General features: G+C 39.2%; 1 protein-coding gene across 1 annotated transcript; it reads right to left on the minus strand.

The window, feature by feature from the left end:
• Window positions 1-5,221: 5,221 nt before the first annotated feature.
• On the minus strand, window positions 5,222-67,790 carry brinp3a.2 (bone morphogenetic protein/retinoic acid inducible neural-specific 3a, tandem duplicate 2). The gene is made up of 9 exons (XM_003453541.4): window positions 66,732-67,790; window positions 53,279-53,647; window positions 36,013-36,203; window positions 31,841-32,031; window positions 24,628-24,733; window positions 24,215-24,451; window positions 19,453-19,675; window positions 13,132-13,474; window positions 5,222-6,536 (listed from the first exon to the last, which is right to left on the minus strand). The coding sequence occupies exons 2-9, from the start codon at window positions 53,497-53,499 to the stop codon at window positions 5,766-5,768; spliced, it is 2,283 nt and encodes a 760-aa protein (XP_003453589.1). The 5' UTR covers window positions 53,500-53,647; window positions 66,732-67,790; the 3' UTR covers window positions 5,222-5,765.
• Window positions 67,791-144,179: the final 76,389 nt, after the last annotated feature.

Genomic DNA, 144,179 nt, shown 5'->3' on the forward strand with positions numbered 1-144,179 from the left:
TAGACAGGTTCTAATTTTGAATCAGAGCAGCCACCCCTTTAATTCCAGCTATTAGTTGCTTAGACCAGAATGTACCCAGCATAGTGGTTTGCTTTGTCTCATCAGGCAGCACTGGGATTCTGCAATTCTCTTTTGAACTGAAAAGAGCAGATGATGATGAGTCCATTTCACTTTGAAGAGTGTACATATAATTCACAAAAGGTCATGAAGAGACTGAGGTTGTACTTAAATATTTTTGAGCGCTGTCTGTACAAAATGGCCCCTGATGTTAAAAGTAAAGCTCTTGTTTTCTCCCCCTTTGCCCTGACACACTGACACAACCCCCCACACAGGCATTTCTTTCAGGCACCATTTTAATGATGGTTTTGCTATACACTTTAGTTGAACAGAAAGTGCTGTCTGCTGTCTGAGCTAATTGGTATTTCGTCCCATCACCTTGTCTAAAGCGGCCACACAGCGGAAGCAGCATGTCAGCATCACAATAGCAGCAGCTGCTATCCTCTGTTTGGGTCTACACTGGATCTGTTCGACAACAGTGCACCGCTGTGCACTCAAGACTTATTTGACAGAGCTCAAAGCCCAACACACAAGCATATCTGTTTGTTTAAGAGGCCTGAAAGTGTTGACAAAGGCTTCAGCTTGCAGTTAAGTGTGTAAAGCAGGAGGGAGGCCACTACACAGCTGGTGTAGCCAGCTGCATGGGTATGGTGTACCTCACATCCCATCCATCCATCCATATCAATCACAGAGACAAGAGGAGAGACTGGAACGTTAAACTCACACATCCATTGCTGATGGGATGTTATCTTCTACAGGCTAAGAGAGAGATTGACATATTTCTGAAAAGCCAAACACACTGAAATATTTATGTTCCTAAACCCGGCACCTGACACTGGATGATTAAACAAAGCTACGAATCCACTCTTTTTACAAAGCTTAGTCATTGTTTTACACATATGCACATCATTGCCACTCTTCTCTTTAGCCAAAAAATGATCATCATTTCCATATACGATTTCAGGAGATAATACAGATAAAATATAGACCCATAATTAGTGACCTTATAAGTCCTGATACAACACGACCTGATTAAAAAATCGCAGGTTGAAAAGCAAGAAAATAAGGATAATAGCGCAGTGATAATTGGCTCAGTATAAATCATTTGTTCTGTTTTAACTTCTGTTAATGCTAACAAGGGTATATGTGTACTGAAATACGTGTGCGGTCGGCAGATTTTTATCACACTTTCTTCCCGTGTAAATAGCAGTTTATGCACATGGAAAGGCACATGCATTGTTTATATATCTGGCCCTCGGGCTTTAGTCAAATGCTGCAGCGGACCTCTGCCCTTGACTCACCTGTGAGTTCCAGTGTTGATTGTGCGTCTCTGCATCTACCACTCCTGTTTTTCAGGAAATCAGCTCAGCAGGTCTACGTGCACAAAATTGCGAGTGACTAAACACGCAATTCCTTTCTGTAATTTGAACCTCTTTGTTTCAATTTCACACTGTTCCCTCGTTTGTTTGTTTTTTTTAACACACGCTGTTGTTTAAAGAGAAAGTAAACAGAGGGATTTGTTTCCAAACCAACCAAATATTGTTCAGAGAAAATGTACTGTTTAGATTCTGCAGATTTACCTACACAAATAAAATAAAAGGGAACGCATCCAGCACGGTCTCGGGAAACCCTGCTAGACAAGTGACAGCAAGCAATCTAAAAAAAAGTAACCATATGTAGCACCTTTTAACTTGTTTGTTTGAAATGATACTATAATTCCAGTAAATGTAGCAGATGTAATCAGATGTGGAGCGCATTTCTCATGTCTCTGAGCCTTAGTTTTCTGTTAAATGAAATGGTTTCAAAATGTTGAAATAAATAAGCAGACATGAATGTGTGGCACACTCTTGGCTTTCTATGCTCTTGTGTTCTGGTGCTCAAATCACATGTCACCGTTCAGCCCTGCTACTGTGCGTCTTGCTAAGGTTCCCAGCTGATGGTCATTGACTATTTTCATTTTGAATGCATTAGCATTTACAAACCACCTTGGCAAGTAGCTTGGGTGTTCAAATCACAATTGAAGGCTTAACAAGTGTTCCTAGACATTTAAACCCAAAACTGTGGGAATCAGAGGTGCTGAAGTCCCTGCAGCACCCTCGGGGAAATTATTGAGGGCCTACATCTCTAGTAATTGACAACTGAAAGAAAAATTGCATTTTGTTTTTTTTTTATGTTTTTACATTTTCAGTTTGTTTTAGCAAAAAGGGGCTGGATTTGAATCCGCCATCTTGCCTTTATATGTGGAGTTTGCATTTTTTTCCATGTCTTTGTGGGTTCTCTCCAGGTACTGCTTCCTCTCACAGTCCAAAGACACATAGTTAGTGGGGTTAGATTAAGTGGTGATTCTAAATTGGTGTGAATCGCTATCTGTCTTTGTGTGCTAGCCCTGCAACAGACTGGCGACCTGTCCCGGTTGTCAGTCTGCCACTTGCCCTATGGCAGCTGGGATAGGCTCCAGCCCCTTCCCATGACTCTGAATTGGATAACTGGGAGAAAATGGATGGATATATTGCATATATTTATTTAATTATAAGTGAGTGAGTCTTTAGTCTTTAATGGTGGATCATGGGTTGTTTAGTTCCAGTTCCGTCCCTGACCACAGTGTCCTCAGTTGTAAGCAGGCACTTAAGTGTACTAGAAATGCCAAAGGTGATTATTAAGTTTCTCATTTAATTCAGATAGCAGAATCAGTGCATCATCAGAATCAACATCTCAACCCACGGTTGCTGGCAAGAAAGTAAAGAGCTGCTGTTGTATAATACTGTATTTATATAATATGCATGTACTTTGTGTACGCTTGTTTGCAAATCATAATTGGTGGATGTTATTGCTACAAAGTGAGTTTTTCAGAGGTAACAGATAATTTAATGCATAAATGTTGTTTCCTGTGAGCCACTGACCAGCTCTTGTGTTTGTGTGTAGATTGTATTTTCTGTACATTTTCTTACGTTATTACTTTTTCAGCTACTACAGTGGACATAAAACTTTTGCACACTTTTCAGAACTTCTTTCATCTTACCTATAACTTGTATAATTCAGTTTTATAATCATCTTTTATGGTGTTGAATAATAATGTGTTTGCATATCCCTCTTACCGCAGATATGTCAGTGTTTGTCAAAATTAACCAGTCCCATTCAAATTCATACGAGACACTAGTTACAACATGTAACCAATGAGTCAAAGTTACAGATTTAAATCAAATATATTTCAGATGTTCTAGTTTTTAATTAGTTAGATTTTCCTTACATTTGCTTTACACTTAGCTCTTACAGCAAAAGCTAAAGACTGCAAAGAACCTACAATGCAGCAAAGGGATATTGCTGTTGAAAGATTTCAGTTCGCAAGAGGGTACAAAAGAATTTCAAAGGCATTAAATATACCAGGAAACACAGTAAAGACAGTCATCGATAAGCAGTAAAAATATGGCACAACAGAGGCACTACCAACAACTGGATATCCTGTCAATACTTAACTGGGAAGAGAGACTTCAAAGAGGCCTACAGTAAAACTAAAGGCTCTGCAGGAATTTCTTGTAAGAACTGTTTGTGTGATACGTGTGACACAATCTCCACATTCTTCATATGCCCAGCTTACTTTATATGGGAAAACTTGTTATGATCTAATGACACCATGGTTGAACTTTTTGTCCATAATTTCAAAAGGTACATTTGGCTCAGAAACAGCACTGCACGTCACCAACAGAACACCATACCCACGATAAATCATGGTGGTGGCAGCATCATGTTTTAGGGCAGGTTTTTCTTAAATTTGAGCTGGGGTTTTAGTCAAGGTGGAAGGACATTGTAATAGTTCCAAGTCATAGTTAGTTCTGAGACAAAGTCTGCTGAAAAACTTAAGACAAAAAGAAGTTTCACCTATCAGCATATCAACTAACCAAAAACCCAATGGCTCCACCAGAAAAAGATTAAAGTTTTGGAATAACTTGGCAATTGCACAGACCTGAATCCAACTTAAAATCTATGAGATGACCTGAAGAGCACTGTACCAAGATGACCCCAATTTGAGATATCTGAGATGTTTTTATAAAGAACAATGACCAAATCCAAAATGTTCCATGTTGATAGACTCTCAAGGTTTTAATCTGTTTTTCAATAGAATTTTACAGATTATAGGTCACCTTAAAGGTGAAAAAAATATAAAATTATTTTTTACAGGCTATAGGAAGTACACAGCTGTGGGTGCTAAGGGGGCCCTTAAATCACATAATGTTATCCCCACAGCACGCCCTGCATGAATTATTTTTAAAGACGAAAGAATATCTGAGACAAATGGAAAATTTTTACAAGTATATTTAAAAGCCCCTTGAAACGGTTAATAACATTCTAATATAAACAAATCACATGTGTGGCACATTGCACCATGCATAACATTGCACACAATGTCAAATTAATTTGTTGAGTGTTACTGACATATCCAGTGCTAGCACCACCTTCTGTCCTTACAAATTAACATCTTGTGTAGGATGTCGTTATGCACTGTAATCGAGTTCTTGGGGTTAACCGCTCTATTTAATGAGGTCTCACTCACCTGAGAAACAGCCTGAACAAAGGTAAGTCTACTGAGACTGCTGCATGGTTTGACTGTACAGTGGACCACAAGGACAGCCCACCCGCTTGTAGATATGGCACAGACATGCTGTGTTTCCTTATCTGAAAAGCTGACATAGAAAGTCTTTTATGAAGCTCAGTGTGAGATTTGACCTTTAGACCGCACCTGGTGTAAAGTATTCTTCCATTCTCCTTAATATCAAGTAACAGCCTAAACAACACTTAATTTTGTAATCCAAGTACTGCAGAGTTGCGCTGGTTAGTGTGCCTGTCATTAGCTGTACTTTTTAACCCGCTTACTTACAACTTGCCTAAATGGATGGGGACTGTTGTCTGTAATATCATAGAAATCAACATTTAACTGGTGTCTTGCATTATTAAAGTATTAACAATTAATTTAACTGACTAATGTTTTTGGTGCAGACTAACAATTGCCTGGTCAAACTGGTTGTACACATCCCTAAATACATGGTACTCTGTACTCTTGACTGTCATCCTGATCACCCCCCGAAAATGAAAAACCATGCTTACAAAAGGTCTGTGATGTAATTCCTTAACACGAAAGGTATCCAAAAAATTCGTCTGACAGCTGGAATGTGTTATAACGTGATGTTTTAATATCAATTTATCTACAAAATCTTGACTGACACCACTGTATTCTGGTTTTCATGGAAAGTGCACTGTCACTAAAGCAAAGGAACATATAAAAATTACAAACAAACAGACTGTACCATTTTTACCATAAAATGTCCGTTCATTTGTCATTGGTACTTACAGTATAAATGAGCAGAGTCATTTCGAAACAGGATGGTTCAACTTTATGAAGCGATATCTGAATTTCTACTGTAGACATCTTTTGTAAAGAGTTTGTTCTGGAGAGTTGTGTATTTCCTTACTGATCCTTCCCATTCTTTATACTATAGCACTGAAGGTAGTTGCCACAAAACAAAAACCAGAACAAGCAGTACAGTACATTCTTCAGCTGTCCACAGCCAATCAACTCCTGATTAATTGTAGAGTCTGGTAATCCATAGACAATGAGCACAAATATAAGCATCTGTATCACAATGGGCACAAATCCTATGTCCATGAGTTCTCCTTCTAGCCATTTACAGACTGTATTTCCTTTCAAGCAGCTGTTAACTGCACAGCTTGGTGGTCTCGTAATCCACTGAATTGGGCAGACGTGAGCTGAAGGCCTGTAAGGAAGCATGGATGCGAACCACCTCGCTGGCAGTCAGTTTGAGTCTGTGCCGGAGAAGGCAGGCAAACAGATCCAATCTCGGTTGACCGGGAGGGGACAGCCGGTTGACCCTGTCTCGTATTTCCAACAGCTGGAGCATAGCTGTGTCCTGGGACCCTTGAGTGTATGGGTAGTCCAGCTGCAGAATCAAGTCACGGATTGCCTCCGGGTCAAAATGCATGCTGTAGCCAAAGACCTGGATACTGTTTATCTTCATGTAGCCCAGGTTCGGAGCGCGATCTGATATTTCTGAAGGCTCATAATAAATACTGTCATTCAGTCCATCCTGAGTCTTTATCCTGCTACGAAGGTAGATGTGGATGGTTTCAAAGAATGTCTTCCACTTGTTGCCCAATGTCAAAGTCCAGTTGTAGCAGTCAAAGGGCAGGTCCAGTTTGGTGGCCTGCCAGTCTGGAAAATTGTTCTCATTGACAGGGATGTACCAGCTCTCTGAGTGGCTCCCACCAAAAGGATTGATATAGAGTGTAAGGGCAGGCTCCAGGGTGCTATTCTTTGTAAGGCAGATCTGAAGGGATATTCCCAGCAGCATGTGGACCATGTTGGTTTTATACTTGTTGCTCTTAAGCGTCAGCAGCATCCTCTTCCTCCATGATGGATCAAACCAGCTGTTGAGTCGCATGTCATTGCTGATGAAGATTGCATGGACCTATCAGACAAAGTAAATACATACTTTCAGTAACATAAGATGCAGTGCTAAAAATAAAAATTAGATCAAAACTGATTTTTGATGGTTCTACTAATGTTACTCATACATTCTGTTCTGGTAATCTGTGGATGCAAGGCTTTCACTTCACCTCCATGTCTACTGTAGAAATTCTAGATTTACTGGAGAACAACATGAGTTCTAAAGGCTATCCTTTCACAGGCAGAATTTATGCTATTCTAATCAGTCTATGTTTACCTTTTTTACAGATTATGTGATTTCATGTCTTTGGACTTGAACCGACCTGAGTAACCTTAAGGCCTCTGAAGATGTAAATAGATGCTAGATGGGATCGGTCACAAACTGGGCTGAATCAAGTTATGTTACAGAAAAGGTTTTTTATTTGCATGACTTTTTAAGTGATGGCCAAATAAGGCGTGGGGTATTCTAAAAACTCTGAGCTGCCTTTTTAGGCAACTTTGTAAAAGGCACATTACAAGGCAAAAGAGCCTGCCCATATGGAAAAGAAATAGTAAAAACTTATAAAAGACTTGCATAAGATGTGGCCTATTTCATATAGTGAATCATATAAGGCTTATGCTGGGCTTATGCTGGGCTTACACTGTGCGATTTTTGGCCCATTTTGAGCCGATTTTTGAGTCGTGCAACCGTTTTGGTGATCGGCCCGAGTTTGGCCTTCGTCGTGCGTCGTGCATCGTGTAGTATACATGGGGTTACGAGAAGCGATTAACACCTCAGGACCAGCTCCCGTTCATCAATCGCTTGGTCGGGAGGGTGTCACCGCAGCCGCTCACACTGCGCATGCGCAAACACATAAACGTCGGTGAAAAAGACGGAGTAGCACAGCAGTGCAGCGTGTGATCTGGACACAAGCGATGGAGGCACTTGTAGAACTTTGGAAAGCTCATCCGAGCCTTTTCGACGTGGCATCACAAAATTATCACGACCACAACAACCGTGAAAATAGTTGGATTTACGCTGCTGCTCAATCACAGCTGCCTGATCAATGTTTTTCATTAGCAATTTAGCAAAGTTGATGGTGGTGGTGTGAATCTGTGTGAGTCAAAGACAGAGAGGGAGAGCGATCGACAGATTTTCTGTTATAACCTTCATTTTATGGACGCACAGTGTGAGCACTCAGGTCGCATCAGAGCATCGGGCTGTATAGTGTGAGACCCTGCATCGTGACCTGCGAACTTATAACCCCTGCGAATCAATCGTACAGTTTGAGCAGAAGCTGAATAATGCGACTGAAAAAATCGCACAGTGTATGCCCAGCATTATATGATTTACTCATGAAAGTGGCCACTTTCTCATTACTTTCATATATTGTTTTAGTAAGTATCCAAAGCATACAAGTTTCATTTATATAATTTTTCAAGGGATCTTATATCTGTTTTCACTCTTGTATCCTTTTCACACAAGTTTCACACAAGACAGATACAAACTTTATAGGATTTATATATATAGAATAGAATAGAATTCAACTTTATTGTCATTGCACATGTCACAGGTACAGGGCAACGAAATGCAGTTTGCATCTATCCAGAAGTGCTTTAGCCATGATATAGATATATTACAATATATATTAGCAATAATATAGATAAGTATGTATATTGTAGTGTAAGTATATTACAGAAATGGGTCTATTATGGTATGTTATAATGTACACGGTATGAAGTATGTTATGAATATGCTATAACTATAGGTATGTACAGGCTGTAGTGAGTACAAGCTATGTACAGGCTATGAACAAGATATAAATATGAAAAAACTATACAGAATATGAAATAAAAAACTATACAGAAATATGAGATATACAGTTATACAGAAATGTGAACTATGCAAGTTATAAACAGTTGTAGGATTAAAAATTATTGTATGTACAGAATAATTATTTACACAGAACTATACAGTAGTGCAGTTAGGATAAGTGAGATATGTGGATAATTTCTACAGAGGCTATATAAAGTGCTAGTGGTTGTGAGTGGTGGTTCAGTCCATGTTATTATTGTGTGTTTGAGGGTACAGTTGTCCATTGTGTGTGTGTGTGTGTAGGTGGTTGTGGGTGTGTGTATGTTCAGTCCATGAGTATAACGTGGGTCAGATGTCAGGAGGCAGAGTTCAGGAGTCTGACAGCTGTGGGGAAGAAGCTGTTCCGGTACCTGGTGGTCTTAGTCCGGAGGCTCCTGTAGCGCCTCCCAGAGGGCAGGAGGGTGAAGAGTCCATGTGATGGGTGACTGGGGTCTTTGATGATTTTCCCAGCCCTTTTCAGACACCGCTTCCTGTAGATGTCCTTTATGGCAGGACGTGGTGCTCCGGCGATGCGCTGGGCAGTTTTCATGACCCTCTGCAACGCCTTCCGGTCCGAGGCAGAGCAGTTCCCGTACCAGACTGTTATACAGTTGGTCAGGATGCTTTCGATGGTGCAGCGATAGAAGTTCACCAGGATGTCTGAGGACAGGTGGTTCTTCCTCAGAGTCCTCAAGAAGAAGAGGCGCTGGTGAGCCTTCTTGATCAGCTTGGAGCAGTTGGTTGTCCAGGTGAGATCCTCGGAGATGTGGACTCCCAGGAACTTGAAGCTGTTCACACGCTCCACAGCCGTCCCCTTAATGTGGATGGGTGGATGTGGGTCAGCATTCCTTCTGTAGTCCACGATGAGCTCCTTGGTCTTCTCAGTGTTAAGCAGCAGGTTGTTTCTGTTGCACCACTCAGCCAGACAATCCACCTCCTCCCTATAGGCGGCCTCATCGTTGTCGCTGATGAGGCCAATCACCGTGGTGTCATCTGCAAACTTAATGATGGTGTTGGAACCATCAGCAGGTCTGCAGTCGTGGGTGAAGAGGGAGTAGAGGAAAGAGCTCATCACACAGCCTTGTGGTACACCGGTGTTCATTGTGATTGTTGATGAGCAGCGGTTGTCCAGCCGGACATGTTGGGGGCAGTTGGTCAGGAAGTCCAGTAACCATTTGCAGATGAGGGAACTGATGCCCAGGTCTGTCAGTTTCCTGATGAGTTGTGAGGGGAGGATTGTACTGAATGCTGAACTGAAGTCTATAAACAGCATTCTGGCGTAGGTGTTGTTGTTGTCCAGGTGTGAGAGGACAGAGTGCAGTGCGATGGAGACTGCATCCTCTGTGCTCCTGTTCCGGCGGTATGCGAATTGGTGGGGTCCAGGGTGGGGGGGAGACAGGATTTGAAGTGTGCTAAGACCAGCTGCTCTAAGCACTTAGTGATGATGGGGGTGAGTGCTACTGGGCGGTAGTCATTGAGGCTAGATGGGTTGGAGTTTTTGGGTATCGGGACGATGGAGGTGGATTTGAAGCAGGCCGGTACCACAGCGTGGGCCAAGGACAGATATCTTTTCCATATGGGTGGTTTGAATTGAAGGAGGCACACTGTATTTATGGTTTACACACGATATTAAGACATTAGACCTTGTGACATGCTCAAATGGAAAATTGTCCTCTATTTCTATTTGTCTGTATTTTAAGACCAAAATGTAAGATCTTTCATGGACTTTTTTTGGCACTATGGAAACCATCTTGGAAAATGTTGTTCGTTTTTTTAACACATCCACATGCCAAAATCACTACACTGTTATTTAATAGAGCTGAATGAACCAGATTAGGGCATAAATGATGGGTTAAAAACTATACCATGGCCTTTGGATAGAGTCAATCTGCAATCCTTTTTGACAACATCAATTTAATTCACAAAGGGAGGCCATGAGAGGCATCACACTGTAGTTTCTAGAGCAGGGGTCTCAAACGTGCAGTCCGGGGGCCATCTGGAGCCCACTCAGCTCCTATAGTGACATCAAGAAATATAATGTAATTTGGCCCTTGAAGTTACTTTTTTGTCAGGGATGGAGGATTTGTTTGTTGTTGAATGCAATGTTAAATTAAGTTTTAACATAACATTAATATGAAGGCAATATGAGCAGAGAGTACAAACATGTTGACGGATTGGCTGTGTTAGTTCAGTGAGAGAGTTATTTGTAAAGAAAACAATTTTCACTAGCAGTGAAAAACTAATGTGTACACTTATGTCTGCATTTTTATTTTGTTAAATATGAACAAAATTATAGCAGAAGTGCTGCCAGGTGTCTGGCCAGAAAGAGAGTACCAACTTGTTTATTTGGTATTTCAATGAAAGGCTTCAGTTAAGGGTGAGAAGAAAAAATTGTTTTCACGTTTGCAGTGTTGTCTTTATCTGAAATTAAAAAACAAACAAAACACTACATTTTCAGAAAGATTTGTGGGTGTTTTCTTGTTTGTCTCTTTGTACTGCTTGAACACTAAAGCGGCCCTCACATGAGATGACAGTGCTAGTAGTGGCCCACAGCTCATTTAAGTTTGAGACCCCTGTTCTAGAGTGACTCCTCCAGGTCACTTTTTCATTCCCATTTCTAGCAAAAGTAAGTAAATGCGGGCTATCACTGGCCTGAGACAAAAGAGAGGTGTTGGGATGGATGGGGACGTCGAAAGTGCTAACAACCTAAATCTACACTTCAATAGGTTCGACTGCCCTGTGTCTCCTGTCTCCACACCTAGCTCTTCCCATCTTCTCCTTTCGCCTCCCCTCTCTCCTGCCACCTCAGACTGTCTCACTCTGTCCCTCTCAGCAGATGACATCAAAAAAGAATTGGGCAGACTCCACTCTGGCAAAGCTGCTGGCCCTGATGGTGTCAGTCCCAGGGCCCTCAGGTGCTGTGCTTCCCAGCTGTCTGGAGTTCTACAACGGATCTTCAACATGAGCCTGGAAATGCAGAGAGTCCCATCACTCTGGAAGCAATCCTGCCTGGTTCCTGTCCCTAAAAAGATCAACCCATCGACCCCCAGTGACTACAGGCCAGTGGCTCTGACCTCACATGTCATGAAGACGCTGGAGAGACTCATCCTGAAACATCTGCGCCTGCTGGTGGAGCCCTGGCTGGACCCCCTGCAGTTTGCTTATCAACCTTGTATCGGCGTGGAGGATGCCCTCATCTACCTGCTGGACCAGGCTTATTCTCATCTGGACATTGTTGGACATTGTCTGCTTTTAACACGATCAGACCATCACTGCTGGGGAATAAGCTCACGGAAATGCAGGTGGACGCCCCACTGGTAGGTTGGATTACGGACTATTTAACAAGTCGACCACAGCATGTCTGACTGAAGAGCTGCCGCTCAGATAACATCCTGAGCAGCACAGGGGCGCCGCAGGGGACGGTCCTATCACCCTTCCTCTTCACTCTCTACACATCTGACTTCAGGTACAAGTCTCAGTCATGTCATCTGCAGAAATTCTCTGATGACTCTGCCATCGTGGGCTGTATCAGGGATGGACAGGAGGAGGAGTACAGGAGTGTGGTGGACAGCTTTGTCGAGTGGTGTGAGCTAAACCACCTACAACTTAACATCACAAAGACAAAGGAACTGATTATGGACTTTAGGAAGCAGGCTCCTCCTCCCCCACCATCAGTGGGGCTGATGTGGAGATCGTTGAGGACTACCGGTACCTGGGGGTACACTTGGACTGTAAACTGGACTGGACCAAGAACACCAATGCTATCTTCAAAAAAGGGCAGAGTCGGCTTTTCCTACTGAGGTGGCTCAGGTCCTTCAATGTTGGTAGGAAAATGCTGACCATGTTCTATCACTCGGTGTTGGAGAGCGTCGTGTTCTTTGCAGCTGTGTGCTGGGGAAGTGGGGTGAAGACAGCTGATGCCAACAGGCTGAACAAACTGATTAGAAAGGCCGGTTCTGTCCTGGGTGTCAGACTTGAGAACCTGCAGGAGGTGTCTGAGAGGAGAATGCTAAAAAAGCTTCTTTCTATCATGGACAACCCCTCCCACCCCATGCACGCCCCCATGATGGACCATCAGAGCAAACGCAGCAAAAGACTCATTGCCCCGAAATGCAGAACTGACCGCCACAGGAAATCCTTTGTACCGGTGGCAATAAGACTGTTTAACTCTTCCTCACTCTGTAGGTGATTCTCCTGAGACTATTACCTATGTTATTCTGTTCCCTCCCAGACCGTGCAATATTACCCAAGAGTACTTATTGAATATTTGTTTTCATCCCCCCATCATACGCTGCTACTCCCTTTATTCTATTGCACAATACTTTGTCACTTTCTAGAACCGCCTGCACTGATAGTTAAGTTATTTATTCACCAGGATATAGTTATATATATTACTTTGTTAGTGCAAGACATAGTGTCAGATAACTCTATCCTACTGTATATTACTGTACACTATTCTTATTGTATATATTGTATATCTTATATCTATTTCATCTGTTTCTCTGTCTCTCCTGCTGCTTTGAGCATGTACATGACAAAAGAATTTCCCTCGGGATAAATAAAGTTGTTCTTATCTTATCTTATCTTAAAATAAAAAGAAACCACAAAATTTCTGTGTGGTAGGACAATAAATGGTATAAAAGAAAAACTGGGGAAACGAAAGGTTTCAGTCGCCAAGAGGGCAAGACTTTTTCCATGCGTCTTTCCAAGGCTACTGCTGGGAAAAGACAGCTCAGCTCTCATTGAGCCTGACATGATTACACAAAGGCCAAAAGAAAACTACCTCAAGCCTGCGGTCAGCTCTCTGCAGAAGGTAGCCCAGCTCCAAATCCTGAAGGTCTGTCTCGAACCCCAGATAGTTCTCTGTAGAGTCTGCCACCATAGGCCTGCAGGCCCCTTGTGTCAGGGCAAAGCCTGGGTTGCAGCTCCCACAGCGGGTTTGGTTGTCTGGTGCACAGGCTGCACAGGCCAAGCCTTCCCCAACAGAGCAGGGTGGAGGCAGCTGACAGGAGCTGTGTTCATATCGGCAGCTGCAGCTGTGGAGGTCCTCTGAGAATGCACCAAGCTGGTTGTTCTCCGAGCAATATAGGAGTGACTGGAAATGACTCAGCCAGTAGGACTGAGGCCTGGTGGGAAAAAAGAAGACAAAGAGATAAAGGCAAAGAGGGACTGGTTATTGAACTAGCTTTAAGGATGAGCCATTTTAATAGGGAAGTGTTTTATTAGGCCCAGGACACTTGTCTGGGTCTGCAGACAGCTTGCTTGTTAAAAAATAAAAGAAAGAAAGGCCTGACATCATTTTAGTGATCATTTAGGTCATTCACATGTCAAAAGACTTGTGCAAAAAGTTTATTTTTTTACAAAATCTTTATTTCAAGAGCTTTTCGACACTGTTTGTTGTCACCGACTTTGTATTTACTACTTTTCATTAATTAGGTTATGTGATAGTGACAAATGATCAAACTCCATCAGCCAAAAGAAAAGTTCACAAGAGATGGCTGAAAGTTGTGGAATATTTTGATTTAACTTTGTTCTAACCTAGATCAAGTGGAACCAACTACTGTTTGACTAAAATGAGTACAACACAGTCGTCCCAGTGTCACCAAAGGACTGTCAGTTCTTTGTCAGTCCTTTTCATTTTTTCCCCCAATGGGATGGTAACCTAAAACTTGTTCCAGAACAATTCATAAGGGTTTCTTAAGGTCAATATGAAATTTCCTGCCTGTTTGACAGCCTGAGGATGACAAAGAATTTTCGTAACACAAATATGACACATTAAAAGACAAATATGAAAACAAATTCATTCCTGAGCAAACAGCACTAAGAACTGGTATTTTGTACTGAAGGGTACAGAATCCAGAACTGTTAGACCAAACACTACTGGATCCAACAATGGGTTAACACTTACAGTAGGCGTATAACAACCATTAACTCTTTTAACTTTTTTGGCATGCAGATAAAAGCTCTTAAAAGCATAAAATTCACCAATATGGGAACAATCACATGCCCTTGAGTTTACAACCCAACATTGCTGCAGAGAGAGATTTTCATTCTGAGCATTCTTACATAATGCCATTTGGTCAGTAGCCAGCAAAAGCGTGAAACTTTACCTGTGTTGACTGAATAAAAATAAATATGGAGGCTACTTATAAAATCTCCATGTCCCAATAGTTTGATATTTGTGTGCTTTATACTGAAAAAAAAAAGTTGTTCTATGTTTTTCAGTATAAAGCACACAAAATAATTATATTTTTATATTTTTCTTTGGTAATGTGTAGATATGTAGACATGTTAACACTTAAACAAATGTACTTATAGAAGTACTTGAGTCTCTCGTATTAGTTTGCTTTACTACACTTTAATATTTTATGATGTAGGTTATGCATGCGAAGAATACGGGCACGAAAAGTTCTGGAAAGTAAAGCATGAGAACCTGAATAAAGAGCGAGAGAAACTGTCTTTGATGAGTCAGTGACATAAATATTGGAAGTGCACAGCAGTTGTAGGGGGAGTTTAATCTCAGACATACATATAATTCCCCCATATGGACTTGAGTTTGATTCCCTTCTGTAGGACTTTATGGCTTTTATCCTCTTTGCTTCATGAATGCAATGCTCACTCTATACCGCTGGCTTCACTTGTAGAAAAAAAGGCTTCTTTGATGAGGATGCATTGAAGTAAACTTTATGCTAATCTGAAAATGTTTGCTGGATTACATTTAGGGCATTTTCCTCTGTACTCTGCTGTTATTGTGTGCTTGACAGTGGCAAGCAAGCCGGAGCTCGGAAAATCACTGATTTGAATATCAAAACCCTCTAATGGAAAATGCGGTCATGGGAAATGAACCGAAAGGACTCTTCCTTTCCATCAACCGCTACCTGTGGGTAAGGCATTTCACCTCTGACAGCTTCAGCACAGCACAGCAGTCACCAATAGAAGACTGCGGTTGTACTGTTAGTTCCCCAGTGTGATTATGTACAGGCTTCGTGCTCCCCACAACTCTTCCTCCAAACCGCTGCTGTAAATCACAGAGTTTTGTGCTGCGAGGAGGCAGCAACACTGAGCTTTGATAATACAATCAAGCAAATACGGAGCTGTGTAATTCATTTAATTCTATAGATAATGCACATAAAATATTATAGTCAAGCTTCAAGTAAAATACTGTACAACATATGATGAGTTGCACAGTATATAAAAATGTAATAATTGAACTTATTATTCTGATTCCATTCCCATTAATCTGCTGTTATAACAGATTTCTAGTCTTCTGGGAAGGAAGGAAGATTTTGGAACATGAGTGCAGGGATTTGCTACCTTTCAGTCATAAGAGCATTAGTGAGATTCAATAATATTTTCGACGATAAGGACTGGCTCTGTTCCAATTTATCTCAAAGGTGTTGGATGGAGCTGAGGTCAGAACTTTCTGCAAGCAAGAAATCAGAAAACCGTGTAGGTATTTGTACAAGATGTACACATGGGATTTGGCGAATTTAGCTGATGTCACCGATCATCCCTGTACATTGGGATGTGTACAATGATATTTTTTAAAAAGCACTGAAAACAAAAGCAGGAGGAGATTATATATTGGAGTCTTTAGGGAACAAACATAAGAACAAAAAATGGCAAATTGTAATAGTAGCATAAAACTTATTTATAAAAAAAACAAAACAAACCTCTGGCTTCTGCAGGCACCCTAAGAGTGAATCAAATCATTATTATCACTGTGGTATTTTACAATAATAACACTGCACTAGAAATACTATTTCTGCTGCTAATGTTTCATTGTTGGATTTGTAATACAGGCTCCTCAGAGGAGCACTGTGCTGCTTTTTTTCAGAACATTTCATCATATTTATCTTCTGCCAGAGGTACTGTATATTATTAGTCAGCCAGTAACAGACCAAGCCATCAACAGGAATCAATATGAAGAACGTAAAGAAGTCACCAGAGTCACGAAGTGCAATAATTGCACTTGGGCCATCTTTTTATCTGTACAAATGAATGTCCATTAAACACTATGATTGTAAAGACAAAATTGTCAAATCTACCAAATGCCTTGAAAGGGTCATTAAAAAGCTATTCAACACTTTTCAAGTCAAATCTTAATTACACTCTATAGGAAGTCAAAGAGGAGAGGACTCCCCTAGAGAAACATTCAAAAGTGAACATAAAAAAGGAAAAATCAGCACCTTTATATGGGAGAAATCTATGCATAAGAAAGGCATTTTCTAACCTGATTAAAGCATAAGTACTAAAAGCATCACTTGAATGGCAATGTGCATCATTATGCATAATGGCCAAAGTTTGAGCACAAAGAGTACTGTGCTGTCTCATCATTAGCTGCTGAACAAAAGCCGAGCCGACTGCTGCTTCCACTGGCTTATTTGCTCATAATTGTCAGCGCAGTGGAAAACTAGCCCGCAGGAAGCAAAATCAATCACATATCTCCCTTCTATCGCAAGTCCTACGAACAGGATGTTAAAGAGAGACTAAGGGGGGTTTTCAAGAGCTTCCGTTTCTCTCCAAAGCCAACTGACGCACACCCCTTTCCAAATCTCTTTCTACTAAGTATGGAGATTTCTATGAAGACAGAAAAGAAAGGGAAGGCTTCACAGTTGATGTGCCAGTAATAACGTAGATAAACAGTGCCTGGACGAGGGCGATGACGCTTCCTGGCAAGCTTGTGGGAATATCAGCTGCATAGATCAGTGATTAATGTGTGTTTTGGCAACGTGGTGAAGAGAATAACATTGATTAAGAAGAGGGTACACTGAGAAACAGAAAAGAAAGAACAACAGAGACATGGGCTGGACATTAAACAGAGCAAACTCTAATAGATTAATCTGAAAGTTGATTTATGTGTTGATTTATGTCGCCATTTCTGGAGCATTACTGTGGCGGTTGAATCGAGGTGAGCGTAGTGTGACTGACAGTGATTGCCAGATTCGTCACCTTCTCCAATCGCCTCTTCTGGCAGGTAAAAGGTACCCATTACGAATGTGGATTTCTTTCAATCTTAAAAGACTAGTGTGTGATTTGTCTCCGCCAAGAAAAAGCTCAAACACTTACAAGGGCAGATCTGTATGTTTTACTGACAAATGACCTTTTTATTCTCATTTTGGGTTTCTGTTGAGTAACTTCCTGTTTCTTTTTGTGATTTCTGGTCTGTTTACACCGTTATCAGTTTAACTTCCAGCCTGTGTTAGTTTTCCCTCCTCTGTGACTATGTGCCCTGCCCTAATTGGTCTCCCCTGTGATATCTTTCACACCTGTTTCCAATTAGCCAATCACACACCTCTGTATTTTTTGAGAAGCGTTGAGTGGCTTGTTACTGCCTCATTATGCTTGTACTCTAGCCTTCTGGTGTTCGCTGGGTGGATCTATATTTTCTTGTGTATTTTTCCTTTTGTATTAAATTGTGTTTGCTGTTACTTTTCTGTGTGGAGACCTTTTGCCTGCCTTCACTAGCTGTCCTTCTGTCTTTCAGTTCATGTCGGAACTAAAGACTAGACTTTGGATCATATTCCACCTCTGTGTGTCCTGCGCTTGGTTCCTCGTTCCCCGTGACTGTCACATTCAAGCCATGGAAATAAAAACCTTCTTCTCTCAGCAGCAAATGGTTAAGGTGCATGATGTTAGGGTTTGCCAATATGTTATTTTCTAATTAAAGAATTCATTTTTTTAAACAAACTTTTAGTTTTTCCACAAACTACTTGGAATAACATTCTGTTAAATGACTAAATATGTGATTTTGTAGGTTGGAAAATCTTCATAAAAAACTGGACTAAAGGGAATAAAGACTTTTGGATTTGTGTCAAAGTACATATATATACTGTGTGTCCTTCCAAGTCTTCACCTAAAAAGTAACTCATATAAAGGAGATAAAAACAGCATCTCCACAGCAAATATTAGCTAGTGACAGTCAAATCAACAACAAAAACATATTAAGCACCATCTTGTATTGCTGCTCAACAATTATGCTTTACATATAGAATTCTTCTGAGGTAGGTGACTAAATCTGGACAATTAAAACAACAAAATATTGTGTAATTAAAGATAAAAAAGTGCTTCCCTACAAAAAATAAGACAACTCTGAAAGCAAATAGTGGATACTGGAATATATGTTTACTTGCCCATCCCTACAGAGATGGCGGATGCTAGGTTGTAAAAGCTGTCCACCTATGGCAATGTGGCTGTAATTGTTTTAAAAATTCAAGTAGGTTAAACTGAACCACACAAGTCACACATCAGAAAACATTTTGGAACAAATGTAGTGATTATATTTTTAAGGAAATATTGCCACACAAGCATTTATGTATAATAAATGTGTTATTAAGTCTTGAAATTTGTTACTTAATTTGCCTAAAACCAAATTTAACACTGATGTGTAAGTGGAATGTTGTCACTTAATTAGCTTAACTTGCTAATTAATCAATTCATTAATTAAGTTTTAATTAACAAAGGCTTTATGCCTCATAATTCTGCCTTTGTATTCAGACAAATTAGGGATTTTTATTCAATTTTTATGAAGATTTTCAACATTCAGACATGAAAGAAGTCAAGAAACTCTGGTTTGAAAAACATTGCAGGGGGATACAGTGTTTGGAGTGTAATGTTACAGCAATGTATGCTATGTGAACTCCTTTCTGTTGAAATGCAGCTGTAAAAACCTTGGATGAAAAATTAAAGCTGTTTTAAATGCCTGACCTGGTTTAAGAACATTTCAATGACTGCAACAAGATGTACAAAAATTCTTAGCAAATGCAGGTGCAAGAGTGATTCCACAGAAAAATCTATTCCATAAACTCTCCCTATTCAAAAAGTAATTGCAAGGGTATGCAGGCTAAATGCCAGAACTACAATGGCAACTTGTTTACTTCAATCAATGTGTCTGGATTAGTCTATAGACTAAACTTGTGACGTGCAACATCTATGAGGAAAACCTCAAACAAGAATGCACCAAAAGACACCGCTTTAATGTAAAAGGCCACAGTGCATAGAGATGTGGTATGAGAACATTTTGAAGCTGTGCAGAATTATTGAGATTTAATGTGAACATAATAATGGTGAGCATGAGAATGCATGTTACTGTGGTTGTGCTCACCGTTCTCTTGGTATGCGCACTTGGGGCTGTCTGTGACATCTTTTACTGAGACTGAAGAGTTTGAAGATGACTCTCTCGGCACGTCTGGAGAGGACCCGCATGCTGTTCTCCAGCTGCTCATATCGCCACTGGAACAGGCTATCCAGGGACCACAAGTGTTGTATGGTTGACACGTTCAGGAAATAGTTTTGGGGCAGCCTTGCATAGAAGGCCTTGAATTCATCTGCAACAACAGACAGAGGAGAAAGAGATAAAAGGCATAACTCATCACCACTATTGTAGTCTTAGTTAGTAAGTAGTAATATTAAGCATTTATCTTGGCAATAGGATTGGGAAATGAAAATATGACTGAAATAATAACCAGTTTTGCTCAGGTCAATATGACTGAATTATGCAGTCAGCCCGCTATGAAGCTGGCTTATCCTAACACACAAAATTTAAATCCCTCAATCCTCATTTCATCCACAACCAATCATTCACTGTTGGACAGCACATGATCACAATATTTTGGTTATGTTAACAGACCCACACGATTGTGTTTGATAGGCCCCTTCCTTTTTTTAAGTCATGCAGCTCAACTATGAAGGACAAAGACAACAAAATGAAAAGAACAACTGAAGACTGAGTGGAGTTTAGCTGAAAGAGAAAAGCTGCCACTTCAACATGAAACATGAACAAGTTATTTCAGTATATTGAAGATGTCAAAGGATTTTAGTCAAGTGTACAGACAAAAGAAATGGGCCAAATCAGAAAATCAAAGACCTAACCAGTGTTCACAGCAGTTCATAATAAAGGTGTTAACTGTACTCCATGTAGTGCAATGACTTATTTAGGAGGCACCACTGTTGGGAAAAGTAAAACCATCCATATATATTAAGTTATTCTAGTCAAAATGCACTAAAAAGATCTTTGAAAGAATCCTGCAATATTACCTTTGGTGACCCTGTAACGACAAGAGTATCGTATTCGTGAGACTTCATGAGACTTTTCTCCCAAAATCAAAACTTAAATAAATTGCACAATACATTTTTAAGCAATACACTGAAATAAAAGGAGGATGTGGAAAATATAATAAAATTAAACTTTATACATGCAAATTAACATTTGATTTTATTTCAGAAAACAGCAGGGCGCATCATATCTTTAAGACCGTCTAGCATTATTATCATCCCAACAGAGCATTTTGCTCTCAGACCGCAGGCTTGCTTGTGCTTACTAGAGGTTCTAAAAGTAGAAAGGGAGGCTACACTCCCGTCTCTTCCATCCCCATGTGATTATACACCATTACTGTCATGGTCTCACAAGTCCAGATCTGGTTCGGTTCGTTGACAATTAATGCATGTCATTAAACTGTGTCTTCGCTCTACCATCGTTTGTATTTTCTCCTGTCTCCCTCACTTGTTCTCTGTGTCCTCACCCCCCACCCGAATGCAGCAGATGGCCGCCCCTCCCTGAGCCTGGTTCTGCAGGAGGTTTCTTCCTGTTAAAAGGGAGTTTTTCCTTCCCACTGTGCTGCTCAAGTGCTTGTTCACAGAGGTTTGTCTGATTGTTGGGGTTTTCTCACTAATATTGTATGGTCTTTTTTTTACAATATAGAAAGTGCCTTGAGATGACTGTTGTTGTGAATTGGGGCTAGATGACTAAAAATGAATTGAATTAAATTAATAGTGCATATTAGTTTTAGGTTGTGCTGTACAAAAACAAATCAAGAGATAAAGTGAAAGAAAAAACCAGTCACATTAAAACACATTTTACAAAGTTCATTGCTACACTGCTAAATATCATCATCATCATCATCACATTTATTTCTAAAGCACTTTAAAACAACCACAGCTGACACAAAGTGCTGTACATAGGAACTATATAAAAGTACATAAGATATAAATAAAAGCCGAATAAAAGAAAAAGTAGAATAATTAATTAAAAAACTAATTTCATTACAAGAGAAACTAAGTCTCACTGAGGTTAAAAGCCAAAGAATAAAAGTGGGTTAAATGCGATTTAAAAGTGGACAGTGAAGGGGCCTCTCTAACATGCAAGGGCAAATTATTCCATAATTTAGGACCCACGATAGAAAAGGCCCTGTCCCCTCTGAGCTTCCTCCTGGATCTCGGTACCTCCAGGAGCAGCTGGTCTTATCTGATTTATATTTCATTGTACTAAGATGGTCAGTAGTAGATCAAATCATTATGTATTTGAAAGTATCTTTTAATTTACACTCTTGTTTTCAAAAAATTGTGTCAAGACTGTTGTGGCAGGGCGTGGTGTGCGGTGCCGCTGCAGGGGAGGCGGAGGCACCTGAGTGGCATCCGCAATCATGCCTCGCCGGCTTAAAGGCTGAACTAGATCCTGTACTGTTGTTGTTGTTGTTGTTGGGGAAGTGTTCAGTTGCAAGCTGAAAACCTGCAGCTCTGTGTGTGTGACAACAGCAACCGGTGAATAAAAGTATGCTGAAGAGCATGGAAATGTGGTCCAGTCTGTCGTGCATCTATTACAACTGTGAAAAATGGGGAAAAAAATGAGATGGTGCATGTTGTCTTTACCTGTGGCATTTTATTTTTTTTGGTTTGGTTTGGTTTTTTTAGCGATATCTAATTTGTTGGCCAAAACATGTTTAAAAAAGGAAAACCCTGAATAAGTACCAGTCCAGTTACCATTTATAATGCATCCCTATGCCATCATGGATACTGAAATTTAAAGCATGTGCCTAAAGTTAGGTTTCCTCTGTCCTCTTTTGTGTAAAGAATACACATCCACGATTACATCCATGATTTCCAAAAGTAATTTCATACTTGTATTGATCAGACTGCAGCAATTTTCTTCAGACTCTTTGAGCGAGATCTTGCCAGCAGAATTTCTGGACTATGTGTATATTTATCTTCTCTGCTAGTTTTGTCTGTTTGTTTGTTGTTTTTTAAACTTGCATTTGTAGACGCTGCAAACTGGGTTTGCTAACAGCTACTTTTGGAAGTACTTCTAAGTATATTCACTGACTTCTACTAGAGAATCATGACCTATATTAAATGGATATAGGTTGGATGTATTAAACAGGGCTGTATGTTAGCCTTACCTAAACTGTATTAAGTGGGAGAAGTCTATAGACTGTATGGTATGAGCTGTGGGATTTTACTTTCACGCAGATTAACAGCTTGGATGAAAAAATTCTGTGTGACCTTACTGTGATTTTTCTGTCCATCATGTGTATGATGCTAACAAGGAAAACCTTTATGGCTTCCTGCCGTAATTTACTTCCTGCAGCGGCTAGTTCATGTAGGATATTTATCTATCGGTCCTGCAGTTTGAGGCAAACAAATGCTGCATTTCTCAGTAGCATTTAAGAGCCTTTTAAAGCCGACAGACTTTGGCGGCCTTGTCTGTTTTGACTACAAATGTAGACTTTGGAGTACCTGAATAGGGACAGCATCTGGCAGGTGGTGCTTTGCAGAGTCACTTCTCACCTTTTCATCACTTTCAGTAAAGCCAAAAAAAAAAAAAAAAAAAAAAAAAAGGTGGGTGCAGTTTGGAGCAGAAAGATAAATTTCTCTCTCTGTGGATCATGGTCTCAAATTTGAGAAACCAAAATCTGAAAAAGCATTGGGACAAAAATAGTTTTTATTTAATGCTGAAAGCATTGAAATTGCAAAATTATGATGAAAACAGCCTTATTGGTGTTAAGAAATGTCTTGTTATCACCTAAATTGCACATATACTATGTGAATTAAGATCATCTGAGGTCAGCAGTTATATAAGAACAGATATATAATGTATCCTTTTATCACCTGTTGTTTCAGAATTAGGAGTCTTTATTCTTAGTTGGACTTACATGGTAAATGATCTGCACTTATATAGTTATTTAGGTATGTTCTAAAGCTCGTTACAATGCCTGTCAGTTACCCTTCATGTACTCAGCTGCCATGCAACGTGCTCCTCTGCATTGAAAGTCTTGGCATTCAGTCTTTTTGAAGGACACTTCAGCAAATGAAGAGGCTGGGGATCAATCTGCCAAACCTACAATTATTGGACAACCCGCTCTTCCACCTGTGCCACAGCCAGCCTTTATGACTTCTGCTTCTGCTGATAAAGCAGTGAGCTAAAATCGGCGCTATTCCCTGCTAAAGGACACATTTATGACACCTGTGGGTGTCTATATTCTGGGCACGCTCCTGCCCTAGCTTCACAGCCAGCTACTAGAACATAAAGTTTGAAAGTAATTGCACTTAGGGATATTTCAGACAAATCTCAAGACTGGAAGAAAAAAAAAAACATCAATTTTGATTTCATCTGAGTAATAATCACCAAGGCTTGGTGACCGAGCACAGCAATAATAACCAAACATTATGCTTAGAGGTTCCATTCAAACTCTGTTTCACTGGTGATATGAAAAGCTGGACGGAGAATAAATGGGTTTTATAGCTGCTTAATCTGCTCCAGACATATTGTAAACTACCTGAGCCGAAAGCTGTTGATTTTTTTTTTCTAATCTGGTCATGTTGCGTTGTTAATTTGCTATATCCAGACAGTATGCCAGGATCCCCAGTGCTCAGTCAACTATCATAGTTCACCTATAAATCATAGAATAGGGAGGGACATACATAGAGGATTCTCACTCAGATTTAATGGTGCAGATAAAACAGCTGAAATCATCCCCACTTCCACTCGTATAAATGATTTATATTCAAACAGTCTGATTTTCCTGAATTTAAATGAGGAATGCGACGTGAAAGGCTCCAATAATGCATTTTTATCAAGAGGCCCTCCTCACCTGATTCTTCAAATTCCTTATACAGCATGCCCCATGTCTCGGTGATTCTTTCCAGGCTCTCCTCCATGGCTTGGATGTCCATGTAGGGGCAGTTGCACTCTGGGAACTTGGGGTCACAGCTGCACCAGCAGTCACTGTCCTTGCAGACAAACTCACCCTCTCCATTGCAGGCTATGTAGCTGAGAGCCGCCTGCACAAAACTCTCTCTCAAGTAGTCTGGAAGGATCACTTGTAAGCCTGTAAAACAAAGCTGGGTTTAGTTTTGTCATCAACCTGAGAACTTGGAGAGTCAGTCTGCTGCCAGAGTATGTAACGCACTTAATGCAATCTAGAAATCCCCATATTTCTGTCTTTTCAGATAAACTATATAATATCACGACAGTCACAATAAAAGTGGTAGAAATTCAACAAACCTTGCAGCTGGACTTTATTTTCAGGGCTCTGAACCAGCACCGAGCTCACAGAATCAAGGTTGTCATAGTTACTGCATCCAAGAGGACCTGTGCGGGTCTCTGTCACCTGGGCAACAACAAATAAAAAGCTCATTTATAAATTCCCAACTGCATCCATTTTAGGACAAGTGCATGATTAAGTTAGATTTCTTTATAGAAAGATATGCTTAAAGAGTACTTCTACATTTCAGGCACAAATGGGGCATAGTAGGTCACAGAAAATGTACCTTATGCAACATAAATGGCTGTCTCGCCTCTGATTAAATAAAGTAGTTCCTCCATAATCGATTGCACTAGTGAATGTGAAAGGAATGGAAACGAGGTTAAGCTCATTTTGATTCCTCTAAATTGCTGTAAGAGTGCTTTGTTGCACTTATTTCTATGCAAGAAGTCTACTTTTCCTTTTTTTTCCTCAACCCCAGCCACTGATTGAAGATGTTTCGATTGACCTTTGTCACAAAGCATCTCCAACAAAGACTCTGTTTTCACTTCATTTGCAAGACAAGATCCTATTTCAGCGCTCTCCTTTTTTCTTTCCATGACATAGTGAGGAGCACCTAACACCTTCTCATTTTTCTCTCTTTGTGGTTGCGGGACACCATATTTTGTTCAGTGATTTGTCCTGGTCAGGCTTGTCAGAGGACAGTTGGTGTAAAGTGACAGATGGATGAGGCAAGACAATAAGGGTCAGACGATCGGTAGCACCATCACAGAGGGCTGAAGGGCTTGGGAACTAATATCAGGCCGGTGCTGGAGGGAAGTGAAAACTCAGTACGGGGCTCTTTAATCAAAAGCCTAATCCAGAAGAAAGATTTGGGAGGAAGAATAAATATCCTCTGTGAATGGGAAAAGGAAAATGGAAGATAATTTGAGTGCAATTCTCTGACTATAATATTTATATCACATTATAAATCCCTTGTTTCCCTTATGAGGGATTTTAATGCCGATATGACTGTGAGGAAATGAGATACAATGCTGGCTTTCAGACCCCATGAATATTGAATCCATATAAGGAATTATTTGATATGCCATATGATATGCCATATGGCAAAACACTGAGTGATGAGCAGAGCATTCAATTTCCGCTTTGCTTAGCAGCTGCTATTCACTGTAGATACATTCTGGTATATTAAAAATACTTAATAGGACATTATTGGCCACCTGTACCTCAGCGCAAGACTACGTGAGGGATGGAAGCAAATGTGGAAGATGAAAGTGGAAAATGTGTCTTTGTCTGGCCATTTTCTTCACCATCTCAAATTATAGTCCAGTGGCAGTATTCGCAAACATTCTGCAAAACCCTCACAGAGAATTGTTCATTTGGCCTTACAACGTCCAGCAAGAAGTGTGAGCTTAGGAGTGATTGACAAAAAAATTCTTTGAGGGTGCGAGCAACCAAAATTATAACCTTAGTGCAGCAGTCTGGCTGACCAGGCTGGCACACGCTTTCAAAGGTGAGGAAAACTGAGACCCCACAGGTACACGAATGCTTCCACTATAGTCAATTACAGTAGATACATGAGACGCGAGAGGTAATAAGCGTGTGTGTGTGTGTGTGTGTGTGTGTGTGTGTTGTGTGAGCGTGCTGCAGACACCTACTCTGCAAGCGTAAAAAAGGAACAGGTCTTCCATTTTTGTTTTTTATCTTTTATGCAAGGTGTCTGTGGAGGAGTGAGGGAGTGTGGGAGTTTGGGCGTGTGCCAGAAAAACAGAACAGTATAAAGGAAACAATACATGTGCATTCAGATTCCTCTAGTAGCTACTTACATTCTGCCACATAGCTCCACACGGCTGTGCAGGATGTATTAAAAATGCTGCTTTGCAGTATCCTTTTCAAATCCTGATTTTTGTTTTATGTATTTTCTGTGACATGGGCCACAAACACTAACCGTGCATGATCTAATCTGTAGTGTTGTCATTTCATCGAACCGATCTGTGACTTCCCAGTTTTTAGCTCACTTAAGGGCTATTTATGGTGGAGATCGACCAGCCGGGAAACTGAATTGGCCAATTTTCGGTGTTCTCAGCGTGGACCGGTGACAGACCGCCTCACACACAGTGCTTAACACATTTCTTAGATCAAGGTTTGTGCCAAAGCCTCCTTAAATGAACAGTATTAGTAATAATCAAAATCATTTCGTATGTTTCTGTCATTGGTAATCCATTAGTAAACGCAAGCACGCTTTTTCATAAAATATAATTATTGGTGTTATTCATGATTTTTCAAATGTCAGTTTTATTTTTAAAAAAGCTGAAAAAATAATGAAGCAAATTATTACTTTTGATTAAAATGCCAAATGACAGTTACCAGATAATTATTGGCAATAATTACAAAAAAAAGTGTGAAAACTCTGACTCACACATATGACATCACTGCAAAGGGAACCTGAGCTAATGTCAAGTTAGCATTAGTGACTGGCTGTTATGAAATGATGTCTCTGTTTCATAGTTGCTGTTTCTGTTCCCCTGATGGATTTCAGGTCCATTCTCACTTCCTGTTAGGTTTTGGCAAATCCTAAAAAATTTCAAACTTTATCTCAGAAATTCTGTTTTCTGAAGCTACTCATCATAAATTGCTCCATTCTCTAACTGGAGTCACAGGATTAGAGATCCATACAAAATTTCTTAACAAGAGAGAGAGAAAAGTGACCGCTGCGCTGCAGTGCCACCAGACAGCAGAAATGTGTGGGCTAAAAAAACAACAAAAAACAGCCTTCTCAATTGCCTCCAACTGCCCTTATGAGTGTGTCAATTTGTGGCTCTGTGTGTGTGTGTGCAGTATGTCTGTGACTGATTTGTTATTTTTCTCCTTAGTATCTTCATGCCAGACATATCCTGTGAGAAAAAACTAGTTTGAAGGAAATCATAAATGACCACAGCAGCTGCCTATCTGCTCTGTGATAGTTCAGCCACCAATCGATCGAGTCACAAGACTGGGCGCACTCAAATGTGAGCCACAAAGCCCAATAAATTGACTGTCCACAAGAAGGAAATATCAAAACCAGACGACCCTGCTGTTTTCTACTTCATGACCGGCACACTGTTCATCGCTGTGTTTAGATAGGCTGGCAAATATGGTGTGAGTCAGGTGGGGATCTGACCATTGATTCAGTCTAGGAAATTCTCAAATTGTAGCAAAGATGCTCCCCTCTGTTCTCTAACAACTGCAGTCATTACTCATTGTACAAACAAGCTGGTCCAATCAGACTCTCCTCTGTGCTGTGACTTCTTGAATAAAGCCCAGATTTCCAAAGTCGTCCCCCCGGGCAAACCACAGTAACGTGCTTTTTCTTCAAAATGAGCTTCAAATTTCTCTTTGCATGGAGACCGCCGGAGGGGGCCTTTGCCTCACCTGCAACCCTCTCATTCATTCCTCAACTTCAATTCATGCAGATCTGTTCTGCTACTGTACGGGTCAACACTCTGTGGAAATGATGTGCAAGTGTGGAGGAATCTGTCGCTCCTTTGACTCTCTTCCCACCAGTGTTGGAGGTGAATCTCTCCTCATACCACTTCCCACCTGTCAGTTACGCCAGATGACTGCCTTTGGAGCATGAAAGCAACACTCTCTCGTCTTCTCTTCGCGTCTGTAGCTTCAAAAAAAAAAAAAAAAAAAACAGAAAAAAGCCCTGATTCCCAAGAAATGAAACAGACAAAAGTTTCTGCCTCTCCACCTCACATGTGCCTGCCTGATCTGCAGAAAGAAATATCCAATCCTTCCTGAACACAATGTAGCGAGAGGACAGAGCTTTGATATAAGTAGGGGGAATCTGATTCATGTTCTGCTACAGCAAAGAAAGCGTCACTTCACAGGACCACCGCCGCTGTGTACCGAGAAATGAAAAAGGTAGAAAAGGAGGGTCATCCCTCCCTCTGTCACCCTATTAACCCCATGCTACCTGAAGGTGACAACCAGAGGCAGGAAACTGTCGTGAGGCGTGTTTCACAAGGCTCATTTATCTTTCCCTCACCATATGTGCTATCACGGAGCTTCCTCCAGACTCGGATGTGCTTACGGCAGCTGAAGATCGTATCTCATCACAAACGGGAGGATAAAAAGTATAATCTTCTACTTTATTTTCATTGCCGTTATCGCTGTATTTTAACAAGGGAAAGCGTTAACAAAGGAAATAGTACCCACAACCATTTTTACCAGTTTTCAAAGGCTGAAAGGTTGCAACTGAAATTAAAAATTATGTATCTCTGATAGCTCATAAGAGGAAAACTTTTATTTATCATTTATGTGTAAATAAATGACACAGTTATGTGTAACTAGGCAATATATTTCTTAATGCTTTTCATTCAGTACTGGTCTTTAAAATTTATGAGCTGTTTTTTTATCTTTTTGAGAATTTCAGGAATAAAACTACTTTTTATTATCATGCATATTAGATGTATTATCATTTCCTATGTGTGTGTTTAAAGTTGCTAAACACTGGCAAAGGAATAATTCATTTAAATGCAATGTTCGTTAATATTCTTCTGTCCTAAACTAGAGTCAACTTCACAATTAAAAAGTGTTAGTAACTCTGCTAAAATGAAAGTCTAACACCTTTTATTACATTATGATGAAATTACTTTATCACATTTGAATTTTGGGGAATATGAGCCACATATGCAAAATCCAAAAATCCTTAACAATTGTGTCTTGTCTTGTTGCCTAGCAACTGTAGTTGTTTAACCACAATTTAAAACTGTGAGCCATAGAGAGCTTGATTTGATTAATAGATAATACGGAGCTATGAAAAAGTGTTTGCTTCCTTCCTAATTTCTTTTTTTATTGTTTTGTTTTTGCATATTTGTCTCACATATTTCAGATCATCAAGCAGATTTTAATTTTATTAGACAAAGATAACCAGAGTAAATACAAAATGCCGTTTTTGAAATTTCATTTCATGTATTAAGGGAAAAAACTTAGCCAAACCTACTTGGCCGTGTGTGAAAAAAGTAATTTCCCTAAAACCTAATAACTGGTTGTGCAAACCTTGGCAACAAGAAGTGCAATCAAACATTTGTGATAAAATAGAAATGGGACCTTCAAACCACTGTGGAGGAAATTTGGCCCGCTCATCTTTGCAGAATTGTTTTAATTCAGCAGCATTGGAGGGTTGTTGAGCCTGGTTATGTTTATGTCAAAACATCTCGGATTTATTTCGGGTATTTGATTAGGCTAGTCCAAAACCTTCATTTTGGTTTTGCTTTTATTTTTTTGAGCCATTCAGAGATGGTCTTGCTGGTGAGTTTTGAATCAGTTACCTGCTGTGTAACTCAAGCTTCAAGACAAAACTAATGGTTGGACATTGTCCTTTGGGAATTTCTGGTAGAAAGCAGAATCCATGGTTGCATCAGTTATGGTAGGTTGTTCAGGTCCTGAAGCAACAAAGCAGCCTCAGATCACCACACTACCACCACTGTGTTTGACTGTCCACAGAGAATCTTCCCAAACGTCTTGGGGATCATCACAAGATGTTTTTTGGCAAATGTTGTGTTTTATTTGGTCAGCAGTGGTTGCTTTCTCACTTAGGTTTAAGTAGGTTTGGATGTATTTTTTTTTCTTTTCTCTTTAATAAATGAAATTTTAAAAATGTAAAAACTGGGCTTTGTATTATTGTTGTCTAACTTTAAAATGTCTTTGATGATCCGAAAAATGTTAGTGTGACAAACATGCAACAAAATAAGAAATCTGAAAGGGGCCAAATACTATTTCACTGCACTGTACATAGGTATATATGGAATTTTTTTGTATATGTATTAGAGTTTTAAATGGGACAGGGATGGGTTATTGAGCTGAATAAAAGCAGGGTAGAGTTGATTACTTAATGCCTGCAGAACCATGTGTTTTTTTGTTTTTTTTTCCATAGCAGGGAAAGCTGTAGTTCCCAGAGGGTGGAAACATATAGTGTAGTTGATCTGTGTGGGAATCACAGCCATGAGGAGCAACGCTGAAGAGCTGAAAGCTAGAGACAAAGACCAAAGCTGAGTGGAGTGGATGAGAGAGCGTGTGGCAGTGGTGCAACTCTTAGTGTTCTTCTTCAAACAATTAGACAGCATTAGTTACTTTCTTGATGAATTTTAATATGTGTGTCATGTTCAGTCTATTCAGTAAAGAGCTAACACTCTGTTATAAAAAGACCCAGCACAAAAGATTATCAACCCATTTTCATTTTAAAGTTTTACACACTCATCAGCTACAACAATTAAAAGACTGGTATGTGTTAATTATCTTGTTTGTTGATGTAGAAGTTTTGAATTTCTGCATTTCCCATTTCTCATGAAAGTCTAAAGCAACTGCAACATAATTCAATCACATAAATTGAATCTTAAATACCCTTTATGTCCAGTTTTGACACTGCAGCAGCAGGTGGTTAAAATGTTTCTACCTGTGTTTTCATGAAAACACAGGTAGAAATTAACCTTGTAATGCAGAAGCAATACAAAGGAAGGTTTGTTGGACAAAGTTTGATGTTTGCAATGAGAGAACAATCCTAATCTATCTATCTATCTATCTATCTATCTATCTATCGTAGTATTAACACAAAAAATACTCAATTCACTGAACTGAATTCATATTTTTATACCCAAATTTGGTATAAAAAAAATAAGGAAGTAATTCAACTTGTGAATTTTTTTTTTTTATCCGTTAAAAGTAAATAAGTATAATTTGACGGGTTTATCACAAAATTATGATATACTTTACTATTTTTTCTCCTTGTTTGCAAAACAATAAACTTATAAATAAAAATTCATGCATAATAACACTAATTGTATTTTAGCATCAGAAATATTATTTTGATTAAAGAACTTACTCATGCTAATGGATTAACCATTACACGAGAAATATTATTTTGGTAATTACCAAGCTTGTTATTTTAGTGCGGCTTTGGCACAAATCTTACATTGGGTGGGGGGTCTAATACATTTTTAGGCACTATATATAAGGGGAGTCTGATTTTGCTCCAAGTATGCAGCAGAAGTGAAATAATGTTCCAAGTTGAGAAGGAGAGAGAGTGATCTACTGAGAGCACAAGTGTTCTAGCCTGAGATTATAGTATAACGATGTCAGTTTACTGTCATTGTGAATCGACTGATTGATAAAAACTGAACTAGATAGAAGCTTTAATAATTTATACAGTTAAATATGTCCCAATAACTCTTAACAAGCACACAAAGATACCTTGATTGCAGTGGAGGCGATCTGGATGTGGTGCAGCTTGCGCAGAGTGCTCTCCCTGTCGATGAAGTAGGAGGCAGCCAGCTGGTGCAGAGCTTCCAGAGTCACAGTGGAAGAGTTACCAGAGTAATCGCTCACCTCTGCTTTCTTACTCAGTTTCCTCTTATCCACAAATATAGTTAAGGCCTCTTCTCCTGCAATTAAAAGATAATCACATTTAATTGTTTTCAAATGCCGCTCGGAGTTTTAGAAAAGGGAATAGAGAGTTCACAGTGCTTATTGAAATTAAGGCCCTTCAATTTTTTATTTATCCTTTTAACATAAAGTCAGGGTCAGTAGCTCAAGTGTTTGTTTGGTTTTTTTAGTTGTTTTTCTTTATCGTGGAGCTCAGATCTTTTCACTTGCATTTTTTCATACCTGACCAAAGCTCATTATGCATGTTAATAGATTTATTTTTAATTAACTGAAAAAAGAAAATTTCCCATTAAGTATTTGGGGGGATTTTTAGCCTTCATTAGGACAGGACAGGCTCGGTAGACAGAAAGAACACACATCAACCAGGTGAGCTAAACCAGCACCACTAAACAACCTAAAGTTGACATTATTTGAAATTTTGAAAATGTCAGCAGCGTTTGTAGCATATAGAACTAGAATGTTATAAATGTTACATAGGTGGTTTTCCAAACACACACACATGTACACATGAAATAAATAAATACAGGGAGTGCAGAATTATTAGGCAAATGAGTATTTTGTCCACATCATCCTCTTCATGCATGTTGTCTTACTCCAAGCTGTATAGGCTCGAAAGCCTACTACCAATTAAGCATATTAGGTGATGTGCATCTCTGTAATGAGAAGGGGTGTGGTCTAATGACATCAACACCCTATATCAGGTGTGCATAATTATTAGGTAACTTCCTTTCCAAGGACTTGACAGGCTCAGAAAAGTCAAAAATAGTGAGATATCTTGCAGAGGGATGCAGCAGTCTTAAAATTGCAAAGCTTCTGAAGCGTGATCATCGAACAATCAAGCGTTTCATTCAAAATAGTCAACAGGGTCGCAAGAAGCGTGTGGAAAAACCAAGGCGCAAAATAACTGCCCATGAACTGAGAAAAGTCAAGCGTGCAGCTGCCAAGATGCCACTTGCCACCAGTTTGGCCATATTTCAGAGCTGCAACATCACTGGAGTGCCCAAAAGCACAAGGTGTGCAATACTCAGAGACATGGCCAAGGTAAGAAAGGCTGAAAGACGACCACCACTGAACAAGACACACAAGCTGAAACGTCAAGACTGGGCCAAGAAATATCTCAAGACTGATTTTTCTAAGGTTTTATGGACTGATGAAATGAGAGTGAGTCTTGATGGGCCAGATGGATGGGCCCGTGGCTGGATTGGTAAAGGGCAGAGAGCTCCAGTCCGACTCAGACGCCAGCAAGGTGGAGGTGGAGTACTGGTTTGGGCTGGTATCATCAAAGATGAGCTTGTGGGGCCTTTTCGGGTTGAGGATGGAGTCAAGCTCAACTCCCAGTCCTACTGCCAGTTTCTGGAAGACACCTTCTTCAAGCAGTGGTACAGGAAGAAGTCTGCATCCTTCAAGAAAAACGTGATTTTCATGCAGGACAATGCTCCATCACACGCGTCCAAGTACTCCACAGCGTGGCTGGCAAGAAAGGGTATAAAAGAAGAAAAACTAATGACATGGCCCCTTGTTCACCTGATCTGAACCCCATTGAGAACCTGTGGTCCATCATCAAATGTGAGATTTACAAGGAGGGAAAACAGTACACCTCTCTGAACAGTGTCTGGGAGGCTGTGGTTGCTGCTGCACGCAATGTTGATGGTGAACAGATCAAAACACTGACAGAATCCATGGATGGCAGGCTTTTGAGTGTCCTTGCAAAGAAAGGTGGCTATATTGGTCGCTGATTTGTTTTTGTTTTGTTTTTGAATGTCAGAAATGTATATTTGTGAATGTGGAGATGTTATATTGGTTTCACTGGTAAAAATAAATAATTGAAATGGGTATATATTTGTTTTTTGTTAAGTTGCCTAATAATTATGCACAGTAATAGTCACCTGCACACACAGATATCCCCCTAAAATAGCTAAAACTAAAAACAAACTAAAAACTACTTCCAAAAACATTCAGCTTTGATATTAATGAGTTTTTTGGGTTCATTGAGAACATGGTTGTTGTTCAATAATAAAATTATTCCTCAAAAATACAACTTACCTAATAATTCTGCACTCCCTGTACATTCTAGGAACCAACTTTTTCCGAAGGCATTTATTTCTAGTGTCACAATATTTTGCAACACAGCTTAAAAATGAGACCTTCCCCAAACCTCTCTGTTGTCTCTAATAACCTCTGTGTAAAGAACTCTGGACAAATATTCTCAAAAACACCAAGGATAAATGATTGTTTGAATAAAATCCACCCAGTGCTGCCTTTCTTCAAGTGAATGTAAGCTAAAGCTAGCATGCCTGCAAATACAGATGAAGATCATGTGCAAGCGCTTCCATATATGTAGCTAAATGCATTAAGTGTCACTGAGGTCAACTAATTCATCCAAACTTCAGGGGCTGATCTTGTACCTTGGCTAGTCCTTTTAAGATTGCTTTGTTAGCTAGGTCTTTCAATTGATAGGGTACTTTAAAACCTGCTGAGAGATACATGCACAAAACTCCAGGTGGTTGTGAGCACAGCGACAGCAGGCGCCTCTGAAGCATAAAGACACTTGACCATAATTAGGATAAGTCACGTCACCCCGAATCAGGCGGCACTGATCATTGCAATCAGGACTTCATAAGTCTAGGAGCTGTGATGCAGCACACTTGGAGCTCTGAGAGTTCCCAAGACACTGCACATCATATTTCTCATCATAATGCAGTGCTAATGCTTCAGGGCCATTTTTCTGCCCACTGCCTTTCTTACTCAGCTGCTGAAGGGCAAGCTCTTAATATTGCAATCTATTTATTAATTTCATTAAGTCCATATGTTTCCGAACACAGAGGCTATCCATTCAGAACCACAGAGGCATATCACTGGCAAAGATCCAACGCAAACTCCTCATTCTCCTCTCTTCATACCACTCAGTCCTGGCTGAGAGCCAGAGTGCAGGGCTGCATCAGCTCTGGTAGCTGGGAGGGTTGCATTTTATGCATCCACTCACAACAGCGACCTTTTCAAAGCCAGGAGTTGCGTCTAAAGTAATTGACATGTGTTGTTTTGTAAAAAGCAAATGTGCTTTTCAGGACTTGCTCGGGACTCTCCAGCATCTTAAATGACTTTTTTTTTTTCGCCTCTCGAGTCAGGGAACTATTAGTGCTTATCCATTCATCAGCCTGTAGAAAATCAAAAATTCTGTGGCTGTGACTGGGAGTGGGAGTGGCAGGTTCAGGATACACAGGCTTTTACATGTATTCATACATCTCTGGAGACCAATTTTCTGAGCTGCCAGTGGCATATAATTCCACTGTGATGTGTTTTTCGGTTACTCTGAGTGTATTGCATTATTATGTCCCGTCCATCTGTTTTCCATATGGACCACCTGGAAAACCAAATTCTAAAAGCTTTTACTGCAAATTGTATACTTTATTGAACCCCAGATCACCTGAGTGAGAACTAGTTCCTTAAAGCACATTTCCCTGTTACTAAGCTATAATATATGGGCTAAGTAGTTCTACGCTGGAGTTTAAGAGCAACACTGCTCTTTTATTTCTGTTAGTCATTTGCAGGTGCTGACCTGGGTGCAAAAGTCTTTTTGCATCACTCATTATTTAGCTCTGAAAGCAAGTCAGAGATATGAAAATCTGGATCAGAGCTGTGAGTTGAGCAAAACTGTCTAGCTGAATATCTAAAGTAGGTAGTTACTGCTGATAAGATCTGCCAGCAACAGATTTCATAGAAGAACGCTTACCAAAAACTGTAATTTCATCTGTTTAATCTGTTTTGCTCCAGTGTGTCATTTTGACCCTTCAACTTCAGTTTTATTTCTTATTTTGTCTGAAGTTCATGGCAAAAATGGAAATCTGCACATGCAAGTGGTTTGAACAGATCTTCCAAAGTGTGATCTAATAAAAACAGCAGCTACATGGTGGTCCTGAACTGCCCAAGGAAACAACAGTGGATAGTAAAGAAAACGGTAGAGGATGGTTAATAATTGTTACCTCCCAGGGTAGCTGACAACAGGAAGTGAGTCCCATACTTCCTGATCAGGCTGTCAGTGATCATCTGGGTGGTGGGCCTGCGGCCCAAGAGTCGGATGTTCCTGATGAACTCAGGAGTAAGAGGTAACGGAGACTCCAGAAAATCTCTCCTTTCCACCGCCAAGTTGTTCACCTTCCATCTCCCAAACTCCCTGGAAAATGAGAAGTGATTATTATTAATATCCACTAGATTAGGGTTTCTCAGTGATAAGCCAAATAATAAGTCAATTACCTGAAAACAAATGAAAAAAAGATTTGCACAATTTTAGACTTATAGCAAACAGCTTGTAGTTCTGAAGCTGACATGCTCACTGGTTCACACCGATTAACAGATGAAAGTAATGTGCCAAGATACGCAGAAATGCACCAGCAAAGAAGAAGACAGCAGCTTAGCAAAGAGAAAGAAAAAAGCACATACAGAAGAGTATATACAGATTATATTTTGTAATTTTTGTTGTAATCTTTATTTAAAAGAAAGGTTCATGTGACTTTCAATTATTTATGCAGCTATAAAATATGTCATAATCACTTATTGCAGCTTCTTTAGTATTTTCTCTGTATTCTGGCCTTTTTACATTATTGCAAATTGAATTGCTTTGATTTGAACTGTTGCTACACTTAGCAATGTGATATATGGAAACTCCATGCTATAAATATTTATTAACAAAGCTCCTTGGAAAGCCTTCAGTTGATCCAAAACGTCGCAGCAACAGTATAGAATAAACAATTAGCAGTGGAAAAACATGGCTTAAAGTAGTCATTATGGCATCACTTCTTCTAAGGTAAAGGAGTTGACCGCGTTTGCATCTTAGAGATACAGTGACATCATACAGATAGATCTTCTGCCTAAAACTGAGTTGAATAAATTACACGAAGAGACGGAAATGGCAAAGACTGAGAAACGGTGAAAGAAAGAGTATTGCATTGCATTTAATTTATTATGTTGTGTGCTATGACAGTGTTCAAAACCTCTCGACCATGCCGACACAGCCTGAATTAAGGTGCAGCTCAGAGAAAGAGCGAGAAAAAAAAGAATGAATGAATTCACAAGAATTCCTTTAGAAATAACATCCAGAGAAAAATCTGCTATCAACTGAAACCACAACTGCCACATGGGATAAAAATGTGCTCCAACTACGTGGCTTCCAGCTGTTTTCTTTAATAACCCTATCATTACAGAGATATACATCAAAATGCATAAGGTACAAGGCAGTAAAAGAAACAATAATGGATGTTTTCCATAATGAAACTGAAAACAAAGTGAGACGAGCCTAAAGAAAAGACTCTGAGCCTTTGTTACGTCTTCAGATTCTTCCTCTCAGTCATTTCCTTCAAATTATTTTCATGTCAAGTGTAGTTTATGTGATGCATTTACTCTACATTAATACTTGTCATTTACTAGAATATGTCTGAACATATTTGTGTAGGATTGCACTTGAGAGACGATAATAACACAAGAAAGAAAAATGAATAATACTATAAGGCAGAACCATCTTGCCACCTCTCTCCTCCACACAGCCTATAAGCTGCTGAGACTTTCAACTTCCATGTGAAAACACAGCAAGGACATCACGAGAGGAAAAAATAGATACTGCATGTCAAAGACAGCACGATAAACTGAAGCGGAGTGAAACGCAACAAACTAAAGGATACAGATGTTCAATCAATAAAGACCAACCTTGCACCCCACGTGCATTTTTCCAAGTATTTGTGTGCAACACTTGCCCGAGGCACAGCTCTTTGTACTGGGATTCCATTTGGCACTGCTTTGACTTCACACAAAGTTATTCTGTTACCACAAAGTTCAAGGCGTTGTGTGATAGATTTCCACATGAAGCGTCCTTCACACATAGTACTGTTTACGTTAGTTGCACTTACACACTGATCTCAACAGAGTGAGCCTCAGTAAATCAAATGTAGCCTCTTGTGTGCTTTGTTTGTCTAGCATGTGGCAAAAAAGTACTGGCTGAGAACACTGTGTTATGAGAAGAGAACTTCGGATGGCATCCTTTGTGTAAAAAGATCTCCTTGGAGTTTTGCTATAATGCATTTTACTTTTGCTACCCAATATATTTGTTTTGATTAAGAGCCAAGTCATAATAACAAAACTCAAAGTGATATTAATCATGCATTTTATTTTAGGCACCTTTCAAAGTACTCACGGTCACCTTGTATAGAAGTGTAAAAAGCAGTAAGAATAAAGAAAAATATCAGTCAAGTCACTAAAGCACATATGAATGCAGTATGTAAAATGGTAATCCACTATTTCTTTTTTTTCCCTCATCAACACAATGGCGACTGCCAAAACTGAAATACAAATGTCGGCTGCCAATATGAGTCTAACTGATAGCACAAAGTTTTTTTATCAGTGTGGTTTTGACCCAAGACACTATTTACTGCTTTGAAAAAGCCTCACAAATGTGAAGTTAATCACCAAAGCAACCAAGAGATAAAACTAAATAACTTCTGAGACTCCTCACTGGCTTGTGCTCTGACATAAAGGCCCAAAGCCTACAATACACAACATTAACGGCTCGTAAACTAAAGCATGGCACAGGAAATGACTGAAAAGCTGACTGCACACATGGATGAACAGCAAATAAAAAACTTTGCTTATACGCAGTCATTCACCATATATTGACTCAGTCTTTTGTTCGAAGTATCGATAGCAAAGTGTGTCTGCAGGTTCACGCTCTCAAACCTATAGGGTACTGTGGTTGTACTCACAGAGCTCAGGTGGAAGGTTTTTTTTACTTCAGTATCTCCAACAGGGAAAAAAAAAAAGTCTGCTAACTTTGATGAAAGCGCTGCTACTTGCAGACTTTCAGGCAAGGCTTCAAGTTGTACTCTGACCATCGCTAACCTGCTGTCATAACAAACAGGATAAGAGAACCAGTGGCCTAACTCCATGCGACTAAGGTAGCCCAAGATCAAAACACTGGGTCTCTATACAGGAAAGAAGCGCTTAGAAGTGAGTGCTGAGCTCAGGGATTCCTAATCTGTATCAATGCTTAAAGGCCCAAAAGATATAACACGAGGGTGGCGACAGTTACTTCAACCAACTTCAGTATCTATGCTGGTGCTGCTCACATTAAATGTTCTGGGACTTTATGAAAATTATTATTTCTTACCACCTACCAATCAGATTTTGTAAAATTTAGATCAGAATCTGAGTAAAATTTTCATTTTGTGTTGGGATTTTTTATTCTTTAAGTAAACATAGAAGTGAACTGCTTATAAGTCTCAAAGTAAAATCCACTGACAACTCAACAAGCTAAATGTTGAAAAAGGTGTTACTATAAAATCTAGCCAACAACACCTGACAACTGTTTTGTTAGCTATTGTTGATTTGATTTTGCTGTTATGTTGTTCTTCTTTTATTGTGGAAACTTTCCAATCAGAGAGATTAAACTGCAGTGGATGCTCCTTCATTGTTTTCTTTAAAAGCAGTGGCAGCAGTGGCAGTTGTGGGGTTAACATCAACAGAAACATGCATGACATACATACATGACTTTTCAAAAAGGGTTTTACTTTTCAGCCCATCTGCTGCTCCCGAACGAATGCTATAGCTGATCTTCTAAGCTGCCAGACAGAGGAATAGAGAAAATGCTGGAACAAGAGAACTACCAAGTTTTGAAGATGTTGTTATTTGGCAGGGGTGGAAAGCAACAGCAAAGCTGAACACAGAATAGTACAGGCATCAGTGAGGTGAGCCTAGGGTGACGGATTGCAAAGTGCCTTGCAGATGAGTAGCAGGCCACCCTACCTTAAACAGCACACCCTATGTATGTTGTGTAGAGGGATGTGTAGGGTATCAGCTTGGCCATCAGTTGTTGTGGGCTGGCATTGAAATTGGGTGATCTGCTGGGTGTTCAGCTGAATGTGACTTTGTGTTCTGCATGAACTGATGCTGTGATGCTGCTATGGGCAGTTCGTATTCATAGATTCAACTATGAATCCTGCACCACATCAAACAGAATGAAAGAGAATGTGAGTGCTATCTATCTAAAAAATAAAGTTGAGCCTCAAAGTGGAACTTTTAAGCTTTTTTTTTTTTTCATTTTTACACTTGAAAATCCATTAAGAAGTGGTACAAAAAAGAAGAAATTGAGGTTTGTGGAATGGATTAGTCAAAGTCCAGGTGTTCATATTTTTTAGCTAGCTGATATCAGGAATATATATAATGAAAAAAATCAATGGGTAAATAATTTCTCTGTTCTTCATGTATACCTTTTTTTCTCTTTAGGCATCACTGTAAAGAAGACTTCATGTTTTTTTAAATATGCTTAATTCAGTGTATGTATTTTCACACTACTGTATGGTTTTTGGATGCGGACGCTGTACCGGTCTGTTGTGGTGAAGAGAGAGCTGAGTGTAAAAACGAAGCTCTCAATTTACCGGTCGATCTAGGTCCCTACCCTCACCTATGGTCACGAGCTGTGGGTAGTGACCGAAAGAACGAGATCGCAGATACAAGCAGCAGAAATGGGCTTCCTCCGAAGGGTGGCTGGCCTCTCCCTTAGAGTTAGGGTGAGAAGTACGGCCATCCAGGAGGGGCTCAGAGTAGAGCCGCTGCTCCTCCACATCGAAAGGAGCCAGTTGAGATGGTTCCAGGATGCCTCCTGGGCGCCTCCTTGCTTTTTTGCTTTTTCTTGTTCAATTGCTGTCCACCCCACATTAATATTTTTTTCCATAACTTCACAAAATCAATATTACTTTAATTTACTTTATCTTTTTCTTTCTGTTTATGACAAACAAATCAGCTTTAGGGAGCACAGCAGCATTTTGACAATTTCAATTTGAAGGCTTTTTTTAAAAACTTTTTTCTGTTATAGTTTCCCTGACAGTTAGATTAAGTATAAAACACAGATATTTAATTTATGATTGGACTTGTATTAATATTATCATGACATAGATAAAAAAAGAACAGATAAACATGAAAAAAGACATCCTGCCTACAGAGAAATAACCTAGTTTGCCATTTTTCTAAATTAAGACTGTTTTCTTTTTAAAGCTGTTCAATGTTTTTGATGTTTAAAAAATGTAAAACTTAGTTATTAAGCCAAGAACTGCTGAAGATAGATTTTTTTTTTTCGCTCTTTCCTTGCAAATCTACATTGCAATGAATTTCTAAGGAGACATTTATGAAGTCACAGACAGATATCACAGCTGTAATTATAACAGATAGACTGTGATTACTTTGAAATTTCTCTTGGAGGGTACCAGAGTGTGGTGCCAATTTCTGCTTGGCGCTGCTCCCAATTTACTCACATAATCACGCTTATGTGAGAAGAAAGTAACGGGAAAAATGTTCTTCAAAAAAACCCTCCTGCTTGTTTTGGAGAACACTCTATTCATTTTAAAACTTTTTTTTTTGATGGGTTACATCCTGATGCAGCGTGAGCATCAAAAGCACAAATGAGCCGTGCAGAAATGAATACGACTGTCCCGAGTGATGGATTATTTTTGTCAGACTTCACTGTGTGGCAGGAAATAACAAACATTTAGTAAATGTTTGTGAGCTGCATTGTCCAATCAGTCAAATGTTGCACTTTTCTGTCTTCTGAGTAAAAGCTTGACTGCTGTAATCAGAATGGGTTGAACAACCTTGGCTGCAGATGATGGATGGAGGGAGTGTGGCCTTTTGAAAGGGTATATATCACATTAAACCAGGAGTAATGAGGAAAGCTCCAACACACAGATGTTTAAATGATATAAAGAGTAAATCGCCAAGAACTCAGTCTGCTGCATACAAAAGTTAGAGCAAGCTGGTGACACAGATTATAAACAACTCATATCATTTTCATTTTCTGTTATAGAACTATAAAGCAAGACTGATTCACACAAAATTAAGCAGAAATTGAGGGCAGTGTGCGAAGTAAACATAATGATGTTAAATGGATATGTGGTACCAGTTGACCTTTTTGCTGACACTGTAGTATTCAGACAAAGGCTTTGACTAATCTCTTGCTCAGATATATCTAGTGTAGCTATTAATCTTCACCTCATTTCATGCCGTACAAATAAATGACCTCTTCAAATGGGACACTATGTCTCTTGAGTTCCACTTTGCAGTGTGAAAGCACTACTTCAAAGCCACAGCACGTTCTGTGGGACCGAAAAAAGAGAAATAGAAAGGGAGGGGGGGGAGGCGGGGGGAGTTACAGGTACAGGAAGAGTATTCGAAAATCCCCCGCTGTCGTTCGTTTCTTCAGTTATCGTTGACTGTGATAAGCTAGGCCTGTCTTATCTTAAACCCCCAATAGGCCAAATGGTTCATCCTTCAGGGAAAGGATAAAATGAAATGGGTTTCACCACAGAGTTGATTTTAGGGGCTGCAGTCCTCTCTACACCCAGCTAAGTCATTATTATTATCAATTTCATTTCTTCTTTTCGCTGGGGTACATCAGTTTCATCAGTTTCAACTCTCTTAACACCATTACTGCCAAGTTGTTAAAGTTGTTGATTTTTTTCTTCTTTTCAAACCCAAAAAGGTCCTTTGTCAGCTGGACCATCTCTGCATTCTGATGTTCGTGTGGATACCGTAGATCTTCGGGGATGATATTGTTGTAGATGATATTGTTAGCTGCTGTGGAAAGGCTGTGGGTTGCTTAAGAGTTGAGTGTAGGAAATGGCTGTGGATTTCTAAAAGAATCTTTCAGATAGTACGCTGTAATTTGATGGCTGTACTAACAAACTCAACTTTAATGTCAGTATCAAATCTCACATGCAAACAGACAAATCACAGCTTTTTTTCCAATAAGGCTGAGAGGTTCCAACACAAGAAAAGACACGTTCACTGAATCCGTCTTAACCTTTGTACTTGTTTGTTGCCTTAGTATGGTTAACAAAATGGACAGTGAGCAGTGAGTCTGTCAGAAGATCACTGGCACTGATCTGAATGTTTCTGACCATCGTGTTGGGGTTAAAGCCACTAAGGTGACTTTATAGAAGCCACTACTGCCTTTGCACATGATATTTCTTTTACTTTAATCAGCATGCAGGATATGCATGCCTACAGGGGGTACAGTTAACCAATACTTGAGATCTTTTGTCCCTTCAGCTACTAGCTGTTTAAACTAGAAGAATCATTATTACTGTGCCTTCATATGAATATTATTCTTTCTTTTATCTCCACTGAGTGGGAGAGTGGAATAATTAAAGTGTTTTTTCTCAGGGCATGTGTACATTTCTGTTTTTGTTGATATTTTTTTTTTTTGTCTTTGTGTGAGGATATTTGATGATTGTTGGCAATCCAAAATGATATTTTGAGTTCATAAACATACACTCTACTCTGCAGTGCTGGATAAATATAATGGACTCAACAACTGATGTACTTTTACTAACTAAAATACTTCCATGTGTTGTTAAATTTGTACTGCTCAACTACAAATTAGAGGGATGATTGCACTCCAACTTCTAAATCACCGCAGACTTAAAAAGAACGCAAAAATGTAAAATATCAACTACATAAAACTGCAGTTCAATATCATCCCTACCAGGCCTTACAATTAGGTAAATACAACCTGAGATGAACAACCTAACATGACATATCACAACATGTCATTACTTCACAAAAAAAAAAAACTAAGCCTAAATCCAGAAGCATTGTGTGAAGCTTAATATACCCCATCATTTAATAGCTTATAGACGCACCTTCAGCAGCATTAGGTCTAATAATAATAACTAATAACTGCAATAACGTTCCCATATGACTTTATCAGTCTCTCACAGTATTGTGGAGTAATTTTGGGCCACTCATCTTTACAGTCTTAGGTTTTTTGAGGTTTGCAAGCATTTATTTATGCACAGCTCTCTTAAGAAACAGCCACAGCATTTCAATCAGTTTCAGGTCTGGACTTTGACCATTGCAGCACCTTCAATATTTTCTTTTTCAGTCATTCTATTGTAGGTTTGCTTTTTTTCAAGCAAGCTGATAGCTGATAGCTTTAGCTATCAGAGAGTTGACCTCGTATTACACTAGACTACCGAATATTTTGGTTTACACTGTTGACCCAATGACTGAAAGGTGCCAAGGTCATGTGGTGTTTGGTTTTCGTCAAATGTTATACTGTGAATTTTAGCAAAACAGCTCAACTTTTATCTCATCTTTTCAAAGGACATTGTTCTAGAAGTCTTGTGGTTTGTTAACAACTTAACATAAGCTGTGCTGCCAGTAAGAAGAGGCTTTTTAGTAAGAAGAGGCTTTTTAGTAAGAAGAGGCTTTTTAGTAAGAAGAGGCTTTTTAGTAAGAAGAGGCTTTCTCCTGGCAACCTTTCCGAGCCATACTTGTTCAGTCTTGTTCTAATATCACTGTCATAAACTTTAACATTGAACATGCTAACTGAGGCCTGCAGAGTCTGAGATGTAGCTCTTGGGTTTTTGCAGTTTCTCTGAGCATTATAAAGTCTGACCTTGGGGTGAATTTGCTAGAATGTCGACTTCTGGGAAGATTGCCAACTGTTTTGAAAGTTTCCCACTTCTGGATAATCTTCCTCTCTATAGAATAATGGACTTCCAACTGTTTGAAAATGATCCTATATCCCTCGCCTTGATGGTCAGCGACAATTGCTTTCGTCCGTGACATTGAGCTAACAAACACCTGAATGCTCCAGACCAGGAAGCTGCCAAAAGGACCAGACTATTTTTATTGTCCTGAAACATAAATCTTTAGGATTTAAGAAAGGTGTGCTTTTTTCATGAGTTTAAATGGTTTTACAACCTTTAATCAACATAATCAATTTTTCACAGTTAAATTGTAATTTTATTGAAATCTTAAAACACAAAAAATAACCACATGGATTTTCTAGACGCAAGAGGTTCAGAGTAAGGCCAAATGCATGTCAGCACTCCTACCTTCACCCTGGTGAATTTGGCAGCTTTCCTCTTGGCAGTGTTTGCCATGAACAGGTGGCTAAGGCAGAAGGCCCACATTGTGTTTGCATTGGAAGCAGTGGGGATGCTCTCCAGTGAATCCCCAAAGCACACAATCACACACACTTGCACACCCACAAAAACACAAAGCCTCTTTCATTTCCTTTGCAGAACTTGTTAAAAATTCTTTCAAATTCAATCAGTAAGAAAAGTGGGAAATTGAGTAGAGGCATAACGCGGTGTGAATTCATTACTCCATCACTGCTGAGCCAGCTCAAACACTGTAACTCGAACCACCGATTCTGGTAATTCATCTTCTCCTGTCATTGAGCATTTATTAGGATTTAGCAGAAATCTGAACTACACATGTGGAAGAGCACACCAGAAAATAATATTGTCACTTTCAATCACCTCTGCCCTGCAGTCGGCGCTAAGCAGCGTGTCTTTCAACTAAAAAAGGACTGTCAAAAATTATCACTGGCAACAAACACAAGCGAAAGCCAGATTTACTTACGAATGTAGCACAGTGGTCAAAAACACTTACTGGTGAAAGCTCCTCACATGATAGAGGACATTTTGCAATATTCAAAAGAGAAACAGGTGAGACAGTGTTGTATTGTGATTATTGTATAAATATATATGAACCTACTGTGGCTCTTGAAAGTCAGGAATGATTCATTGAGGTCTTGATTTAAAGCTTTTGTCACACTATCTTCTATAATTTTTTAAATGCATCCAAGAAAACATAACCTTAATGTGACATATCAAAAAAAAAAAAAAACAGGGTGAATTTATTTCAACAGGACTTACAGTCTGATGCTGTGCCTGCAATGGTTGGGTGAGGCTGTGCTGTTCTCACAGTGCTTTGAGCTAAATGGTAATGTCAGCGCTGATGCTAATAACCTACGTTTCTATTTAGCAGGTGTAACGCATGTCAAGTGCAACAGTGCTGTGTGTTCATTGCAAATTAGCCTAAAACAAACTGCGGCTGAAACCAAGCAATCTGAATAAAAAATCTGACAAGCCAACTGTAAGTCGCAGAGATATTTCACTCGAAACTGTAAACGTCAAAGTCATGATGCCACTAAAGGAACGACAATGACAATGAGAAAAAAAATTACAGCCAATGAGCCTGCATTTTGTCCATTTACAGGGGAATCATTAGCTCTTTAATACTTTCATGATCTTTACTGATTTAAATAATTGTGAAATGGCTTTTTTTTCACTTCCAAAACAACCAAGTGCTAAAAGAGCAATACTTTTTCCAAAAACAGCCAAAGGGAAGAGTCTTAAAAAAAACCTACTATTTATTATGGCTCTTTTACCAGATTATTTACCTCATGGGAGACCTTGGAGTTGTCAAAATCTCTAAGGGGATTTCAGGAGAGGAGATAAGACAGAGAACATCAGTTAGAATGTAGCAGTGGGATGTTGAGAAGCAGCGCTGAGGGAGTTTGCTCTAAAACACTCACCTCAACCCTCTTCAGAGCACCTGCAGACTCCCTTGTGGTTTAGGAACTCTGCTGTTGTTCATTGTAGCTGAAGTGCCTCTTATATCAAACCGTAAGCCGCTTTGTTGTGATCAAGTTGAACACAAAGAATGGGTGCATCATAAGTACTCTGGCATGTTGAATAAATAAATTAGGAATAATTAGAAGAACCCCATTGTTTTAGTCCACTATTCGTTAATATACAGTGGCGCTCAAAGACACATTGATGCTATCTGTGCTGTAATTAATTCCACTGAAAATGGTTGTAGTAGTTTAATTATGTGTCCTTAATTTGAAGTGTGAAGCAATTATGTGTTGTTGATGACTTCAATATCTATGTTGACAGCAGCTTTAGGAGTGGTAGACTAAATTGACTTCAGCATGTTGAAAGACTGGAGTTTATTTTAAAAGGTTTGATCTTTTAACACATCACATTTACATGTTTCAGATTGCCCCTTTTATATTAGACAAAGATACCCATAATAACCAAAAAATGCAATTTTTAAATGATGATTCACTTATTAGGGAAAAGAAAAAAGCTTTCTAAATCTGTCTAAGCCTATATGAACAACAAAGGTTAATTTCACAGTAGCCAAAAACGTCTTGATGATCCATGAGACATTTGGGAAAATTGTCTGTGGATTGACCACTCAAGAGTTGAGGTTTTTGAAAGGTTTGAGTCCCGTTACATCTCATCTCTGATATAAAACAAAAACACATAAACACACACATACATATAAAGGGAGAGCAGCAGACAGAAAGACAGACGAAAGAGAAGGAAGGTGATCCGGACTGGGATTGAGTTGGAGTTGCCAGATGGCAGAATAGGAGACAAACAGGAAAGTACCTGATATCCCACAGGCCAATGGGAACCATGATAAAGACACAAGAAGGTCAGTCAGCAAAACACCTGTAAAAGGTAAGCCATCTCAACAATAAGAATAAGATCCAAGCCAGCAATACATACACCCTACCAGTCATCAGATACCTTGCTGGAATAACAAGCAGGCCACAGAAAGTCCAGCACCCTGAGGCTCTATGAGCAACAGAAAGAAGAGTGCAAGGTTTAATGAGTGTCAGCGTGACAATCAACAATCCGAAAAAATAGATCAGGAAGATGCCCCCCACCCCGAGATGAGCTGCTTCAAGAATGCCCAAGCTAGTTGAAGACAGACTGAGTGACTGATGCACCTGGGATGTACGATCAACAAATAGAGGAAGGGGCTGACATCAAGAAATCCTGCCAGTGGCTAGAAAAGGCCCACTTAAAGGACAGCACAGAGGCTCTGATTATGGCAGCACAGGAACAGACCCATAGAGTCATAAGTCTATCACAGCTGAAATATAAGAAAGTTGATGTGTTAGAAGCAGGAAAACTGGGCAAGCATACGAATTTGGGCAACTTTGACGAAAGCAAAAGCATGATGGCCAGACGACTGGCTCAGAGAATCTCCAAAATGGCAGCTCTTGTGGGGCATTCCTGGTCTGCAGTGGTCAGTATCTATCAAAAGTGATCCAAAGAAGGAACAGTGACCAGTGACATGTTCATGGGTGACCAAGGCTTATTAATGCACATGGGGAGTGTCACAGATGACCATTACCTTCATCAGCAACTCAGTGTTAAAGGAGAGGAGCTGTAGACCAACTCCAAGTCAGTTGCACAAGTCATCACCAAGTGCAAAGAAGACCAAAGTGATGCACTGTCCCCACTGCTGTTCTGCATAGGCCTTAATCCTCTAAGCCAGCTCATCACAAACAGTGGATATATTTATAAGTGGAATGATGATCAGCCACCACCTGTACATTGGTGACATCAAGTCAAGTCAAGAGTGACTAAAAAAATTAACTCACTGATTCACATCACCAGGATCCACAGCAAGGGAATCAGGGTGTCATTTGGAGTGAATAAATGTGGAATAACCCACACCGAAGGGGGAGAAATGCTAGAAAATGAAGATTCAGGAAGGTCATCCAGCTCAATAGTAAGAATGAAATAAAATAATAATAATAAAATAGAACAGAATAGAATACATACACTCTACTGGTCATCAGGCACCCAGCTGGTATAATAAGCTGGGTATGTAACTATAAATTGTCAACCACCTGGTGAACACTGTTAACTTAACTGACATCACCTGTTTAGTGTTAAACTCAGCAGCCTCATACTGCTCACTCACTGTTAAAATGGTTAACTAAAACCTTTTTCTACTGTAGTTATTAGGAACAAAAATCCTGTCCATTTATTATCTTCTTCCGCTTTAGTCAAACATCTTGGTCCTCGTCACGTACAGGAAACCTATGCGTAATATGGACACACATCTTTGGATCAAATGTTGGTCCAATCCGGACTCATGCACAAACCAATCTAAGGGCCCCTACCTGTTAGCAGTAGCATACAGCATACTAGAAGAACAGCTAACACAGGATTGATGGAAGCTAGCAGAAAAGTCAGCAGTCAGGATTTTCAGGCTACACCAGCAACTTTATTTTCTGTTGCAAAAGTTTTTGATTTAACAGCAAATTTCAAGTCAAGTGAGTTGACACGCCTGAAATCATCCTATGATGACAATGCATTTCTCTCTCTCTCTCTCTCTCACTCCAGCTCTTGGTGTTCGGTCTATTGCTTACTGTAACATAACATGCCGGTAAGTCGGTGATGTTGATGCTGCTATTTTACTCCACCTGTCTTTTGTCAGCCAACCTCCACATGTGGCATGTTTGTGTTTGTGTATGTAAGAGAGATGCACTCAAGCAGTTTATATTCTTGGATGTATTTATTTGCTACATTTTATTTTATGGAGTAAGAGAGATGTTTATGGTAGTTTTGATGTTACTCTATGCATAAATTAATAAGCTAAAGTCCTTGTTTTGAGGAAGAGACTAAGGAATGGATCTTTTAACACTGGGATTCAATCAGTAATCACAGCATACATAATGCTCTGATAATACTTGCCAACACCTTTGTTTCCAGAGTTTCGCTATTATTTCAAAACTATCTGTTATTACTTTCATAACTTAAGTCGAATTCTATTTTGTGTGTGTGTGTAATTGCCAGCTAATCTTTCTAATCTAACACACTCCACATAATATGTATACTTTGAACTCATCTGTCACAAAACCTGGTAACCCACCACAACCCAATTTAAAGGGCATGTGCAGAACTGCTCTCTGCATAGGCAGACAGACGAGTTACATGTGACATTTAATAAAGTACAAACGTTCATCAAAGTGAAGCGTCCTACTACCTAGACAAATAGCAAAGGTCGCTCAATGCAGACCAAGTCATATCTACAAAATCCCACACCAAAAAAAAAGGAGGAACAACAATATTATTTAATCTGCACACTATGGGGTCACCAAAATCACTTCACATATCACTGAGTATATTACAGAATATAAAAAAAAATGTTTTTCATACCGGGGGTGAGATGGCAAGCTTACTGCAAAGCAGTTTTAATGGCTCCCAAATCACTTCATACAGCACAAAGGATTTTATCTGGAATTAAGTGGAATTCTTAAAACAATGAGCGTTGAATACACACAGCTATAATATAATATGCTTTAAGGAATCAGTTGGTTTTATCTGCTAATACTACTAATAATAATGATAATAGGCAGCAGATAATGATTGAACTGAAAGCTAATTTGCTTGTAGTGACAAATATTACAGTAAAAGCACCTTTGGGCTCATCTCATCTTGAGAGGTACTGCAAGATTTGTGTTAGATAAGCCAGGAATATTTATCTCCACACAAAAGTCATTTAAATGCATTCAAGTGTCAAGGCGGTGTAGGTTGACCAGAGCTTCAGCTCAGCAACTTCCACAACAAACACTAATGGGGTAGCAAGATAAAGCTGAGCAGTTATGATATATATATATATATATATATATATATATACATATATATATATATATATATATATATATACATACATGTGTATATATATATATATATATATATATATATATATATAATATATATATATATATATATATATATATATATATATATATATATATATATATATATATATATATACACATACATGTGTATATATATACGTGTGTGTATATATGTATATATATACATATATATAGCATATATATATATTAGTATATATAACATATACAGCCAGAGTTCCAAAAACATTGTGTAAAATGTAAATAAAAACATGTTTTAGTGACAGTGTGAAAAAAATAGAATTGAAAAATAAAATAAGATCATGAACGTGATGGCAGGAGCATGTCTCAAAAGGTTGGGACAGGACCATGTTTGCCACTGTGTAGCAACCCCCTTTTTTTTTAAACAACAGTCTTTAGGGAGATTTTTGCACATTGTTGAACCTCTGCCCATCTTTACGTCTGAGAAACTGTCTCACTAAGATGCTCCTTTTACCCCCAATCATGTTACTGACCTATACCGTTTACTGTTTCAATTTTTTGTTGCCATAACCCAACCTTTCTGAGATGTTACGCTTATTATTTCTTAAATGGTGCATTTTCTCAGTGAAAGCACTTAATAAATTTTCAGTGTTCTATAATGAATAAAATATGGCTTCATGAAATTTCAATAATTGTATTCTGTTTAAATGTAATTTAAATTTTTTGACAGGATTGTAACTTTTGAGGAAACACCCAGCTCAATTACTAATAAAAAAGCTGAATCAAAACCAACCAACCAATCAACACCACACCTATTTAGGTCCCTTTTATTTAAATAGAAGCAAACATCAGTCTTTGAAGATGTGCTCGCTATCTTTTGGTTAAGGAGTAGTAAGTAGGAATCATTTAATCTTTCGCAGGCCAAAAAAGGGTCAGTGATTACCATAACAGTGCATAGCTATCTGTTCTTGTAGTACAGAAATAGCCCGACTGGAAATTTAAGGACATTTGTAACACAACAGGGGCATAACCATGGGGTTTGACCCCCTTGGGAGAAAACTGCAGCGGGCCCACATTTCTTTAATAAAACAATCATCCCTGAATTTTTTATGAGCTAGCTCCAGGTGTGTGTGCCCAAACTCATCACTACACTTCACCCCCCAACACTGGGACTGAAAAGAAAGTTTTTTTTTTTTTTGCTAGAACAAAAACACGCAGCTGTATCCGCCCATGTCTGTGTCGGTTACTGAAATCAAATGGGACTGAATCCAAGTGAATTCAATTAGGGAAGATTTACAGGCTATTTACTTTTTAGGTTGGTTTTTCCTTTTAATATAATCACTATTAATCAATGCCGCATTGTAGTAATCTAGAGGGCCTCAAACACAACCTTGCAGCTGACAGAAGCCTCTCCAGGGATTCTGTGATAATGCAGAGTAATAAGTACTAAGAGCTCACTAATCACTTGGCCACATGATAAGACTATTAATCTTGCCGCCCATGCAGCTCAGCTCCAGCGGACCACTGCCTTTTGCCGGGAAAGGAAATATTAAAAAGCTCCAACACAGCAACCGATCACAGAAGCCATAAAGCATCCTTACAACGATCCGTAGACGACAGGAATCCCGTCTGTCCATTTCCAGAAGCCTGGACAACATCCTCCTAAACGACGACGGATATGATTCATGACACAATCTCCACTAATTTGGTCGCGTGGCAAGAGCTCTGACTGTGCTGTCATGGCAAATCTTTCTTCTTTTACAGTGCTAATCAACAGATCTCATTTGACCACCTGATCAGGTGACTCCCCGAGGGTTTGGAGAGCAGCAGAATGTGATATAGAACCAGCTGATAGCAGCGTGCGTGCATGTAATACATCATGATTCTGTCTAGGCGTGTCAATTATCCTGTGAGCACTGTGCTGTGAGGATGCTCTAATGCATGACAATGCAGGCCAAATAATACAGTCTGTGTATTAAAGAGCCATGAACAGGGATTTCATAAAGCATACTGCCTACCCAATGCTCTACAGTTATGTTGAATTTTCTCTCCTGCCATACACGTTGCAAAAATAGAAAACAGGGAATGGAAGATGTCCTAAAAACCCTTGGTACCCTGAAACGTGTATTTTCAGAATAAAATCCCCCTGCAATATCTTTCTCTTTAACTTTGACTTGCCCCTTACATGTATTCTACAACAGATGTACGAGCATGCTTTTAAAAGCTTTTCCAACCGTGGCGGATAAAAGTTTACTCCTTTCCTTCCTCATCTCCATCATTTCATTTACATGAAGCGGCTTCATTTCATTGCAAGCATTATCATTTTCACTACAGTGCTTTATGTGGGTCAGTAAAGGACTTTCATTTAGCTCTGAGGTTGCCGAAATTCACATTTCACATTAATTATGAAGAATACATGTGTAAATCTTTCTTATTACACACCACAAAATATGCAACAGCAGACTGATAATCGCCCGGTGGTACCTACAGGACATAGTCACTGCTAATGTCTCTTTCTTTGAACAGTCAAACCAATGCATAGGCCACACAATATTGTCAACTGTAACTGTGTCTTTTGCTAGATTGTTGGTTGCTAACTGCATGGAATCAAAATAAGCTGATTGTTTTTATATATTTTAAGACTTTTAAATTGTAATAATAGGTGCAATATACTCTCAAGCTAAAGAATTTTGGTGTCAGCCTTTCTCTGTTAGCGGTTAAAGTGTTTGGCATGTGCATACTGACTGTACACAGATGCCTGGAGTTAACAAAATGCTGAGACTGTGACTAACCTCAAAATGTAAACACATTAACATCGATATCATGTGGCCTTATTTACACACAGCTGATCTTTCAAAGGACAACCACAGAGACTATTTGCTGCGACTGCTGTGAGATCTGTCATGCATATAATAGGGTAGCGATTTGGCAGTAGTAAATACAGTGTAAAAGCATCTCCTCATGCTGCAGTCACAACTCACCTGTATATCTTGTATCTGGTGGAGAAACCTTGCCGGTTCTTTTCCACAAAGTCGATGTACTCTGGGGAGTGGTGGAAGGGCCCCTTATCAGACAGGAGCCAGTCCAGGGGTCCCCCGGGTTTGTCATTTGGGAGGCTGGCTGATGTTGCTGTTGCTGTTACACTGGACCATAAACACACCCAGCAGTGAAGGCTGAGGCTGACGACGCCCCATAGAGCCATCAGAGATGGATGGAGGGTAGGAGGGATGAGGGTGGTGGTGATGGTGGTGGTGGTGGGGGGCGTTCAGCAGCCAAAGATACTTGTCATTAGCTGGCTCCTCCACTGGGATGACCGAGGGACCTGCATCGCCTCAATGCCCCCCGAACACCTAAAGCAAAAGCACAAACACACAGTTCAGCAAACAAACAAACACCCACAACCAGCAAGGAAGAAACTCGGCTATAAAGAAAGAAATAAACAAGACAAAAACCTCAGAATATGTTGAACAGCTCTGTGTGGCAATGCTGTTTGAATCAGGTTTATTATGTGGAACTTGTGTCATATGAACTGATAAATGTAAAAATGACACCTGCTAATTTAAGCTTGTGAGCGCCTGCTGCTTTAATGGTGTTGCTTCAGTAAAATTTCATGTTACTTTACTGTAAAATAATGACAAGTAATTTTACAGTGTGTTTACTGTAATCTATAAAAACAGTTTCTTGCTGTAAAAGAAATGATGCACTGTGATGTATAGAATATAAGATTTGCAGTAGAATACTGTCAACTGTTTGGTTGCCATTATACTGTTGCTTCATTGTTTTACTGTAAAATGTCTACACCTGTGCCCCATTTAAGCATTTTCTTTTGGTATGGAAGATTATGAAACCTGGCCTAATGGAAGTAACCACTAAAGCCTCTATCATGGTGTCCCAGTTCTAGTTCAAACCTTCTCACAGTCCCAGAAGCTCAGGAAAACACATCACTGATCCACAGCAACCAAAGCCTAAACCGAAGGAAGCATTACAGCATCTCTCAATGAAATCTGAATTTAAATGTAACAGCAGTTTGCTGTCTTAAAGCGAAAAAAATGAACATTACTGTATAATAATTATGCATTTTTTACAGCAAACTGTTAAAATGTCTGCAATATATCTGAAAATACTGAAAACATCAGACTATGAAAAACTGTACAAAACAAGGGACTTCAAAGTGTCATGCTATTTTTAAAACGGTCAACAAAATAAACCTAAAATCAAAAGCAGCTACAAAATATTCATTCTGTGTTTTACAGGTTTTTTCAGACATTGTGGTACATGATTTCTTTGATAATGCAAACGCACAAAAAAAAAGAGATTGCCAATAATTAAACAAACCCAATCATTAATTATAGCCCTACTTTACACACAAAAAGAGAAATAATTTTTCTGGAGCATGATGAGAAAGCAATAACATAGAGTTTACCCCCAAAATTTCAGTATTTTCAAGCATAAAGACCCTGCAATAATGTGCCGTGAATCCATCTTACTTTAGAGAGACACAAAACCATTTAGCCCCCCGCCCAAAAAAAGTGTATTTCACTTTTGTTACAATTCGCTGCGTTCACTGCTTCATGTGAGTTAGGATTTCCATCCAAAAGAAAATAATATGAGCAAAAACTGCAAAGTTTTGCAGACTTGATTACTAATTTTACACACTTCTATTGCAGTCTGGCACTGCGATTTGCAGAAATATTCGGATGTAGAAGTTTCACCAGGAATAAAAACGTCTAAACTGGCATGATTCTAATTATGAATTCATCTCTTTAACTTGGTGAATAATTGCTTTGCTGCTGTTTTTAAAACTATCCCCGTCATACTCGAACACGTTACTGTCACACCGCAACACATCTATTAAGAGCTGTAGTTTCATGCAAATCAAGGGAAGGAAGAACACACTCCCACACGCACAGACACACTTTAAGATAAAAAGTCTTGGCTGCTGTGATTTATCAGACTACCTGCTGTTCAGACTGTCCAGAGCTCGCATTAGTCTCTATCACCATTTTGAGTTCTGTCAATCATCTTCCCCGAAGTGTGTGTGCGTGTATGTGTGTTGGGGTATTGCGGGTGGGGGGTGGAGAGGTGGGGGTGAGTCCCATTACAGTATTGTGATGACAATCTGTCAAGTTAAGTCAGCCATATGACCGGGGGTGTGAAGGTTTGAAAAATCACTGCTCTCAGACAATGCAGGCGACAGCACTGGAAGAACACACCACAGCTTGAGGTGGGTAAAGGGAACAAAAAAAGAACAAAATTGCTATCAAATACGATGATATATTCATCTACAGGGTTAATTATTGAAAGTTAAACATGCAGGAGGACTTTAATTTAGTCATTTTAATGAGATGAGATGAGCTGGCAATTTGGAAATTGATTTCAGTCTGACATCGCTGTCAGCACTCCCCAGACTCAGTTTGTCAAGCCCTGGTGTGTGTGTCCATTCACACTTGTGTTTATGTAAACATTTGTATAACCAGCTTTATGGTTTAGTGTGCTTTTAATTAACAGAAAGCACATGCTAATGCCTGTACATGCAATTTGGTTTTTGCATGACATCACTGAACTATGCAAAATGCATTTTTTTTAAAGACATGCATATTCAGATCTCCAACAGGCAGTTGAGTCTCAATTGCACCAGTGCACGTCTCAAATCCAAACTCAAATGTCCAAGTTGGGTTATAAGTATTAAACTGAGTCATAATCCAAGCTGTTCGAGTATTTTGTGGAACATTTTTCTTTCACAGCTGCCGCATGGTGCTTAAAGTACATTGCCAAAATTGAAGAAATTAGTCTCTCGCCTGACTCGGGTCTTGAATTCTTTTACCTTCAAATCTTCTGTGAGCTCAAGACTTCAGGGAGCCGAGTCAAAAAGTCACATTTCGGAGCAGTCCAGAGCAGTCAAGTCTTTGATTCTACAGCTGGGAATAGACCTTAAGTTTATTAAAACCTGCAAAGAGCAGACTCCCTGTCTGTTAGATTCCTCCTAACATGCCAAGGTTCCTCGGTGTTAACAGCTGAAGGGTGGGACATCTGACTCAGTGACTGGAGTTGGGATGCATCCAGCCCCTGAAATCCCACCTTTTACAAAAACAGACACAGACAAACAGAAAGAAAAAGCTGTCCTGCTAATGCATGTTGCAGCTTTACATTGTAGAGCTACAGACACAAAGGGGAAAGCCAGACTTGGATGAGGCGATGAAAAGCTGGATGTGGGAGGGGAAGAACTCTGCAGGGACAGCCGATGGAGACAGCGCTTTATGAGACTGAGGTGAACTTTGCCCAGCTGTGACCCTGCACTGAAACCTGATGAACTGGATCAGAAAAATTATTTGCTCTCATAGCAGCCCACTGCTTTATCATTTGCATAGCTTGTGCTTTTTTATTTATTTATTTTTTTGCTGATTGTGGAAAAATCATCTTTATGATAATCTAACTGGGAAAGACTTGATCAAATGGAAAATCTAACTGATTAAGTCTGACTCAGGTCAAAGACTACACCCACAAGTCTGCAGTTTTGATAAGTAGACATTACCTTAAGGTCTTGTATAACATGCAGTAGGCAGAAACATGGTACAGTTTTAATGAAATGGGGCCGGGAACGGTGTTACCCGGTGCCAAAACAGGGCAAATCCTCCCCCGGATCTCTTTCAACTTCTTTGTTGTTGATGCAGTTAAACTGTGAGTGTTTCCTTCAGCAATTTCTCCTCGCATTCCAGCAGCGCTGAATAGTTTATTCGCACTGTGACAGAGAGACCTCTGTCTTCCCAGCATTTCTGTTATCGTCTGCCACGCTCTCCGTTTGAGCTTGAGCGTTTCACTTTTCTTTCTCCGTCCCTATTCCTTCAGCAGAGACGCTGCCACACAGCGAGCAGTTATGCTTTGTGTGTGTTTTGTCAAAAATCTGACACCAAAGTTACAGGTTACTATCCTATAGTGTGAAGTTTGAGAACAAGTTGCTGTATACTGACAGTGTGCCTCTGCTGCAGTAAAATGGCCCCAAAAGTAAGCTGCTAGTGCAGCTCTGTTAGATGAATCCACACCTACCTCCAGCCTCTCATAACGCAGATGAAATGCTTTGTTTTTCTCTACGTTACATTGTGCATGTTGTGTATAAAGTGACCTTGCTCAGAGGGCAGTTTCTGGCATGTTAATATCAAAATACAGCTCAGAGGTCACATTTAAAGACTCTTTAATCCTATCATCCAACAGGCAGCTGTCCAAAACGCTGATGCAGGAGAACACGGGCCTCTCTCGATTCTCTTCGACTCGCTTTCTCTCTTTTTCACCCCACCATACTTCTTTTGTCTCACCTTGCGCACACAATCCACTCTCATCCTCATCTGCCTCAATTACCTCTAAAAGCCAACTTTGCATCGAATCGCTAATGACATACGGACATTTGCTATTTTCAGACAAATGCATTTCTCTTTTTTTTTCTGACTTTACCTCCAGATTATGCTATAATATTCAACTTGTGCACTCAGTGCATTTCATGAAGCTGTGTTAAAAGCATTCCTCCTTGAGCCCCCTATATAATCTAGAAACAACAAAACAAATGTCGGGAGATAGAAGATGGAAGGAATTTTCATTTGAAGCAGTAAGGAAGCAACCGGGGCTCCAGCAGATCCACTCAAATATGATTTTGCACAACGTGGGCCAGCAGTTAGCTCGAGGCTGTTTGGAACCTCTGTATAAAATGAAAGCACTGTTTGTTCATGTGAGGTCCTCTCAACGGAATAGTGACGGGAGTGCAAATGATGGGGGACCAGATTTTCCCACACATGAATTTAATGAAGAGTTGCGTCCTCCGGATTGGCAAATGCCAAGAATGATATTGGAAGGAGGCGAGATGGGCATCATATAGCAAATCCATGTTTATTTGAACAATCAAGTGACTATTGTTTTTCCACTCTTTTCATAATTTTTTTCTAGGTCTCAAAAAAGGCTGGGTGGCTTATTCCATGAGGACTGAGGTAATTATAATTTCAATTTACAATCTGAAAAAAGTAAAACCTAATATTCCATAAACCTTTTTTCCTAGATTTGTAAACACCTGTCATTGTGCTCTCAAGGTTTCCAGCGGCTCTCTGATGGAACTGACAGTCAGCACGTGGCCCCATGCACAATCACTTCAGCCTTGTCATGTGACACATGATTGTTTTTCATGTAAAATAAAAAAATTGTCCAAGACATTTGCAGAGGAAACATAATGTTTCTTTGAGCAGCAGGAACGCTCAGAGATTGCAATTTATCTTTGAAATGACACCTATGACAAGGTCCTGTTTATTTCTGTGGGGAAGAAATATCCATTTGGAAATGCTTTCCTTTTTTTTTTTGTCCTGCTACTTCAATAGAGAGAGGAGGGTGTTAAACAAATGGCCATTCCACTGAAGCACAGCCAACAGTGGATCAAACTACAACATTTTTACGCCCACTGCCCGTCATAATGACAGGCTATATTCAGTAAGCACCGCTGAACATCAAATATTTCAGCTGAAAAAATACTTAACAAGTCATCTTTGATGACTCTCATCATATGCAAGGTTTAATGTCTTGTCATTACTTGACCTAAAGGCCACGTACGTCGATGGCACAGCAAAAAAAAAGTGATACCTAACTCTGTGATACATCTTTCTCATCTTATTCAAAATCTGAATAAAACATTCGTCAAGTTATTTCCAAATACATTTCTTCTCTTGGGGTTTAAAACATTCTCTGCAATCACAGAAAATTCCCTTCACCTCATTTTCATTTATATAGAGTTAGATCACTTTATACTTTCAAAATGTATACTTTCAGACAACATTTTCTCATTTGGATTTGTAAAATATCATCTCAAAACTCAGGTTTCCTTCTAGTTTTTCTTTCTTAAGCTTAAAATCCAGGTAGTCACACTAAGGTACAGATTGTCCTTATTGACATCGACTGCCAAGATCTATAAAAGTGTTTGTATGTGCAGCACTAAAGAAGACCTTGTGTCCTATAAATGAACAAAAATGCAATTATATGATCAGAATCCTTAACCTGCAGCATATAGCGGTGATATAAACGACCATACTATTTTCTTCTTTTCAGGCAAAAGATACAGCCGTTGGGTTTGCTGCTGTATCTCATCAAACGTATTAAAGGTAATTTGGAAAAAAGAAATATGACAAAGGGAAGAACCTGAAGACTTTTATGATTTGATACCATCAACTAAGAAAGGCTTGCTGAGGCTAAATATGATTCTGTGTGCTCTGGCTGGTATATACTGTTCATACATTACTTTTGCTTAATGGTGGAATTGAGAAATAAACTCCCCAGTGTCTCTCTCTGTTCCTCCCTAACTGTCTCTCAATCTCTCTTCCTGTCTCCACATATACAGCCGTGTCTGAGCCACGACGTTATTAGCCATTAAGTTGATAGCAGTTGGATGGCAGAAAAAAAAAGCTCTACAAAATGCTTTGCAGGTCTCATCCAGTATTGCCGTAGGTTTTTCTCTAAGATATCCAAAAAAGCAAATATTTAATTTGCTGTTTGGATATTTTTATTTCCTGAATGTGTGTCTAGAATTTGAGCTCCTAACAATAAATTAGTGACTTACAATTACTGAGAGCCCAACACAAATAGAGCCACTTAATCTTTTGAATGATTTTTTTGCAGATTCAAATCAGTGATTTCAGTCCCTAACACTTCTAATGCAGGTGTATCAGCCATTCTAAATTGCATGTGTATTACTGTGGACTTCTGTTAGATATTACATTTGTTGGGCTATTAAGTGCCGTATTTTCAACTGCAATAATGACACGCTTCAGATTGGAAAACAAGGTTGGCTGTTTTATTTTTATTTTTGCGAGAACACCAGTCAAGCAAAAATGAAACACATGTCCATAACTTAGTCATCTCTCAAAATGTTCTTCCCCAAGGCAAAAAAAAGTCAATGAAAAGATGAGACACTGAGTCAAAGGCATTTTTCATCACAAGGACTACTGGTGGTTACATTAAAGGTATGACGTGCACAGTGTGGAGCCAGCATTTCCTCCAGCTATTTGGAACATCTGTGTAAAGACGACGGCTCTCTCTGTTTTGTTTTTCCCGTTTTTCCCAGAAAACATTGAAACATTCAATAAAAAACATTATTTGTAATGCCCTCAGATGGTACAGCTGTAAAATCTCACAAATCAGCAGCCCTGGGATGAAATAAAATGTTTGCAAATTCCTCATTCAGTCAAAGAAATGATTTCATAGAAGCCGCGATTGCCGATATCCTCGACATTATTCGTCGCTCGTTTTGAAAGCGGGTGATTGATTCACGGGCTTCTTGAGCTAAATTAACAAAATTAGCAGTGTTGCCACTTTGAGTTAATATCTCAATTGATTTCGCTAAACAGAACATTCTAAACAGCTCATTTATTTCGCCTTGCCTACCAATCTGCTCCATTTGTGATGAATAGTCGTATCTGTCTGCACAATTTTTTCCTTCTTTCAGGCTGCGCTGCAGCTCTTCCAGTAACTTTGTGTAACAGCCAAAATTACATGTTTCCTCCAGAGATATAGGGCTGGCTACCGACTGCAGTGTTGGATCTTGACTCTCACCCCGTCTTTTGGGGGATACAGTAAGCTTGATGAGACGAGGGAACTCCCAAGCCTAATCTTTTTTGAGAATTTCAGCAGCCGTTCTCGTCGGAGATTGGGACAGAACTGAGCTTGCAGCCCCCGAACATCTGCTCACTTATTGAAGAATGCCAGAGCTGTAATGGTCACCTGCCTGAGCTGTGTGTGTATGTCTGTGTGTAAGTGTAAATGTATGTATGTGTGTTCTCACAAAGTGTCCCCATATCCATGTCTGGTACACACACACACAGCAGATCCACTTTCTTGGCACAGCAAATATGCAAATTGAAACGAGTCTCTTTTAGTGATATCTCACAATTTGAACACATTTGAAGGAAAACAATAGTAGAAAAAGAGATGGAGGGGAGGCATGCGCTTTGCAGGGGGGAGGATTTGATTAAAACATTTCATTAGAATTTCTTCAACAGGATCCACTTTGTAACTTGTCTGCAAGCCAACCCTGAAACCATCCTCAAAGTAGGGAAACAGGAACTGATAAACTTTACATCTTCCCCTCCGTGCTGACTAATGAGGTTTTTGGCCCTAATTAACCTAGTTATCTTCCCCGCTACAACTGTCAACAATGCCTCTCATACCAGCGCCACGGGTAAAACACAGCCTTTGTGAAATTATAATATGACTGCCAGTTGCACTCATCCGGCTGTCTTACAAACAAATAAAAAGGATCAGCTCCCATGGTGTCCTGGGAAAAAGACATCAAAGACCAAAAAAAATAAATAAATAAAAATAAAAATGCCACTATGAAAGTGCTTACACGCACAGCGATGAACACACATATTTACAGATCTACAAACATGCATTTAAAAACTTTAGACATGAAAACCCAAAGCAATAATACATGAATAGCAACGCTAAGCTGCTGCGGGGAAGGTCAGTGGAAGTATGTAGGCAGTGTGGGTGTGTGACTGAGTGCTTTTTTCCCTGTACAAACTGTTGTGTAGGTGTTTTTCTGTGGACTCTCAAATTTACTTCTGAGACTTCTGAAGATGCTGGTGATCCAATTTAATGATGGAATGTTTAAAAAAAAAAAACACCCACCATGATGCTCTCGGATACTAAAATCTGATTTAATAAGTGAAGACAACGAGCCCTAATTTCATGTTTTACATTAAACTGCACTTTTAAACTCATTTTATCCCCGTAAAGCTATCAGACTTTGTGATTTTCTGCAGTTTTCTTTATCTTTACTAATCCTCTTTGTATGCAAATACATTCCAGTCTACTCATAGAAAAAATGGAAGCTTATTTACATTTCCTATTTAAATGGGCTGGTGCTGCTATAATCATATACACTATACTGTATATTAATGTATTTTTAACTCCAAAGCAACCAAGCTATTTTAGCAAATAAAATGACAGAGTGGGATGATTTATGGCCCCATTCTTTTTTAAATAACTCTATTAATGGCTCTGATTATCATACCCAGGCTGCTTTCTTTATTTATGACAAATGCTCCAACGTAATAATTGTGTTTTCCAATCATTTTACGTAAAAAGGAGTGCAACAAACAAATCATGCAAACAAAATGACATTTACTCAGCCAATCTTTTTCTGTGGCTTACGAAACATTTATTTTTTAACAATACAGAAGGACAAATACATGTTAAAACTTCTGTTTGTTTGATTGAATTGTGTATTACGGCACACTAGTATCATTTTAAGAGCAAAATAGAGACAAAATTATGACCCTGTGATACTTTAATCATCAACAAAACACAATAACATCATAGTCAAGCTCATGTTTTAATCTTACTTACTTCCATGCCTCTTGTATGTAGAGTCATGACACTCAGGAAACATTTTCATGATTAACATTTATAATATATATAATAATAAAAACAATATAGCAGAAGGATAATAGTATATAGTATAATATACAGCTGGTTTCATAAATGAGGTCACAAAAAAGTACAATATATCCTATAAATGTTGACAATTATTTGTTGTTTTTGATATGGATAGATCCTCGAACTGAAGGTTAAACATATTAAGAGCATGTTTAAGCAGAAATATTTACTTATTTTGGAATGGTTCTACTAGAGTAAGCAATTTATGTATTTTAAAAAACAGATCATGTAACCGTGTAAGACATGGATCTGTGATACACAAGAACAAAAAAATTGCTGTTTGCAGCGATTTGCTGTTCAGAAATCGCTGAACAGCAATTGTAACAACATGTCTAAAACTCAGGAAACATTAGATGATTTTTTTTTAAAAGACAGTGTTTTTTGTTTGTTTGGTTGGTTTTTCCTACCTCTACGAGGGTCTGAAGCAACTAGACCCCCAAAATAATGCATTAGAGTTAAGTATGGCGAAGGCAATATACTGTGTACTAATGATGCATTTGCTCAGTGTGGATGCTACTGTCATACAGCAAAAACAAAAACAAAAACTCTTTGTTCTCCATATGAAATGAATGCAGCTGTGCAACAGTGGAGCCAGGCAGCATATAACCCAATAACCCAGCCCGTGTTATTGTCACAAATGCACGGTGGGACTTTACAGTGAAACACTGTGTAGTTCTGTTTAACAGGCATAGGCATGTGCCACATAAGACTCTATGTCTTTGTATTAAAAAAAATCCAATTTAATCTTTCTGTGACTATTTACAAAATGAGACAGTAGCTTATTAAGGCAGAGAGACTCGACAGCAGACGTCTTCTAGGCCAACATGGAAATAGATCAGTCCGACAAATCCTTCTCCTCGCAAACGCAGGATGGAAAATTTGGCTGGAGGAAGCAATAAACTGATAACAAAAAACAGCACCCCCCCAGCACCATTCATTTACTACAGCGACAATTCATTATGAAAGATGGATAGCAGCGCGCCCAGTCAGCTCACACACTGACATCAACATTTCACATCATTATGCAAAGAAAGTTAGCTCGCAACACTTCAAGCTCCTCCAAATCAATCCACAGCAAACTTTGATTTCCGAGTGTTGACTATCAATATAATTATGTTAGCACAGGCAGAAAAAATTCCGAGTGTTTCTCTGGCAGCGTACAGTATCTGCAAACGTCTTTTCCTTGTGGTGGCTGTCTGTGGAGGCAACGTGAGATCAATCGTTTAGCTCAATCGATGGCGTGTGAAGCAGGTTGGAGGTTTCAACGAGTAAAAATCTGTGAGGATTAATCCGCGAGAATATTGTAAATCATTATAAGGTGCCGTGCGTAAAAGTTCAGCTGAAAGCAAACAGGGGGAAAGCCGTCTTAATGATTGCTCCTCAGACTGTAAACTTCTCACTTTCTAGCATTTATATGGCTGCATATCACTGAGTGGCCAAGAACATACAGAGAGGAAGCTTCTATAAATCACCGGAGAACACAAATAGGCCTCTTCTGCTGGTGGCCTTGTACACACAGACACAAAGGTTGCTCTTAAATTAAAGGCACACATTCCTCCCTCACTATTCACTCTGGGCTCTTTTTTCTTCTGATATTGTGCTGCAACTCTGGCTCTGTGAATATCTGTAAATGGAAATACATGTTTCACTGCACGATTCTTCCACTACTGAACAGGTAAGCTAGTTAAATTTTGAAAGGCAACCTCGCAACTGTGTCATCTGGTCACATGCTCAGCCACCTCTGTCAGTGCATATTTATGGGCAGGGTGACAGCGTGACGCCTGCCTGTTTTAATGACAGGAAGTCTGCGCTTGATCTCTAAAGAATTATGTGCAATATGGTACAGTTTTGCTCTCAAAGCAGTCCTGTGTCCATCCGTTTGTGCGCCTCTACAGAATACGCTCAGACTCAACATTCAATTACCAGTTGCCTCAGAGAGAGATTTTTGGCTTAATGCCCCCGTCGGTCTTAATCTGAGAGATTCTACTTTAGTGCCCAAGTCAACCTCAAATCCCTCAATGAGACTTTTTGATTTTCTCCTCTTTAGCTTTTCTCTCATCTTCTCATCTTTCCCACTTTTCCCTCTTCCGCATGCAGCGGCTCTTCTCTGTCTGAAGTGAAACTTTGTCAGTTTGCTCATTATCATAAATTAATGGGCTGAAGATGTTGAGCGGATCCCGGCAAAACTCGACCCTCAAACTACCACCTAAACCAAGATGGGGTGATCTTCTTGTTTTTCTTCTTCTTCTTGTTTCTTCTTTACCTTACGACTTTACTTCCTTATGTCATTGTGTCTTCATTCCAACTGTAATTTGCCCCCCAAAAATAGTAATTATGATCAATTACAGGGTTCCTTAAGCTGAACACTTGTTACCACTCTGCCCTCTAAACCTCATCCACCGATCCTCCTGAAGTCAGCAACAGAAAACTACTTTATGTTGCATTAACTTAATTTTCTGCGCAGAGCTTTTCTCGTCCCTTTTCCTGTGCTTTCTGCTCTCTTTTTCCCACTTCCTCCCGCCACATCCACCCTTCTTCAGCCATCACACCTACAAATGAAGCCGCCTCCTGCCCACCACTAAACTGTAAGAACAAGGAGCCCTCTCACGCATGTAGTGCCTCCTGTTAGCCTCAGTCTAAAAAGCCTATAGCTGGTTTCCTGCTCAGTCACAGTTGCCCTGTAAAAGTTCTGTTCAAGCTCGATTTGTTTCCTCTCAAGTACACGTCAATCACAGACAGATGGTCCTGTCATCGTCACTCTGACGGACAAGCAAACAGACACAAACACAGAAAATTAGACTTACACGCCATATACAGCCTGGATTGGCATCTCAGCAGTGAAGTAGGGAAAGAAAAGTAGAATCAGACACCGTTTTGAGCTCCTTCCTTTTTTGTTGCTCAGATGACCGATGCAAGGAGAGAAATCTCTCTTTTCATAGGAGGAGACAGTGTGCCTTTCAGGCCTGGACACGATTGGGTTCACCAGTCTCCCAGGATAGATGAGGACACTGCTGAACAGTGGCCCTGTTGTGGCCCTATAAACAGTCTGAGGCTTTGGCACTTGTGCCTAACACTGGCAAGTGGCAATGAGAATTACAGCAGTGATTCACTGACTTTTTTTTTCCTACCGTGAAGCTTTGCAACAAAACAAACCTTCCTGCCACTGCAGTCGGGGGTTTTCACATGAAGTTACATTTAAAATACTGCAAATAGCACCTATGCCAGCATGCCCTTGGGCCACTATGATTGCATTTTAAATGTTATTTGTTTTCTTGGAGGGCATTTGGCTCATTATCGCAGCCTCCACTGATCCCATAAGGCTGCCTTTGACTCATGTGCCTTTTTTGAGGGTGAGGCTTAAGGGTGCGATGTATAATTATGAAATCAGTGGGACTATTTTTTTTCACTCTTCCAGCCTCAGAGCAGAGCTGGGAGCTTGGCGAGCAGTGCTCTGTCCACACATCAGTGTAAGAGATCTGATCCTCCGCAGGAGCGAATGCCAATACACCCCTGAGGAATATAGATTAGAGATGTTTGTTGTTAAGGCAGATAAAGAGTGGCAGTGTGGGTGAAGGAGGGGTAGGTGAGGGGGCTGGGGGGGTGGAGGAGACAGGCAATGAGAAAGGAGGAGGAGATGAGTCTGATTGTGCTCATGTATAAACTGACAAGGCATGAAAAGCAATATTGTGTATGCTCTCCTGAAAGTGCCAGCAGATACAGTACGGGAGTTTGTGTGCATGTATGCAAGGGTGAGACTGTATGTGTGTGTGCGTGCGTGTGTGCGTGAGAGTTTCAGATTGTACTGTGGTCAAGCAACAAAGAAATTCACTGATGTCACAGTCACAGCAGATGCAAAGAGCTATTCGGGTCAAACATGGTGCTGAGGGTGAACATCCACAAGTAGCGTGGGGTTTGTCTTTTACTTTATACTCGCACAAATTCGACAAATGAAGCTGAATTGCAAGAACTCACCGCGGTTTAGGACGACAGAGAAAGTTTAACTCAGTGTGTCCCATGCTCTCGCCGAATCCCGGTGGCTCTCAGCTGCCCAGATTGTGGAAAAACTCATTTCACAGTTTGTCAGGGTTCAACTGCAACTCCACGGAGGGAAAAAACACCACTCAAAAAAAAAAAAAAAAAAAAAAAACCACTCCGAGAAAAAAAGAGGTAAAGCTGCTCCGGACAAATCCGATGGTCGGTTCTACACCACTGAGAAACTTTGAGAAAAGCAGTCGGGGGTGCGCTTGGGGTTGACAACCGGCTTATCCCACAGTTAATTCAACGTTCCTGGAAGCAGAGGCTCTGACCTTTCTGGGGATAATGACTTTACAAAATGAAATCATCCAGCAGGAGATGTAGTCAATCGGAGAAACGAGCAGAAGGAGGAGGAGGAGGAGGAGGAGGAGAAAGACTCCAGGAGCAGAGGAGCTAACGTTCAGGAGATTAAAAGCTGTCTTAGCGCAGTTACCAGAAAGCGGCGGGGTCCAGCCTCGGACAGATGCGACGGAATGCGGCTACCTGCCACCCCACGAAGATTGTTAAATATCCCGTTGTGAATTCCGCCCCGGCACCGTTTCTCTTTTTCTTTTTTTCTTTTTTTCTTTTCTTTTCTTTCGTTTTTTTTTTTTTTTTTGTTTGTTCCACCTACTTGACCCGCCTACTCCGCAGCGCTGTGTGGAGGAGCGCAGATCCTGTGGAAACTGAAGGTATAGGCGCTCAGCAGATAACAGGCATGGGCGCTTCGGCTCTCCCCTGTGCCCCTCTCTCACTTAGTCACATGTTTAAGACACAAGTAGCCCTCTGTAATAGCTGCCAAAGGAGGGTAGACTAAGGTAGCCGACGTGGCGAGAATAATAATGCGTGCCTTTCTCTCCCCCCCGCTCACTTCAGCCCTTTTCGCAAAATGCGCGAAATGGCATTCCTCCCATTAACTTTATGCCCCAATATACTTGTTTTAATGCTGCAGTTATTTCTAAAGACACGAGCATCGGAAGTCATTGAATACCCCTCATAACTGCTTGGCTGGTCCTCTCCAAACTCTAGAAAAAAAGCCCCTCTAGAGAGGACGTCAGTGTTTAAGTCCTTATGTGTCTGAGCTGTCACATTAGTTAGAGGAGGAGAAGGTGTTGAGCATAATGCCTAATCCTCTTTGGTTTTGTCTTGTGGAGCATGCCTATGCATGAACCATGAGTCATTAAATGGCACTGCAAAAGCGGCTCTGCTTCAAAATAAAATAAAATAAAATAAAAATCACCATGCACCAGAGATACAGCCACTGAGTGAATGAATAGATGCTGGCATTTTCATAATGACTGTGACAGCACACATTATAGCAACAGGGATCAGCGCTGTTCAACTGTATGCTGCCCGGGCACCTGATTTCATTTCAGATTGCATTGATCAAAAGCGGCGCCAGAGCGTGCAGGATGTGAATTGGTCAGGGAGGCGGATTCCGTTTCCTTTTTATTGGCTCTTACTACTTTGCAGAAATAATTAACATGCATGCTGGTGGGAAAGCGTGCGCACTGTGCCCGAATTACATCTGAAATGCAATTTGAATCCTCTCAGAGAGCAGCCCATAATTCCTAAAACATCAAGAACAAAAAAAAAGTGTATGCTAAATACTTCACTGCAGAGATTTCATATGTCATGCGCTGATAAACGCTGATGATGTGACTGCAACATATACAATTCTGTGTGTGTGTGTGTGTGTGTGTGTGTGTGTGTGTGTGTGTGTGCGTGTGTGTGTGTTTGAATCCGTGGGAGCAATCGGGGTGTGGAATTCTGTGGGCACAGTAGCCTCGGTGTGGTGCTAATTAACCCAGTTTCCCGGTGCGTTCCAGCCTCCGTTTAGTATGCCGTGCCGTACTGGAGCTGTCCGTGGTTCTGAAGTTGATTTATGTCGCGTCCCAGCAGAGATTTGTGGCAGATTCAGCGTGACACAGACTCTGATTCTTTTTTCATATCCCAAACTGTCAATTCCGATCAGACCGGTGCTGCAAAATGTGACAACTTGTTAGAAAAAATGCCTCTAATGTAAGCATTTCCTTAAGTGCGTGCATCCATCTGTATGCTGCTAGTACAAAGATGACAGCATTGTCCCACTATCCCAACTCATTTGTCATTCATATTAAAGGCCTCCGGCTCCGTAGTTGTTACTGGTGATAAGCCTGTGGGTGGGGTGCTGACCTTGGGCAGAATAACCACGATCTTTTGAGCTCCTGGGATCGTGGAAGTTTAACTTTCTGATTGGCTGAAAACTTTCAGTGCTTGGTTGGGTAAACAAGTTGTTCCCGAAGGAAGGCACACAAAGTGTGCAGTTTGAGTCAATTATTACATTATACAGCCGCAACAAACAAACAAACAAACAAACAAACAAACAAACAAACAAACAAAAAACAAACAAACAATGGATGCAATATATTTTCTGCCCACAACTGTTAGTATTTATTTACCAACAAAGACTCTGATAATCCAGATTTGTCTTCTGACGAATCTCGTGTGAAAGGGAAGTCCATCTGGTCAATCTAAAACACAAACTAGAGGAAAAAGAAAAAGAAATCTTTGTAAAAGCTGGCAGTTTAACGCTGTATGGCCTTCAGCTTAATTCAAAAGAATGCCAAAGAATGCAAGAAACAGTAGGGTTGTGTGTTAGACTATGTGAAAAGGTTGGATAAAGTAATGAAGGGAAAATTATAAAGAAATATTTATAAATATGCAGATGATGCTGTTTAACTAACAAGACAGTTAAAAGAAAGGCCAATGGCAGCTCACCTGGCAGAGAAGCCAGTGTATATATGTGAAGGTTGTGCCTTGTGTGTAAAATGTTTGAAAACCACTGGGATAGACAGTATATAAAAGTTCAAATGTTTTGTTGCGAACTGAAGTCAATATTGGTGCATACACCGTGACGTCACTCACTCATTTCTAGACTTAAAGACTCAGCCAGAGCTGATCTAGAAGAACTGTTCTATTGTATACTACTCATTTTATGGAGGATAGCTGTAATTCAGCCAAAGTGTAGCAGAGGGCGCTCACAAGGTTGTCCTTAATGAAAAGGCAAAGCGAAATGGCTAAAATAATTGCAAATGAATTTCCCTCATCAGTTTTAGTGTTTGCAGAAACTGTATCAACAACATGTCCAAAATAAAGCAGTGGGCTACATGCTCTACTTGGAGGATAGAAACAAAGCACTAGTATCAATCCAATGCCAGTACCAGTGTTGATATCGATACTATTGGTATTTAGATTGATGCATTCATCTCTAATGTGTCCCGATTGGTTGACTGAGGATTTATCTGTTTTCAAATAATCATACATTAGACGCATATTTAAACCACCATGATAATGTGCATGTGCATGAGAAGCAGATGATTGCAGTGGTCAAATGTGACTGCTACCATTAGCTGATGCTCAAAATTCTCTGCTTCTGCTCACAAACCAGTGTTGAAACACAAACCACGTCCATATTTCACTGGATTAGTCATTTCGTATCTGTGAGTGTTAAATACAAAACATATTCACTGATTTTTGGATGTTAAAACACTCTCACTAGAAACATGTTTCTTCCTGCAAATGGCTCCTACTGGAAACAAAGCCCCTTCCTTCTCACTGTTCTTGGCTATGACCCACCAAGTACTATAATTCTATTAATTTCACTATCAAGCATTAATGACTTCCATTAGCATATTAATGAGCGATGTTCATGAAATGGATCTCCATCATGGCTGGTGGAACTGGAGCAACCCAGTGGATTTGCTGCTCCAGTGTCTGTGATGAGCAAGACTGTGTAACTAATTTACACCTTAAGCACGGTCTCATTAGAGGACCTGGAGGTGTCTGGAGAGCATCACATTTCATCCGAGCTCCGCGGCTGTCTGGATGATGTCCCTCTAGCAGGAAGAGGAGTGTGATATTTGGCCTTTTTCGCTGTCATTCTTCATCTTCTAATGCCAGCGATCGCTTCAGAAAAGGGGTTCACATCCATGTCAGTGCTTAGTCATTCCTGAATCAGAGATGTAACCTTTAAATTTGCGTGAACGCTTGTTTGATCTTTTGTCAATAGGGACTTCAATACACAACAGGAAGGGTTGTTTTTTCTTTCTTTTTGTTTTAGTGGATCTTAGTGTAGCAGACACACTGACTGTCAGGCTCCTGTCAGGCTCCTGCAAACTCTTAAGGTAATTTCTCCACAGTCACACACAAGCCGAATCCTCGCTTGTAATTTGACCTTAGCAGTCTCCAATATCCCTCAGGCAGCCATGGAGGACAGTTGATTCAGATAACTCCATTCCACTGGGTCTGTGAAATGAATTTAGGCCTGTTCAACTAAGGGCCCATTCATTTTGGCTCCATTTCACCGTCTATCATCTCCCCCAGAATACCACCAGAGCAGCAGTTATCTATTCTATATTTAAAACAGCTAGGATTATTTGGTGCAGGGGGATGAATATACCTCATACTTCATACAGATTACCCCAAGCTATCTTGTGTTACCTTCTATCTATTGCTGCACTACAGATTCGGTATTAGAATATAAGCCAGTGGCAGCAGTATCATACCCTGTTTATTATGGTATGTGCTTATCTCTGCATACCCAGGACAAAAGGTTCGTGAACAGAAGGAACTTTTAAAACGGCTCAGAGAGAATATTTAACATTTCTTCTCTCCGCAAAAGGAAAACTGCTGCTTTTCCCCTTGACTATTTAAGGAGGTAAGTTGGAATCATTGTTGTTTACCTTTTAGTGCGCAACAATGAAATCTCCCTTTCTGTTGGACTTATTGTGCAATTGGCAACACTCTGTGTAGTGGCCGGCATAAGGGTTAATGCTGACCCCTGTGAGGAGAGAAATTAACCTGACTCCAGAGGTAGTATAATAAAGGGGAGATAACCTTGTGAACAGCAACACTCTGATAGTGATCTGTGTTCGCATTAGAGATATTTATCACTGTATGACAGCGGCAGTGCTCAACTGTGTGGCTGCTAATTGATTTGGATTGTGGGATTGATAAAGCTGTGGAATAAGGTAAGATGCTTTCTCTGTCCTTTAGTGAACACAGATCACATTCATAATCTCATACAGATAATGCTCTTTTCTGACAGCCACCTTACTAGAAATACTGGAGACTCTAGCAAAGACAGATTTTAAATTAAATGTAAATTGTATTTCAAGCTCACTGTTAATGAAGTAAACTTGAAAAGTTGTATGAAAAAAATCCCTCTACAAGGTCAAATAAAACAAAAAACAACCCACACTCAGAGTGCCCTTAGGTTAGCTAAAAAACTGAACAACTACCCCTGCTAAGCTAATCATTAGCCAGCAAAGCAGAGCTGTAATAAACATTTGACAAAGAACTCCCACTGCTTCTCTTTGCTTTTGCTGTAATGTTTTCTTTTCTAATAAGTTTAATAAAAAGGGTGAAATATTAAAAGAATCAAAAATAATCATCATGCTCCGCAGCACATATTTTTTCTTAGCAACACAGAGATTTCAAGAAAGAATGCTGGAAAAATTGAGAGATATGGATAGATCAGTGTGCCTTTATACCAGGACTACGCTGTGCCGTGGAGGATATCACCGAAACCCAATGAACAGATAGCTTGAGGATTTATCTGAAATGATATAGTGCTGTGAATGAGAAAGCTATGGCTTCTCCATTACCCATCCATCACCTGTGATGTATTGCAGATAAACTACTAGGCAGCAACAAGCTCTTGCTGAGAGGCTGACCTCGTTGATGAAAGCGAAAAACTCCCCCATGGCCATTGCGGAGTACACAGCCCCCTCTTTTCAATACAACAGTCAGAGCTTGTCTCTGTACAAGGGAATTCATATCAACGCTATTACTTGTTTGGGGTTGGTGTGTGTGCATGTACTGACAGAACTGAACAAACACACAATTTGTCTCCGCACTTGGGATGGAAAGGCCCATGCCTCTACATCAGTGCTTGAAGGTTAAGTCAAAAGGCTGTTCTCACTCTACGGCGCTGAGGTGAATCTTCGCTAGAGCGTCTGGTTTTATTTCACACAGGCTCGTGTAAACAGACTGCAGCTGAGCCCGTATTTTGAGTTAAGTGAAAATAAACGATGAGCACGAGATCTTGTAAAATATTTTGACATATTTCGAGGACTTAAAAATCCAAGAATCAGTGGCACCAATGAAGCGATGTATTGTCAAGCCGAGTCGGTGGGTGAAAATGGCTTTTCCAAGAGGTGGCTCGTCTTTTGAAACAGAACGCACTGGAAAACATGACCCTCGGCAAAAAGTTTGCATAATGTCCCAGCAATAGCAGATCCCTCTGAAGTACCGATGCCCCAATTACGTTTTTAACCCACACTCCCTTAATACAGTGTGTGCTGAAAGAGGCAGACCTAATATTGACATTTCCCTTTATACTGTAGGACAGCAGCACGGTGTCTGCACTGCAAGATTCCCACATTAAAATTAATACGCTGCTGTTTAAATATTTGCAATTTCTAATCAAAGTGTCCTGTGACAGGGAGCGTGGCATCAGTCTGAATTTGTTGTACCTGCTTCAGGATTTGCTCAATCTCATCTTGCTCATCATCATTAATTAGAATTTGTTAGAATTTTGGGCACCTGCGTGGAAGATGTCACTTCTTTGGAGCTTTATTTGTTATTATTTCAGCCTTTATTGGTTTTAGACAAGGGCAGTGGAGAGCAGGAGGGAATGACACAAAGGAAATGGGCTGGGGCAGATTTGAACTCGGGCCCTACAGCCTTTCGGCATATGGATTGCCTGCTCAGCCAAGTGAACTGTAGTGGCATCCCAGAAAGTGTCATTTGATCAACACTAATTTTGCTCTTCTGTGGTAGGTGATCGCATAGATTACTCTGAGCTGTAAGTGACCCTTACCTTAACTCTTAGTGATATAGAATAGAATAGAATAGAATATGTGATTTTTGGCCTTTGAAAATTACACTTGCTGATCAAAAAGCTCCTATTTGTTTTTCTTCCAAACTACAGGGCCATTTTTATGGTTTTCATTTGTGGGTGCTGTTGTGCCATCCAATGATTCTGTTTCCATTAGTTGCCTTAAGTTGCAATCAACACCTTATTTATTGGCTAAAATGATCTGATCTTGAAATTATAGGTGTGAGGTTGAAATTGGGGCATGTTTGGCACTGTGTTGCAGGCTAGATAACAAAAAGATTTGATATGTTTGTCTTTGTATGTTTATGTACTATTTTTAAATAAACATAGGGTGTAAAGGGTTTTCTGGAAAATAATATTTCCTAGATTAGGTTATTAAATCCATTGTTGAAGTTTTGAATCAAATGTTAATTGTACTTTATTTTTTTTCTCTTTAATATCTGCCTGTCATAACTAAAGCTTTTTCCCTTTCCTTTGAAATAGATGACACAGTGTGTTTATTTCAAAATTTGCTTTATATGCCCTGGGTTTTGTATCCCCACTCTGTACACCAGTTGTCTGACTAAATAGTTATTCCCTATGGTTGTGTGCCTCCAACAAATCCTTGGGTTACTGTTTGCATCCACGTCAGCACAGGCAAACCCTAAAGAAAACTTTGAAGGAATCGATCTCTTGGCATCAGAGATTAACCTCACCAATCCGGTATTCAATCAAATGTAAAATATCAAAACGGGCACAGGTTCTTCTTTCTGTGGAGAGTAATGATGTCACAGTGAAGTCAGCCACTGACATTATATAAAATGTTATCAGACTATTGTTTTATCCTATTAGACATTTGTTTGAAATCTTGTCATCTACAGCTTCTAACCCTTGGGGGAGAAAAACAGCTTTCTGGAGGTCACAGTGACTTTAAATTTCAACCACCAAATTTTAATAGGTTCTTCTTCTAAGTGAACTATGCCAGATTTTAAGAAATTTGCTCACAGAGATCGATTTTATATGAATGGGATGGAAGCAAGGTCTGCAAGTGACAGTTAGGTCCAAGTGAAAGACAAAGATAACATGTTCATGTGACCAACACTTCCTGTTCTTTTCCCCAGTTGTTGCTTATAATAAATAAATAAAACACAACACATCAACAGCAGGTTCCAGATTGCATTTACAAAAAAGTTCAATCCCTCTTTTTATTATCCACAAGGACTGTTTACTTGCAGGTGCCTGAATTGGTTGATACAACCACAATTCCAAAACCCGAGGACGCTGCGTAAAATAATGAAACCAGAATGCAATGAACTGGAAATGTCATAAAATAATATTTTATTCACAACTGAACATAGAAAACATATCAAATATTAAAAGGGAGAAAATGTACTTTTAGTTTATATAAAAAATGTAAAGTCACTTTAAATTTGATTGCAGGAAAACAAAAAAAAGTTGTGATAGAACCATATTTACAACTGTAGCATTCCCCCAACATTTTATGACTAGCCAGTAAACATCTGGAGACTTCTAGAGTGGCACTTGTTACCTTATTTACATCTTACATCTCATGGCCCGTAACACTGAGGGCCATGGGAGCACTGCAATATCAGATTCCTGTGTATGATCTGTATATATGGTTTTTGACAGTAAAGCTGACTTTGACTTTGAAAGGTCTGAACTGCAAGAGAGTGTCTGATCTGTGTAGTTTTATTTTTTTCAAACTTCCTTCTTTCCTAGTTTTTTCTTTGTTTTTTTTCTCATCAGTCAGTTTTGTTTAATTTTTCTTTTGTGGGGTTTTTAGTAAAGTTTTTGGCCACTTGGTGTCTAAGCACCATGGCCAGTACAGGTAGCTTTTCCATGCTGACACGAAAACATGACATCAGGGTTAATGTTTTCCATGTGTGGTGGAGGAGGTTGCTTTGGCTGTGGGCGCTGAACAGAGCTGTGGTCCTATTTGTTGAGAAGGTAGATCGGATTAATAGGCTAGTCGAAGAAGGGATGGCTGTTGGGGGAGCTTTTGTGTCAGTTGTTCCACTGGGACAGCCTGCTACTTGATCACTCTTTCTAATGTGCCCCCATTTATAAGTGATGAATTTCAGCGATGCGAGCTTTCAAGACATTTGTGTTGTGTTGAAAGTTTTGTCTTCCATTAAGAAAGTTTTGTCTGGTTGCAAATCACCCTTACGTAGTCATTTCGTTTCTTATAGACACCAGGTGTTTATGATTCTTCACAACGAATCAGATGAGCTTAAGCTGCACTTTCGTGTCAGACTGGAAAATTATGATTACATTTTTTTGCAGTGTCCACTGCTATGAAGTGCTTTGGCTGTGAGGAAGATGGACATATGATGAAAGTGAGCCCAAATGAGGAAATTGTTGATGCTTGAGCTGTTCAGGTTGGTGAGGTGGACCATGCAGGCCTGTCTATAGAAATGGAATATGAGGATCCTGCACCTCCATTAAAACGGCACAGTAAGAAAACAAATGTGGATAAAGCTGGTGCAGAAGTTGGCGCTAAGGCTAGCCGACCGAGAATCAGCCAGCTGGGTAGAAGAACCAGGCTTTCTGATGACAGTGACAGTGAGAGCATGGTCTCTGATCAGAGTGACTTGTTTTATACTCAGAGGTCAGAAACCAAAGACAAGATGTATCCTGCTGTTGCTGTTAAAAAGTTATTACAGGAAACAAAAAACATAAAGAGGATGAATTCAGAGTCATTTTTTCAGGATATACAGGTTGTCTAAAGTTCAGTCTGGTCTAACAAACCAGGAAGTTTACAGGTTGAGGAAACTTTGGCCAGAATGAAGAAACAGATTTGACAATGCTGGACACCGCTCTGATTAGGCTTTTGTTTCTTAGTGTATTGACTGTTTCTGGGGGTTTTTTAATATTCAAAGCTTTGTAAATATTTTCAAAGTGGGCAGTTTGAATGTAAATGGCGCTATGGAACAGAAAAAGAGTGTTCTTTAAAACTGCAAACCTTAAACAGATGTCCTGTTTGTATAGGAAACCCACAGTGGTTTGAACAATGAAGTGGACTAGAATAGAGAGTGGGCAGGGAAGGTCTTTTTAAAACATGGTACAACACTTAGTGTAGGAGTGGGGATTTTTTTTCCAAGGCATTTGCCCCAGTATCTGTAAGAGTGGAGACAGTGGCCCAACACAGAGCTTTATTAGTCACTGCTGTTTTTGAGCTTTTTAATGTTTTGTTTTGTTTTTTAATCTCTATGCTCCTAATGGTGGAGCAGAGCAGACACGTTTGTTTCCCAATGAAAAACTGAAAGGTTGCAGTGTTACTGATTATTTATTTTTAGAATTGAACTGTACTGAGAATGAGCTTTTAGATCATAATCATGCAGAACCTCATTTAATTTGCCAGTGTGCTCTGGGGCGCCTGGTCTGCAATCATAGTCTCGTGGATGTATGGAGAAGGATGCTCGCAGGCTGCAGACAGTACACGTGGTCTCACCATAAAGACAGTAGGATTTCTTTGGCTCACCTTGATCGCATTTCTTGCTTTTCTCATCATTTTAATGTTGTTAAAACATTCAAGATCAAGATCCTACCTGTTGGTTTTACTGATCATTCTTTGGTTGAATGCAATGTTTCTTTTACAAATATTTCACCTAAAAGTGCCTACTGGCCTTTTAATTCATCTATGACTGCTAAGAGATGTTTTGGAGAGACTTTTAGGCTTTATTGGTCATGTTTTAAACAGAGAAAAAGTGACTTCTCTTCTTTGAGTGAGTGGTGTGACCATGGAAAGGTTCAATCAACTCCTGTGTCAACAGCAGATGCTTAATGTTGCTCGTAACATCATCAGATGTGTTGGAGATCTGGAGTCTGATATTGTGGAACTTTAGCGATTGAGTGAATCCACAGGATGTCAAGGATATGTTAAACTCCTTAAAATGAAAAAAGCCCATTTGACCAACCTGCCTGACACAAAAGTACAGGGTGCTCTGGTTCACTCTCACTTTGATTTTTTGGGGCCTGGAGAAGAAACAAGGGCAGAGAAAGATCATCTACTCTCTCTTGTCAGATACAGGGCAGGAGTTGACAGAGCCAGCCTTGTTAAGGAAGAGAGCAAGCTTTTATTCTTCATTGTTTTAAAGTGAGTAGAAAAAAAGTAAAGAATCACAAGAGGACTTCTTCATTGGTCTGCCAAGAGTCTCAGATGAGATCAGATGTTCTAGGCTGACTCGGCTTCTGTCTATAAAGGACCTTCAGCTGCCCTTCAAACAATGCAACTGCTTTCTACGGACGACCATGGAAAGGTTTGGGTTTTGTTGCCAAGATCAAGGTGCTGTACAGTAACATTGAGAGCATGCTAAAGATTAATGGTTAGAGGTGTCATACTGGGATATGCTCTGTCTGGGATGCTCTATGCACTTTTACTGAAACTCTCCTTTGTTTAATTAGGTCAGCCATATATTGTTTGGTTTTACCCAGTTTTAAGGACAAGATAGTTTTATCAGCAAATGCTGATTTTTGTAAAAGATCAAAGTGACATCAATATTTTAACTAATGTTATGAATGCGGTTTTTCCCTTTTAATCTGTAAAATTAAATTGGGGGAAAAATGTTGCTCTTGCAGTTGGGGGATAGGGAGGTGGCTTTTCTGTCCTCCGTGAGCATTTAGAATGGACGGAGGATAGTTTCAAATATCTGGGAGATGAACATGTGGTTAAAAAAACTGTGAAAATGTAATTGAAAAAATCAAAGATAAATTGTCAAAATTTAGATGGCTCCACCCTCAGGACTCAACTTTGGCATCAGTTGGCATGTCTGGAACCACCAACCGGATTGTTGTCAGAGATCCAGGCAGAGATGGTCAACTTCTTTTGGGATAAATTTCATTTGGTACCACAGTCTGGTTTGTTTTTGTTGTTTTTTTTTGCTGCGAGAGTACGGGGGCAAGGGCCTAGTCCAGCTAGCCAGCAGTATAGCTGCCTTCAGGTTACATTTTGTAAAGAAGTTTGTAACTAATGCAGAGGGGTGTGGTAAGGTGTATCTGGAGGAGCAATGGTGAAAAGTTTGGATTTTCTCTGTTTTTAACTTGTTTTAGATCTTTGTAATTGGAAACACTGTCTCCTTTATATTAAGGTGTTGTCAAGCCGTGTGCTATTTTCAAATAGACAAAGAAAGACAGCATGTCTCTGCACTGGTTGCTGGAGCAGCCTCTGATATGTGGATCGAAGCTGAATGTGATGGCTCCATGCCTGGGCTAGCAAAGGCACTTTGCAATGGTTGTATGCTTCAAACAGCTGGTGCAAGCAGCTTAGCAAGGTTAGCAAGCTCCATTGCTAAAAGTGTACTCAGGCCGATTGATCCAAAAGACGCTGGCTTTCTGTAACAGAGAAGAAACTTGTTTTAAAGTATGCCATTGGAGAAGTTATACCAAACATGTTGGATGAGTTCTGATTTCCATTTGACTCCTGGTTTCACGTTTCTGAATGGTCCTCTCCTGAAAATCCAACGTCCAGAGGAACTCATTCTCCACAGAGCAAATAAACGGACCTTTTACTTGAACAATGTGGTGACATCTTCTGTCACCGCTGATTTGTTCCTGTGAGCACTGTTCTGTTTCCTAGTAAAACAGTGTCAATAAAGTAGTGTTTTAAAAATCAAAAATCGTCTTCCTCTTCTGCTTCTTCTTTGCTGCACTTGTAGATGGCAGAGATGCCTGGTTTTACAGTGTTTCCCCATTGGTTTGGCTCATTTCTTGAAACAGAGATTACATTCTCAAAACTCTAAGATCATTTGGCAAAACACTCTTACAGTTTAGCACAACACTATAGCTCACCTGCAAAAGCTCATCTCTTCCAAAACTGTTCACTCAGGCTTCAATCTAAATCCCTTTCCCATCTAAACAGTCAGTGTCTCCAAAATGGAAAAGATCCTTCTCAATAGCTTTGGCTCATTTCTCGACACAGATCGGACATTCTCATCGTTCTTGGTGCTTTTGTCAAAATAAACCTGGATGGTTGATCACAACAACATGGTCCACCTGCAAAAGCTCATCTCTCCTAAAACAGTTCACTCATGTGTCAAAACTACATTTCTTGCTAATCTGAATAGTCAGTGCCCCCAAAATGCATCATCCCTTTGGCATTGTGTGAGTACTGCCATACAAAATGTTTAGATGTTGTGTCACTATGGAGGACCAACAATACACAACAGAAAAGAGTAGCCTCCAAGGTTTGACATCACAGATTGCACTCACACTACCAAGGAAATTATAACCATTTTATATTCACACGCAAAGAAAGTTTCATACATATGTAAAAAGAAAATGTACATTACAGTAGTAAATTGTATTAACACAAAATCAAAAAACAAGGACCTATTCAGTGGTCGCTGTACTCATCCTCCCGCTCTTGTCCACTGTCTTCTCCCTCCTGATTATTTACATGCTGTTGCCCGTCTGGCCACAGATTCTCGTCCACATCACAGCGGATACTTTCTCTTGCGATGCAACGAGGGAAGAAATGGCGTGCATGCCGCAACCATCCCCTGCATTGAGCTCCTGTAATGTCATCACACGCTGCGTCCATAGCATGGAGCAGGAACAGCTGATCCTGAGCATGATGCTCATACACTCTCCACCTCCAAGCAGAGAAAAACTCCGCTATCGGATTGAAGAAAGGAGAGTAAGGTGGCAGGAACCCCATGACCATCCTTGGATGTGTTGCAAACCAGCCCCTAATGAGTGGGCTATGGTGGAAATTGACATTGTCCCACACAATCACATAAATGGGTAGGTGAGGCCCTATGAGACCTCTCTCTCATTTTCAGGGATAAAATCGGTATAAAGGTGATCCAAGAAGATGAGGAGCTTGTGTGTGTTGTATGGGCCAAGACTGGGGATGTGAGTGGCCACACCATTTTCAGAAATGGCAGCACACATAGTTATATTGGCCCCTCGCTGACCTGGGACATCCACTGTGGCCTGGTGGCCAATAATATTATGGCCACGTCTTCGGCCCTTGGCCAGGTTGAAGCCAGCTTCATCCACGAACACCAGGATGTGAGAGGTCTCATGTCCTTCCAATGCCATTATTCTCTAAAATAGAGTAAAGAACATAAAATCAGTCATACAGAAGAGTCATATACGACAGTTAGACAATTACATGTTCTCCCCCACATGTTCAATATACTCCAGTGGTTCATAACTAGTGATAGGCCTATGAGGAAGTACTGCAGGGGTATATGATAGAAAGGGGAGTGGGAAATACTGATGAGTCACTGAGATGTTACAGTAAAACCTACAGTATTAGATTTGATTGGGAGACAACAAAATAAGGATTATAATGAGATTTGTATCATACAGTAAACTGCAGTTTTCTGTTGAAATTGTTGAAGTCAGATGCAGCAAATACTGATTCTGAAATCAGGTACAGGAGGTATTGTAACCAAATAAGTGAACTACTGCTTACTGTGATTACAGGTAGGGTTATAATGAGAGACAACCAGTAACTGACTTACATTTACATACTGGTAGCGCAGATCCTTCACTCTGTCAGAGTTCCTCTCAAATGCTACCCTGTAGATTTGTTTCATTGTCATCTGATGCTCCTTCAAAACCCGGTCTATTGTGGAGATGCTTATTGTGTTTCTATTCTGGAATATATGATTGTCCTGAAGGATGGCATCATGGATCTATCTCAATGTGATGGCATTATTTGCCATCAGCATGTTACAAATCTCTCTTTCCTGTTGTTCACTGAGCAGTTTTCCTCTGCCACCCACGCAAGGTTGTCGTCCAATCCTACACATAGAACAGAATACAGTAAGTTACCAGTGTAATTGTATTATTGTTTTACTCACAGTAACTTCACCACAATCCTAATGCAGCATTGCACAGTGACTGGAATACTACTCTAAACTGTATGAATTATGTAATTCCATAGTTTACAGTAATTTGTTCAATATCTTTCTTGTCATATTTAGTATCACAACATTCCACTAGTCCTCTCCACCTGCTAGTATAGACCTACTACTGTAGGCAGATGCACACAAAATCTCTACAGTAAGTTATACATTTTTTGCCTCACACACAGTGCCCTGTCCCATACAACATATAATTCCATCATAGATTACATAGAGTACATACCTGTTTTCCCTGCGAAAGGTTTGGATGATGGAGGAGACTGTAGAGCGAGGCACATTAGGCTGCACTCGACGACCTGCCTCTGCCATTGTGAGGCCATGGTTTGTGACATGGTCTATAATTGTGGCCCGAATTTCATTCGGGACAGCACAGTGTCTTCGCACACCTCGGCCTCTTCCCCCTATTTCTCCACCACGCATTCTCAGTCCTCCTCTTCTTCTTCTTCCTCCTCCTCTTCCTTGAGGGAGAACTTCCCCTTGTCCGTTTGCTTGGCCTTGTCTATCCATGTTCAGAGATCGGACTGGCTCTGGTCAAGCTCTATATATCTGTGTTTGGCAGCACACAATCATGGAACACACCCGTGTGTGACACTCCCCCTTCGTTAGTCTAGTTTCACCTGACTGTCAATGACTGTCATCAATTTATCAAATATTCAAAGGAATTCATATATGGTATTCATGGTATTATGTTCTTGACCAATTTTGACAATTGAACAGACAGTTGTGCATGCGAGTACTTATACAATGAAATCATGCTGACATGTTTTGGAGAGAATGATCATTAGACTGGGAATCAACTAATCAGTTTAGATCTACAAGATCTATTCATTTGGAAAATGTGCTAAATGTGGGCTAACTGTATAACTGTAGGCTACTTGTACTTAATCATTTGCAAAGATGCACTGAGACAATTGAGACATGTATTAAGGCATTTGCCATTTGATAAAATGAATGAGAAATGCCATTCTGTTGTGAACATTTGCGAAGAGGTTTGGAGGTTTGTCCATGTTATTTTGAGAATGTCAGTTCTGTTTCAAGAAATGAGCCAAACCAATGGAGAAAAACTGTAATGCAGTGCTGCCTGAGGGCTAGAAGATCACCTTGTCCATTGCGTGCAGAGGTTTCTCCAGGTTCTTGGAATCCATTGATGCTATTACTGTCTGTAATGTAAATGATGAGATTTTTAAAGTCTTCTCAATGTTATGTTGAGGACCATCATTTTAGTTAGTTAGCAGACACAGTGTGTGGAGATTGGTCAACTTCCACTCATCATGTTACTGACCTGCTGCCAATTAAGCTAATTCCAGCTGTTTTCATGTCACTTTTTCATTTTGTTGGCTTTTTGCCATACACTTCAGAGAGGTGTTGATTCCATCAAATTTAAAATGAGCTCATATTTATTCATGAAATATCTCAGTTTAAACATTTAATGTTTGTTTTTTCCTATTGATTGATTCGAATCTCTGTTATATGTTTTATATTATCTCTATATGTTATGCTATGTTGTCCTATCTATAAATGTATGTTTATGAGATTTGCATATCATTATATTTTGTTTTTATTTACGTTTTACACAGCATCTCAAAGTTGCCAGTGCCAAAAGTCTTGTCCGCTCACAGCTGCAGATACTCATGTTCACATATGGATATATGTTTACAGACATTATATATAGGTTGTAACCTGCACTAAATATCAGAGTCATTCTTTACAATTAGCTGCTTAGCTTTGTGGGTGGCTATGGCTAAGGAGGTCGATAGGTCATCCATCCACTTTATTGTTTGTCTTTCAGCAAGATACTGAAACCCACAGTGGTGTATGATTGTGTATGTGTATGTGAGAGAGAGACAAAGATAGTTAAATTGCAGTCCATTAAAACAGTCAGGAGGTGTGTGAATGTGTCAGAAATACTTTCACGCTCCCAGAAATCTCAGTTTTTAATGTTTCCAGTCTTTTAGGACATAAACTTAGGCTTGCATCGTTGTAATAACATACCTAATGTGGTGTTGGGAATTGAGTCTAGTTATGCCACCAGAATGCCTTGGGCCAGTCTTAGAGATGAGAAGAAAAAAAAGTATTTGATTCATCACTTTCTAGGAGCAGATATTTGGTTCCCTTTGACTGTAACCGGCTTGTTGAGGTACAGTATATTTGCACAGACAGAATGAATCTACCGTCTTATCCTTGCTCTGCTTTGAGATTTAAGGCTGCTCTGGGTGTTAAAAAAAGGACTGCTGGAAAATAAAGTGGTTGTCTTGTCTTTTTTTGGTACATTCTTCTTATCTCACCTTTTGCTTTGGCTAGAAGAGTAAACAAATGACACAAAGCTGAGTGGAAGTCATAGAGATAAATTCTCAACCTGTGGTTTGCGGAGGATTGAGCGCTGAAAGAGGGGACAAGTTAAGGCATGTGAAGTGACCTGGTCCACATTACCCCTGTCACTATCTGTATTTCCCAGCTTGCCCTGATAGATCCATGGGCTCTCTGCTGACAGAGATAATACAAGGCAGAGAGAAAGACGGTTTTGTGACAGCATTGGGAAAAGCAGAGAGGAGTGGGGGAAAGGAGAGATGGGGAGGGGAAAGTGCATGACTCAGCGAAAGGTGTCGCACCATTAAAATTAAATTTACAGCTGGTTTCAGACAAATCTGTAAGCTCGGTGGCTGTAGGGAGAGCTGGTTGGGCGTTTGGAGGACAAATTGACACCCTAGTTCTTGGGACTTCTGAATCATATTTTACACCTACCACTACTTAAACTGTCTGAGCAGTGATGGGTTTGGCACTCGGTTGTCCACAGTTAATTCATCAGAGCTGAGCTGGCTGGTGTACTGTCTGTCCAGCTCTCTGTCATTAAAGATCTCAAAATCTCCATCTCCAGCTTGCATGTTTTCAGGAAAATCAAAGGGGAAGCTTTTCTGCATGTTTGTCTATCCGTTTAAAGGATAGACAGAGAGATAGATAGATTGATAGATAGATAGATGGACGGGTGGATGGGTGGATGGATGGATGGATGGACACTTGATATGAGCTGAACTACTCCAGTGTTTTAAATGAAAGACATTTGTTATTCTACAAAAGTATCCAAAATCAGCAAGCAGAAAGAAAGAAGCGTTCACAGGAGGCTCTGCGATCACAGAGTGTGCACAAAACCATGGATAGAACTGATGAATTTTCTTCTGTGGTCTATGACCCCTGATTAAACAAACAAATTAAATTACAAATTAATAACTATAACCTGGCGTTTCCCCCTGGAGATATTACAAAAATCAGCACTGCCAACTTTATGGGGAGAAATCGATTTTTTTATATTACCATAATACCCTTATAGGCCTATCTATCTTCCCAAATTAAATACTTCAATTACAGTGGAGCTTAGGAGAATGGATTAGAACATTTTGGCCAGAGAGCAAAAGCCAATCACTTCAACTCGACAATCATTTACACATTGATACTGCACACACACAGAAAAAAAAAATCAGACTTACAAATGAATGCATCTGCAATCTGAATAAGTGCCACTCATTTGTGTTTTTCAAATGATTTTCTTGTTCTTCTCATAATGCAATAAGGCGACAGGCTAACTATTAGCCTGTCGCCTTATTTAAAAGCAACATCACATCATGCATGGCGTAACATTCACCACATATTTTTTCCCTCCTTCTGTCGCCTCGCTGTCCAATAATAAAAATCATAAAAGTAAATGCTGTGTGCAATATTCCTCGATCGCAGTCATGCTCAGGGTGTTTTTCTGCATCACCAATTTCTTTCATTTTTGCTCAGATTTCTGACTGTAAACAAGTTTCACATCAGACTTTAAGGTTTTTCATTTCAATAGAACTAAACCACCGAAAGCATGGTGGGGAAAAAACTCTGTATAGCATCCTGTGGCCCCAGAGTAGCACACAGACTGAGTGTCCATGATGCTGCACATAGCATCTATAGTAATGTGCAAAAGTCAAGAGCACCCCTCATTATGTTTTGCCTGGAAATGTAAAATAGCTTGTAGTAACTTACTAAAACATACACAAAAATACATGGAAATGCAAGGTATTATTATACAAGGTCAAACAACAATATTTGCTATGATCACCTGCTTTCTTCAACACAGCCTGAACACTCTTAGACAGCTTTCTTGTGATTTTTTTTCCTGTAATCTTCATGAATTGTTCTCCAGGCATCTTGAATGATATTCCAAAGCTCTTCCTCTATTGAGATGTCTTTACTTTAAAGAATTCACAGCAACAGTTGTTTTAAATTGGCACTGACACAGAATTCAATTGAATTATTTAGATTTTGGCCACTTTTTGTTCCATTTTTCATCAAGATGATCCCACACTGCTTGAACAATGTCGAGGGTCGGGCTCTGAGGAGGCCAAGCCATGACTGACAGTGCTCCATTGTGTTTTTTTGGGTGATTCAAAATCTGACCAGACTCGTCTGCTTTCATAATTCCATCAGTTTTAATAAGACCCCCCCCAACATACTAAAAATTTCAACCAAAGATTTCAAATTTGGATTCTAATACTAATAGCTCTGAAAATAATCAGGTGTACAGACTTTAAAAAAATGTTTTGGGGCACTTTTATGTAAAGAAAGCAGTTGATCTTGCAAATAGTTTTGTATTTATGAATCCAGGAACTACAAACAATAACTTGAAGTCGCTCAGGATCATTACAAAACAATGAAACAAAACAAGATTTACATTTCCATATGTAAATTTTACATCTCCATAATTTATGTTTGGTAGGTTTGTTTTGTTCTTGGAGTGCACAACTCTCCCAGAAGAAATCAAGACCCTAAAACAGAACAGAGCAGACAAGAACGAAAACAGATATGAAACTGATGACGTTACTACACATTTCCTATTCTTTCCAAAAGTCTCATTTAGCTCCAATTTTAGCCTCGACCAAGTCCTATAGCTTCTGTAGCTACTAAATTATGTGCATACCCATTATGTGCACCATCTGCATGATGCTGAGAAGGTTGTATACAGTGGGCCTTTTTAGAGCTATGCTGTGACAGTGATTAAAGTGAACCAACGTATTAAAAGCTGTGGGCTGGATCGCTAAACACTGGGCTGAAACATGCTATAGGCCTCCATAATGCTGCTGTAGATTCAGCTTAAACGTCTCTGTAAGTCCATCAATCATCATGAAGGATCACTTTCACTTTGTCGTTTTTTTTATAGTCTCTAAGTAATTTTTGTAAGCTATTGGCTGCCATGAGTAGTACAAAACCAGAGCGCAGTAGAGCAAATAACAATGTGTGTCTATAAATGTGCAGGTAAATTCATGAAAAATAGCATTCTTCCACCGGTAAGCTCACCTGCAATGGAAAGAGACACATTTATCAGCAGCTAGGCAAAAAAGTTTTTTCAGATTAATCAAATTAACATGCTTTCAAATCAATACATTATTCATAGAATTAAAAATAAAATATGTCCAAAAAAAAAAAATGCATCGTCATTGACCTGAAAACACTGAAAGGTCATTGCTAGAAGCAGGTATTTCTGACAGTGAGCTATTAAGTCGGTTTCATAACAGAACCACCTGCCTCGGAAAATAATTGGGATGCCGAATAATTATTTGGCTTCCTTCCAAGGAAAATTTCCATCCATCAACATTTATTTAGACATTGAATGTTAGACATCTGTTTTGGGGGGTTCGAGAGAATATTTACTGAGAAACAGAGCTGTCGCCAATCCCTGACGTTGTTGTTTTATCCCCACTACAGACAGGGGATTTAGAGGCCCTTTAGAAACAGTGATTGACAGCCATGTTAAATTACACAGCGGTTCCAGAAGAGGCTTCTTCCCTCGTGGTTAGACTGGCTGTAATTTTCCCTGAATCTGGTGCAAGCATTCCCCTGTTCCCGAGCCCTAATTTAACAGCCCTAAACCACCCTTGTGCACTCGATGCTGAACAAAAAACCAAATGTTGCTAATGCCAAGTTAATTAATAGAACCCCAGCTGCTTGGGCCTCAGAAAGACATACTATGCCAAGGAGGAAATAGTCTGCTCTCTACGTGTCCATAGTGACAATATTGCACCAGTGTCAACAGGACATGCCCTTATTGGCCTGCTCATCTGCTTTGTTAATTTTGTTTACAGAGCCTTTGCTTTCCAAAAAATGTTGTGATTAATTTCAGTATCATGGCTCTTGGGGGGCTTCCATATGCCGTCAGATCTGAAAGGCAGCTTGTGCTTCCACACAAGAGATGGTTGTGATAACTGGAAATCCAACTAGACAGGAAATTTGTTCAGGAAAGACTTGTTGCTTGTTACATATGCATTTATGCACAGAGACGGCAAAAGTTTTCATTTTCACACTACAGCCTTTCTAGTCAAAAACATTTGGACCACCAATTTTTTGTCCCCATTTCCATATAAAGAGCATGAGCAAGAGCACGGCACATGATGGATTTCCATGATATTCCGAACAGGTATCCATGGTGTCCATGAGATAAATCCTTTGGTGATAAGGACTAATGGATATACAAAAAAACCCAAATAAACAAAACATTTAAGGACTCAGAAAACCGTTAAACACAGAACATGGAGATAATCACTGTATTTAAGATAACATGAGTAATCCCTCCTCCTCTTCATCAAGGAACAGGGGTAATTGAAAGGATAGATAGCACCATGTTTCCATTGAGTGCAAAGCTTTATCTAATTCAGTTTTGAGAGAAGATAATTAAAGGTCAAATGGCCGACTAAGGTAGTGACGACGGGGCCCCCTGTGATAAAACACCATGTCACCCAATCATTTAATTAACTTTGCTTTACATGTGGTATCTCTTGAATCGAGACAATATGCGATTGCGGGAGGCAAGGTCGTAAATCATCTGGCATGCCTGTAAACACTATCACTTAGAAAGGGACGGTAGAGATCTAGCAAATACTGTTAACAAATCCCCTTTGACCCGAGAAGCAGACCAGCAGCCCCCCTGCTCCGCCCTGGTGCTTTCAGCAGAGAGCAGCAGCAGTACACACCTTTCCAATTTGTATCTGACTCTTTAATTTTTCATATCTAGCCTACCTCCTGATATGAAAAGGCAGGTCAAATTGAGAAACATTGCCCTCAGTATGGTAACTGTGGTCATTTAATGGCTCTGAAATATGTACGCATTTTTCCCTCAGCACAAGGCATGCATACTATTGATTCCTTTGGGGCGCCCATTAGTCACAGCGATAACTCCACCGTCACATAAGTTACTGAGAGCCATCGCTCAGGCCAGAGGCTGACAGAGGACAGCACAGGAAGGGACAGAAATCTATGAGCTCTCTATCTATCTGCTTAGTTTTATTCAAGTGTGGGGGCTGTTGCTATTAGCAACTATGTTGTGTTATTAAGAACCAATGTGCAATATTAATGTATGTTCAATTTCCATCATTATTACCACATATCCAACCACTCTTGTGTAACTTCAGAGGTCATATTCATGAATATATTTATACAGTTGTGCACATGGAAGTGGCACTGGTCAATCTGGACACTCTGGAAAAGTTGCAAGCAGATCAAAGGGCAAATCACATTCACAACTTTTTTTTTTCATAACTTGTTCTGAACTGTTCCACGAATCAATAAATGCATTTTCTTTAATGCTATCATTTCATCCATCCATTTTCTTCCTTTTATCTAGTTCACAGTCACAGTGCTGGAGTCAATCTCATCTGCCACTGGGCAATAGACAACCCTAGACCATGAATTGATCTGCTAGCTGATCTTAAAATAATTTTTCATGTCCGTTTTGTGTTTTCTGAACTGTCAAAGTAGTATATTTCAACTGTGTAGTAACATAGTACATTATTCCAAAAGAGAAATACAGATACATGCATAACTTTTCTATTTGCAGAATGTTTTGAATAGAAGTAGACATTTGCTAAAAAACATGTGAGCTACAATCAGGAATGAGCCATTCATCCACCCATTCATTTCCTTCCACTTTTTTTTTTTTGGTCTAAGTAGTACTTCTCAACTGCACAATTTAAAAGAAGAAATACATAAATTAACAGAAATACATGAAAAAGTTTTATATTTGCAGAACATTTTCAATGGGAGCAGAAATCTTGCTGAAAAACATGTGAGCTACAATCAGGGGTGATCATTTAAAATGAATGAATTCATCACTGACATCTACAGGCATCCATGTGCACCTAAGCAGGTTACTCTCCTAAAGAAATGGCACAAAGAAACAGATTTATAAACTTATTGTGCTGAGCAGAGGTACAACAAAAGAGAACAGAAAACTAAGCCATGCATGTGTGTGTTGTTTTATTTTTTTAAGAAGCATAATTCCTTAAAAAGCAAACTGTTCCAGTATATATAGTTTACTTGTTTTTTTCAGTTTATTTATTTATTTTGGTGTCATGAATAATTCTAATACATGGATCTGAGAGTTTTTTGTGTTTGGCTAATGAAACCCAGGTTACCAGATTGTAAACACAGTTAACATGTACAAGCCACAGAAAACAAAAAAAACCAAACAAACCAAAAGCCCTTCAGTCCATCTTCAGCAACAAAGTGGCAACCAACAAGCCACAACCTGATTTAAGTGGTGTCTGTGAAGCTGCTCTTTGTGCAAGCAGAACAATTAGCCACTGAATGAATTAGCTGCTGTCTTATCTGTTGCTTCACCAGTTCAGCTCTCCTTACGCTGAAGATAAAGAGCTAAAAAACCAAGGTTTTTCAGACACGCCGAAATTAATAACTGCAAGTTGAGTGATGTGTGAATTTTCAGATTTAAGTTTGTGAAAGTTATTTACAGACTCACTAAAGCTGGGAAAAGTGCCAGTGATTCCACCTGCCCAAATATTCAAAGGTTTATTTTGACTTCATGATCTGAGCACAACTAAGTTATAAAGCCTATGACAAATTTAACTAAATAAAAGAACCCAACCATGGATTTTAATACTTGTTACACCCCGTGTGATTTAATCACTGTGACATTTGCCAGTTCTTTAATTTATTTTCCATTTGTTAGTCTAGCAAATTTGTGCTTTGAGCCACAATTTTGTTGATAACATACAGACCTTGAATTGACCCTCCAACTTACTACATAGAGCTGAAATACATTTGTAGTGAAGATTTACTTTGCAATCTTTATAAAAATATTCATGTCATGTGGATTTTTCTTCCAAGTGCTTCTCTCCTGGGAGGAACGGGTCACCCTGCAGTGTCACTAAGAATTGCATCAGTCTAGTTTCTGAGAGCTTTTGTCCTGTAATAGCTTGAACATTGTTCCTGGAGTATTTCCACTTTGATGGGAGCACAATTCTGGGCAACAATACTTGATTACACAAGATTTTTTTTGTTTGTTTTTGTGTTTTTTGGGGGGGGAGTGGGGTTCAGATCACTGCTATTTTATAATACCAACATGATTTTCCGCAGTATCAGTCAACCACATACCAAATGCATTATGTTGGGGTTTTTTTTAAAGTCGTGCAACGTATGGGTTTAATGTAGATAAATGCAATTAGTCTTTTGACAGTAACAGGGATGCTTTGAAAGTCAATTTGTTATGTTTCTGTTTGACTGACACCCTGCGGACTTTGCTGACACCGTTTTAATTGTGCTGGTGCAGTAAATCTCTGCCATCATGTACTGCGCCAAGATTAAAAATACCAAGATTGATTTGCAAGTAGTCTTTGACCCATGCCTTGCTTGCGGTCCTGTACAAATGTCACTCATATGTGCTGTATGTTTGAGGAAAGGAAGGAGTAATGGTGGTGTTCGGGTGTAGAGTGAGTATTTAAATATTCTTAAAAGAAAGGGGAAAAAAAAGACTGGGATGCAAAAACGGCCTGGTCGCCTTTTCCTTTCTTACAGCCCGATATGAGTTAACAAGTAGCCATTATCTGATTGCTTTGCTGATGTCAAAGCTTTCCTTACATAAAATATTCATTAGGCATGTTTTGAAATGCTCTGTGTGAAGTCATAGCAGAGGGTTGTTTGCAGTGGAGTGGTTATGAATGAGTTTTCTTTTTTTAACATGATGATACATCAACATCATCATGTTTTAACCCCTACGCAAAGCCTTCATGCTGAAAGGGACCACATGCTTGTTTTTGGTTGTTTTTGATTGGTTTGATTGTTTCCAGGGAGTCAGACTTTCTTGTCATTTTTTTTTTAAAGCTGAGCAAAAGTTCTACAGGCATTTGGACATTTTGGACATTTGCTGCTTTTTCAGTCCAGTTCTTGTACCTGACAATTTTCAAAGGAATCTTTTATTGTTTGTTTGTGAAACCACTTAACACAAAGCTACACATCATTCAAGCATAAAAGCAGTTACCTAACTAAAGATATGAATTCAATTCAATTCAATTTATTTATATAGCACTCTTCACAGCACTTCACAAAGCACAAAGTGCTGCACAGTAATATAAAAGCAGATATATATAAAAAAGCAGCACAATCAAACGTTCAGCACAAATCTAATTAAATATAGATATGAACCACTGTTGTGTTTACACAGACAAATGAGTACCCAATTTAAAAAGGTCTTTATGCATTTTATTACTTGCCAGCTATTCCAAATGTTGGCAGTTATTGAGTTGAAGCTACAGAAATAACTTTTGAAAAACATTAAATAGTATTTTTGAAAAATAAAGCGATTCACAGCATGCTATTAGTCAGACACTTGGCTTACATTGGCATCATAGCAAAGTGTGTGGTGCATCCTTAAAAAATTTGAGGAAACTGGAGCACAAGAGAGAAGCTATTATGTTTTATGAAGTGCTCAGCTATCTACACCTGATGAACAGTATGTGAAAGCCATGTGCTCAAGCAATAGGAAAACAAAAGTCCAGCATTGTTGTTGGTTTTTGATCAGGATCGTGCATGCACCTGCAAGAATAAGGTGGGAACCACAGGGAACGCAGGTCTCTCCAACCGTCACTGCAAACTCAGCACATCGCCACTGCCGTAAGTAAATGTTTGTCAGTCCTCAGAGACCTCCAGTGGCCTGGGGCTACAAACAGCTGCCTGCTTTGCCTGGTGGTAAACATCACCACTGAGGGTAAGTATTCTCCATTGGGGTTTGGTCTAGATGTCGGTGTATGTCGTTGCAGCATTGGCAACCAGACCAAAAATACATGTAAAAATCAGTTGTATAAGCAACAGTTACCTCTAAAAATGGAAATAGACATGGGAAAGGTGACAGAGTGAAGTAGTGTTTTATTAAATCAACATGAAACAAAGGAAATGCAACAGAAATTTGACTTGCAAAGTGAAAATTTTTGCACACATCACATCACAACTATCTACATTGGCTAAAGTGAAGCAGTGAATATAGAGTGAATTTTACTGTTCCTATTGGCAGCTGCAAAATGTTATCGTCTACCATGCTTCAATATAGTTTTCATGATTAAATGTCACCAGACTGATCCACCAGCTCAGGTTGTAGAGAACATTCTCAGGCCAGTTCAGGTTTAGTTTTGCCAGTCAGTGTTTGTTCCAAGTACTTGTAACAAACACCTGGGTTTCTTCTCTGTGCTACAGATCGGTCTCGACCATCTGTCAGAAGCCAACCTGTTCTCAGGCATTGCGCTTCCACACCAGCTTTACTCACCTGCTAACCCCACTCTCTGCCTGCTTTGCCCTCCGTTTCAATTAAACACCTTTCAAATGTGATTTCTGGTTTGTGTGTTTCCTGTAAGCTTATGCTCATACTGGAAATAGTTTGGTTTTTTGGGGTTTTTTTTATAAATGTTTTGTGTGACATTTTGTACTATATGTGTCAGGGGAACTTCTTTCCTGACTCCCTTCAAAGGGCCATCCATATTCATTCAAGTGCCACATCAACTTCACTCAGAGCTCAAGAGAGCTGAATTCATTCAGGAGAGACTTAAATGAGAGGACAGCTCAAAGAGTAATTAAATGATTTGACATGGTGTGCACAGTAAGGAAAAGTTGAGGAAAAATGTGAGAAGTCCTTTGCGATTAAACTTCTTTTACAGACAGTTGGAATATGACGCCGTCTACCAATGGGCCTGTCCCACCACCTTAGCTAAATTAGACCCCATTTAGCAAACTGCCCTAAGGTATATAACAGGGTCACACTTCCTGACTCATCATTGCACTTGCTGGATTTACTGCACTCAAGAATCAAAGGATGAATCATTGGTATATTTTTATATACAAGGCAAATTGCCATCATATATCTACACCAAGTTCATCGCCCTCCAGAACACCTGCAATCTCAGAGCCAATAGTTGGCTGTGTTAAAGTGTTTAAAGTCCCCCTTGCAAGTACAGAGTCAGGAAAGTTAAGTCTCAGTTAAAACTGAGAGGTTTTAGTCACCAACTGTACCTGTAAAATTTAAATATGCGGGATATGAAATTGTTTTTAATGTTGAAATGAATTTTATATATTTTACAGTTTCATATTTTGTGGTAAATGTGAATAATTTTATACATTGTTGCACCTGTATATAAATGCTTGTTTTGCACTTGGCACACTGTGCTGCTTCTTAGTCAGGACATCCTTGTAAAACAGATTTACTAACCTCAATGGACATTTTTTCCTGGTTAAATAAAGATTAAATTAAAAAATTGATCAGGTAGTTTTGACATTGGTGTGCAGAAATGTCAGTTGATAAACATTTGTTGCTGCAGGGGTGAAGAACAATGCAATGCTCATGATCGGACTGATGTAATCTGAAGCAGGACTACTGATGAGTTCACTGGAAGGACGTATAGAGGCTGGCTAATGAAAATAGGACAGCTGACAGATGCAGAGAAGGAATATTTTTTAAATAATTAATCTGTAAATCAGATTAATTATTTAATTTTTTTGGCAGATGGCAGTTGGAGATTGTGGCAACATTTGCTTTGCTTGTAGAACGAAAAAGATCTCAGATAATACTAATAAGAAGAAAAAAAGCTTAAGAGCTGATAATTTAAACCATCTCAGTCCCAACATTTTCTATCATGTTGTCAGAATCTTATATAATACTTGTCATTGCAATTGTCAAAACAGTTCTTCAATGCAAAACTATTTGTGGCACAGGGATGGGACAGAACATGCACCTGAAATTCAGAGATACAGCACGCCACCATCTTTGAGCACTTCTACACGCAACGCAACAAGGCTTTCAGAAAAAAATGGATCAAGCTGACTGTCAAATAAATACACTGCACAGAAACATTGCATTGTCAGACAATGACACACATAGACATTTGACCAACGTTTTAATGTTTAGGTTACTTTTAAATATGTTATTAGTTTTGAGTTTGTAACATTTTACTAATTGTGTATTATTTACAGGTGAGATAAACAGTGTGCCTTGTGCTTTACAGGTCTTACAAAGAGCTTAGATCCAATTGGGAAATGCTATACAGAATGGACTGTTGGTCTGCGTTGGTCTGTCCATGTTGACTGTGTAGCTGCAAGCCACTTGGCAACCTGTCTCTACCCCAACTCCTCTATTTATATTGTATCTAAATTACCATCAGCTTTTTCCGTTCTTTACAAGCGATCTGATATCGTCACATTGGTGCTTTTCCTGGGTCAACAAAACTAATATTGATCCAAGTTCAACAGTGCGAGTGACCAGTCCCATTGTAGTGATGTCATAGTTTTGTGACATGAATCATCATCACACCACACACCAACACTGTAGCTCTAACCCCATAACCTGTAGCAGTCATCACATCCCAACACACAACCCTAATCCTGAAATGATCTGCCTCCTGTTTTAGATTTTCTTTCCTTGAATTTTTCCAAAGCTATGACATTATAACAGTGTGATTGGTTAGATGCAATCTTAATCCAGGAACAACACAAATATGAGAATATCTGATACACCGTTCTTTACTGGGTCTTACCATTGCTCTCCAGAATGGAGACATGTCTGCAAACACAAATTCCTGCACTTTAGAGTAGCATTCTTCTTTTGAACGCACTTGTATGAACTGAAATTTGAAGCACAATTCATTAGCCTGACAATATCAAAGCCATTTTATTCTGTAAGTAACCAGTTTTTCTTTTGTATAGTTGCATGCCAAGTTTCAGTTTTACATTGGCTTTCTTGGACTAAATTGGTTTTTCAACAGGAAGGCAGAGCGGGGGCGGCTTTTTAGTGAGCAGTGAAGTTTATGGAAAGAGCACACTCGCTAGGTGAATTACCAACTTCATACAATACAGCTGTCAACCTTTACAATTGATGTCTTCTGCTCACTATAAATAATCTAGAATGGGAAATCAAATGGCTTAAAGAGGTTGAGTGCAATGGTATAAATGAATGGAAGTTCAATAAAAGGCTTCAATATGACTTCAAAACACTGAGAATAAATAACCATGTCAGTGCTTATAATGGTCTCCTATAACCATTACCAAGCCATTGGTTATATTTTAGTATATATTATGAAAGTTTTCTTTGCTACAACTTTAATGACAGTTATTTAAAACCAGAAAGAGGTTTGTGCAACAAAAACAAATTAATCCTAATTAAGTGGTGTACTGTACCTAAATTGACTACAACAATTAGAGAAAATGGCTACAAATACTGAAACTGGTGGAATAACCAGAGGCAATGGCTCATTTTAAATGGTTGCTCTCTTTTCGTTTAGCTGTAATAAAAGAATATGATATACCAACTCACTCGTACCTGGGTAGCAAAAATGGTAGAAATTAAGAGCTCGTGAGGGTTTCAACATTAATGCTCATAGTAAATTCTTTTTTCCAATGATTTTCGGTCAAATTTACTTACCCAATTAGACTCACCAGAGCCAAGGATGCATGATTTAGACGGGGTCTAAATGAACTGGTTTTGTCCCAGCAGGGACTGTCATTAACATGGACTCCTGCTTAGAGCCTCAAGCTTTAAACCGTCCTTAAACTTGCAAAGCAAAAATGAGAAATTAGCAAATGTCAATCACCGGCTGACACTATTATCAAGAGAAGTCAGTGGGACTCTGAGAGGACCCGCAGGGGTGGTGCTAGGGTGCAGCCTCTATCACTTTGTCTGAATATCAACTCATGATGTTATGTTCACCCTTCACACTGCGCTGTTCTTGCCCTGAGTGAGTCAAAGCAAAACATCTCATCCTGTTACCTTATTTCTTTAATATGACAACCACTGGAAATAATGTAGGCATACCAATTACATGCCATTAAGGTACAACCATCAGTAGCACTGAATTTCAAAGAAGTCACCATTTCATGTGCTTCACTATGTGTACAATACAATAAAAAGAAACTCAGAACTGACAGTATGTCTTCATCCCTCGGCATCAAGCACTGCTGTTATGCAAATCAAGAGTTTATCAGCCAGGAGACCAGGCTTTGTGTCTTGTTTGGGAAGTTGCTGAAATCTGCTTTGCTTTATTTTTACTTGCTTTTGCTTTCAGTTGGTGGTTATGTTAGGGAATCCAAAGGCACTTAGTTTATGAAAATATTAGAGTTACAGTTAAAATATGCCACATCGCAACATTAAACCTTCACACTGAAAAGCAAAGCACCGCACTGTGTTCCAAGGCGACACCAATAATTGTTTGTCTGTTGAAGCTGAGTCATGGCACATACACCAATGGGACACCTAGTGTGCATCTATGTGATGCCAGTAGCTTTGACCAAATGTAAAGTGTGTGATGGGACAAGATCAGGCTGGAATTTAGTTTGCTTAAATCTCTTTTTCTCCCCAGTTTGGTGTAACATTAACTTTTCATATTTATTAAGCATACTTGGAGTCTCTCAAACAACTACTCTAATAGCAGCATGAACGAATTTGAAACCCAATGCCCCGACCTCTGTCTTTCTATGGTGCAGTTTTAGGTTTTTAGATACTGTGAGGATAAAGGGACCGGGACATATAAAAAAGCACACCCAATGGTGCCATAGGCATAGAGGCTGTCTTTTGTTATTTTGAGTACAAGAGCAAAGTGTGGGTCTGTGGCCCAGCTGGACATTGGCTTGGATAACAAGAAAGTAATTTTTTTTTCTCTTTTTTTCTCACACCCCCGCACTGCATAAACTTCTCCCAGGTATAGAGTTCTTTTGATGGAAGTACAGTGTTAGTGGAAGCAAAGGTCATTAAAAAAGGTAACGTATTAGCAAATTGTACTGTAACAGCCTGACAACATGCAGACGTATGGTGCAAAATCCCAAGTTTAAATTATGAGCATCTGTGTGTGTGCATGTGTGTGTGTGTGAGAGAGAGGTAGATAGATGAGGATTAACTGTGATTTATTTGTGACATTTGCTTTGATACTTTGCAGTACAGGTGATGTATTTACTACTAAATGATTAAAATCCTGGATGCAAAGACCTGATAAATGTGACTTGGCAACTTATTTCCTGACTTCCCCATGTTGACAAGGACCTTCTGAATGCACCATTAAACAAGTAGCCATTGCACAATGAGCTGCAAAAGGTACAGCAATTTCCTCCAATTTTAAAGCCTTTAGTGGAGGACAGGTCTGTCAACCTGGTCTGATATGCTAGGTTTTGAAATATGGACTGCCAGAGGATGCAGCCTTTGAACTGACGCGCAAAACAGCACAGAAGTGCCAGATAGAAACCCCTGCCTCTGCCATTGTGTTTTCCTACATCCAGCCCAGTGCTTTCCTTTCTTAGTTATTTCTCAGCTGCCTGCCTTATCATCCCATAATGTACTGAAGCTGTGCCCTCATTCATTGCTGTGCTCTATTTGGGTAAGAGGAACACCTTACCAGTGTAATCATAATACAAACAGAGCATTACCAACTAAAAACAGTTTTTTGCTCTTAAGTTATTTAAGGTATACGTCTTGATACGTCAGAATTACACAAAATTGACAAAACTGGAAGAAAGCTAGAAACTAGCTGACAAAAAACACATTGAATAGTATAGTACTGTTACATCATCAACACCATTGTTTCTACTTTTCAATAACCCCAAGCTTTTGTGTTTAATTTCTTCAAATGGCCCCTCAACGCTCTGCTACCTGGGTCACATGACTTGATACAGAGACTTATTTTGAGTGGAATTGATTTGAAATCTATTTTGATATGAAAATCATTTAGATTACTAGAAAAGACCTTACATGGTTATCCATGACAATCTAATGAAGAATCTAAAAATTGAAAAAGTAGCATTAGTTGAGAAGAATCACAGTTAATTTGACCTCATTTTAGGCTTGACTTTCTCCATTTTCTTTAACAGACCTGTGATTTAGTTAATGTTCAAACCTTTTGGGAATCAGTTCAGGGTGGTGAAATCACTTAAACTGACAACACAGGTGTTAACTTTATCAGAGCAATCCATTATAGATGATTCATGCATTATTCTGCTGATCAGCAGGTTTCTTTTGTTTTTTTACTTTCTAATATCCAACCATCCTTCCATCCATTCACTTCTGCTTGTCTTTATCAGGGTCACGGGGGGAGCTGCAGCCTACCCCATCTACCAAAGGGGAAAGGGTAGGGTACATAAACAAAAAGAACTGCAGGGGAAATACAGAATCTATCACAAGAGACTAATAAAGAAGAAAAAGACAGCAGGGGCTTGAGTGGACAAGGGAACACTGTGCAGGGGACACTCTTTTTTTTACAGCAGCCTCCTGGATGTGAAAAACTAGGTAAACACAGGTGAAACTACTCATGCTAACTGGAAACACTGCACCTGATGACAAAGGAAGAGCCCCTCTGGAGCAAATTGATGAGGGAGAAGACCTTCAATGGCTCAAGCTGGCATTCAGTGGCAACAGAGGAATCCTTTTGAAGTCTGGACCTGGTGATGGCAGCAAAGGCTGAGAGGTGACACCACTGGATTGCTAATTTTGGGAAAGACAGAACTGGAAACCAGAGCCATTACCTGGCTTGACGTGTCCTCTGAGATAGCTCATATTGGACAAACACCTCAGGTACAGGTTAGAAATCAGACCTTGTAGCTGACTACATGGAGAAATGAGTCATATAATAACTCAGGAACAAAAGTTGTGCATCACATAATGCCATGCTGACCACTTATGATAACCAAGCTCTTCAGATCATCCTTTTAGGATTATTTATGTATTATATCTCTGCACACTATAAAGGCACAATTAGGTACTGATATAAACAAAATCACAATTGATAACTTTTTGGGGTTGCTCAGAAAGCAGACACAAATACACACACTGGAAAGCGGTAGGTTAAACTAAAGCAGACACACGAGGCAAAGGGGATCAGGTCAAGGTTAAGTTCAAAGGTAGCAGATAAAATCAAATGGTTGGAAAGCTCAAACATAACAGACAAAGAGAATCTGGTGATGAAACAATGGTGGACTGGTGGTACTCAGGGAATGAATAATGGAAGTGCATACGGGTGAATAAAAAAGAAGAAAAAGAAGATGAGGGCTTTTTTGAACTGGCAACTACTTTACTCATTCACTCATCTACAAAGCGCAGTAAGCAGAGAAAAAATGCAGACAGTTGTTAGCAAAGTTCAGACACTACAGGGATGCATCACTCCTACATAATAAAGCTAATTTAATGTCCAAACACTTGCACCATATTTAAGCTACTTTGTGTACTTGGACAAAAGTAGCATAGTCATTGAGCCATATCCCTCCACATTAATAAAGAGAATTATTAATTAACTTACAACAAACTTTGATTGAACTATATCTCCCTATAAAAGCACAAAGAAAACTGCAGCAGCAATTGTGCTTGCATGTACTAATCTTCAATTAGTTGCCAATACACTGTATTTATCAGTGAGCAAAGTATAGGTGTCAGGTTTAATAACATTTAAAAAACCCTGCTGCTCAGACAAATGAAGAGACAAGGTCCTGCTCTACTGAATTATGTGAGGATGCATGATGGTCTCAGTCGATGGATGTAGTGTAAAACATCTGTAGACCACTTTTTGTTGACAGCTTTGAATTACACCGTAGACCGGATGAAATGTATAGTTGCTGTTTTGAACAGCACAACACCTGTTCAACTGTTCATTAATACAAAAATCTAATCAACCAATCACAAGGCAGCAACTAAATCCATGTAGACATGGTCAAGATGAAATGCTGGGTGTAAGTTTGAAAGATGCATGCTAAATATCTTGGGGCAATATATTAACTCCAAGTTTTATCTTGTGTTTAGTATCCGATGATGTTGGTCAGTTTGCATGTATGAATGGGTGAATGAGGCATGTTGTATACAGCGCTACTCCGGGAGAGTAGAAAAGAGCTATATAAGAATCAGTCCATTCTAACCAAGGTATGCAGAAGAGCATCTCTGTACAAGACATCTAACAGCAGAAGACCATACTACGTGCCATTCCTGTTACCCAAGAACATGAAACAACACTGGACAATAGAAAATTGGAAAAACATTGCCTAGTCTGATGAGCGTCAATCTCTGTTGCCACATTCAGATGGTTTTGCTTCTATCAAAGGTGCAGGCTGCTGCTGGTAGTGTGTTCTTGGCACACTTTGGGCCCCTTACTACTAACTAAACATCATTTAAATGCTAGAGACTGCCTAAGTTTTGTCGCTGACCATTTTCATCCCTTTATGACCACAGTGTGTCCATTTTCTAATGGCTGCTTCCAGCAGGATGTCACAAAACTCCAATTGTCTGAAAGTGGTGTTTTGAAAATGACAATGAGTTCACTGTACTTAAATGGCCTTTTCAGTCACACTTATCTCAATCCATTAGCGCACCTTCGGGATGTGGTGGAATGGGAGAATAACATCATGGAAAACTGCAGCAACTGTGTGATACTATCATGTCAATACAGACCAGAATCTCAGAGGAATGTTTCCAGCACCTTGTTAAATTTGTGCCATGAAGAATTAAGGCAGTTCTCAAGGCAACAGGGGGTCCAATCCGGAACTAGCAATGTGTACCTAATAAAGTCTCCTGTGAGTGTTGTGCACTAGATAGTGAGTTAATTTCAGCGTATTGATTTATGTGGTGGTAATAAGGGCAAGGGGGTGTGGCTACTCTGAAACAACAGATGAGTCAGAAATTCATGAAAGATTTTACTGTGATGTTGCTGAAAGTGGCATCACAAATGAATGTGGACCTAAGGGGAGGAGGACAGTGAGAAAGAGAGAGTGAGAGAGTGCCTGTGTGATAGGGAGAGAACATGCCAGAATTTGTAAGATGGAACCCCCCCTGTGAGGTCTATTAGCTGATAGATCTACAAAGTGAACAGGCTTCCATGACAGTGGGTGGGCCATTACAATACCGATTTAAGTGCTTGCCATTGTTCCACCTTCAACCTGCATACAAACATTATTCATTATTCATACATCAGTTTTGAAAATTTAAACTCGTTCTTGCTGAGTTATGGCTAATAATGTTCACTTTTATAGTCTTCGGGCACCATCCAAAACAGAACAAGAGGTCACATCTACCAATTGTGGTTTTTGTAACAGGCAGTGGATTTTAAGATTTTCTCCCTGATAGCAGAGGCCAGCAGTGTTAGCATATGCTTTTTTTTTCTTTCTTTTTTTATGTTTGCAAGCTAAAGGCCATTTGCCAAGTCTGCTCAGTTTACTTTCTTTACTTTACCAACTCTGTACTGCTCAACCCATCAGATCGTGTGTCCCCTTCATGCCCAAAACCTAAATTTCCTTCCAGCTTCAGAACTTCTTGGAGCAGTTCTGCAGAGCTTGTTTTAACAGACCCTATCTTAAGTGTCTACAGTTAATCAAAAATCTGCAGCTGACTTTCTCAAAATCAACTCATTAAGGGAGCAAGTGAAAAATAACATTCGCTCAGGGGTCATATCTTACTTATGACCTGATATTTCTCAAGGTGTCACCATAGCAGAACCATTTGAATGTTTGGTTTGTTGCAGATCTTACACCAGATGCCCTTCCTGATGTAACCCTCCAATTTAGCCAGGTTCAGGACTAGCACTACTGCAGGATCGCATTTGTTTTTCCCGCCATTTTGATGAGATATCAATAAAGAAGCTCAGCAATTCACAGATTATAAAGAGGGAGGTGCTGCAAAAGGCTGAAAAAAATGAGGCTTTGGAGAAAATCATCGCTTTTGGTTTTGACTTCTTCTCCTCCTCATATATCAGCGCTGATGTGGAGGAATTGCCTGATGGGTGACGCCATTCTGATGACATCATTCAGGAGAATACTGCAGCGGCATTCTGCACTGTAACAGCGAGCTCCAATGGATGTGGCTGTGAAATGACTATGACTTATAGAATGTGATTTGAATGAAAATAGTCAAAATATTCAAAGGTTTGTCTTGCTAATGAATGTAACTCTTCTTTCCATTACGTTCCCGCCACTCTGCACTCTGTAACCACTTGTCTCATGTTTACTTCTACATATTTTTTAAATCCTAAAGAGAAATTGAAGTGAAGCACAATTACTAAAACACACCGCTCTTCAGCTGTGAGCTTGGATGGATGCAAGTCATTGGTTCTTGTTTTTCATGAATATATTCAAATTGTAGTGGTGAGTGCTGAGTTCCACACTATGACATTTGAAGAGACTTACATTTGTTTTTGCTACTAAGTGAGTTGAATCATTGCAGTCATCCTTTTTTGTGAACATCCAAGAGCAGCTATGACAACTCCAAGGGCGATACCTGTGGAGTAATAGACTGGAGGAAGAAACAGAACTGGAACAGATAATTGGGCTTTTTTGGTTTTCATTGACTTTCATTCAGTTCTAGTCAGGGGATCTGCAAAATATTTAAACAGCTCCAGATACCCATATTTCACTGTAGCACTGTCAACTAACATTTTTTTCTTTCAGTGGAGGGTCATTTGCAGTTTGCTCTACACAAGAAAGTAATCTTTTTCCCCCATTTTTAACCAGCGTGCTGCTGCTGACAGAGCCTCTGATGTGTCCCCCCCTCCCCCAGTCTGCAAATGTTACATCCATATTTTCTTTGTTTTGTTTTTATGCTTATTAAAACTCAGTAAGACTTTTGTCCGCTACCAAAGCAACACTATAAAACTGTTGAGTCATGCAATGACTTAATAATAATAACAACATTCAGTTTATGCAGCTCAAAAAAATATTAAACAAAAAACATTAAAACCACATTTTGATCTTTCATTTTACTTTCCAGAGGGCGGACAAAAAAGTCATAGAAGTATCCTTGCCTGGACACGCAGTGTCAGACTTTAGCAGATAGGGGTAATGCAAATCTTAAACAATGACAAATAGTCCTTGATTAAACTTCTGCCTGTGAGGGGAGCTGGATTTGATAGCACGAGAGTGCGAGATCATTTGCAACGATTATGTCAGACTCTTGTTATAGAGAGCCAATCCCTGAGAATTAACTTCAGTTCCGGAACTCTAATCATTTTTAACCATCCAGCTGAAATGAAGGCAAGAGTGATCGATATGAGTTTGACTGATTCCATGTGGGGTCACTCCACTTCTTATCTTCTTCTCCAATAGCATTGACAGATGAATTTAACAAGAGGGGCACTATCTGCCTTGCCAAGAATAGAACAGCTAAACTATCTGCGGCCTTGCTTGCATGGTTTCAGCACTATTGATGAATATATCACAGTGTGTTCAGTCAGAAGGAACCAATCCTCCTCCTCTTCTTTTCCTTTTCTTTTCTTTCTTGTTTTTTATCACCACTTTGGTTAGATTTCTTCCCACGGAGCTGGGTGCGATGACCCACAGTACGCTGCATTTTTACAAGCAGACCTGAGTGCTGTTAAATGGAAATGCTCTCTATACAAAAATGCATTTATTCCATCTAATCTGCTTAAGGTCATGAGTGCTGTAATAGCTCAGTAATCAAGTTGTATGCAATGCATGTGGTGCAGTATATAAAAATAGTTTCTAACAGCAACTGTATGTGTGTGTATGTGTGTATCCAATCAATAATTACATATACCTATTGTTAACAATCAATAAAAACCTAGTTATTGGTAGTTGATGAATATTTATAGTGTGTTATTACTTATGTTTATCAATGCAATGAGTTTATGAATTGAAAAAATACTTTTTGTTAATTTTACCAACTCAAAATGTTGACAAAGGTTTTCTTACTGATTAGTGTGCCCATCGTCATCCCTTAGTCGGACATCTCCTTGATAGACATCTAGCAAATGCATGAGCTAAAAACAAACTGTAAACCTACTCAAAACTTTTTTTTCATTCTTTAATAGAAATAAAAACTTCTCAAATCTCACCTGAGCAAGTAAACCAAGGTAGAGTTTAATCTGGAGTCGACAGCTGCTAGTATTAGCTAACACAGAGACACATATATATACAGTATATTAAAAAAATCTAACGTTATCCTTCTATCTAGCTATACGACTATCTATATTCTATGTGTGTGTGTGTTAAGATAAAAAAAATGCACAGTCTTGCAGTATATTCTAAGGTAAAGTACTTACATGGTGGCATAGTTTGTTTTTCTAAAGATTGATTAAGTGTGGTGCATAGGTTAACAAGATCCCACTGTGGGAAATGATCAAGGACATTTATTAATATCACAGCATGTGCAGGGCTGGGGAAAAAAGGCCACTCTTTGTTTTTCAAAGCAGTATGCTATCCTACAGTGTCAGTGCAGAGGCAGGAATTACATATTTACCACTTGCCCCTCAGGTTCTGAGACATTTTTGTATCAAATGTATTTCTTCTGATTTTCTGACTAGCAGAGAAAAACAGGAAGTCCCTATAGACATAACTTTCACTCTATTGATGAAATCCAGCCTGCAAATGAGACACTGAACACTTTTTTTCAGTTTGTCTGGTTCCCCTACTAATGTTGTTGGTAGTGAACGGTTCAACTGAACAGATGTAACATTAAAAAAACAATGCATTTTTTCATGTAAATGTTACAACATGCATATATCGTTATAAATACACCATTATGGGTTTTTCACCAAAGTCAGAATCTGCTAAAACCATCATGGCTGAAATATGGAGCTGAAAAGGTTGAGCTTTGCTTCAGTGAACATGTGCGGTAGAGAAAAAAATGAATGCCTTTTAGTTTGGGGGTTACTGATGTCAGAATATCGTCAATGTGAAAATATTATCCTCAGGGAGAAGTGTGTATGTGTGTTGGTGCGTGTTTATTTCTTGTCATTGTTTGATAATGTGAAAACCATGCCCATAAATCATACTTTGATAGAAATGAAATAGTTTATAGGTTAGACACTGGAGTTATTTTGTGGCCATCGATTATGCACTTTAACTTTGTTAAGCAAACGTTCAAGCAATATGAGCTTTCAAAAAGCTCCAATAGGGCAAGAGTGCTCTGAGACATGGCTACAACATACAGTATCAACATCTAATAATGTAATAAAGACCATAAAGTCTAATAAAGTTCCATACTTCAAACATCCAACACACACAAGCATTTGGTTGTAGTAATGGTTATTTTACTCAAGTATGTACTGTTTTACCTTTGGTATGATCCTAACCAAGTAGTATTCATCTGTCAGTGTAGGTAGATACCCCAGCTGGATGTTAACTGTTTGTATATTTTGCTGAAGTACTACTGCTGCTCACTGTGGGTTGAAAGATTAAATCACATGTTTTTTATATAAAACACATGCATAGTACTCTACAGAAAGCAAAAGTAACAGAATAGCAAAACAAATTTCATATATTTTCATCTGTTGCTGTAAGAATATCAGTTTCTCTCAGTGTATTAGAAGCCAAAGTGCAGAATTTTTGTAGCTCAAATCTCCAAGCAGATCGTGTGAGTTAATCAGATAAACATGTTCATCCTATGTCTTATAGTTCAGGTAGGGTAAATCCTTTATTCCTTGGAGGAGCAAGGTCAACCATGATTTGGTGCCCTCCAACTGGTACAAATATATAATAAGGTGTCTTTTAATTTGACAAACCAAAGGCCTATAAGCTTAATGCTAGTGTTTGACTAAACTACTGGTACTGGTAGTTTGTCTTTGCCAGCATATAAAAGATTTCTTTGACAGCGTTCATTAGACTGACCAGCACTCAGAACAATAGAAAAGTCAAAGGAACTCAGTGAAGATTTGATAAGGAGGATTGTGGATTTACATAAATTAAGGAGGTCCCCATTTCAAGACAACTGCAGACTCCAAGATCTTCATTTCAAACAACTGTAAACACTGTGACAGATGTGTTAGCGTAATGCCAAGGTTTGGAAGAAGACTTAAACTGTCACCCTAAGATGAGAGGAAATTGGTTAGGATACTCAGGATAAACCCAGGAACCACCAAGGCTCAAACAGCTGGAAAACTAGTATAATAGTCTACTCTGAGGTAAATTTTTATTCTGGCATTGGCATTGACTGAGAGAGTGTTGACCAAGAAAGAAGCACCTAATCCACCTTAAAGCTCAACTATGTTTATACATATAGATATATAGATATTTCTAAAGTCATCAAATTCACCTCAAATCAACAGCCAGACAGTTGAAACAGTTACACAGTTGGGTGTCCCTCATCAATTTCATGATTCATTATCCCAATCACATCAAAACTGGTTTTGGAATTGATAAAGCAGGATGACATTAAGATTCTGGTAGGGCTTTCTCAAAGCCCCAACCTAAACCCACTTTTGTAGAAGATGTATAAAAGCTGGTTCCATGCCAAAAAATCAACCAATTTAAATGAAGTCTACCCCTTTTGCCAAGAAGAGTGGTCAAATATCTTGCCAGAATTATGCAAGAAGTTTGTTAATGACGATCAAAAGCATCTGAATGAGGTACAACTTGCTACGGGACATTTATCCAAACTTTGGTGGGGGCACATGTGTATATTTGAGTCTGGATGTCTAATTTTGTTCCCTGCATTGATTAGATTAAATCCAAAATACATTCAAATTTGTGCACCAAACTGTTTTTTTAAGTTATTAAAAGATGTATGTTGCACAATCATTTCACCATGGGAAAAAAACAGTTCAAAGAAACCATTAAAATTCCCATCATGAGTGTATGCAAAACCGATATATGCTTTTTAACTTTTAACTAGCAAGTGTTACTCAAAAAAAAAAATGCAGCACAAAATGATGAGATGGTTGACAACTTAATTACAAACTGAATTTCCTCCTTAACTTCCCATTTTGTTAATTGGCTACCCAAATGAAATTTTATTTCTTTTTATTTTCCTGCAGAGGTAATTAGAGTAATTGGGAACATTGCTGTTAGACAACAACAGGCCACACAACTGTGCTTGGGGAGACAACCACCGCTGCACTGAAATGACAGCTGAATTGTAAGCACTGGACTGGCAAGAAAGCAGAGGAATTTTAAGAGACGGAAAGACAAAACGAAAACGAAAGAGGGGGTTGGGGAGGGAAACAATCATTGGGAGAGGAATGTGCTATCCACAGGGGCTCCTGCTAATTGCCTCGCTCATGAGTTTGTGGGACGTGTTAGTCGGCTACTGGATCTGGATCCAGCTCTGCCGCCTCAGGGGTGTTGGCATCTCAGCTCACCAGACGACAGCTCAGTTTGACATGGACTGTTTTTTTTTTTCCTTTCCTTCCAGCCATTGCAGCTTTCCTCCCCCAGAGGTTTCCCCCCTATCAGAAGTGGCCTAGCTATGATGGATTGGCATCCTGTGAGTGTCAAACTGCTTTATGGCTCTTTAATGAGGCGATCAGGCACAGGGAGCCTCAACTGCTACTGCCTCTATTGGTGCTTAAATAGGAAATCAAAACAGGTGAAGTTTCATTATAGCTGCTGCTGTTAGCACCTGCCTTCAGTGGCCCTACTACTCCCACGTTAAGACAAAACACCTCTGAGCATGCACACATTTTTTCAGTGAGAATAAAAATTGAAGTATTTTCATATTTCCATTTGCCTCAGCCCTTATGTTCATATTTGCATAGAATGTTTGTGTGAATGTACTGTAAATCTTTCTCATTAACATGAAGTTTCCAGAATCCAACTTTAGTGAAAGCTATCCCAATACATTAAGACAACTAGCATATTTAAGTCTTGTGTTACATTGAAGAGCCATACTGTATTTTTATATGTATAGCATGAATTAAGAAAAACAATTTACACACAGAAACCAGATGTCTTCCCAGTTTCATTTTCACATTATTTTTGGAATTATACCATTAGCGTACCGCCACAGAACAGCCAGCAAGCAGATAGCTTCATTAAATGATGATGTTACTGCTCACAACAATCTGTTGGTTTAATATATTCTGTATTGACAGTACATCCACCCACACATGCAGTCTGCACATGTGCACAAACCCACACAACTACTTGCGGTTTTTTTTGGTTTTTTTTCCCAGATAGATACATGGCAGAACACATCCAGCCTCCTCAAACAAACTCAAACAGTCAAAATGGGCACAAAGTGAACCCTGTTGACAAAGAAATCCTCCAATTATTCATAAAAGAAGATACACGAGCAAGCAATTACTCAAACGGAGCCAGCTGTCACAACAGTAATATGACCGTGCATACGCCATATTCCATCAATCAAGAAACAGCTACATGTTTGGCTCAGCATAGAGCTGCAGTGTGATGAAAATAATCTACCCCAACAAAATTTGTCATATTTCAAAAGCCAAAATAGGTTTGTTTGTGCCAATGAAAAAATCCCACCAGAATGCATTGTGCATATTTATATTTCTTCAAAACTGCACTGTGTTGTTATTTGTTGCTACTAAGTTGCTTGGAAGAACATTCTAGCAAAATGTAAGTAGAATTGAAAACTTTGTGAACAGAGCATGAACTTTGAATTGTTTTCTCTTTTTTGGTACATATGGAACATTTCTCATGCAAAAAAAACTAGTTATGTCACAAACAATAAACAGGTCACCCTATTTCCCCCTGTTTGTCACATGGTGAACTCAACTACAGTTAAACTCAAGTTGTTCTGAAAGTTCTTTCCAGGTAATGGTCATGCACCCCTCTGAATTCTATTTAAATCATATTTGTTATTTTTGGTATTTGGTATTTTAGAACATTTTAGTAGTAAAAGTAGCAAACACAGAGGATAAAATTACTTTTAATCATGCAATAAGACTAAGGTGAGTTACTCTCATGGCTAATAATTCATAAACGGTGCAATTTACTGGGAGTGGGTGGGGGGGATTTTTACATTTTCTTGTCCCTGCCTTTGCTAAACTAGCACTTGTCTTATGCCAGTAGCAATGGCACGGTGTAGAAAGGATAATCCAGATCTTTTATTATGCCAAGTACAACAGCTTAAACTTGAAACTTCCTGCTAACTGAATTAAAGAGAAATGGAAAGGACTCAGAGCATCAGATTTTACACCAGACCAAATATCCTAATAATATTTATACTGACAATCAACCACATGCTTGATCATCTACATCAGAATTCCATACAAATATACTGATGCTTCTCATTTCAATTTGTTGAATTCCAGTTATGCAACAGGGAGATTGCCTGTGACATCCTACTGTTGTAAACAGGGTTGTTATAGTTAAACAAAACTAAACTAAAACCTACAGATATATGTGAAAAACATTTAGCTGTAGGTTCAACAAAATTCATTAGAAAATATAATATATATAGTAGAATAGAATAGAAAACCCTATAATTATTCCTGTTGTAAAACTTTGTCATGAATCTAATGTTAATGGTTTGCAAGAGATGGGTGTAGACGCTGTGATGGGGGGTAAAGAGGAGCAGCCACACTCCTGTGTGAAAAGATCAGTTCATAAAGATCATCAGTTCTGATGCAAAAAACACATACAAACTGATTAAGAAACTCTCAATAGCAGATGTGGGTAAAAGACGCTATCATTAAAGCAGACTGTTTTCTTAGGATGCTCCTGTAAATATTATTATTTATTTTTATTATTTATATTCTTATTTTGTGCATTTTGTGATGAATTCATTTTGAATAATGAAGGTAAAGTGCACACCTGGCTGATAGTGCTAAGTAAAAGGCAGCTTTAATTCTGGCACATGGGAAGCATTTACTGTTTGGATTGTTGCATTTGATTGGATCGCCTGAGTCTGCAAGAAGAACATTTGACACTGAGAACATTTCACATATTTATTTAAAAAAGGAGAGATCATAATAATTTTGGAAACACCTTAGTTACACGTTTATGTTTTTAACCCAATTAGGTCTTAATTGTTTTATACATTTTACTTTGTGAACAGGAATAAATGATGAATACTTAAAAGGCTCCATAATATATAGGACTACTGTCTTTCCAGAATTATTTTCCAAGATCAGTTTGGTTGCATTAGATCAGTACTACTTTAGATCCATGTTGAAGTACCCTGAAAAACTGCATGACATTCGAAACCTTGTTCATGAAATTTGAAAACTTTTGAGAGAGTGAAAGTGCACCACAGAACAGTTTCTGAACTTGTTTTACATTTTAATTGTTGCAGAATAAAAAAATAACATTTGTCCTATTAACCAACATTTCTTGTAAAGTTTTCTTACATCGTCATCCAGTAAAAGTACTGAACGATTCCTATGGAATGGTTGGTAATGCAATAGTGAAGTTTCTGTGATGCCTCAGTTTCATCCAGTTAACACTTATGCATTTTTTTTTAAAAAAGGGCAATATGTGGTAAACTATTTATTTTTAAATTAGTGAGCAAATCTCTTTTTTTAATACTCTATTTATGTCCAGAAAAGAATATGCAGTAAGGAATGCAACCTCTATAAGATAAAGGATCATGTGTAAAAGAAAACATATCTAATTTCTGCTTCGTTTTATTTACCCAGTATGAAGCAATTAAATTCTCATATTGGAAAAAATATTATAAGCACACATTGGTGCCATAGTCTGTTCCTTAAGGACTTGCAAAATTAAAGGCCATCTCATGAGGTCACTGCTTATTTATTTTTTTTATGATTGAGCCAAAACAGTGAGTTCCAATTTGTCTTGTATCTCCGTTGCTCCACAGAGGGTGAACATAGAGTTTTCTGATTAGTGTTCCTCTTTAAAAGAAATATGTGTCACAGGAACTGCCTGCAAACAGAACCAATTTCATGCTGCTTTAACACTAAGGAAATCATTTTAATTCAGCAACACAAAGCTGTTCCCAAAACGCAGCAGTCAGATGAAGGCCATAATGACTCAGGGATTAAATCAACAATACATGGTATTGACATAAAACTCTTTCTGTATTCCTTAAACGCAAACTGATCTCAGTGGAGTCAGCATCTCCATCTGGGGCCTACACATTCAGTGGTATTGCAGTTTTATTTGAATTGTGTAATTGCACCTCTGAGAATTGTGTTTAACTGCACCATGTTTTAAAGTTAGTATAGGTCCTGTACATAAAACAGTAAAGAGTGAGGATACCTGTCCACTATTCCTCCATTCGTATTGGACTGTGCAGGGTTTCATTTATTTTAAATTCAATGTACAAAATCCAGCAGAGCAAAGAGAAGGTGTGCAAATCATTGTGGCATTTCACATGGTCATATATCAAACTTTGATACCAACAATTAATGTAGGATTTTGTTTATTTGTTTGTTTTTTGGCTCATTTGTTTAGTTTTAGTTTAGTTTTCTAATACAAATGCCAATCATACTTATTGTCTTGAGCTGCTGTTTGAGTGTTTCATGTGCTTCAGCACAAATTATCTTTGCTATAAGTGAGTGACAGTTTGCAAAAAAATATAGTAAGAACAGTCACTGCCCAAAACTCATTTTGCTCCATTCGTGTGTAAAAATGGCTTCTTCCGGTTTCTTCCTTTCACAGTAAAAGTCCTTGACATAAAGACTCTGTGACTGCTATACAACTACAGGTTAAACTAACCCTGGCTGGCCAACTTTAAAATTCTGTACACAGATAAATGGGTGGTGTCACGGTGGATAACACCATTGGTCATATTCTGTCTAACATGCACAAATCTGAATGCAAAAACTTCCTTGAAAATAAGAATTTAATTGATATATTTGATACATATTAAGCATTTCCTGCTAATCATTATTTTATGTCTTCATTTTTAAGAAAATGGCAACTATCTCTTCATAGAGACATTCAGCATTTTGAAGGAGCACAGTCCCATACATACTGCCCATCCCAGCAGTACATCATTTCAAATGTACCTAACGTTTTGGCTGGGGTGGCTTTCAGTCATACTCTGCTTTATATGCAGAATGAATCCATAATGTACATGCTTTGCACCTATAGTGATTCAGAGACCTACTCTGTAAATCCACAAAAAAGTCCCTAAAACCACAACAAGTGGGGATTATGTAAGGTGAAAAGTGGTTTTGAAACTATTAATAACCTTCAGCCTGGTCCTGTGGAACAAATTCAGTGCTTCGCAAAGATATAAGCACTGCCTGTCGAGCATGGCATCACAAACTCAGTTTAAGAAGAGCTATTTGGACATACTTTAGATCCTAATATTTTGTACAATGCTTTTTAAAAATGGATTAGGGAAATAAACCTTGATAACATCTGGGTTTGATGAGCTTTGATTGGTCTGTGCATCAACTTATTTTTTTAACATACATTTACTCCACTCTAAACATTTAGATTCATTAGTGACCATCCATGTAATGTATCTTAACAGCTTCCATCAGCAGGAGTTTTGCTCAGTTGTTCTGGAAATGGTCCAGTTATTATAATGTGAATTAAGTATCTAATCCTTGAATGTATACCCATCTGTTATTTATCTACAGATTACTGCTTTGAGAAGTGAACGAAAAACAAAAATCAGTAAATCAGCAAGTGACCCTGAGGAAAAAACTTTGCATCTATTAAGTTCATGTTACTTTGCTTTTATACTGAAAAACCTTTTTTTATTGTTATTCTGATCAATTAGATTTTCAACGGTGAAAATGTTGCTAATAATGACTTGGTAGAGGGAGTGTCCATCTTTTTATTCAGTTGAAATATTTTATGATAATTAAGACTTTGAGTTTCTGAATAAAACTTGGACTTTAATTGATTTGAGTGTATATTTAATACGGCCAATGAGCTATTTGGACTAATATTTCTTTTATATTATGGCTGACATAAAGCAGTTATGGCTTCACTGCAATACTTCATGCAAGTTAAATTCCGTATATTGGACAATGGCTCTGCAGCACTCTGTTATTACTGAGATGAGCCCTCCAACTTAGCTCATTTCCATCCAAATGTCAGCTTTGATTAATCACCTCTGTGAGAGCCCTTCACCATCCCATGCATCTGCCAAGACCTAGCACCACCACACAGCACACCAACAGACTCTCAAATAGGCCCGTGTTCACCGACAGACTCAGCGTTGAGAATTTACAGTATGGGCTACAGCACAACAAGAGGATATTGAAAGAAGGTCACCTGAGTTTCATCAAATTAAATCATTTACTGCAAAGATATCAACAGATCTGGAAGTCTAAACTAAATTAGTCCAAGTCATGATATTTCCTGAGTTTGACTGATGTTTCCGTCATATGCCATGTTCCAATAAATGTTTATCATTATTCAATCAAATTACAAATTGAAGATTAAAGTTATCTAAATGTATTTTTATAGCTGGGATGAGAATTTAAACAGTTAAATAAAGCCATCTGGGGGGAAAAGCCAGTGAAGTTAAAAGAATTGCTTATACAACATTAATAATAGAAATAGAATATCTGTCAAATGTGTCATTCAAAATTATCTTCCCAACTTAACTGTGATTAGGCTTTATTAGTGATGAATGATAAGTACAAAGGTTGTTGATTTATGAAATCTGATTGAATATTTATAGAGAAAAAGTTATTCAATTTTACAGAATGTGTGTTGCTAGGAGCACTTTCTCAGCATGGAAAACTTTATTTTGTATATTCTGAGGAAGCAAGTGGAGAATTGTTTGTGAAGGTCATTTTGAAGGTTGATAGCGCTGATGTCTTCCATCATTCTTCACCCCAGTAATTTGCAGCAAGCACAGTGGTAAATTTTTTGCAATATATTTAATAGATGACATTTGTTTCAAGAAAAATGGACCTACTAAAGTAGAAATTAAGTTGAGTTAACTTTCATTTCATTGTGTTCTCCTCGGGCAAAGAAACCGTGTTCAAATATAATGTAAAATACATTTTTGCTGCTCATTTGCATGAATATAACCACCATACCACTGTAGAAAACAGGAAAGTGAGTGGGAGTGTATAAAGTGAAAATACATTTTAAAAAGGTCTTCTTCCTAACAGGCAATTACTGGACGAAAGTAGCAGATTTCAAATCTAACCAAGTCTTGGTGAACCCAGTGGTGCACAGGTGGAAGTCATGCTGGAACTATAGCATTAAATCATGCACTTGAATTAGGTGGTCTTACTAGTCTCACTGTTAGTTACTGCAAAATTGGACCGTGTAACTGGTTTCTTCTTATTGTTTTTTCGTCAGGCGTCGGCGTTTTCAACTTGTTGTTCATTTTTAAAGATCCATTTACCTTTTTAAGGCTTTATTATAGTTTCATCAGTAAAGTAAAGGGTAAAATGGTCAAATTGCATTGCTCCAAAAGAGATGCTACAATAATGTTTTATTGCACAGGAAAAACCATGTGTGCAAAACCAAGAGGCTGATGGTGACATGCCTGATAGTGTTTTTTTCTCAGTTGGCCTAATTTGTTGTTGCCCCATTGCCAGATCTCAGTAATTGCTTTAGTGATTGCAGTGTTATGTATAATTTAATATCCAATAGAACTAGTAGTTGAAATACAACACAGTGGAAATTTGTAGCGAGCTGTGATTATTCTTTAAGAAATGAATAAATATAAATGAGGAAAACAACTGCTCACCTGTCCAGCTTTGGTTTCTGATATTCACATCTTTGAACTATATGTCTTACAGTCTAACCATGTGTACACATATGTGCATATTTTCAACTTGTAATGAATTTAAACCTATATGTCTTTTTTGTTTTGCTTTGTTTCATTTCGAGCATCTTGTATTATAGTGTGCAGTATATGGACATCTGTTGCAGTTGTTCAGGTTACCTAAATGGGCTCATCTGCAGGCTGGCATAAAACAGCTTATTTCTTTCTACAAACTTCAGAGTTTGAAGCCTAAATGAGATTCTGTTTAAATGATGTATTCTCATCTTCAGAAAGAAAATCTCTGGAGTCTCCTGTATTCTCCCTGGTCATCTTCTACAGATGTGCACTGGTAACATTAAAAAGTGAAAATATAGTAAAGTAATCATGGCAACGTGGAATGAAAAGAGCTTTATATATTCACCGGTAATTCTAGAGCTAATTATTGTTGACTTTAACAGATGGTGCAATAGAGTAGAAACTGATTACGAGAATCTTTTGGCAAAGTTCCTGGATTGTTCACATATTTTTTATATCTCAGCCACCCAAGTTTTGAGGATGTTCATTTATGGCTTTGCAATAACAACCACCGAATGATGAAAAGATGACAAACAGAAAATTGAAACACTGATGCAACATTCCTCGCATGGTGGAAGACAAACACTGTGACACACTCTGAGCACAAATGTAGTAATGATTAAGCAAAGTTTATTTACTTATGCAGATAGATATAGATAGATAGCTATAGAGCTCAATGGTAAAAAATAAAAAATAATAGGCAGAATATCTATATTGAAATGGATTGGGTAACGTGTTAGGAACCATTAGCCAAAAAATGGAGAAATCTTGGAACAGTTATACCAAAGATACTCAAAGAGTGCATCGAAGACTAGGAGGTCAAAAAGAACCGAGAACTGCGAGCCTGGCCTCACTTGCCTTGGTTAACATGATTCAACAATAAGAAAGAGACTGGGCAAAAATGGTTTATATGGTTCCAAGGCAACAAACACAGATGGTGAAAAAGAATAGAAAGGCTCATCTCACATTTGATAGAAAAACATCTTGGATGATTCCCAAGATTTTTGTAAGAAAATGTTCTGTGGACTGACAAACCAAAATTACAAAAACTGAAGTTTTATAAAGTTTGCGTCCCATTACATCTTGCATTAAACTAAAAGAGCCTTTCTTAAAACAACCAATTCAAACATTTCTACAAAAAAGAGTGGAGCACAGCGATGTGAAAGACTCATTGCTACTTATCACAAATGCTTGATTGCAGCTCGTGTTGTTTTCTTTCTCTAACACTGGAATTTGGTTGATGAAGTGTTAATTAATAAAAAATAACACTAGTTTATTATTTTCAGAACGATTTTTGTGATTAATTCTGGAGGCCTATTAGTAAAATAGCAAGCTAAGTTTGTAATGGTAAACTTCTTACAACCAGTAGTCACTGTGAAATTAAGATTGTTTTCAATTCAGTTTAGGAAATTTAAACCCACTCTTTTCTGCTTCTTTTTTTTTAAAGGTTTTTGGTCCCCACCACTATATTTATTACTGGAAGCATAACATACAGTGAGTTTGTCAGAGATTATATGTATGTATGTATTTATTAAAGCCAAACATCTACCATGTGTGTATACGCAATCACAGAGTTGCAAACAGTGTGACCAAACCAAAGGTTTGGGGCTATGAACCCAAAAACTGAGGCTGGAGTAAATTCTCTGTGAGATAACAACTTTGTAGCTAACTGTAATCATAACAGCCACAATTATTTATCATATAACAGTTTTGTACACTTTATTTCACAGGGGAAAGGGACTGACACCACCGATTTACAAGGACAACCAGCATGTGGTCCATGCAATTTTGTCCAAGTAGTCCACCTGTCAGCCCTCATACTGTGAACTAAAAACAAAGGTAAGTGTTGAATTTGTCTTTAAATATGTAATATGCATTGTGCATGCTGTTTTGTGTATAATTAAAATTGACATTTAAGGAGCCTGAACTTTCTTTCTTCCCACTATCAAATTACTGGAATAAAAGTACTTAGAAAACACAATTTGCCTGTAATATCAAAAGCATTCAGCCCAGGAGTGACAGTCAATTTTGACTCTACTTGGATATTTTTCTAATTAAGTTCTCTGAGAAAAAAAAAAGAACCAGATTGTAAAATGAGAACTTTACTTTTTAATGAACATTTGCTCAGATTTTGTGGACCTGATGATTTGATAAAGCCTTTTTTATATGACTTCAAAGAGCACTGGAAGCTACTTCTTAATTACTGTGGAAGAATATACATCAGTGCTTATGTTTTGCTTATCATTTCTTTGGCCTTTTTGAGGCTGCTAATGCCTTTCAGACTTGATGTACTCTGATTTTAAAGAGCTTTAAATTGATACATTAATGGAAACCAGAGATGGTTTGTCTGTCAGACATACCTGCAAGTAATTTGAGGAAAACAGAATCAGGAACTTCACATTTCTCCTGACCAGTGTATATTAATGTTTTTGGGGGATTTTTTTGTTTTGTTTTGTTTTTTTAATAAATGTCACCAAATTCTGAACTCTGCATTGTGTTTTGCTAAAAAGGGTGGGGTGGGGGTGGGTGGGTCTCTTTTCAGACTAAGACTGCATTTTCTCACTACAAATAGGAATCAATGCACTAAAAGAACATCTGTTGATGCTGTGTGACTGGGTATTTTAATGTGAAGAGGAATGCGATATGAATGCTCACCAAAGCGGTCAAACGCTTGCCACATCTCCCATCCAGTCCTGCTTTTCTAACTGCATTTCAGCTCAGCGCCATGTCAGTGTTTAAAGCAGTGTTTATGTTAAATAACAGCAATGGATATGAGTGTGTCAGAAACAATTGTAGCAATCTACTAAAGTATATAGTTGTATATACATACATATATATATATATATATATATATATATATATGTATGTATGAACTGAGACCCCCATCGTGCAGCTTCAGCCAGCATGTCCTCAAATCAGAACAAGAACAGTTCAACAGAAGTCTCTCATCTTTCCTTCAGCTGGTTTTGTCTCTTGTGCATTCTGACAGCTGAAAAAAGGAACAAAATTTGAATTTTCCCCTGAGCAACAGTGCAGCAAGAATCCACAGTTACGAGCACTGTCTTTTAAAAAAATAAATACATTTTTTAAAAGAGTGGTATTTCTGTAATGGCTACATCTGTAGTGTCAGCTCTTGTATTGAAAATCAAAAAGCCTCAATAATCATGTTTTCTATTTTTGTGGCGTGTTGATGGGTGGGTGGGGGAGGGAGGGAGGGAGCTCACTTTTTGTTCGCGTTGATTCTCTTTTTGAGAAGAGACCCAAGAGAACAGGGGCGAAGCTGTGGAATGTGTCGCTGTCTGCAACTGTGCATTTCCAATCGCATATGGAGTGACAGACCCAACGTCTTGCTGCGCTTTGCACCCCAGTATGTGCACCCTTGGATAACTGTCTTAAATGAAATGCCACAATGTTACCGAAAGATACATTGGAGGTCATGGCAAAGTAGTGGCCTCTTTTTTTTCTGCATGGGATTTCTACATCATGCTGTGATATTTGGTGTGACTCTCATAAATCATTCCCTACAACAGTATTCTCCTTGGAGACTGGCAGTGGCTGATTCTCCTTCTGCAATGCATACATGCACCCAGACACCCCAGTTCAGCTCAAAACGCGGAGCACGTCTCAATTAGCAGCACAGGCTGTTTTGTGCTTGCTGTTGCTATTCTTATTAATAAATGTTCAAGTTTTCAGTCGCTGCTTTCTAGGTAAGTTTTTGTTTCCTTTCATTTGCCAGCCATCTGTATAGATCTGTTTACATACATTCAACATACAGTGCCTTAAAATTCAGAGATTGAAATTAAAATGTAGAACTCGCCCTGACTACTCTGGATAGAGGAAAGAAGAGCCCCATGTGACTTCCTTGGTAGATGAATTGTCACAGCTGGGAACAGACTGTGGATTAAACTAAAAGTCCTGTTTGTGCTTTACCAGGTGCTGCTTATATGAATGTGTTTGATACAGAGGGGGAGAATATAACAGTAGCATGGGCTCATGTTCGTCTACATGGATTCTATCTGTACTGTACATCTCCTGCTGAAGGTATCCATGGAGATTTTTTACTTTCATTTCATTAGTTTTGGTAATTTGTTATAACAAGGTGTAACTCTGCAATTTCCTAAATGAGATCTGGGGGAGAGACAGCAGCGTGAAAATGGTTTAGAAAAAATCTGAAGTTTTCAGTTGTAATTTTCTTCAAAATCCATTTGTGAAAGAAATTGCAAGCAAAAATTAAAATCATCCGGTAGATGTTTTCCCAACCATGTCTTTTCAGAAAATGAAAAACTGACTTTCTTTCCTAATTATGTTGTGATGGCAATGTAATCGGTGACCAGAAGCAATACTTCATTTGAATAAATGAAAGCTACATTTGTGAGCTAGCAGGAGTTAGCAGGAGCTTATTATATATCCTTTATTTATTCAGGTGAAAAGACTCGTCAAGATTAAGAATCTCTTTTTCAAGAGAGGCCTGGCCAAGAGGGCAGGTAATTGGTGGTAGATGGAGAGCATACAAAGTGCACCACTCATAAGCCAGGGTTCATCATAACAAAAACACATTTTTTTCTCAAATATTTGTGGATTTTTAATATAAAAAGAGCCTGTATATTTACAACCCTTAACTGCATGGTTTGAGTGTATAAGCACATCAAATGAAAATGATTTAGTGCTGAATAAGATCATTTAGAACTGAAAACATTAGTAATGCACATTAGTGTCAAAGCATGTGCAGTTTGAGAAATATATTTACAACAGATTTGCACAGTGATTAAAAAAACTCTAGCAATTACTCTCCAGTGCTACGTTTACTTTATTTGTTTCTGTTTTAGTCTTTCACATACAGAATTAGAGGAATGTAAGCAGCAATCACACTTTAAACATTTTCCAGTTTATCTGGAGTGCAGTGTTTCTTTTTCTGATTCCAAGGATAATTGTAGAGTTAAAAAAATATTCTTCCTGTTTAGAAATACAAATATTTAATATAAGCAGCTGTAAGTTGTTTATTCCTCTTGGTGGATCTGTTAAGTGAAATGTAAAATGTAAAATTTAATGTAATCTGGTGAAATGAAATCTACTTCATTGGTATACATACTGTACAATATAAAGCGCCTTGAGGCGACTTTTGTTGTGATTTGGCGCTATATAAATAAAATTGAATTGAATTGAATTGACATAAAGTTTATACAAAACATTTTTTCCTTAACAACTTATTTTAGTAAATTAATCTTTGATTTTACATAGCTTTATGTTTATGACAGCAAATTATGTTTTTTGCCAGCACTGAGGGTCAAGCAGTAAATAAAAAAATTTGATCCCGAGGTGTGACACGTTTATGTGTGTGGGTGTGAGTGTGTGCGTGGGTGGTTGGTCGGTTGGTTTGGGGTGCAGGGGGGGGATTGACTGCTGAGCAAAAAATGACAGTTGTGCTGAGTGTACCTGTTGTGTGGTTTGGCCCAGGTAGTTTACCACACGTGGGCAAAACAACTATCAGCCAGCACGACGCTTCCACCTTCCTTCAAAACAGACCCACAGAAAAAGCTTACAGTGCCATTTTTCTTGTTGTTACTTCAATAATGAAAACTATATTCTGCATTTTTTTATTCTATTAGAGTTTTCGAGGAGAGATACCATTCTGCACAACACATTTTCTTGAAAATTAATTTTCAGCTACTACTGTAAAAGCATTTTTGTATTTATTCTTTTCTGGAAAAGATGAAAAATTTGTCAGACACTGGCAAAAGAGTTTTAACAGGCAAATATGTAACTGGTAGCGCAGCACGTGGAGGGAGGGAGGGCATCAACTTGGGTCAAACACCGGTCAAAATGTAAATGTCAGTTGTAAGTAAGTAAACCTAAATGTAAGCTGTAAATGGAAACTTAAGACAGAGCATATGATGTAAAATAAAACAAATAGGAAATTGCTCCTGACTGTAAACCGACTCTGAGAACCAGCAATTTTTAATAATTTTCCAAAGCACGGAACTTAGATGATGTTGTTTCCTTACCACTGGGCGCTGGGAAACCAATGGAAATGATCTATTCATTATTTCCAGCAGGAAGAATATCCTCCCGACTGAGAACGGAATAGGTCAGAGCTCTGAGAGGGAGATTGGATCTAAATTGCTCCAATCTTGGCGTTAGATAACGGCGTAGGCACCCGCTGCTGTGCTGCGCAGCTCCACATCTCCACACAATCACAGGAGGCAGTAATGAGAAGGCCACAGGTTCGCTCATCATTATTTAGGCTTTTAAAATGTGGCCCTTTTGGAATGTCTTCCACCACAACAGTCACCCCCCAAAAACGACAGTGGAGCCCTCCAGAGCCTCTTAATCAGCCATGGGTGTTGTTGAGGTTAATCTGTATTGTTCGTGGCAGTGAGAGAGGAAGGGTCTCTCTCAGTCCCCCTACTACATGCGCTGATAGCTGCTTCCTAACAGGCAACAAACATCCCACGGCACGTCTTGTTTACGTAGCCTTGCAGTGGGACTCCGTTTGCTGTGCTCGTGTCATGGATTCTGAGATAACCTCTCTCCAAAGTGGAGCTTAATTGCTTGCCCCCTGTGTTAGCAGATGACAGGAGTGGGAGGGAAGAGCTGTAAAATCTCTCACGAGTCTAACTAGCGCTGATTTGGCGGTAATGCAACAAATTGTGCTGAAATCATACAATGTTAACTGATGTTGAATAAGCATGATCAGGCTGGTGGGTTATGGAAGCTTCTTCCTCTGGACCTTCAGATTTTATACAAACTTTGGCTTTTGTTGCTATAAAAACTATTCAAGGAGTCACTTTTTTAAGGGGTTATAAATAATGTTGGTGGTGCTGATCCCCAACCACATGCCACATAGCTTTAAAGTAAAAGTACCAGACAGCTATTGTTTCTAGTAACATAAAGGGGCCTCGGTAAAGTCAACCTCAGGAAGGTATTAGAGGTGGATTTAATGTTCCCCAATGTACAGCTTGTTTAACTTTTACTGCTGCAGAAAATCCGAACTGGATGCCCAGTCAGATTTAATAAGTTGTGTAAAAATGTGTCTGTTACATTAACTCTAAATTTTCAACAGGCTGTAAAAATGTCATTTATGCTCACTGCAGGTATAAAGGAATAAACTCGAATCACACAGCAGACTTAAAGCATTTGGCTGATGCAATCATCCACCCCCCCTACATTTCAGTTCGACTGAACTGTAATTGTCATGGTCCCTGCGCCTCGAGTGCCAACTTGTCCTTTTTTTCTCTGCCTCTCCATTCCAGCTGCTTCAGCATTCACTTCTCGCCACTCTTTCAGTGCAGCATCAACGTCGAGGCAGATTTCGAATGTTTTGCTCTTGCATTCGGTTATTCCTTGTTCTAGCTCTTTCCCGTGTGCCTGCCTTAACTTCCCTGCTCATCTCCTGCTCGTCTTACTGTGCCAAACACTTGCCTAGGTTTTTGGCATCTGACTATCCATGCGACTATTTGCAAGAAAAAAGGAAAGGGGTCTGCAAGTTCTAGGTTTTAAAACCTGACAATAATTTTCATTTATTATTTATCAAGGACTCGGTTCAGTGCCGTACAGTTCCAGCAATGAAAAGAACTGAAGATTAAACTAAAAAATGAATATCAAAAAAAGACAGCCTTTTTAAAAAAAGCCAGTGCAAAATAACACCTCCGAGGCATGATATCTTTTCATAAAAAACAGAATTAGATTCCAATATGTCAGTCCCACTTGGAGAGGCAATTATTTATGTAGCAGTATAAGTAAAGTTAAATTGAAGCACTTTAATATTAGTCTCTCAAATCATACTTACAGTCCACAGCAGGGTTGAACAGATAGTAAAATGTCAGCAATGCTGAATTCAGCGACATATGGTATTCTGCTCTGTCTTGAAATCAATATAAGACAAAATCACCAATGATTTTTTTTCCCCCTGTCTTATTGATGAGCTACATTTGCACAAACTGTGCGGTGAGTAAAGGGAGTTAAATACTGGAATAACTTACTGATTGTAATAAATAAACTCCTAATTTTATGATACAATTCAAACTGTTTCAAAGATTGCAAACTTGAAACAATTCAATTCAATTCAATTCAAATACTTTATTGTCCCACAAGGGAAAATTTGTTGTGAACATGTGAACAGTTGATGTAAATTACCAGTTTAACTAAAATCTGGCACATTTTAAGTTATTGTGCTGATGCCACGGGTCCATCCATTCATCAGTATATGAAAAGATGGATGGATGGATGGACGGATGGATGGATGGACGGATGGACGGATGGATGGATGGATGGACGGATGGATGGATGGATGGATGGACGGATGGATGGACGGATGGATGGGTCATACATTCTGCAAGTCCTTTATTATAAAAGTGGTTAAGAAAATTGATGGATGGATATACTGATATCCAGTTACATGCAAAATCACTGGTGAACAAATAGTACTTCTATAAATAGAAGAAGTATATGGATGGACATCAAGAGTGTCACAGCTGTTATGAGTTTGTTATGGACATGGTTTGATCTGTGCCTTCACATTTTATTTATATATCAGTTCAAGAGAATCTCTGTCCAAGTTTTGTCAGTTGAAATCTCAACAGAAAACTTGTACAAGGCTGTTATGAATTAGACATGGCTTGATCTCCCCCCCCCCCCAGGCCCTGTCTTCACATAGGGCACCACTTTATCAGGGCATCTGGCTTCTTTCTAGCTTCTTTTACAATCTCACACTGCCCCAAAAATCTCACACCTGCTGAGAGAAACCTTCAAAGTCAGTACTTCAAAAAAAAAAACAAACAAAAAGTTATGGTAAAGAGATGTTTCATTCTTTAAAAAAACAAAAACAAAACTAGTTTTACATTACATCATCACATGGTTCATGGGCTTAATTTATCAGAAGCACATACATGTGACTCTTCTTCTTGTTCTTCTTTCAGCTGCTCCCTTTAGGGGTCACCAGAGCAGATCATGTTCTCCATCTTACCCCGTCACTAGGATTCTCCTCTGTCACACCAACTCTGTGCATCTCCTCCTTTACTACCTAAACGTGTGATCGTTGTCTTTTCCTCGTGCTTTTTTTGTAGTTAATACAACTTTGCACATCACCCTTGTTCTGGAAAATCGGTACCAGACGACAGTGACTCCAACAGTGTGTGCAGCCACCTCCTAATCTGACAAAACACTGACATGAGCTGAATTTGTTTCTTCCAGATTTTTGAGTTTCAGTTTAACTACTTACTTCGTGGGATCATAGATGTCTCCCCAAATTAAGAGAGAAAGAGAAAAAGAGAGAGAAAGAGAGAGAGATAATCATTTACAATTAGACAAAACAGGGATGGCATGAATTATACATAAATATTAATCACTCCTGACAGAGAGGGTGGATCAGACACAATCCTCTACAACAAAGACAGGTGTGTCATAATACCAATAAATCTTCTTCTTCTTCTTTCAGTCGCTGCCTTTAGATCGTCTCCACAGTGGATCATCTGCCTCCATCTCACCTTATTTCCAACCCTCTGCATGTCCTCTTACATCCATCACATCTTCTCTGTGGTCTTCCTCATTTCCTCCTGCCTGGCTCCTCCATCTTCAGCATCCTTTGCCAAATAGATCCATTATCCTTCCTCTGCAAATTACCCCAGACACTTCTCTCTATCCGCTCCACCCTGCCTTCACTCTGTTCTTCACCTCTCTCATGCACTGTTCATTGCTTTGGATTGCTGACCCTAGCTGTTTAATTCCATCTACTACCTCTGCTCCTTGCATGTTCACTTTCCCACCTGTCTCACTCTCTTTCACAAAGTAAATATGAACCCAGAGACCGGAAAGACTTTAACAGCTTATTTACAGGAAACTTGAAAATCCCAGAATCAGGATCTCTGAACAGGTGAGGGAACAGGTAAGCTGTTTCCTTACAGGAGCTTTGCAGGGATTTCTGCCGAAGTGGAAAGGACAAGTTAGAGCCAGCCGAGTTATAGTTTCAAGTCATTTTGAATCTTGGTACGCTTGCATGTTTGTCTTTCTTTGCCAGGCTGGAGGCCAAAGAAATCCAGAGAGAGCTTAAAGGTGAGCGGGGAGAGTGGGCAAGTGGTTTAGAAACTGGTGGGTATTTTTTTCCTTGGCGGGTGGCAACTGGCTCAAGTGCAGGTGAGTTGAGTTTGCAGGATGCAACGAAATTCAGGGGTTTCCATTTGTCTTCACGCCTGGCTATTCACTAGCAGAGAAACAAGAGAGCAAGGTAAGACATTTCATGGAGCAAGGAGCTGAGAGAAAACACTAGAGAGCCTCATTACCACCACTGAGGAGGCAACAATCTGGCGGTGTGGAGGCTTGTGCCGGTCTTTAAATATTGCATGTGTGATGAGTTGATGAGAAACAGGTGCAACGGTCAGCACGCCAGGAAACTGGACAGCCCACTGGTCCACCTGAGAGGTGACACAGAGAGAAGAATGAAAAGAAAAGAAACCCAGGCCTGCCAAGGACATAACAGACTCACATGATTGTGTTTTTTACTCCTAAATCATTAAACAACAGCCATCCTCAGTTTAGGAGTCCATACCAGCAGGTCAGCATGAATGGCTGTCTGACTCTCTGAGTTAGTTCTGCTATCGACCGGTGACCTGTGCATGCTGCCTGCTGCTCTATGACAGCTGACATAGTTTCCTGCCCAACTGCATCCCTGAATTGGAAAAATTGATGGATGGATGGATGGATGGATGGATGGATGGATGGATGGGTTTGAGGTGGTGGATACTGGATAATAATTGTGGAACATAATTTTCCTGAGCTTAGTAATCATTAGCATTTAAATTCTCAGCTATTTATTGGCATGCAAGTTTACATGGGGGATTAATTTTAAATTACAATGCCCAATTCAAAAAGTTTGCTAGTTTTGTGAAATGCAAAACAGATAAGAAAGCAAAATCTAAATACAGTATTCATTGATTTGAAATCTTACATGTTCAAATGTTTAAACAGAGAAAACGTTAGCTCATTTTGGATTTGACAGAAGCAACATGCCTCAAAAACCTTTGTCCCCTGTATTGTCTGATCACAAACCAAAGATGACAGGTATCCAGTATTGATTTTTGGCCTTATCTCTTGTCCGCGGAGATTTCTCCAGATTCTCAGAATCTTCTGCTGATATTAAATAATATAGATGATAAGTCTTTGCAGTCTGTGCAGTTTTACCTGGAAGAGCATTACTCTGAAAATTTGCCATGAATTGTTCCGTTTATCTGTTTATAGTAAAGATGTAAGTTTTTGTTTGTTTGTTTGTTTTTTCAGAGTTAAGTTTTGCTTTGTCCATCTTTATTGTACAGTCCAGATTATTGTAGGTTGGATGACTCAGAACCTACACAGTTATTATTAAAGAGTCTTTACTTTACAATATAAAGAACCCAGAGGCAACTGCTGTTGTGATGTGGCGCTATATAATAGCAATGAATTGAATATTTACCCTACTTCACTAAGATGCTCTTTTTAATACTCAGTAGTGTACAGCTCTGTTGCTAATTAACCTAATTAGTTGCAAAATGTTCTTCCAGCTGTTTCCTTTTATTGCCACTTGTTTTTCCAGCCTTTTGTTGCCCACATCCCAACTTTTTTGAAACGTGTTGCTGCCATCAACTTTAAAATAAGCTAATATTTTTCATGAAGTAGTTAAATGTCTCACTTTAAACATTTCATATATTATCTCTTTTTATAGAAGTTTATAGAAGAAGTCTTTATAGAAGACTGTGTATAAAATGTGGACCTATAAGATTTGGAAATTACTGCATTCCAGTTTCTGGAATTGAGGTTATATTACAGTTTTTCTCAAATGCTAAAACACATTTCACAAACGTTCCCACCATGTTCCCCAATGTCTAAACACAACACCCTTTTCTAAAGCTACATAAACACAACCACACCTTCCCACTGCAAAACTCAAACTTTCACACCAAAAGAGCAGCTCGAAGCTTTCAAAAATGTAAACACTATACACATCATGACACACTACAGCAAAACAATTGAAAACACAATGCTCAATTTGTGAGAAGGTTCTTTGTTTCATAACTGCCAATGCATATTTTTAGAAACTATACAGTAGCGGATCGTCGTAGATCTCTGCAGAGGATTAGGCATTTAGATTTGTGAGTTTCATATGAAGAGTATAAATCTATAGAAAATCCTGCATGTACATACACTACTGTAACACAACTCAATGCAAAAACAGAATCTATTGCACACAACAGTACTCCTGAAAACATGATCAGGGTGTGAAGTTTTTTTATTTACTTTATTCACACCACACACACACCACAATCACTGTGCGGCATCATGTCGCTGAGCTGCATCGGGCCACATCACCTCATCCACATCGCAGGCTATATTGTCTCTTGCCAGGCACCGCGGGAAAAACGCCCTGGAATGGCGAATCCATCCTTGGAAGGCCTCCGCTGGGATGTCAACACAAGCCAGCTCCATTGCCCTTAGGAGGTTCTCTCTTGTGTATGGTTGTCTGTCATAAACCTTCCATCTCCACGATGAGAAGAACTCCTCTATAGGGTTCAGGAAAGGGGAGTAGGGTGGCAGACAGACGTTTAAAAAGTGGTCACTGTTGGCGGTGAAACACTCTCTGATTTGGTTTGTTCTGTGGAAGCGGACATTGTCCCAAATGATCACATAAATGTCATGTGCGGGCCCAGGATGGTGTTGTTGGCGGTCCAGGAGGATGTCTTTTAGCTCCTCTAGGAAGGTGACGAGACGTTGGGTGTTGTAAGACCCAAGGACAGCATGCCGGTGGACAAGCCCCTCCGAACCCATGGCCGCACAAAGGGTAATATTACCCCCCCGTTGGCCAGGGACCTCAGTGATGGCTCTTTGGCCAATGATGTTACGGCCTCTTTGCCTTCGTTTCTGCAGGTTGAAGCCAGCCTCATCCAGGAAGAGGTACTCATGAGGTCTGGCCATCGCGTCCAACTGTAATATCCTCTGTGAAAATGTGAAAGTCCACAGGTGTTCAGAACAACAGTCAATCAGGTAGCACAGTATTGTCCAGAAGTAATGCAGGCCACTGAGCAACACAGTATGTCCACTAACTGTACTGTGAACATGGATGTATACTTACTTGCACATACTCGTAACGTAGGTCTTTGTGTTGTGCAGAGTTGCGCTCAAAGGGAACCCTATAGACCTGTTTCATCCGCGTCTTTTGGCACTGGAGAACTCAGTCTATTGTGGCCAAGCTGACATCGTCAATGCCCTCAAAGTTGACATTATCGGCAATGACTTTGTCTCTGATCTCCGTCTGATGAGGTTGTTCCCACGAACCATATCCAGAATGAGGGTTTCTTGTGCCGCTGTAAATATGGCAACCCTCCCACCTCTATGTGGCATTCTTTCAACTCTAAAGAAAGAAACGTGTTGTCAATTGACATGTGTTACAATACAGTCACAACTGATTTGAAACCAATAGACTACTTTCACAGGTTTGTAAAACTGTATTGTGACAAAGAAAGCAATAGAGTACAATACCTGTTGTGTTGTCTGAATGCCCTGATAATGGTGGCCACGGTGAACCTACTCAGGTTTGGACGGACTCTTAGTCCTGCTTCAGCCATTGTCATGCCATGGACAATGACATGGTCAATGACTGTTGCTCGCATCTCGTCCGTAATGATGGTGCGAGGTTGTCTTGCTCTCCCTCCTGGACCTTCTCCTCTCCCATGTTGGCCTCCTCCTCTTCCTCGTTGGCCTGCTCCTCTTCCTCCTCTCATTTGAACTCCTGTTCCTTGTTGGCCTGCTCCTCTTCTTCCAGGGCCAGCTCTTCTCCCTCCTCTGCATCAAATTCCTCTTCCCCTGACTCTGCCTTCATCCATTGTGTTTGTTTGGAATCTTCAGCAAACTGTGCACTCTGAACTTGCTTTTATACATGTGGTCACAGCATTAGCAACATGTGTCTTCAATTATGAGTCATTGTGTGTAATGATTGACACCAGGTGTGTTCATTGTGTTCAACTGTTGACTGACTGTGGCAAGCATTTTGCATCACATGAGCTTTCATTTGAGAATATGAGCAGAGTTCTTTTGCAACTTGTGTTTTAGCAAGGCAAAATGTGGTTAGATTTATGACAACGGAGGATTGTGTTCTGTGAATTGTGTCTTCATGTGACATGTGTTTATGATATTGGTAAATGATGGCAAGATTTGGTAAATGTGTTTAGACAACTGGTCATTTGGTTTAGAGGATTGGCTTTTGTGTTTTGGCATTTGAGAAAAACTGTAATATTGTCATTAAGAAGAGCGATGTATGCATATTAATTTTACATAGCAAATATGGTATATTAGCATATAGTAAAATATTATTTTGAGAGTAACACAGGCAGTAACTTAAGCTGACAAGGATACCAAATCCATTTGGTATCCTTGTTGGAATCCATTTGGTATCCTTGTTGGTCTTCAGACAACAATTCTGACGGCTAAAGAACCAAATGGGACAGGCAAAAAAAAAAAAAAAACTTAAGCTGACAGCAGCTTTTTGATGCAGTAATAGCCCATGACCATGCACACATACACACAGTTTTTCTTCAATGGATGGACGAATGTTGACACAGTGTCGCATTTATAAATTAAATCTCAACAGAAAAGTTGCACAACAGTTCCTACAGCTCTAAAGTTTGAAAAGTTCCTAGCAATCTTTAAAAAGCAAAACATAATAACAGCATAATAGGGAAATGTATGGGAGCGATACCATATGCTCAGTTTCTGACACACCTTCAAAGTGTTGTCCCAGGGTAAAACTTGCTTAAGCACTGAGCTTATTTCTTTTAGTTTATGTGAAAGGCTAGGAAATACATTATGTAGATTATTGTCCTCACAGAGGTAGAAGTCCAAAAGACTTTGTGTGTTTTCAATTAATGAAGCAAATGTGGCGTTATTTATGTGTTTGGACCCACAGTAGCTATCAGTGCTCAGATTTTCTTCTTATTATTCTCTTGTTGCTGCCAGGGAAGTAAACTGCCTCATTTATTGTGAGGCACATGATTTGGGGCTTTAGAGCAAAAACATTAATGAACGCAATACTGCATGAGTCACTATTCTGTTTTTTGCACAACAGCTGGATGCAGAAAAGTTTTGAAAAGTTTTGTTTTGGAGGAGAAAAAAAAAAGACAAGAATGCAGATTATTGTCCAGAAATGTAAATGTAAATATTCCTATCTCTGTGAAACCGGAGCATACACACAGCATTCACAATTAATCAAATTTAATGATGTTTTTTTAAAGAATCATCAAAACCAAAATTAACTTGCGTGCATTGCTAATGCAGGTATTACGGTGTAAGTTCACTATGAGCTCATTTATTGAATGTCATTAGCTTACTATGTTCACTTCCCCATGCAAATAGTGCGCATTAATCATTGGCTGTATTTTGCATAAAGGAACAATCCAGTGCACACTGTTGCCTGTTATAGGTAACATGGAAAATAAGGTGTTGGAAGATCTCACCGGAACTCTGTAAGTCTCTTTTAATCTCTGCTTAAATTGATCAAGTGTCAGACATTTACGGAGGGCCTCGAGGTTTCCCGCAGGAAGTGGTTCCTGGAGATCAATGGAACAAAGGTGCCATATTCTGACAAATGTGCTCAGCAGTCTTCTAGAACTTTCTATACACCCATTAAAATAAAGCTCAGTGAACCTCCACATATGCAATTATTAGCATAATCAACTCATTGAAGATGGTAATTATATCTTTTTTAACACAGTTGTTCACACTATGATATAATGACTAATTAAAACTATTACTTTTAAAGTGAGCAGCAGGCCTCCTACGGGACTCCTCAAGTCGATAGGAATAGAGTTCATTTCTCTTTAAGACTCTTTAGTTGTAATTAAAATATTGCCTTTGATTACATCAACACATTCAGTCACGCTCCCTTGGTGTGCACTGTCACATGGTTACTATGTCCGAGCATATACAGTGTTTATTTGATATTCAATAACGGACAAAGTTAATTAATCTGCAGCTGAGGTGTTAAATGACAAAAACTGAAATGTGAAAATGTTTTGTGGAGATTAAATATAGTGGAGAGTAAACCCCTCAGGCAGTCATTGTGACACAGGTTTAAAGCAGCACTGCACAGCTGGGTTCACTTTTTCTTTAGCCGTGGCACAATGACTGGCTGGAGCAACGCTGCAGTTGTTAAGTAATCTTCCAAAAAATTTGCTTTGCCAAGTTGCGTTAGGTGCAGGTGCCAGAGTGTACGGTGCATAGGTGGGACAAGAGCGGCAAACAGGTGGAGATTTAATCAGATGGAACAATGAAGAGCAATTTGTTTGTATTTGGGCTGAGAGTGTGGTTTAGGCACCCGTCGTTCTGCTTGTTCAGTCAATAAATAAATAAATGTTCTTCTTGGACCTTTCTGTTCACTTTTTATTGTTCAGATTATCATAAACTTAACAGGTACTTCAGCCTATTCTCCTTCCTAGTGTATCAACATCTCATAGATATGTACAAGGTGACTGTCGATGTCTCTGGTGTGCCATGGCAGTAGTAAGACGGCTCTTTTCATCTCCCTATTCATCGCATAGAGGCACTTGTAAAAGATCCCGTAGCATCACATTTAAATGAATTTTAAAAGATGTATTTTTAACATGCAGGGTTATTATTAATTTCTTTTTTTTTGTGGCTTGGGAGTGCAAAAATACATAGCTCACAGACAGGCCATGAGTCTGTCTTACAACCATCTGAGTTAAAAACCTTCCGTCTTACTCCACAACCACTCCAACCTTACAAAGATGCTCTAAGCACCTCTTAAAAGGAGACAGATTGTTCTCATTTCCAGTTCCAGATTTTTATTTTTGGACTCTACTAGAGAAGCTTTATGTGGTTCACAGTTTTTAAAAATACAGTGCTTAGTTTAGATATTCTGGGTCTTGGGGCAGCAACTCAGTTCATCCACTGTATGAAACAAGAGATTTCAGCTCCTTTTGCCATGCTTTGTTCAAACCAACTTTATTCTGGTTGTCATGGTTAACAAGAGGTTTGGACTGAAGGCTCTGAGTCAAGGTTAGTAGATTTATTAACACAGAAGGGGGAGTGAATTAAGGTGTTGGGCCAGGGTAGGCTCCTTATTTCTTAAGCTGTGAGAGTTTAATTCAACAAATGGTTTCCAGAGAGGGAGAAACTCCAAAGACAAGAAGCTAAGAAAAACTTAACAGAAACACAACTAAATCTGAGTTAGTTAGCACTTTGGTAAATATAACAACTTGACAAAAAGTAGTTGCAAAAGCTGGACCTTTTATGTGCAGGAGCATGATTCCTGCCTGATGTACTTTCAGATGTACCTCACAAGGTTGGTAGGCCTTGCTCAGATGCACACATTTATATTTTTGACATCATGCAGATCCAGAAGCTGAAAAAAGTAAACCAAAGCGAGCATTCAGAGCAGTCTGAAGCTCAAGGTCTTGCCTCAGAGAAATAACTTGCGCATACAGCTAACCACAGTTGATAGGTGCATACACCATTGTAAAAGTATATATGTATATATTTATACTGGCTAACACAGGATAGAAGGATCCCCACAAGCGCACAACACCATTAAACTACCCACCATTAACCTGCCTCTGCACAACATAGAAGCAACCCAGCTGAGTACATTAGTCAATACATGAGTGCAGCTCAGAAAGTCATTAGAAAATAACATCAGCGGAACAAAGCACCAACTCCAGGTTCATAAAGCAGAATATCAGGACTAGATCAGACAGATAAATCTGAGCACCGCCTGGAATAACTACAAGAAAGTCTACGAATCAATGCCCCACACATGGATACCGCAGTGCTAATTACATTCATCGGGAACTCACTGGGACTGTGGAAGACAACACTGGAGGCCAAATCAGAGGCAATCCCACAATTCATCATCAATCATCAAGTGCGGACTATACCAAGGCAATGCATGGGTCCTGCTGCTGTTCTGCAAAACAGATATAGAAGCTGATGAGGACCAGAAGACCTCAGTTGTGATAGATGTGGATGAGATAAGAATACTATTCTGGCTTGCCACACTTTAGAGGGAGAAACAGTTCATGTACCACATATCACATTGTTCATCTATTTTATTTTATTTATATTAGGAACAATAAGTAACATGGACCACATTATAGTTCAGTTAAACAAAGGCCACTGCACTACAACAAAAACCCTTGTTTCATTCCATAGTTTTTTCCCTGGTTGTTCATCTATGATCTGCGGGGCCACCCCACATTTTGAAAACTACTGGCTTCTACACATGCAACATTTTCTGCTGTTGTTGATGCATTTTCAAAGGGGAATCTGCTGACTTTGACTGTGAAACAGTCATAGGAGTTCATGTAAAAACAAGAAAATGGCCATTTTTCACATTTGACAGCTGACTAGTTTTAAATATTGCAGGTAGAAATGGAATAAGAAGGAGCAGTCGCAGTAAACAAAGATTTGCCTAAGGAACAATAAACAGCGTATCTCGGCATGGTAACTGCTTGTTTAATTGCTCACTCAGTGGGCATGGAATCATATTATATTTGCACATAGTATGAGAAAACAATGCTGCCTGGCTTTTTTTATTTGACTATCATAAACAGACGCTCAGTCAAAGCAGCTGCTCAACAACTGTTTGGTGACCCCCAAATTCTCAATTAAATAAACACTTACTGCTGCCACCAGCTGCCACCAAATCAACCACAACCGAAATATTACAGATTAAACTCAAAATTATGTACCCATTGGCACAAATATCAACAGAAATTGTAGTTGATTTAAAGCCTTGGATTACTAAACTTGAGAGAACAAGCACATAGATTTCTTTGGGGTTCATTGACATTTTAAGTGCGCTGCCATCAGTTTTGTTTTTGGTGTCTATGTATCATACAGAATGCCATGCAATGACTGATTCACTAATACACCAATTACATTTTTGCTTCCAGTAATGCCAGAATAACTTGAAAATCAATGCCTGATGCATAGTCTGTCCGGTGAGCATTGCTCATGAATTTAAGTTTTGGAGATTGTTTGATCCAATTCACTGCAGGTTGTTTGATGTAAATACTCTCTGCTGAAATGGCGAGGTAAACACACTCTTTCCCCAAGGTTGTGGGGAAGCAAACCAGAACTCAATGATGCCTGAAAGCATTTGCCCATTAAAACCCGCCTTTTTCCTACTTAGTCCATTGCCACCTTGGAAAATTACATGCTTGTTCAGAAGTGATTTAAGCATCAGTGAGTGGAAATAGTGGCTTTTTACTGAGTTACCTCTCACTGCCCGAGTGGGTCAAAAGAGTTCTAGCAAATGGGGGAAAAAAAGAAAAGAAAAATCTCCAACAGACTACAGAAACTCATAAATCTGATCTGATCTTCCTTCTTGTGCTCTAGTGTGCAGCGTGGGGCTGTCCAATTGAAACTGCCATCATGAGAGACTCAGAAATAGACAGGATTAGTTAATAACCATGCACAGACAATTTTGGTTGAATGGCTCACTCCCTCCAGACTCAATTGAAAAGAAAAAAAAGAACTCTATTAACAGTCAATGTGATGTACAAAATAGTCATACCAATCTTTATCTTCTTTTCCGCCCTGACTGGTGTAAGTCATTCCTAAACAGCATTGCTGCTTCCTGGAACTGTGTTTTGCAAATAATCAAAAGCCCCACAGTGCAGCACCTGCATCACTGCAGTTGTAATTTTGTAATCTGTGATTGAGTTGTTTTGAACACTGGTGTGTACTTTAATCACGGTCCTTTATGTTAACCTTTATAAAGAGATTCTATGCATGTGCGCATGTACAATTTCATGTTATCATTTGTTATCCTTTGTCTTTGCATTCAATGCATTTTTTTCTTTTTTCCCCTGAAATGTGTTTCAAAATAAATTCTAGCTTGTACCTTATCCCCATTGATCTTCTTTTCAGCACTGGTGGGTAGACTTGTTAGCCTTGTTGTCTGAGATGATTTGCTATTCCTACCTTCCCTGTATATCAAAGCACTTCTTTGCTTTCTGTTTGTCTTAGCAGGCTCATCCTTAAGGATGTTGAGTATTGATCTGTTGTCTGATCTTTCATGGACTCTGCTCAATTCCAGACTGATAGACTCCTGTTGTATTCCCTGGGACCAAGCTGAAAGGGAACAGGCGCTGTTTTAGAAAACGCTTTGAAATGCAAGAGTTAGTAAAAGCTTAACGTTTTGCGTACTGCATTAATTACTCAGCACGGGACCAGATTGTTCTCAGACCAGTCCAATGGATTTTTTAAAAAAATGTTATTTTTGCACTGTAGTGAGTGGGGAGATCAAACAAATTGTTCAAGACAGATGACATGTAAAGGTTACCACAACTGTCATTACATTACACAGAGCCCACACAGTTGCAGTCAGAGAGAGTGTGGGCTTCTGAATTGTCTAAATGGGGGTTTTGAAGAGCACTTGGCTGCTTTGACATTCTGATGTAATAAAGGATCTGGTGTGGTGATTATAACCCCGTCCTGAAAAGCTTTGCATGGATTTCTGAGGGGAGAAGTGTACATTTTCAGTGTTTGATGATTCATGTAATTTCCGTTAACTGCTGTTCTGTCACTTGCTCTTTGCTCATCCAGTTCTCAATACGTTGAGGGGGCGCAACCCTGTTGAGGTGATAAGCACCCATCATCTTAGCACCAACAGCTTTTTACCGTCTTTTATCATTCATAGTTCAGGCTGTACTAAATTCAGTACATTTAATTAAATATGTATGCAGATAGTGTCCAATTCTTATCTATTTTAAGTATAAATAATTTGATCTTGCTCTGCATTTTAGCCAAAGCCTTAATATAATTTAAAGCCTTTTACAATCCCGTTAAGCTTTCTGGAAGATTCAGAATATAATCTTGTTATGAAAACAACAGCTCATACAGTGAGATCATGCCAACTCCAAAGAGGTAAAGGGTGAGTCCTTATGACAGTGAAGGATAAATAAGAGGCCAGAGTATTTTTTCAGTGAAGCCGTACTTTGAGCTTGCACAGCATGCCATCATGCCTGCAGTGACAATGTAAATATGTTGTTAGGTAGATGTTATGTTTATTATGTTCCCCAATTTTAATTTAGCATCTGATCACAGTTACATTGAGCAAACAACAAACGAAAATGATAAATGGCTCGCACACTGTGGTGCCACTGGTGCAATGCACAACAGGAGGCCTGCAGAGTGAAAGCCATTGATCCTTTTCTTTTGCTGTCTGCTTTTTTTCCCCCAGCCCAGCACCTGTCCCTTTTTGGCATGGTTACACAACATTTTTCTAGTTTATATTTGCTAAATAGCATTAAACACAAAGAAAAGCTGAGGCATATCAGCATGTCAGCATTTTGGGCATTTCCTCAACTAAAAAATGCCCTCATGGTGCTTAAAGAGTTAATTGATTAACAAAGTTATTAACAGTTATCCTGGGGCGGTGAAACAGATTTCATGGTGATGAATTAAAAAGCCACTGACACATACAGTACCGTGCAGACGTCTTTAGCCAGCCCTCATTTTGTTCAAGGAGCCAGAATTTGTCATTTTTAAAGTCATCTTGAGCAACAGTTCTGCAGGCGTTCTGAAGGCCTCATTTTCAGTCCAGCCCTTGTACTTTTTCAAAGGATTTTTCTTTGTTTCTTAAGTCCCCTAATGCTGACCTATAAAATATTCATAAAAATGGCATTTAACTCAGGGTATGCATGTTGTATCATAACAGTAAACTTAGCAAAATTGTATCTTTAGGCACTTTGTTACTAGCAGCCTGTCCCAAAATCCTGTCATCTGTTTCCCATTTCTTCAGTTTAATCTAGGAAAAATGTCAAAAGATAAGACAGATGGTTTGACAGACATAAAATAGTATTTCTGCACCAACAAGATGATTCTGTTAGCTGAAAATCTGGCATATGTCAGCATGGTGTGCAGCATGACGTTAAAAAAAAACTGAGGAAACTGCACAAGTGATGGACAAAAGAAGAATACCCACTGAACAGTATCTGAATGTCCTTCAGAAATAGGAAAAAAAAACATCCAGCAAAGACTGGAGAGATGCTACAGCCTCTTCTGCTGATCCATCTACTGTTCACTGAGGCCTCATCAGAAATGGTCTCAGAGGAAAGGTAGATGTCAAGAAGTCATTCTTAAATAAGGGAAATTGGGAGAAAAGGCTGAGGCACAAAAAAGCCCAGATCACATCACATGCCCACATGGTTGATGTGAGACAAATTTCATGCTGCCAGCTTTGCACAGGCTAACAACATGGATGGAAATATGGATTTTATAAAGTACAACTTTTGAACCATTTTTCAGCATAAATGCATCATGCAAGTCTTTTTGTCTGAGAAAGAGAGGATGAACAGAAACACACAAAGATACCGGTGACTAAGAGCTCACACAAAGAGATGGCTGACAAAGTGTGTACCCAGTCACAGCTGTCACTGATGATATCCTCAGATTGTAAAGTTTTAGACGTTATGAAATTCTAAGCAGCAGTTTTAAAGTGGACACATATTTAGTGCTGGCCAGTATAACATCATTATTTGGTGTCAACTAAAGTTTCTCTTTTATTTTATCTACTTGGCGAATCACTGCAACGGTCTTGATCACTCATTGTTACTTATGCTTTTAACTGTCATGTAAAAGTCCACCATCTTATAAAATAACACTTTTTATGTAACACTCAGCTTGTTAAAAGTTTAGTGTTATATACATTTTTTCATTTTGATAAAATTCATAAGACAAAAACAATTCAAGTGGGTGTTATGTGCCCTTGTGGGAAGCTGAAACCAAATGTTTTAGTAGAAAAATAGGAGTTGCTGAGATTCACAGCTCCTTAAAGGCCTTCGGGATTGGTTTTCAGAAGTGAACTGAACTGTCTTGCTTCCATCCATTGTTTTGTGGTCATGTGGTAATGGTGTTCCAGCTTAGAATTTAATTTTAACCAATATGGCTACCACATCGTGCTGTGACATAGCAACATCCAATTTTCAGCAGGTCTAAAGCACGCCTCTGGGTTATAGGACTATCTGTGTTAGAGATATCTGATGAAGAAGTAGAGTCATAGAGGGTATCACATGAGCTAAACGCCACATTATTTGAATTAAACAAAAACAAGGTGAGAGGGTGTGGGATGAATTCAAGTGCACACTGAATGAAGATCACTTTGTGAGCACGGAAGGTTGGTGGTTTGATCCCAGGCTGTTCCAGTCTGCATGCCAAATATCCTTGGGTAAAAAAATGCTAACCTCAAGTTCTCCAATGCATTCTTTGCTGTATAAATAGATGTGAATTTTAAGCAGAAAGCACTTAGGTAGAAAAAGCATAGAAAAAAGTGCTTGCAATGAATGGGTGAATGAGGCAAGTTGTACAAGGCGCTTTGACTGCTCAGGTAGAGTAGAAAGGGCTATATGAGAACCATTTACTATGAACTGCAACACCTGCAGATGGAACCCCAAACTGTGGTGTCACAGACTCTTTCTCTGAGAGAAATGTGGACAACAGTGGAACTGAACCGGCAGCAACATGACCCGTTCAGTGTCTGATAATGTGGTAGAGACAAGATGCTGCTTACTACAAAGCAAGAAAATCCATGTCATGTTACATCCATATCTAAAGTGCAATCAGGGGGCACAGGGGCAATTTAGCACAAATTCTGCTCTGTTAAAATATCTTTGTTTTCTCTGTTTTGGATATTACTTAATCTCATGTATTATTTACATACAATAACTTACCTAAACGTATAAGAACCTGTTGAAATAAGGCACCTTACTTTTTTATCCACAGATAACTGCTGAGCACTAATCACGATCTGAAGCTAGAAAACATGTAAATTAGAGCAGTGATATAAGTAATGTTTAAAATGCCACTGGACATATCTGAGACAGTTTTTCACTTGCACATGCTATTATGTTTGTGTACAGCCACGTTTTTCCACTGAACACAAAGGCCTTCCTCTGTGCAGTGCTATTCTTGCACATTAAATGTGAAACCCATTTTACCAAGAAGTCACAATGGAATATTCGGGTTCTTTGGTAGAGGAAAGTCTCAGTACTAAGTGAGGCAGAATGCATGGTTTGGCTGATAGCTTTATAACCCTCCTTAAAATTCTTTGCTTGTCCCTCTCAACTGGCTCTGCAATTTTAAATGTTTAATGGCTCAGTGCTATTCTTATTAATGTTGGCTATTTTCCCATCTGAGTGCACTGATCCATTGATGTTCCATGGTTCATATTCTCATCTGCGCCTGCCGTTTTTTTCTCCCACTTATAATTGGTGCCACAGCATTGACCACGCTCATCATATCCAGGAATTCAAAGCTGACGTTGTAGAACAATACACCTTTTCACCATGTTTGCTTTCTGCTGTATTACAATTTGGCTGTTGAAGGAACATAATGTTTTGTGTATTGCTCGTTATATTACAATTGTCCATGCAAAGAAAGTGGAATTTTTCCAGGTGATTTGATGAGCATACAACTTCCTTAAATAGGCCCATCTAGAACATCATAAGGAAGAAAACTGCAAGCAATGTGTGGATGAGTCTCCCACTATGACACCTGTTTTGCATAATTAGCTGTTGGTACCTCATTAATGGATACGTGGAGAAGCTAGTCACTTAGCACCTAAATGCATGAGGCTTCCACAATCAAGGTCAGTTCTGAAATTAGTTTAATCTGTTACTGCCCCAGACGTGACAGATACTACGACATCAGGTAATTGCTTCTTTGGAAAAATGGAAGAGTTCTGTGAAGTTAGTCATCCGCAAGGATGAATATTATAAATTGCACAGAGGAAAAAATTAACTGGGTTGATATATTATAGCTGAGAAAGTCTGGGCTTTTTGTCAGAGCACCGCGCTGTGTTTTGGGTCGTGTTTAGTCTATCTGATACGAGTCCATTACAGCTTTGATGATCAGTCAGGTTGATGGCTCAGAACAAACAGTGAGGACACAGTGGTGTCGTTCTTATGTGACAGCTGTTGGTAACGATGTCAAATGTGAAAACAAAACACTTGTCCGTGCCATAAAAGGCTGCTGCATTTAAATGTCCAGCAGCTACAAAATAAATTTTGCTTTATTGTTGAAGGGATTAAAAAACACACACACACAAAAAGACAGCAACATCAACCTGTGTATGTCAAATTGTTTGTTTTTCTAATTCTGACTTTTTGCTAGAAACGTCAACAAATGATCCAAACCCATTTATGTAAGTGAGTATTTAAAGGTTTTTTTGTGAAAACTTTAAAAAGCTGGATCTACATTAAAAAAGATGTTCGACCTAGTTTCCTGGGGGGGTTATTGGAACACTAACACCTGCAATACTGCATACTGTGTAGCAATGTCAGAACACCTGTGTGACATACAGTAGTGGCTGGCTTCAGATACACTGCAACTAGTCTGAGAGAGTGCAGTGTCAGTGAGTGTGTGATTTAGGAAAGCATAAATAGGGAAAATAAGTGCATGGACATTTGCCTTTTTCTTAAAGAAAACTTGTACTAACTCTTTGAGGCTCTTTCATAGTTCAGACATATTCCATGGTAACAGCAGGGTAGTAGCTTGTCTCTAACACACACCTTAAAAATATAAAACTCCCCTGTGCCTCGGCTCAGTTGAAAGCTTGGAATAAGTCAACAGCAAAATGTAGCAATGATGGCAGGAAGTTCACAACCCAACTCAGCTTAAGAGAGAGAGAGCAGTTTATACTCTGGCCTCCATTTGCTAACACTTTTGGACAGTGGAAGGCAAACTGGAATCTTTACTGTACAAACTGAATAAATTGCCCGGTGAAGTATAGCTAGTGGGAAAAGCTTCATGTTGCACAGGTCCCTCCATGGTTTGATTAGTTTCATGTTCAAGACAAGGTATTTGCATAAGCTTTCAGAGGTTTTGGGACATTGAACCTCTATTCCTGAGTAGCTCCACCTAATTATTTTGCTTACTTTTGTAATGCATAGGTATGTGTATCTTTTAAAAGACCTTTCTTTTTGTCTGTGTTCAATTTTCCCTTGCTCATACAATGAAATATTTGAATGTCTCCATAATAAGTGGAGTTTATTGAATGAGAAATCAAACATGAGCTATTTGCACTTGTTGGTAATACTTCTGATTCGATGAAGAATCAATGTAGCCATTTCATAACTCTATGTGACCTTCAGCATGTGTTGCAGAAAATGAATTTGGGAGATTTCATGTGGACTGAGCAATGATTAGGCCCACTTCTTCCCCACAGTTTTCAGCAATAAAAAAAAGCCTCTATGGTTTCTGGGACAGTTCTTTTTATTCTGTGCTTTTAGTTATTCTGTCTTTGCTAGCGCCTCTGTCTTTTTCAAAGACTGTCATCAAGGCTGATGCTGGGCTGCAGCACTTCCTCTCCTCTCTAAATAAATTCTGATGTTTATTGAAGATCTTTTTGGCTCCAGCCAAAAAGTCATTATAAAAACTTCCAACATAACTCAGCAATATGTTGAGGTCTGGTAAGCATGGCCCGGATCGATACAGAGAATCAATTCATGTCACCGTCTGCATTAGCTGGTGGTAAATGTAAAGCATCCTTTCAAACAGAGGGCATAAACACCTTGTGGGAGGGCAAGAGACCCTATGTAGGTCAAATAAGACTTCTTCACTCTCAGTTGTGTTGTCTGACACTGACAAGCAGAGGTTAAAGTTCTGGACTGGACTCGCAGAATTATCAGAGCAGCACCAACTGTGCATGCTGGACGCTTCAGTCAGCATCACTCCTCAGCCTGACCTTCAGCTAACCAGAACAGTTGTTGAGTAAGATAGTGCAGCTTGCCTGCAATAGGTATGAACCACAGCTACTCATAATTTTTGACATCTCTTTGCTTTTTCTTTTAAAGCATCTTCTGTTGTAACTTCTTCTTGTTGGGCCTGAGTACTCCAACATTGTAATATAGTGGCAGTTGATCTGAGCCAGACTCTGGAACTCCCTTTAACAAGGCTTACATAGCTGTTCTGTGCTTCATGACTTTTCTGTTGTAAAAGCAATTTAATAATGAAAGCATGAACATTAACATGTCTTTTACTCATACAATTATAAGCACTGGCTATGACTGTTACACTGCCTATATGACATAGTGTCATATTGACATAGTGTATTGCTGTATGTCTCATTAAATTTAGTTCTCAGCAACCTCTAATATTTTTTATTAACTGATTATATTGCTAACTGATAAGTTAATGGAAAATATGGTAAGAAATCCCCACTACAATAAAAAAAGAGCTTTTCCTCACTTCCAAAATGTTTAAATTAGCTTTAAAATGTACAAAATGTTTATACAGTTGACAGTACTGATGATTAATTATTTGTCAGCTAACTAATCAGGTTCTACCTCTACAACTGCTCTACATAAACAGGAGCAGTTAAGGAGGCTTGGCCATCCTAAGTGAGGTGTTTGATGTTGTTCCTCGATCGTCATGTTCAGATTCAACATTGCAAGTGACCAGTCACATTGTTATGATGCCAAAGTTTTGCGACATGGAATAAAAATCTGCCGATGTCCATTCAGGAAAAAAATCCAAAAAAGGGTCAAGTTAGGGTCAGGGTTAGGGTTGGAGGTTTGGATTTGATCATGTTTAGGAGGTTAAAGGGCTTTTGTTAGGGATATGGAATTAAGGTTCGGGTTTAGTGCGCAGTGTGATGGTGTTTCCACATTACAAAATTATTACATAACTACAATGTGATCTGTGACTTGCAATGTTGAACATGGACCAGCATTAGTTTTGATGATCCAGTAACAACACCAACAGGGGAAATCACATAATGCCTAGGGCAGACTCATGGACAATGCATCTCAAATCACTTGAGATAAGCTGGAGAATGTGGCTTGGGAGTCCTGTTAGGCTCTTGCCCCTGCGACCCATACCAGGATAAGCAAAATGAATGACTGGATGGTGAGCATTGCTTAGCACGAACACAGGAAAGAGTGTAAACCTTTGGGACAATTGTGTAAACATCATGTAAAACACTAAGTACAGTTTTATTTCCAGTAAATCAATTATTTTTAGGAGCTGCAAATGACAGCCTTTTAGCTGACACAGTTTTATGAGAAAGTATTACCTCGGGGTGAGAATTTTGACTTAAGCAGGAAGTAATCAGCCTTTTTTTGCTGATAATTTGCAGCATCACAATTGGCATGCCTTACTTAAAAAATACAACATCTTGCTCAGGGATAAAAGCAGGCGTGTCTACGACAAGCATGCAAGAAAAAAAATATTTAGGGAAAAAAACCCTGAATTCTCTGATGACTGTGTCCGTCTGTGAAGGGAAAAGCGCTGTATTATTTTTTTTTCCTTTTTCCTGTTTGACAGATTAAAGGAACACTGATTAATTGGTCTCTCTGATGCTACTTTTAATGAACAGCGAGGTCGGACCGTTGGGGGCAAATTAGCTTGATCCTCTTTTTGCAGAACAGAATTAATGAAACCCCTATGGATTAAAGCTGGAGTGTGCTGTGGATCCTGGCTCATGTGTAGTTCGAATACTTCACACTTCACAAAAAAAATGTTTTATGAGAATCAAGAATGGAAAGGTTCACCAGTTAGCCTTTGTAATGCAATAAAGCTCCCATTAATGCGATTATCAGGCACTATCATCATTAGGCCCTTCAACATCACATCATAAAATTGTGAAAAAAACTAATATAGGCAGTTGGTAAACTCTGAATCAGAGCATTAGATCTATTTACTACACACTGCTGTGCTTATGGTTACACTTTAAGTAATTGCACATGGATTTTCACATTAATTGAGTCATGCTACTATGTATAATTAATCCCTTTAACCTCTAGACCCCAGTGGCTTCCCCTTCAGAAAAATTACAGGCAGTGAGAGAATGATGCAGGACTTTAAAGAACAACGTGTTTTCACACCACGAACAGTGTGACTGCAGTCGTTAACTTCTTAGAATAAAGCACAGCGCAGACACAACGCATCTCTGAGAGCAGTGTACTTTTGCAGACTTGGTGTTTGCAGTCTGCAGAAGG

This window comes from Oreochromis niloticus, linkage group LG17 (assembly GCF_001858045.2).
Source record: "Oreochromis niloticus isolate F11D_XX linkage group LG17, O_niloticus_UMD_NMBU, whole genome shotgun sequence".
NCBI classification, from domain to species: Eukaryota; Metazoa; Chordata; class Actinopteri; order Cichliformes; family Cichlidae; genus Oreochromis; species Oreochromis niloticus.

Excerpts from the sequence above, each read along its gene's own strand:
- brinp3a.2 (XM_003453541.4), bottom strand. The coding sequence starts at position 53,499 with ATGGCTCTATGGGGCGTCGTCAGCCTCAGCCTTCACTGCTGGGTGTGT. Across the intron at positions 24,452-24,627 it reads AAATAAAGTCCAGCTGCAAG|GCTTACAAGTGATCCTTCCA; the intron begins GTTTGTTGAATT and ends TTTGTTTTACAG. Across the intron at positions 19,676-24,214 it reads TAAGGAATTTGAAGAATCAG|ATGAATTCAAGGCCTTCTAT; the intron begins GTGAGGAGGGCC and ends CTGTTGTTGCAG.